At 42.0% G+C, this 144,179-nt stretch overlaps 1 protein-coding gene across 17 annotated transcripts; it reads right to left on the bottom strand.

Moving 5' to 3' along the window:
* Nucleotides 1–40,324: 40,324 nt before the first annotated feature.
* Nucleotides 40,325–138,472, bottom strand: LOC102398746 (nuclear body protein SP140-like protein). Of its 17 annotated transcripts, XM_006047061.3 has the most exons (22): nt 136,860–138,430; nt 105,237–105,399; nt 103,438–103,606; nt 101,338–101,421; nt 99,499–99,549; nt 99,159–99,230; nt 94,527–94,676; nt 93,922–94,005; nt 90,724–90,870; nt 89,930–90,013; nt 84,857–84,910; nt 84,148–84,231; nt 77,226–77,279; nt 63,008–63,055; nt 61,659–61,763; nt 58,815–58,957; nt 55,413–55,451; nt 48,771–48,886; nt 43,153–43,273; nt 42,801–42,872; nt 42,145–42,288; nt 40,325–40,615 (listed from the first exon to the last, which is right to left on the bottom strand). In XM_006047061.3, the coding sequence occupies exons 1-22, from the start codon at nt 136,889–136,891 to the stop codon at nt 40,514–40,516; spliced, it is 2,118 nt and encodes a 705-aa protein (XP_006047123.1). In that variant the 5' UTR covers nt 136,892–138,430; the 3' UTR covers nt 40,325–40,513. The 17 variants fall into 17 exon arrangements, 15 of the variants coding, with proteins under 15 accessions (XP_006047123.1, XP_006047117.1, XP_006047118.1 ...); XM_006047055.4 differs by lacking the exon at nt 105,237–105,399 and having other exon boundaries at nt 94,527–94,670; nt 136,860–138,464; XM_006047056.4 differs by lacking the exon at nt 105,237–105,399 and having other exon boundaries at nt 61,701–61,763; nt 136,860–138,462.
* Nucleotides 138,473–144,179: the final 5,707 nt, after the last annotated feature.

Below are 144,179 nucleotides of genomic sequence, written 5' to 3'. Positions count from 1 at the left end.
ATGAGATGGTTGGATGGCATCCATTGGCACCAACTCAATGGACATGAGTTTGAGCAAGCTCCAGGAGTTGGTGATGGACAGGGAAGCCTGGCATGCTGCAGTCCTTGGGGCACAAAGAGTCAGACATGATTTAGCAACTGAACAACAACTATTTTGGGTGCCCTTTTGCACCCTTTCTGCCCTTTAACCCATTTCCTGCCCCCAGGGTCAGGGCTGGACCCCAGGTGGACCCAGCCCTCCATAGCTCAGCTCCTCTGAGCTGAGACCCAGTGTGGTGGCATGGCAGCCCCACTGCCCTGGCCCCTGGCCCAGACACGACCACGTGAACCCCACTCCACAGTGGATGAAGGCGTCCTTTCACCTTGCCTGGGCCTGTCCTCTGGGGGTGATACGGGACAGGGCTGGGGGTCAGCTCCTGTGAAACTTGGGGCTGCTTCAGCCTCTGGAGCGATGCCTTCACTGCCCAGAGTGAAGCTGGGTCCGGGTATCCCTTCGGTTAGCCCAGGATTGCCCCAAGGCACCTTGGAGAGTGTTTCAGAACTCAGATGAGGAAACTCCACCCTGACCTCAACTCAGAGAAGCCAGGGCCTCATTCAAAGGACCCTGCCCCAAAACCTGCTCCCCATGCAGAGACCTGTCACCTACACAGATCTTAATCTCCCAGCCTGCCTGGGGACTCCGTTCCCACACCTATCCAAGGGACTAGGGCTCATCTCACTCTCCCCTTCTCCCCCAGGCCCTCGTCTTCTCCTGCCTGCTGTCTGTTATTACACTAGCCTGTCAGTGTCTGGCCCCCCTCCAGATGTTCTCCTTCAGGGCCCTGCTCCAAACAGCTAAGCAAGAATCTTTTTAGAAGCGCAAAGCCCACTGCCAGAGTTCCCCTTAATGGCTTTCACTTACCTTCCAGCTAAAACTCCAATTCCTTAGCAACAAGCCCTCCTCCCTGTGTTCAGCTTATCCCTCTCCTTCTTGCCACCCATTTCTTGGACCTGGGGGCCCAGGTCCACTGAAATCTCCCCCCTAAAACCCCTGGACCTTTGCTTTCTTGGAACCCACATACATTTGTAGCTGATCCCTCTGCCTGGAATACCTAATTCACCCCAGACCTTTTTCTCCCTCCTAACTTCTACTCATCTTGAATTTTATTTTCAATGTTTATGTCACTATATTAACTTGTAGATTTTTTTTTCTTTAAGTGGAAATGTCTACAGTGTTTTCTGGCTACTGGTGTAATGCAGGGTAACTCTGCTCAGGGTCCCTGCATTGATGCCTTCCTCTCTTCCCATCTGGGTGCTTTCGATCTGGATTCCCTGGTGACTCTGAACTGCACACAGGTAGTTACACCTCTGATGGTTCGTGCCTGTCAGTTTCTCAATGTTCTATCCTCAGTACCCAGCAGTTCCTGAATTATTTTGGTTGTTTGATAATAATATTCATTAAAATATTTTTAACATATCTTCTGTTTCAAAGCTATAGGTCTAAGTGTCTGAATGTTTTAAATCAAAATATTAAAGAGTTCTACAACTCATTTTCTAGCTGGAGCCCCTTTTCTGCCTCAAGGTGGGTACTTAAGCCAATTCCAGAAAATCCATCTTCTATGGCCCCCCCTCCCCGTCCAATTTATGCTTTTTATTCCATTTTCTCTTCCTCACTTCTGTTGCTGTTGAGCTTGAGATGGAAAGAGTCTCCCTTCAGTTTCCAGGGGGAGCCCTCCAATTTGGGTTTTACTGTTCAGTGGCTAAGTCATGTTCGACTCTTTGCGACCCCAAGGACCACTCCTCTGTCCTTCACTATCTTCCGGAGTCTGCTCAAATTCATAACAGGATCCAAGTTAGGGTGCCTCTTGGAAGGGTCTGGACACTGGAGGGGAAGAAATGGGTCTTGGGAGACCACGCTGGCTGGCATCTGCTCTGTCCTTTGTTTCATAGTAGGCAGATGTCCCCCAGCCTTTGCTGAGATAGCCTCTCAACGTGTCGCAGAGGACAGAAAAGGCGCAACCACTGAGTGTGGGTCAGTAGCTTCACTAGACCCATTCCCTTTCAAATCCCAAACCTCAAGATCCTACCTTTCAAGGGGCCTCAGAGCAGAAGGGATGGATTCGAGTAATGATCCACCCACCTCCCAGCTCCTTCCTCAACGTGAGGAGGGGCTGAAAGTGAGCCTGAGCCTTGCAGAAGTCTCTGCACTATCTGAAAGAGCACAGTAATGAGTCTCTGAATATGCAAAGAGCCCCGTGGGAGCTGGTCACGGAGTGGAATGGCTCTGCTTAACGAGGGGAGGAATATTTCTGGAGCTGGATTTGGGAATAGGGGTTCAGGGATTGGTCAAGGGGGTGAGCGGGGAGGGTAGAGCCACTGCGTGCAGGATGGCCAGGGGACTGTATAAGAATAAGGATGCCCACTTTGTCACTGTGGTGCGGTGGGCCCTGTTTGTCTCCCCAAACTTTCAATAAAGTAGATTGCACCCAAATTGGAGGGCTCCCCCTGGAAACTGAAGGGAGACTCTTTCCATCTCAAGCTCAAACTCCTGTCCTCTGGCCCTCAGGGAGACTCTGGGAGAGGTAGCCTGGGCTCCTGATGTGACCCCAGTAAAACTATTGGTCGTCCTCTGAGGACAGACAGTTCTGGGAAGGGGTCCCCTTTGAGAATGGGGGTCATTTGAATGAACCTGGGATGTGGTGGAGTCAGCTCCCCATCCTCCCCAGTGAACACATTCAGCTCTTTCATCAGCACCTGGGGTGATTTTAATACAGATTATATGCCAATTATCTGTAAAAGAAGGGTACCCAAATTGATTATGAACAAAACTTTTTTGAATGATGGAATTAGCAATTTTCTTCTGGTAAGAAATTGGCATTCCTGGTAAAAGGCAGGAGCAAATTTCAGATAAACTTTAATGGAATTAAACCTGGTGGAAAGCCAGTGCCCAGCCCACCTAGCTGCCTCCCCAGAAAGAAGGGACAGTGGCCATGCCTGTGTGTATCTAAGGAGACATGCAAACTCTACTTTCTCAGTTGTTCCCACAAAGAGAGGCGATTACACAAAAACAAAGTCCGTCAAGTCAAAGATATGGTTTTTCCAGTAGTCATGTACAGATGTGAGAGTTAGACAATAAAAAAGGCTGAGCACTGAATAATTGATGGTTTTGAACTGTGGTGTTGGAGAAGCTTCTTGAGAGTCTCTTGGACTACCAGGAGATCAAAACAGTCAATCCTAAAGGAAATCAACCCTGAATATTCATTGGAAAGACTGATGCTGAAGCTGAAACTCCAATACTTTGGCCACCTGATTCAAAGAGCTGATTCACTGGAAAAGACCCAGATGCTGGGAAAGATGGATGGCAGGAGGAGAAGGGGACGATAGAGGATGAGTTGGCTGGATGGCCTCAATGACTCAATGGACATGAGTTTGAGCAAACTCTGGGAGACAGTGAATGACAGGGAAACCTGGGGTGCTGCCAGTCCATGAGCTTGCAAAGAGCTGGGCATGACTGAGCGACTGAACAACAACAACAGAAGATCTACTTGCGTCTCAGCCGGGTCTCAGCAACAGGCTTACAGTGACCTGCACAGTCCGATGGGTTCTGGGAGGGGATGCCGCACCTTGAGGGACGAGGGAACTGGACACCGTGAGGGGGAGCCTTGATTTCTTTGCCTGCACAGATGAGGGTTGCATTGCCCCTCTCTCTCCAACGTTGTGATGATCGATGGAGATAAGAATGAGATGGCCACATAACTGGAAAAATAGAAGGTGGTTTGTGAATCGGGGATTTATTATTACTATCGTCTGATTCAGAGATGACCTGCTCCACATCAGAAAAGCTCAGTTAGGATGCAGGTTCTACACAGGTGTCCCTCTCCTAGGCCTTTTCAATGGCATGCCATGTCCTCACCATCCAAACATGCAACTCCCCACTCTGAATTTTTCCTACGATTGCTCTGTCTCTGAAGTGCATAGCTGCCTTCCTCCCTGCAGCAGCTTCCTGACCTCCTCCTGTGGCCTCCCCAACAGTCAAGACCAGAGCAGGAGCTCCCCAGCTGTTTCAGCAAAGCCAAGGCCCCAGAACTGGAATTGGGAGAAAAGGGTTAGTTGCCTTCCCAGCCCATGGCGGTCCCCACCGGGCCTCTCCCCACCCCCAGCACAGGCACAGCGACGTCTGTCTCTCTGCTGATTATGAGATAGCTCATGGCTGTTAAGTCTGCTTGAATAAGCTCTTTTGTCGCAGAGAATTTTCCCATGTCAAACATTTAGTCTGCTGTGTTATGGGTCAGTGAGCAAGGAGATAAGTCTGAATTCTTAAACAAACTGGTGAACGCAAGACATCTGTCTCAAAGGCAATCAAACATCTGTCATACTCTCCCCAACTTCCAAGACCCTTTCTTAAAAAGCAGGTCATTGTTTTACATTTACCTTTCTTTGAAAAGTCAGATATTATAAAAATATAGACATCGGCAGATGAAAGTCCCTCAGAAATGTGCACCTCCCCCCCTCCCCCCTCCCCAGTGTCAGAAAACTATTGTTAATATTTTGGCATATATTGCTCAGATTTTTCTTCTCTGCCCCTACTGACATACATATTAGTATCATTGCCTTCTTTTTTTATCATTGTACCATAGATGTGATTTTGCTATTTGCTTTTTGACTTAATGCAGAACTTCTTTCTGTATTAGGGTCTCATTTTTAAAACAATTGTACAGTGTTTCATTGTGTCCACGAGTAATCATTTTTAATGAGCTTCCTGTTGATAGATATTTGGAATTCAACCCTTTCCAATCCAATTTTTACTTTATGTAAACAATACTGCGATGGATATCCTTGCACATATGTTTTTTATATACTTGTGAGAGTGTTTCTATGAGTACAGGATATATTTCTAGAAGCAGAAATGCTGCATCAAAGGTATAAACATTTAAATTTTAGTAGGCATTGCCGAACTGACTAAGCACCGTGACTAGGGTTCAGTTTGTGGATTTCTTGAAGGTAGGAATGCCACAGGATACCTTCCCTAGTGCTCACAACGGGAAGGAGTGGAGGTCCAACTAGGGTATAACTTGGAAGTGTTTCCTCAGCTGCCTGCAAGAGTTGAGGCAATTTTGTGTGTGAGGACTAACCCAGGAGAGGATAAACTGTCGGTCTGGAAAGGACAGTCATCACTTGAGTGAATCCCAGGTAAGTTGAAGCCTGAAAGAGGGCGATTTATGAAATTGTGTGTCTAACATAGTCCCTTTGAGAGAGACCCCTTCCTCCTCCCCCAGTTTCAAACACTAGGTTCTTGTAGGAGCCGCCCATGCTATTGTTTGCTGGCTGAGCCAAGGGTCAGCAAATATAATCCCTGGCTAACTGGAGCTTTCCCTAACATTAAAAATATACATATTTATTTATTTGCCTGTGCCAGGTCTTAGCTGGGGCATGTGAATTCTTAGTTGCAACATATGGGATCTAGTTCCCTGACCAGGGGTTGAACTCATGCCCCTTGCATTGGGAGCATGGAGTCTTAGCCAATGGACCACCAGGGAAGTCCCCTAACACTTTTTGAATGGGAAGTGAGGGAAGACAGGGTTTTCCTGTTAGCTCAGTTGGTAAAGAAACCGCCTGCAATGTGAGAGACCTGGCTTCGATCCCTGGGTTGGGAGGATCCCCTGGAGAAGGGAAAGGCTACCCACTCCAGTATTCTGGCCTGGAGAATTCCATGGACTACAGTCCATGGGTTGAAAAGAGTTGGACACCACTGAGTGACTTTTGCTTCACTTCAAGGGAAGATAAGTCTTGTTTTAGGTGAGGGGTTTGGAAATATGTGTGTCTAGAGTCAACCAGGGGTCATGGTTTCTGCACTGTGGAGAAAGAGATTTGGAGAGGCTGAAGTGTTAGTTGCTCAGTTGTGTCTGACTCTTTATGACCCCATGGACTGTAGCTCACCAGGCTCCTCTGTCTATGGGATTCCCCAGGCAAGAATACTGGAGTGGGTAACCATTCCCTTCTCCAGGGTATCTTCCTGACCCAGGGATGGAACCCACATCTCCTGTGTCTCCTACTTGGCAGGCAGATTCCTTACCAGTGAGCCACAGCCAGGTTTGAAATCCCAAAGAGACTGAAGCTGACTCCCACATAGCAGCTGAGACAAGAGGCAAAGAAAGCTCTAGAGCCCAAGTGGTGGTGGAGGCTCCGATTCTTGCCATCCCCAAGGCCCCAGGGCTAGTACTTTTGGTATGGGCCAAAAAATTAGTTTTGCCTGTCTTTGACCTTTGTATGAATGGAATTACACAATTTGTACCCATTTGTCCTTGTCTCTTTGGTGCAATGGTTGGTGAGATTCATCCATGTTGTATGTTGCAGTGGCTTTTTAACTGTAACTGCCTCCACTGACCTTGACTATGTACCTCTGATAGGATTTTTGGGCCATGTGATAGCTCTATGATAACATCTGAGGAACTACTCAACTGTTTCCCAAGACAATTACACCATTTTAAGTTCCCGCTAACATAGTGTGAGAGTTCCAATTTCTCTCCATCTACACCAATACTGGTTATTTTGTGTCTTTTTGATTACTGTCTTCCTAATGGGCATGAACTGGTGTTCCACTGTGGTCTTGCTTTGCATTTCCCTGATGGCTAGTGATGTTGAGCAAGATTTGCAATTATTGGATATTTGCTTGTCTTTTTTGGGGAGAAAATTCTATTCAAAACCTTGCCCATTAAAAAAAAATTTTTTTTAATTGACGTGTTGCAACTATTTTTTAAATATGCCGAATTTTAGGTCTTTCCTGGTGGCTCACCAGTAAAGAATCTGCCTGCAATGCAGGAGACTCAAGTTGTAACCCTGAGTTGGGAAGATCCCCTGGAGAAAGAAATGGCAACCCATGCCAGTATTATTGCCTGGATAATCGCATTAACAGAGGGGCCTAGTGGGCTACAGTCCAAGGGGTTGCAAAAGAGTCAGATATGACTTAGCAACTAAAACAACAAATACCCTTATCACGTATGGGACTTGGAGGTATTTTTACCCCATTATGGAGCTGACTTGTGTTTTCAAAAGATCGCTGTGGTTACTATTTTGACAGTATATTGTGGGAAGAGGGCAGAACTGGAAGCTGGGAGAACAGATAGGAGGCTAGTGTAGCCATCCAGATAAGAGATGATGGTCGTCAAAATAAGTTCTGACTTTCTAAGTTGTAAGGCAGAGCCTTGGGTCTGCTCTAAAGTCTTAGTCTGGTTCTGGCCTTTGACTCTCCCTGGCCCTGACCTGTTTTTTTGCTTACCGTTTTGCTCACCCTTCCTGATTTCAGTTTATGTCCATTTCCCCATTTTCCCTTCAGTTTCCTTATACGTTAGTTTCATCTGGCCACATTGTAGGCAGTTTTGTGAACCACCCCTGTTTCCCCTTTGTAATGAGGAGGCCTTACAAATAGCTGTGAAAAGAAGGGAAGCGAAAAGCAAAGGAGAAAAGGAAAGATATAAGCATCTGAATGCAGAGTTCCAAAGAACAGCAAGGAGAGATAACAAAGTCTTCCTCAGCTATCAATGCAAAGAAATAGAGGAAAACAATAGAATGGGAAAGACTAGAGATCTCTTCAATAAAATCAGAGATACCAAGGGAACATTTCATGCAAATATGGGCTCAATAAAGGACAGAAATGGTATGGACCTAACAGAAGCAGAAGATGTTAAGAAGAGGTGGCAAGAATACACAGAAGAACTGTACAAAAAGGATCTTCATGACCCAGATAATCACGATGGTGTGATCACTCACCTAGAGCCAGACATCCTGGAATGTGAAGTCAAGTGGACCTTAGAAAGCATCACTACAACCAAAGCTAGTGGAGGTGATGGAATTCCAGTTGAGCTATTCCAAATCCTGAAAGATGATGCTGTGAAAGTGCTGCACTTAATATGCCAGCAAATTTAGAAAACTCAGCAGTGGCCACAGAACTGGAAAAGGTCAGTGTTCATTCCAATCCCAAAGAAAGGCAATGCCAAAGAATGCTCAAACTACTGCACAATTGCACTCATCTCACATGCTAGTAAAGTAATGCTCAAAATTCTCCAAGCCAGGCTTCAGCAATACGTGAACCGTGAACTTTCAGATGTTCAAGCTGGATTTAGAAAAGGCAGAGGAACCAGAGATCAAATTGTCAACATTGGCTGGGTCACTGAAAAAGCAAAAGAATTCCAGAAAAACATCTATTTCTGCTTTATTGACTATGCCAAAGCCTTTGACTGTGTGGATCACAATAAACTGTGGAAAATCCTGAAAGAGATGGGAATACCAGACCTCCTGACCTGCCTCTTGAGAAACCTGAATGCAGGTCAGGAAGCAACAGTTAGAACTGGACATGGAACAACAAACTGGTTCCAAATAAGAAAAGGAGTACGTCAAGGCTGTATATTGTCACCCTGCTTATTTAACTTACATGCAGAGTACATCATGAGAAACGCTGGGCTGGAGGAAGCACAAGCTGGAATCAAGATTGCCGGGAGAAATATCAATAACCTCAGATATGCAGATGACACCACCCTTATAGCAGAAAGTGAAGAAGAACTAAAGAGCCTCTTGATGAAAGTGAAAGAGGAGAGTGAAAAAGTTGGCTTAAAGCTCAACATTCAGAAAACAAAGATCATGGCATCTGGTCCTGTCACTTCATGGCAAATAGATGGGGAAACAGTAGAAACAGTGGCAGACTTTATTTTTTTGGGCTCCAAAATCACTGCGGATGGTGATTGCAGCCATAAAATTAAAAGACACTTACTTCTTGGAAGGAAAGTTATGACCAACCTAGACAGCGTATTAAAAAGCAGAGACGTTACTTTGTCAACAAAGGTCCATCTAGTCAAGGCTATGGTTTTCCCAGTGATCATGTATGGATGTGAGAGTTGGATTATAAAGAAAGCTGAGCACTAAAGTATTGACGCTTTTGAACTGTGATGTTGGAGAAGACTCTAGAGAGTCCCTTAGAGTGCAAGGAGATCCATAGTCCATCCTAAAGGAGATCAGTCCCGGGTATTCATTGGAAGGACTGATGTTGAAGCTGAAACTCCAATACTTTGGCCACTTGATGCAAAGAGCTGACTCATTGGAAAAGACCCTGGTGCTGGAAAAGATTGAGGGCAGGAGGAGAAGGGGACAACAGAGGATGAGATGGTTGGATGGCATCACCAACACAATGGACATGGGTTTGGGTGGGCTCCGGGAGTTGGTGATTGACAGGGAGGCCTGGCGTGCTGCGGTTCATGGGGTCGCAAGGAGTGGGACACGACTGAGAGACTGAACTGAACTGAACTAAATGGGAAAAGAAAGAGGTGGTAAGCAGGAAGTCAGGTGGGCAGACTCCTGGCTTTCATGGACTCGACGAAGCTGACTCCTTCTGCTGCTCGCTCCCCCCACCCTGCCTGCACCCTGATATTTACCTGGCTCTGAGTTCTGTTTCTCCTTCCTGCATTCCCAGCTGCCCGTGGCATACGGAGAGCCTGGTAAGAGACTCAGAAGTCAAGGGAGGCAATGGAGAGCTTTGGAAGACAGCCCATAGGTCCCTAAAAATGCAGAAACTCCATTCTTTTCCAGCCGGTGGGGCAGCCCCTTCTAAATCTGCATATCAGGGAGCTTTAACAGGTCCAAGTCAAGCCTTGGATGCCACACTCTGCTTTCTGGGAGGTATGAGTGGGGGCTGCAAAGCTTGCTGAACACAAAGTCTGTATCCAAGATTCAGCTGAATTTTTAACATGTTGGAAACCACCTAGTAGAAATAAAAATTTTAAATAAGCATCATGTAGAGCAGCCGTAGCCTAGCCTTGACTAGACGGACTTTGGCTATGGTTTTTCCAGTAGTCATGTATGGATGTGAAAGTTGGACTATAAAGAAAGCTGAGCACCAAAGAATTGATGCTCTTAAACTGTGGTGTTGGAGAAGACTCTTAAGAGTCATTTGGACTGTAGGGAGATCCAACCAGTCCATCCTAAAGGAGATCAGTCCTGGGTGTTCATTGGAAGGACTGATGTTGAATCTGAAACTCCAATACTTTGGCCACCTGATGCGAAAAGTTGACTCATTGGAAAAGACCCTGATGCTGGGAAGGATTGAGGGCAGGAGGAAAAGGGGACGACAGAGGATGAGATGGTTGGATGGCATCACCAACTCACTGGACATGAGTTTGGGTAAACTCTTGGAGTTGGTGATCGACAGGGAGGCCTGGTGTGCTGTGGTTCATTGGGTCGTAAAGAGTCAGACATGACTGAGCGACTGAAGTGAACTGACCTGAGAACATCCATAGAGAGGACTTTGGGTAAAGTTAGAGCAGTATCTAGGGTGCAAAATTTAAGCGAGGGGATACATTAGGAGTTCGGGATGAACACAGACATCCTATATTATATAAAACAAGCAACAGGGTTCTGTTGTAAAGCATAGGGTACTGCCTTCAGTATCTGTAATAGCTTATAATGGAAAAGAATCTAAAAAAGAAAAGATGCATATATTACTGAATCACTTTGCTGTACATCCACAACACTGTGTACAATACTTCCATAGAGTAAACAAATAAAAACATAAGGAAGAATTCACTCTCCTTCTCATCTCTCGCCTTACTCTAGTCTTCACCTTAAAGAAATAGCAAATAGCCAGGGAAAAAATCCAATGAAAGTTATTTAAGATTTACATAGTAAAATACTGAACATTACTGTGAGAATTTAAAGAAGGACAAAAGTGAAGATCTAAATATTAGAAGATTAGAAGACTCAATATTTTAAAAAGTTAAATATGACAGTTCTTTCTAAATCTGCCTATAGATTCAAGGCAATCCCAGTAACAATCCTAGCTGGTTACTTTGTGGTAATTGAGATGATGATTCTGAAATTTGTGTGGAAATTAAAATAATTTTGAATAGCCAAGGAAATTCTGGGCTTCCCAGGTGGCGCTAGTCCTAAAGAACCTGCCTGCCAGTGCAGGAGACATAAGAGACATGGGTTTGATCCCAGGTTGGGAAGATCCCCTGGAAAAGGAAATGACAACCCATTCCAGTATTCTTGCCTGGAGAATTCCATGGACAGAGGAGCCTGGCTGGCTAAAGTCCATAGGGTTGCACAGAGTTGGATACGATAGAAGTGACTTAGCACACAAGCAAGGAAATTCTGAATAAAAACAAAGATGGAAGACATGTTCCCTGATTTCAAGACTTACTATGAAGCTACGACAATTAAGACAGTTTGGTGCTGGTGCAAGAATAGACAAATAGATTGGCAGAATAGAAAAGAGAATCAAGAAACTGTCCTGGACTTCCCTGCTGGTCTAGTGGCTAAGACTTCATGCAGTCCTCCCAGTGCCGGGGTCTGGTGGTTGATCCCTGGTCAGGGAACTAAGATGTCTCATGCTGCAACTAAAAACTGGTGCAACCAAATAAATAATAAAAATATTAAAAAAAATAAAATTGGACTTAAAAAATACTGTCCTCACATATATGGTTCTTGAGTTATGGCAAAAGCTCCATGGTAAGTCAGTAAAGAAAGACTTTTGTCAATAAATGATGTGGATCAATCGAATGGGGAAAAAATAATCCTGACCCTTACCTCACACAATATATTAATTAATTTAAGATGGATCCCAGTCCTAAATGTGAAAGCTAAAAACAATAAGTGCGATGGCATTGCTTGACCTTGGTGGTGGTATATGGTGGGATAATTTGTTATATGATTGTTCACTTCATGACAATTCATCCACCCAGATATGTGTGTTTTATGCTCTTCTAATCATTGAATTATAGTCCACAATAAAATTTATTTGGAAAGCAAGGTAGAAGTAAAAGAACTCGAAAATGATTACATTTTACTGTGAGTAAATTACACTTTAATAGGAAAATAAAAAGGCAAGGTAAGTCAGGGCTGATCAGAGCTAGTGTCCCTGACACTGGTCAGTCACCAAGTCCAACCTGATGAACGGTGCATCATGTGAGCCCCACCCCATGTACATTCATCCCATTCCGAGGGCAGCGTAAGAGGAAGTGGAGGGTTCAGTAGGCAGGAAGAAGTCAGAAGAGTGGTGTGATGAGTATCTGCCTCTATTTAGATTCAGTTTCAAGATCTGATGAGCATGCAGAAGGGAATGGAAAAACCCCAAGGCCTCCCGTCCCCGGGTTCTAGACAGGAAGCTCAGCGATGAGTACATCCAGAACACCAGTGTGACTGATGTGTTGACTGGATAAGTGGCAAGGTGCCACTTTGTCCCCTCATGACAACTCAAACCTGCTCTTTGAGATCATCTTATCTTTTTTCTGGTCTCTTGGTTTGCCTCTCCCCAGAAACAGACTCTGAGACAGAATTTGAGTGCAAGCTATTCATATGGAGACCATCCCAGAACACACAGGTAGGAGGAGTGAGGAGGTGAGACAGGAAAGGGAATGAGCCAGTGAAGAGTGATTTTCTGGCCAGGGATCACAGAGCCCCGCCAGCTGTGGGGCTTGGTACTTAACCAGCAGCCCCCTGCTCCTCCCTGGTTGAGGACTGCTTCCACATATGTGAGTTCTGTGGCACGTCCGGTTTGCCTTGCTCAAGGCTTGGATAAAAGCCCTCAGCCAGAGTTGCAGGTATTGGCAACATGGCTTTCCTGCACAGGGTGAAATCCAAGGGGTATGGTCATGAGTGTTCACTAGAACGGGTTAAGATCTAGGGAGGCCCACAGTTTTTCCAGGACTTTTTAGTCACAAGAGAAGACTCACTCCTCTTAACGGTCAAAAAAGTCTCATTATATTTGATACTTTATTGTCCTTAAATCCTTCCCATGCCATTAGCTGAGGCCTTCCGTGGTCTGGACACCAGCAGGAAGATGACCTGACTGATTGTCTTTCTGTCTCCATCTTTTCCCTCCTCTACTACTTGCTCTGGTTGGTCTCTGCAGGGCTGCAGTAGAGGAGGAGACAAAAGGGGCAGGAGAGGCGTGACCTGACTAGCTCCCTTGTAATTTGGCTCTGGCGGTCTCTGCATGGTGGAGATGTCATTTGCTATGACTAGTTTTCCCAGGGAGCATTTTTTTGGGGGGCGGGGGTTGCTTTTCGGGTGGTTGCTGCTTTTCAGGGATTCTAACCTTGCTGGGTGTCTTGCACCTGCAGTTCCCTTGAAGTGGGCAATGGCTCCCCCTGCTGGCCAACTGATTATCAGTAGGTGCCCCCCCACCTCCGCTTTCTGTTTCAATCTCCTGCTGTACTTCACTGTGGTTCTCTGGGCAGACTCTCAAGAAGACCTGGTCCAGCTCCCTTCCTCAAGTCTAGCTCTGGCCTCTGGGAGATGCACACCCATTTTTGTCCCGTCAGGCTCTCCAAGTTATAGCCATTCCCATTCTCACTCAGGTTATGCCTCTTCTTGCAAGCTGCCAGCTTCCTACGACTCACAGCAGGGAATTCAGCGACAACCTCCAATCTTTAGATTCTGTGGATGTTGATGCAAGCCCTGTGTTTTTCGTATCTAGCTTTCCAAAGGTCTCTCTTAAAGCCCCCCTCGGTGGCTTGAGGTGGTTCGTACTGCCTTGCGATGCCAGCTTGTCAGCTAGAAGCTTTGGGTTGAGAGTAATGCAAAATCCAAGTCACAGTGGCTTAAATAATGACGTTTCTAAATTGCAAGATAAGAGTGTCTCAGGGCAGACTGATCTTGTAGTTTAAAGGTCTCTCCCAAGACCCAGGGGCTTTGCGTTCTCTGCTCTGTTGCTAACCCTCTCAGCTGCGTCTGAAGATGACTGTTGCAGATGCGATTTAGGTTTCCTGTCTTCTGCTTCACATCCAGCAGTTTCCCTCCTTCTCCAGAGATCTCTCTGTCCCACCACTCTAAGGGAGGATCCTGGGAGTCATTCTGATTGGCCCAGTTTAAGATACCTGTTCATGGACTAGGGACTTATGGGTGAGGGGAGGGAAGATGCTGATTGGCTAAGCCTCTCAGGGTCTGACTTGATATGACCAGAGGCATATCAGTTCCTCTGCAGTACATGGTTTGTGTGAAGAAGGGGTGAATGCACAAATGAAAACTAGGTGTTGTTAGAAAGAGGGTGATGTGTAGTCAACTGTATTCGTTTCCTAGGGCTGCTGTTAGAAAGAACTCTGAACTGGATGGCTTAAGACAACAGAAATTCACTGTCTCACAGTTTTAGGAGTCTGAATCAAGAGGTTGGCAGGGGAAACTCCCTGGGGGTCCAGTGGTTACGACTCCACGTTCTCACCGCTGAAGGCTTGGGTTCAGTCCTTGATCGGGAAACTAAGATCGCACAAGTTGCGTGCTGTGACCAAAACAATGTTGGCCGGGCCTTGCTGTCTCTGACAACTGTAGGAGAGGATCCTTCTAGCTTCTGGTGTTTGCTGGTAACCCTTGACATTCCTTGGCTTGTAGATATGTCCCTGTAGTCACATTGCTGTCCTCTCCCTGTGCATCTTCATGTTGTTTTCTGAGTGTTTTTGTGTTCACAAGATGCTCTCTTCTCTTACAAAGACACCAGTAAGACTGGATTAAAAACCCACTGTACTAGTGTATGACCTCACTTTAACTTACAATGACCCTATTTCCAAGTAGAGTCACCGTCTGAGATACTGAGGATTAAGGCTTCAACATACCTTTTTTGGGGACACCATTCAACTCATAATAACAACAGACATCTATGTAAAACTATTCTCACAGCTTATTTTCACACAGAAGCATTTAATCTGATTATGTAATTTACTCATCACACGTGAATGAAAATGACATTTGTTTATTTCTCATAAGCAATTTCACTTAAAAGAAGAAAGCAAGAACTATTAACCCTCTCAGAAGTTATTCAAAAGTTCATGCTATCTATTCTGAAGATAAACTCCAAAGAGGAGTATCAAAAATATTTTTACATTGACAATATCATTAGCATATAGGCAGAGCCTTCAAAGAATGGTATTGTGGCCACTCACTCATTTGGATAAGCACCTTCTGGTGAATATGGGGACAGTCACTGTCTTTATTTCCCTCTGAAAGGAACCTGGAAAAAGGTCAGAAGAAAATCTCTGTGGAGTGATCTCATTAGCTGCTCACTAAGAGCTTCTTGGGCTTGCCTGGTGGTTCAGACAGTAAAGAATCTGCCTGCAATACAGGAGACCTGTGTTCAATCCCTAGATTGGAAAGATCCCCTGGAGAAGGGAACGGCAACTCATTCCAGTATTCCTGTCTGGAGAATTTCATGGACAGAGGAGCCAGGGGGGCTACAGTCCATGGGGCCACAAAGAGTTGGACACGACTGAGTGACTAACACACTTCCAAGAGCTTCTTAACTTTTCTGCCTCCCCGTGGTTACCCTGCGTGTCTTGTATATATCCATCTCTTCCTCTCTCATTTTGTCCATTTGTCTATTATCTATGTTTCTGTCCAATCTATACACATTTAACCATTTAATTACATACATAAATCATGTTTACTGTGATTTACAGTGGGGGTGTGGGTCGGTGGGGATATAAGTTTTCTCCCCAGGGGACGCTGAGCAATGTCTGGAGACCTTTGCGTTGTCACAGCTGGTGGGTGCTATTTGCATCTGGTGGGTAGAGGCCAGTAATGCTGCTAAACATCCTATAAGACACAAGACAGCCCCCACAATAAAGAACTGTCTTGCCCCAAATGTCAACAGTGCTAAGTTTGAAACATCCTTTGTAGAACAATAGGAACTTTGTATGAATAAATACGATTATCATATACATCCTGTTGTGTAACCTTTTCCACATAATATCACTCCATTTTAATATCTGTCACATCATTTTTCTCATTAAAAAATAAACTTTAACAAACAAAAGTTTCACATTCATGCAGTTAAAGATGAGAATTTCAGAAGTGTGTAAAGTAAAAAAGTTCTTCCACAGTGGTTATGTAGAACTTAATACACGTGAATTCTTTGAACACCACAAATTGGATTATGCAATAGCACTGCTGTGCACTCTGCCTTCGTTGCTTAATGAGATATCTTAGCACAATTCCCATGTCCACATGTATGGATCCATCTCATTCTAAGGAACAGGTAATACGGCTACATTTCGTTGTTGTTCAGTCACCAAGTCGTGTCCGACTCTGTGTGACCCCACAGACTGCAGCACGTCAGACCTCCCTGTCCCTCACCATCTCCTGGAGTTTGCCCAAGTTCATGCCCATTGAATCAGTGACGCCCATCTTTGGATGAAATGCTCCTTTGATATCTCCAATTTTCTTGAAGAGATCTCTAGTCTATTCAGTTGTTTTCCTCTATTTTTTAGCATTGTTCATCGAAGGAGGCCTTCTTTTCTCTCCTTGCTATTCTCTGGAACCCTGCGTTTAGTTGGGTGTAACTTTCCCTTTCTCCTTTGCTTTTGCTTCTCTTCTTTCCAACACGGCTGCACGGTGTGACCTATAGTGTGAGTAGGCCTCATCCAATCAACTGAAGGCCTGAATAACACAAAAGAGTGGCCTCTCTCAAGCAGGAAGAAGTTCTGCCAGAAGATGACCTCTGAACTTGAACCACAGCATTGGCTTTTCCCTGGGTCCCCAGCCTCCTGCTCACCCTGCAGATTTTGGACTTGCCAGCTCCATAATTACATCAGTAATTCCTTGAAATATATTCTTTCTCTCTGCGTACACACACACACACACACACACACACACACAGCCTCTGTTCTATTTCTCTGGAGAACCCTGATTAAGACATCATGTCTCTGGTCTCAATAACATCTAGAACCGATGGGAAGTTTATATTATCCTCACACATATTACTATAGGAAGGGCGAAGTAGAAGAATATCTTGGTCAAGTCTCCAAGAGTAAATGGTGGGAGAGGATTTTCCTGTTGAGCTCAGGGGCAGTGTTGACCCAATCTACAGTTGGCAAAGAAAGACCTCTCCAGAAGGAACACAACTGCAGAGGTCAGGCCAGAAGGAACACAACTGCAGAGGTCAGGCAGATGGCTCCAGCTTACAGTGGTCTAATCAGAGGGGACGTGTTAGTCTCCTAGTGCTGCTGCAACAAACCACCAGCCATCGAGTGGCTTAAAACAATAAATGTTTTTATCTCAAAGTTCTGTTGGTCAGAAATCTCAGCTAGGCTCAACAGGGACCTCTGCTGAGGGTCTCTTAAGACTGAAATTAGGGTACTGGCTAGCTGTGTTCCTACTGGGAGGCTCTGGGAAGAATCTGCTTCCAGGTTCATTCAGGTTGGGGGCAGAATGCACTTCCTTGTGGTTGCAGGACTGAGGTCCCCATGTCCTCATTGGTCGTCAGCTGGAGGAGCTTCTCAACTTCCAGAAGCTGCCTGCATCCCTTGACTTGTGGCCCTTCTTGTGTCCTCAAAGCCAACAGTGATGTTGAGTGATGTTGATGTGTTGAGTCCTTCTTAAATTCCAAATATCTCTGACTTCTTCTTTTGTTTTCAAGGGCTCATGTGGTCACACTGGGTCCACCTGGACAATCCAGCTTATCTCACTATTTTAAGGGTAGTTGATTAATAGCCTTGAGTACATCTACAAATTCCTTTTTGTCATGTAAGGCAAAACAATTGAGGTTGTGACACCAGAGTGTGAAGGTCATAGGGGCCAAAATTCTGCCTACCTCAGTGACCTTGGAGGTAGGTTTTCCCAGATCAGAGGACAGGCATGGTCCAAAAGTATGTTCAGATCTTACTTCCAGGCTTCCCAGGTGGCTCAGTGGGTAAAGAATCTGCCTGTAATGCAGGAGACACAGGAGATGTGTGTTCAATCTCTGCGTCTGGAAGATCCCCTGGAGAAGGGCATGGCAACCCACTCCAGTATTCTTGCCTGGAGAATCCCATGGACAGAGGAGGCTGGTGGGCTACAGTCCATGAGGTCGCAAAGAGTCAGACACAACTGTAGTGACTGAGCATGACCTTACTTCCTGGGAGATGGAAAAGTGCTTCTTAATTTCACTGCGCAATTTTCCCAACTTGGACGGATCAAGGACTGTAGTCTCTGGTCCTTCCTCTGCCTAGAGCAATTTCTGCAAGAAGCAGCCTTCTTCTTGGTGCAGGGCCTGGGACAGGCTGGGTGTGATGTCATCAGACAACTCATGGCCCCCTGGACTCCTCACAGATGCTGATGCCTTTCCCCTGTGTTGTGATCCCAGGGTCACACCAACAACGTGACCTGAACTTGCAAACTGCATAAGATGCTGAATGCATTTGACATTAGGAATTTATATCTGGATTTTTTTTTTTTCCTGGTAGGATAGCTTTGATCCAAAATGTCAGAGACAGAGTCATATTTCAGAAGGCTCACTGTTGCATAAGCTGGCAAGCAGCATGGCTCAAAGCCTCTGAATGGTAAATACTAGCAGAGAAGAGCAGTGATGACTGGGAGGGATCCAGACCAAGGGAGAAGCCAGAGGGCTTACAGGGCACTTAGCAGAAGAAAGTTCAATGAGCAGAGAGGCTGAGGTTGAAGGGAGGCGGGGAGGAGCTGGGATGGAGTAAACCACCCTGGGAAGGGAGAGACAGAAGGAAAGAAATTGAGAGAAAGAAGAAATGAGAAATGTAAGAGGGAGAGACAGAAGAGGTTCTGAAGGTGAAAGGAAAATTTACTTCCTGTGAATATGATACAGAACATGAAAATTTCAACTTAAAATCATCCAACACAGTCCATCAATTTCACATTCAAGCAAAGTCCTAAAACAGCCTCCCAGGCCCTCCGCCATCTGTCTATCTGCCTCCTCTCTGAGGCCACCTCACCAGCTCCCCCTTCACTGGCCTGCCGGTCACATTGGTCTCTACCACAGGGCCTTAGCACCAAAGCAAGCGTCAGACCCATGGACGAAGGCCAGAATAAAAGACCTAGAGGACAGAAACAGAAAGAGAAGAAAATATGGGGCAAGAGGAATATTTGAAAGGAAAGGGCCAGGAATAGCATTTAAGTCAAGTTTTCAGATGTTTGATGTCCATGGTCTTCAACCATCAGAGGCTGGTGTGGGCTCACAGCCGACCTGGGAGTCCCTCTTCCTCCCTGATGGAGGCTGAGGAAGACGGTCCAGCATCTCACAGCTTCCTCCCCAAGTGCCTGGCCTCTCCCTTGTCTACCTGAGGGATTTCTGCGACACTGTGGGAGCTGGCTGGGCTGCAGGCAGCCAACCTTGGAAATTCCGAGCTGTTATTGTCCCTGGGAGCAATCAGTGAGTGGAGAACAGGAGTCAGCCCGTGGAGCTGCCACCTCCTCCCTTCATGAGCTGGTTCAGCGGCATGGGCCATAGTTTCTCAGGGAGTTCTGTCAGAGACAGAGCCGCTGATGTCCCTACTGCAAAAACAGGCCATTTGTTCTGTCTTTCCCTCCCCTCTGCAGTCCCTCCATCATGTGTGTGTCCTAGTCCACTTCTCAAAGAAATGACCTGCTCCCGGTCCTCAGAGGGGACACAAAACCTTAGCTCTACTTATCTTAAGCTTGCAATGGGGGAATCTAATAAAAAGACAGATTAACAAGAGAAAACTGGTTTATTAACTCGAGTAGGATGTGGGAGAAACCGCCAGAAAAAGTAACTCAAAGTGGAGGCTTACAACCCTGGCTTATTAGCATCTTCAACAAAGATCATAAACCTGCAGAGAAATGAGAGGACAGGGGAAAGCAGGTTTAGGTTTCCTAGGGTGACAAACTGCGATAAGGTAAATAAATACATGGGAGGAAGCTGACGGCGTAAAGCTTGCTTGCAGATTCCACTGGGGCTGCTAACAGTCTGTGGTCAGCCCAGGGATAATTTATATTCTATCTTTAGGCAGAAAGGGACTTCCCAGCTGGCACTAGTGGTAAAGAATCTGCCTGCGAATGCAAGAGACACGGGTTCGATCCCTGGATGGGGGAGATCCCCTGGAGGAGGAAATGACAACCAACTCCAGTATCCTTGCCTGGAGAAGTCCATTGATAGAGGGGCCTGGCAGGTTACAGTCTATAAGGTCGCACAGAGTTGGATGTGACGGAAGCAACTTAGCACGCATGCATTTAGGCAGAAAAGCAGAGGGTAGAGAGAGCTTTTCCTGTGTTTGTTGTTTCTTAATTGCCTTCAGCTCAAAATAATTTTAATGGCAAAGAGGCATTTTTGTGGGGACTTCCTTCACCTGCTCTGTGGGAACTTGAACTAGTATCTGACCATTGGTTTCCAACTCTGCAAAACTTCTTACAGCACAAGCAGATCTTAGAATGAATCCAGGACTGTCATGGAAGTTCAGGGAGAGGACGCTACAGACTGGTTTGATGACCTTGGCTTTTACCCTGAGCACACTAGCAAGGACTGGAGAATTTTAAGCAAGGGAGTGACAGCTTCCAACTCACCCTTTAAAGGATCATTCTAGCTCCAGGCATGCTCACTCACTCAGTAGTGTCTGACTCTTTGAGATGCCATGGACTGTACCCTGCCCATGGGATTTCCCAGGCCAGAATACTGGAGTGGGTTGCCATTTCCTCCTGCAGGGGATCTTCCCGACCCAGGGATTGAATTCACATCTCCTGCATGGCAGCCAGATTCTTTACCACTTGAGCCATCGGGGAAGCCTCTGCCTGTTTAACACCTCCTCCTGGAGCTCAGACAGAGGAGCCTGGTGGGCTACAGTCCATGGGGTCTCACAGAGTCAGACATGACTGAGTGACTACACACACACATGCATACATACATACCCACATATATTCAAATAAGCTCAGGTGAGACATTTGGCTAGGTGATGTGTGAGAATCATCTGCTCAGAAATGGTATCGAAAGCTGTGAGGCTGGGTGAGATCTCTGAGGAATAGTTAGGAAAGGAATGAAATCCAAGAATCGAACCCTGGGCCATGTCCTCACTTAGAGGCCAGGTAGATGTGGAGAAACCAGCAAGAGACAGGGAGAAAGCAGTCCTGGAGGAAGTCCAGGAGAGAGTCAAGTCTCTGAAGCCAAGAGCAAGTGTAATAAGGAGGGAGTGGCAGGTTGTGCCAGAAGTTTCAGTTAGATTAAGGATGAAGGTTGACCTTCATCAGGTCAACAACGTATTGGATTCAGCAACGTAAAGTTGGCTCATGACCCTGACAATGAGCCATGTTGGTGAATGGTGGGACTAAGAGCCCTGCTACACCGGTTCAGGAGAGAAGGGAGAAGAGGAAGTGGAGAGAGTGAACGGAGACCTCTCTGGAGCATTTTGCTGTAAAGGCAAAGACAGAAATGCGGCAGTGGGTGGAGGGGCTAACGGGACAGGAAATGGTGATTTTAGGAAGAGAGGTAATAGTGAGAGTCCCTTGGACTGCAAGGAGATCCAACCAGTCCATCCTAAAGGAAATCAGTCCTGAATATTCATTGGAAGGACTGATGCTGAAGCTGAAACTCCAATACTTTGGCCACCTAATGCAAAGAACTGACTCCTTGGAAAAGACCCTGATGCTGGGAAAGATTGAAGGCAGGAGGAGAAGGGGACGACAGAGGATGAGATGGTTGGATGGCATCACTAACTTGATGGACATGAGTTTGAGCAAGTTCCGGGAGTTGTTGATGGACAGGGAAGCCTGGCGTGCTGCAATCCATGGGGTTGAAAAGAGTGAGTGACTGCCCTGTGACTGAGTGACTGAACTGAACTGAACTGAACTGATAATAGTGTGTTCCTATGCTGCTGGGAAAGAGCCAGAACTAGTGGAAAACCTGACGATGCAGTAGGTGGAGGGTAGGATTGCAGAAGAGATGCCCTTGAGGAGGTAAACAGGGTCCAGTGTGCCAGTGAGGGATGTAGCCGTAGTTGAGGCACAAGTGAATCATCCATGGTAACTTTGTAGGCAAGATAAAAAAGTATTACATATGACAGTCCCATGGTAGACATTATAACAGAGTGCCAATAAGGGACAGAAGGGGTTATCAGAACCGTTCCCTCCATGGACGACTCCACTGTGTCTGGATAATTTTGTACATGAAAATTTAGGTCAGAGGACAAGTGTTCCCTCCTTACAGTGCCGGGCTGTGTGTATTCAGTTGTATCCGACTCTTTTGTGATCCCATGGACTTTAGCCTGCCAGGATCTTTCATCCATGGGATTTTTCCAGGCAAGAATAGTGGAGTGGGTTGCCATTTCTTACGCCAGGGGATCTTCCTGACCCAGGGATGGAACCTGTGTCTCCTGAGTCTCTTGCACTGGCAGGCAGATTCTTTTCCACTGTACCAGTCTATAAAATCACTTTCCTAAGCTCCTAAGCTCTTTCCTAAGCTCCCAGTCTATAAAATCACTCTGTTCTATTTTCTTCTAGTCTTATTACTTGTTCTCTGTAATAACTCTTATTTCATTGATTAGCAACCACTGAGATTGCTTCTTTAAAAATTATTTACATGGAGAATTATTTATAAGAGTTAGCCAGCATCATGGAAGGTATTTATAATCATTTTTATAACTTATAAAATTATAAATATAATAATTTAGAATATTGTGCATTAGGTGTACAGCTAAATGATTCCATTATATACACATATAACTGTTATGTACATACATACTGGCTTCCCAGATGGTGCAGTGGTAAAAAGTCCGCTTGCCAATACAGGAGATGTAAGAGATTGGGTTCAATTCCTGGATCCAGAAGATCCCCTGGAGAAGGAAATGGCAACCAGATCCAGTATTCTTGCTTGGAAAATTCCCTGGACAGAGGAGCCTGGTTGGATACAGTCTATGGGGTTTCAAAGTATCAGATATGACTAAGCTCGGGTGCACACACACACACACGCGCACACACACACACACACACATACAGACATACATACATTGTTGTTCAGTCACTGAATAATGTCTGATTCTTTGCAACCCTGTGGACTGCAGCACTCCAGGATTTCCTGTCCTTCACTATCTCCCAGAATTTGCTCAAACTCATGTCCATTGGATCAATGATGCCATCCAACCTTCACATTCTCTGTTGCCCCTTTCTCCTCCTGCCTTCCATCTTTCCCAGCATCAGGGTGTTTTCCAATGAGTCAGCTCTTTGCATCAGGTGTTCAAAGTATTGGAGCTTCAGCATCAGTCCTTCCAATGAATATTTAGGACTGATTTCCTTTAGGATTGACTGGTTTGATCTCCTTACTGCTCAAGGGACTCTCAAGAGTCTTCTCTAGCATCACAATTCAAAAGCATCACTTCTTCGGTGTTCAGCCTTCTTTATGGTCCAACTCTCACATCCATACATGACTACTGGAAAAACCATAACTTTGACTATACAGACCTTTGTCAGCAAAGTAATGTCTCTGCTTTATAATATGCTGTCTAGGTTTGTCATAGCTTTTCTACCAAGAAGCAAATGTCTTCTAATTTCATGGCTACAGCCACTGTCTGCAGTGATTTTGGAGCCCAAGAAAATAAAGTCTGTCACTGCTTCCATTTTTTCCCCCATGTATTTGTCATGAAGTGATGGGACTGGATGCCATGATTTTAGTTTTTTGAAAGTTGAGTTTTAAGCCAGCCTTTTCAGTCTCCTCTTTCACCTTCATCATGAGGCTCTTTAGTTTCTCTTCACTTTCTGCCATAAGGGTGGTGTCATCTGCATATGTGAGGTTATTGATATTTCTCCCGGCAATCTTGATTCCAGCTTATGATTCATCCTGCCTGACATCTCTCATGATGTCTCTACATATAAGTTAAATAGGTAGGGTGACTATACAGCATTGACTCACTCCTTTCTGAATTTTACCCATACTTTGGTCCAAGTAAGTTTCTAATTGTTGCTTCTTGTCCTGAATACAGGTTTCTCAGAGGCAGGTATAGTGGTCTGGTATTCCCGTCTCTTGAAGAATTTTCCACAGCGTGTTGTGATCCACACAGTCAAATGCTTTAGCATTGTCAATGAAGCAGAAGTAGATGTTTTTCTGGAATTCCCTTGCTTTTTCTATGATCCATCAAATGTCGGCAATTTGATCTCTGGTTCCTCTGCCTTTTCTAATCCAGCTTGTACATCTGGAAGTTCTCAGTTCACATCCTGTTGAACAGACTTTATTTTTATTTTGTTTCAACTTTCAGGACTTGTGAAGTTCTTTTGCCTATGGGAACTGTTTTCCTCGTCACGAGACTGGGAAACACTCATCTCCGGGCACGTTGCTCCTGCTTCAGTGTTTGCTTGCACCTGCCTGATGCTTTTTGTGGATACCATTTCCTGGGGCTGGAGCCATGATGCCATCTTAGTTATGACTGTCAGTTTGAGAAAACCCACCCTGTTCTCTGTGTAGGACTCCTCATGAATGCACGAAGAGTTTGGTTCCGTCTGCCAACCACACACGTCACAGAGGGAGTTCCCACTGGAACACGGCCTCGGGTGTGAAGCCACTTCTCTACACACATCACCTCCAGAGGTCACATCCTGCACATGAACTCACGCTGGACAACACTTAAAACGGTGCACGGATGAGCCCTCCCCAGGACAGTGTCCACCCACAGCAACCCACTTCTCGTCTCCCCTTAAAAGACAACTGTCAGCTGCGGTTATGCTCAATACCCAGATCTCTCTTCTCTGTGCAAGCCACCATTGAGACTCCTCTTATAAGAAGCATTCTCAGATTCAAAATCTGTAAGGCAAGCCAGTGGAAGTCAACAGGCTCCGTGCTGAGGTGGAGGCTGTCCTGATGAATGTGCAGACACCATGTCGCTGCTCTGTAGCTTCAGATAGCCCTTCGTTCACTGCAGGAGTCCTCTGAGGGAAGCTCACCTCATAGCATTCCCAACCTAAGGGGGAAGTCCGGAGGGCAGGAATGTCTGGTCCTGGAGGACTTCTAGGCCCAAGGACAATCTCAGTGACAGTTCAGAAGTGGGAGTGGAAAAGAGTCAAAGACATAGGATCCTCACAATTTGAACTAAGACCTCTCTGTCTAGGTCATGAATCCAATTATGGACATGTGAACTGCCAAACAGGAAAACTATCTCAGGCACCAATTTCTTATATTATTTCACTCCCTTTTATTTAGAAGGAAATAATGTCACTTCTGGGCTTCCCTGATAGCTCAGTTGGTAAAGAATCCACCTGCAATTCAGGAGACCCCTGAATGGGGAAGAGAGACCCCTGGGTCAGGAAGATCTGCTGAAGAAGGGATAGGCTACCCACTCCAGTATTCTTGGGCTTCCCTTGTAGCTCAGCTGGTAAAGAATCCACCTGCAGTGCGGGAGACCTGGGTTCAATCCCTGGATTGGAAAGATCCCCTGGAGAAGGGAAAGGCTACCCACTCCAGTATTCTGACCTGGAGAATTCCATGGACTGTATAGTCCATGGGGTCGCAAAGAGTCTGACACAACTGAGCGACTTTCATAACGTCACTTCTAGGGCTTCCCAGGTAGCTCACTGGTAAAGAATCCGCCTGCCAAGTAGGAGACACGGGAGACCTGGGTTCCATCCCTGGGTGGGGAAGATTCCCTGGAGAAAGAAATGGCAACCCACTCCAGTACTCTTGCCTGGGAAACCCCATGGACAGAGGAGCCTGGTGGGCTACAGCCCATGGGGTGGAAAAAGATGCAGACAGGCTTTGCAACTAAACAAACACTATCACTTCTAACCTTGATTTTGAGATCTTTGTTTAGAGGATTAAAAAATGAGTTCTACTTTTTCAGGACTGACAACAGGATGAATTAGGAGAGGAAAAGTTTTAAGACATTTCTAAAGGGGACTGAGCAATAACAACATTCAGCCACCAGGGGGCAGTGTAGACGTTCTGAAGGTTCTGGAGCCGGGAACGGGGTAAAGAACCCTAAAAAATGGGGGAAAAAATTTAAATTTGTTTATTTTTAATTGAAGGATAATTGCTTTACAGTATTGTGTTGGTTTCTACCACACATCAACATGAATCAGCCATAGGTCTACCCATGTCCCCTGCCACTTGAACATCCCTCCTACGTCCCAGCATCCCACCCTGAAAAATGCAGATTTAAAGCGAAGTTTCATCTGCTAAAATTAGAATTTTAAAAAAGTGACCCCGGTAGTATGCCTCTCCTTTCATCTTGCTCTGTATGCTCCGGATGAAAACTGACGCCGGCCCCAGTTTGCAGCAGGTTCCTGGAGGATCCCGGACTGATTGGTTGCTAATTGGAGAGGTCTTGGGGGTTGTTGGGTGCAAGAGCAGCAGGGAGTGGAGGGAGGCCCTTTGAAGGGGCTCAGGGCGGCGGCTCCTTACCCACTGGGTCAAAACCACGTTTGATAACGTGCATCGCTTTAGAGGAACGTCTTGGCTGACTTCTGCCCTACAAGGGGGAGGGTGGTTTGCGAAAGTGCGTGGCTGGCTCCCAGGGGGCTGAGCTTGCGTCAGCAGCTGTCTTCCAGTAAGCGACCTTGTGCCGGCGGGGAAGTCCCTACCCGTCTCCGACATCCGGTGTTTGCTGGGCGAAAACCGCTCCTGCGTGATCTTCTGTTACCCAAGCGCGGCTTCAGTCGCTCGTCCCTTGTCTGGATCCGATCATGATTCCTTCCTTTGCGGACAGGAGTTCTTCTTCACCTTTGCCATTAAGTCCACCTTGGCCACACCTAGTTCACCCCAGGATGAAATTTAGGGAAAAGAGGAGGAGGGCCCCTGGAAGGCTCCCTTCAAGCGGAGACCAGTGCTTTCTGCCGGTGCTTGTTTGGAGTTTGTTGAAACCAGCAGAATAGGAAGCTCAGGTGTAGATCTGAGAAGTTTCTGATATTTGTCAAGACCTGAGTGATCTGTTAGGATCTCACTCTTCACTCTCTCTGAGACCTTGCTGGGTGCCTCCCACCCTTTGGCCAGTTTCTGCTAGTACAGCTGTTGTCTAAGTGGAGAGACAGACTTTGGAGCTTGACATTTTGCCATCTTTCCTGACTCCCCCTTGCATAATTAAGCCCCATAGTAAAATTGTTGTTGTTGTTCAGTCGCTCAGTCTTGCCCAACTCTTTGCATGGACTGTGGCATGCCAGGCTTCCCTGTCCTTCACTATCCCCTGGAGTTTGCTCAAACTCACGTCCATTGAGTCAATGATGCCATCCAACCATCTCATCCTCAGTCGTCCCCTTCTCTTCCTGCCCTCAGTCTTTCTCAGCATCAGGGTCTTTTCCAATGAGTCAGCTTTTCACATCAGGTGGTCAAAGTATTGAAGCTTTAGCTTCAGCCTCAGTCCTCCCAATGAATATTCAGGGTTGATTTCCTTTAGGATTGACTGGTTTGATCTCCTTGCAGTCTAAGGGACTCTCAAGAGTCTTCTCCAGCATCACAGTTCGAAAGCATCAATTCTTTGGTGCTCAGCCTTCTTTATGGTCCAATTCTCACCTTCATACACTACTGGAAAAATCATAGCTCTGACTATATGGACCTTTGTCAGCAAAGTGATGTCTCTGCTTTTTAATACACTGTCCAGGTTTGTCAAAGCTTTTCTTCCAAGGAGCAAGCATCTTTTAATTTCATGCCTGCAGTCACCAGGGACCCAAATAAAATCTCCCCTGTTTTGTAAGATGACACCACCCTTATGGCAGAAAGTGAAGAAGAACTAAAGAGCCTCTTGTGGAAAGTGAAAGAGGAGAATGAAAAAGTTGGCATAAGGCTCAACATTCATGAAACTAAGATCATGGCATCCAGTCCCATCACTTCATGGCAAATAGATGGGTAAACAGTGGAAACAGTGGCTGACTATTTTTCTGGGCTCCAAAATCACTGCAGATGGTGATTGCAGCCATGAAATTAAAAGACGCTTACTCCTTGGAAGGCAAGTTATGACCAACCTAGACAGCATATTAAAAAGCAGAGACATTACTTTGCCAATAAAGGTCCGTCTAGTCAAGGCTATGGTTTTTCCAGTAGTCATGTATGGATGTGAGAGTTGGACTATAAAGAAAGCTGAGCGCCAAAGAATTGATGCTTTTGAACTGTGGTGTTGGAGAAGACTCTTGAGAGTCCTTTGGACTGTGAGGAGATCCAACCAGTCCATCCTAAAGGAGATCAGTCCTGGGTGTTCATTGGAAGGACTGATGTTGAAGCTGAAACTCCCAATACTTTGGCCACCTGATATGAAGAGTTGACTCATTTGAAAAGACCCTGATGCTGGGAAAGATTGAGGGCAGGAGGAGAAGGGGACGACAGAGGATGAGATGGCTGGATGGCATCACCGACTCAATGGACATGGGTTTGGGTGGACTCTGGGAGTTGGTGATGGACAGGGAGGCCCGGTGTGCTGTGGTTCATGGGGTCGCAAAGAGTCGGACACAACTGAGCGACTGAACTGAACTGAACTGTTTTGTAAGTTAAACTCCCAAAGGGGTTGTAGCCCAAAGTGCCCTGGGCTGATGTCCTTGCTCTGCTCAGACCTAGCTGCAGAGGACCAGGTATAGTCTAGATTCTCAGTGTCCTGGCTGCAGCAACTATGACTCTTGGAAGATGTGGTTCTTTTAGCTCTGCCAACCCAGTGTCATCTATGCCTTGGTCTCTTGTGTGTCCTGTGTTTCTTGAGTCCCTGGAGCAAGAGGGTAACCAGAACTAACAAGAATATCACAAGTCTGGTTCCACCCCACAGAATTAAGCAAAGAAATCAAAACAAACAAACAAACAAACAAAAAACCCAAGAAAATTTGAAGCCAATCTAGAAATGTATAATCTGGTCCCAGGACACCAATGGCTATACACTAGTAAAAACTTCCTCTTATCTGGGGTGTGAGCAACAAACAGATCAAACCACAGAGGGAAGAAAAATTGTTGGTCACTGTCTAGAGTCCATTGTGGAACTTAATTTTAACCTGGGTTAGTTTCCATCTGAAGGTCAAATGTGGCACTATGTGCTGGGGAAAATCTACTTATCTGAGTGCCCTAGCAAGTGGCATCTGTCTTGTAAACTTTGTAAATTTTCAGGGAGAACATCATCAGTTCCACGGCTTCCAGTGGTTCCCTTCTCCTCCGTGGTGTCCACCTCAGATATTTAAAGCCTCTTGATTTTCACTGGCCCTTTCAGCCCTGTGCTCTGGCCACACCACTGATAAATCAGTGTTGGACCTGTCTAGAAAGGTAGCTTCATTTATAACAGGCACCTCTCCAAGCAAAGGCTATAGCTATGTGTCTCTCTTGGTTTCAGTGGGGATTTGAGGAGGCTTCACAAAACATACATTTTACTTGCTTCAGTTCAGATCCACTTAAGGGAGAGATATAGTGTCAAGCATTTGGAGATTGTAGCCTCAGCTTTAGTACTAATCAAAACTGGATTGGCAGAATTCCCAGATGGTTCAGTGGTTAAGACTGAGCTTCCGAGGCAGGGGTCATGGGGTTCCATCCCTGGTCCAGGAACTAAGATCCCACATTCCATGCGTTGTGGCCAAAAAAAAAAAAAAAACCCAACTCTCAAGAAACTGGATTGAAGGACATAAAAAACCCTCAAGAAACTAGATTGGGGGACATGGCTTAGATATAAGACAACAATAATGTTCCTCATAATGGGAGCCATGATCAAGGAACTGCTGTAGCCAGGTGGGCTTCCCAGGGGACTCAGTGGGAAAGAGTCTGCCAGCCGTCAGGAGAGGTGGGTTCAATCCCTGAGTCAGGAAGATACCCTGGAGAAGAAAAGGGCAACCTCCTCCAGTATTTTAACCTGGGTAATCCCACGGACAGAGGAGCCTGGCAGGCTCCTGGGGTCACAAAAGAATTGGACACGATTTATTGACTAAATAACAACAATTTTGACTCAAATTGGCCTAAAAATGAGAAGATATATCTATATCTATATCTATATCTATATATCTATCTAATATAGACTTCCCTGTAGCTCAAGCAGTTAAGAATATGCCTGTGAAGAAGGAGACCAGGGTTTGATCCCTGGTTTGGGAAGTTTCTCTGGAGGAGAAAATGGCAATCCAATCCAGTATTCTTGCCTGGAGAATTCCATGGACAGAGAAGCCTGGCAGGCTACAGTCCATGTGGTCTCAGAGTCGGACACGACTGAGTGACTAACACACATATCTGATATATAAAATATTTTATTGAGGTATAGTTGACTTATAGTACTATATTAGTTTTAAGTGTACAATATAGTGATTTAATATTTTTATGGATTATATTCAACTTTAAGTTATTGTAAAATATTGGCTGTATTCCCTGTGCTGTATAATATATACTTGTAGCTTATTTATTTTATACATAGTAGTTTGTATCCCTTAATCCCCTACTCCTATCTTGTACTTTCCCCCTTTCCTCTCCCCGCTGGTGAACACTAGTTTGTTCTCTTTATCTGTGAGTCTCTTTCTGTTTTGTTATACTCATTCATTTGTTTTATTTTTTATATTGAAACATACAAGTGATAACATACACTCAAACGTCTTTCTCTGTCTGACTTATTTCACTAACCATAATACCCTTCAGATCCATCCATGTTGTTGCAAACAGCAGAATTAAATTCTTATCTATGGCTGAGTAGTATTCCATTATATATACACCACATTTTCTTTATTCATCCATCTGTTGATGGACACTTAGCTTGCTTCAGTATTGTGGCTATTTTAAACAATGCTGCTTTGAACATGGGGGTGCATGTATCTTTTTGAATTAGTGTTTTCATTTTCTTTGGATATATACCCAGGAGTGAAGTTTCTGGGTCACATGGTAGTTCTACTTTCAGTTTTTTGAGGAATCTAATTAAAATTAATAAAAAAAGAATAAAATGCCTAAGAATAAACTTAACCAAAGAGGTGAAATATCTATACCCTTTGTCTTTTGATTGGAGCATTTGACACATCCATTGACATAAATTAATTAATAGATATGTACTTAGTACCATTTTCTTAGTTGTTTTCTGGTTGTTTTTGTAGTTTCCCTCTGTTCTTTTCTCTTTTAGTTTCTGCTTTTAGGGTTTTATAATCTTGTTTAGTGGTGTATTTGTGTTTCTCTCTTTTTTGTGTATCTGTTGTTGGCTTTTATGTGGTTACTGTGATGTTCATCTATGTTGACCTGTAATTACATCTACTTGCTTTAAATTGGTAGTAATTTAAGTTCAAACGCATTCTAAAAACAAGATAGCGCTCAAAGTCTTTCAAACTAGGCTTCAACAGTACATGAACTGAGAACTTCCAGATGTAGAAGCTGTATTTAGAAAAGGAAGATGAAAAAGAGGTCAAATTGATAACATCTGTTGGATCATAGAAAAAGCAAGGGAATTCCAAAAAAATCTACTTCTGCTTCATTGACTATGCTAAATCCTTTGTGTGGATCACAACACATTGTGGAAAATTCTTGAAGAGACAGAAATACCAGACCACTTACCTGTCTCTTTAGAAACCTGTATGCAGGACAAGAATCAATAGTTAGAACCCAACATGGAACAAAGGACTGGTTCCAAATTTGGAAAGGAGTACATCAAGGCTGTATATCATCACCCTGCTTCTTTAACTTATATGCAGGCTACATCATGAGAAATGCAGGGCTGGATGAATCACAAGCTGGAATCAAGATTGCCAGGAGAAATATCAATAGCCTCAGATATGCTGATGATACCACTCTAAAGGCAGAAAGTGAAGAGGAGATGAGGGTGAAAGAGGGAAGTGAAAAAGCTAGCTTAAAACTCAACATTCAAAAAACTAAGATCATGGCATATCTGGTCCCATCACTTCATGGCAAATAGATGGGGAAACAATGGAAACAGTGACAGATTTTTTTTTCTTAGGCTCCAAAAATCACTGCAGACTGTTACAGCGGCCATGAAATTAGAAGACATTTGCTCCTTGGAAGAAAAGCTATGACAAACCTAGACAGTGAATCCGAAAGCAGAGACATCCCTTTGCTCACACAGGTCTGTCTAGTCAAAGCTATGGTTTTTCCAGTAGTCATGTACAGATAGATGTGAGAGTTGGACTGTAAATAGGGCTGATGCTTTCAAATTATGGTGCTGGAGAAGACTCTTGAGAGTCCTTTGAACAGCAAGGAGATCAAACCAGTCAATCCTAAAGGAAATCAACCCTGAATATTCATTGGAAGGACTGATGCTGAAGCTGAAGCTCCAATACTTTGACACCTGATGCAAAGAGCTGACTCATTGGAAAAGCCCCTGATGCTGGGAGAGATTGAGGGCAGGAGGAGAAGATGGTAGCAGAGAATGAGATGGTTGGATGGCATCACTGACTCAATGGACATGAAATTGAGCAAACTCTATGAGATAGTGAAGGACAGTGAAGCCTGGTGTGCTGCAGTGCTGGGGTTGCAAAGAGTCAGGCATAATTTAGCAACTGAACAACAGCAGTACATTCTAAAAGGTCTATATTTTTTACTATCTGCATCTATGTTTTACATGTTATATTTTGCACTTTCATGTTTATCACTTAACTGTTTATTATAGTTATAGTTCATTTGACAATTAGGGGATTTTTCATCTTTATTTAGCTCATTTAAGTGGTTGATCCACAGCTTTTGCCAGTAGGATTTTTACTTTCCTCTAGATTTTTACTTAAGGTTATAGTTTTTTCATTTTTAAAATTTAATTTAATTTTTTAAATTTAAATTTAAATTTATTTATTTTAATTGGAGGCTAATTACTTTACAATATTGTATTGGTTCTGCCACACATCAACATGAATCCACCACAGGTGTACACATGTTCCCCATCCTGAACCCCCCTCCCATCTCCCTCCCCATACCATCCCTCTGAGTCATCCCTGTGCACCAGCCCCAAGGATTGTGTATCGAACCTGGACTGGCGATTCGTTTCTTATATGATATTACACATGTTTCCATGGCATTCCCCCAAATCATCCCACCCTCTCCCTCTCCCACAGAGTCCAAAAGACTGTTCTATACATCTGTGTCTCTTTTGCTGTCTCGCATACAGGGTTATCGTTACCCTCTTTCTAAATTCCGTATATATGTGTTAGTATACTGTTATTGGTGTTTTTTTTCTCTGACTTACTTCACTCTGTATAATAGGCTCCAGTTTCATCCACCTCATTAGAACTGATTCAAATGTATTCTTCTTAATGGCTGAGTAATACTCCATTGAATGGTTTGCCTTGGAAACGAACAGAGATCATTCTGTCATTTTTGAGATTGCATCCAAGTACTGCATTTCAAACTCTTTTGTTGACCATGATGGCTACTCCATTTCTTCTGAGGGAGTCCTGCCCTCAGTAGTAGATATAATGGTCATCTGAGTTAAATTCACCTATTCAATTCCATTTTAGTTCGCTGATTCCTAGAATGTCGATGTTCACTCTTGCCATCTCTTGTTTGACCACTTCCAATTTGCCTTGATTCATGGACCTGACATTCCAGGTTCCTATGCAATATTGTTCTTTACATTCAATATCACAGTAATCCAAGTCTATGTCCCAACCAGTAACGCTGAAGAAGCTGAGGTTGAACGGTTCTATGAAGACCTACAAGACCTTTTAGAACTAACACCCAAAAAAGATGTCCTTTTCATTATAGGGGACTGGAATGCAAAAGTAGGAAGTCAAGAAACACCTGGAGTAACAGGCAAATTTGGCCTTGGAATACGGAATGAAGCAGGGCAAAGGCTAATAGAGATTTGCCAAGAAAACGCACTGGTCATAGCAAACACCCTCTTCCAACAACACAAGAGAAGATTCTACACATGGACATCACCAGATGGTCAACACTGAAATCAGATTGTTTATGTTCTTTGCAGCCAAAGATGGAGAAGCTCTATACAGTCAACAAAAACAAGACCAGGAGCTAACTGTGGCTCAGATCATGAACTCCTTATTGCCAAATTCAGACTGAAATTGAAGAAAGTAGGGAAAACCACTAGACCATTCAGGTATTACCTAAACCAAACCCCTTATGATCATACAGTGAAAGTGAGAAATAGATTTAAGGGCCTAGATCTGATAGATAGAGTGCCTGATGAACTATGGACTGAGGTTCGTGACATTGTACAGGAGACAGGGATCAAGACCATCTCCATGGAAAAGAAATGCAAAAAAGCGAAATGGCTGTCTGGGGAGGCCTTACAAATAGCTGTGAAAAGAAGAGAAGTGAAAAGCAAAGGAGAAAAGGAAAGATATAAGCATCTGAATGCAGGGTTCCAAAGAATAGCAAGAAGAGATAAGAAAGCCTTCCTTGGTGATCAATGCAACGAAACAGAGGAAAACAACAGAATGGGAAAGACTAGAGATCTCTTCAAGAAAATCAGAGATACCAAGGGAACATTTCATGCAAAGATGGGCTCGATAAAAGACAGAAATGGTATGGACCTAACAGAAGCAGAAGATATTAAGAAGAGGTGGCAAGAATACACAGAAGACCTGTACAAAAAAGATCTTCATGACCCAGATAATCACGTTGGTGTGATCACTGACATAGAGCCAGACATCCTGGAATGTGAAGTCAAGTGGGCCTTAGAAAGCATCACTACAAACAAAGCTAGTGGAGGTGATGGCATTCCAGTTGAGCTATTTCAAATCCTGAAAGATGATGCTGTGAAAGTGCAGCACTCAATATGCCAGCAAATTTGGAAAACTCAGCAGTGGCCACAGGACTGGAAAAGGTCAGTTTTCATTCCAATCCCAAAGAAAGGCAATGCCAAAGAATGCTCAAACTACCGCACAATTGCACTCATCTCACACGCTAGTAAAGTAATGTTCAAAATTCTCCAAGCCAGGCTTCAGCAATACATGAACCCTGAACTTCCGGTTGTTCAAGCTGGTTTTAGAAAATGCAGAGGAACCTGAAACCAAACTGCCAACATCCGCTGGATCATCAAAAAAGCAAGGGAGTTCCATAAAAACATCTATTGCTGCTTTATTGACTGTGCCAAAGCCTTTGACTTTCCACAATAAACTGTGGAAAATTCTTCAAGAGATGGGAATACCAGACCACCTGACCTGCTTCTCGAGAAACCTGTATGCAGGTCAGGAAGCAACAGTTAGAACTGGACATGGAACAACAGACTGGTTCCAAATAGGAAAAGGAGAACGTCAAGGCTGTACATTGTCATCCTGCTTATTTAACTTATATGCAGAGTACATCATGAGAAACGCTGGGCTGGAAGAAGCACAAGCCGGAATCAAGATTGCGGGGAGAAATATCAATAACCTCAGATATGCAGATGGCAGAAAGTGAAAAGGAACCAAAAAGCCTCTTGATGAAGGTGAAAGAGGAGAGTGAAAAAGTTGGCTTAAAGCTCAACATTCAGAAAACGAAGATCATGGCATTTGGTCCCATCACTTCATGGGATATAGATGGGGAAACAGTGAGAGACTTTATTTTTCTGGGCTCCAAAATCACTACAGATGGTGACTGCAGCCATGAAATTAAAAGACGCTTACTCCTTGGAAGAAAAGTTATGACCAACCTAGATAGCATATTGAAAAGCAGAGACATTACTTTGCCAACAAAGGTCCGTCTAGTCAAGGCTATGGTTTTTCCAGTGGTCATGTATGGATGTGAGAGTTGGACTGTGAAGAAAGCTGAGTGCTGAAGAATTGATGCTTTTGAACTGTGGTGTTGGAGAAGACTCTTGAGAGTCCCTTGGACTGCAAGGAGATCCAGTCAGTCCATTCTGAAGGAGATCAGCCCTGGGTGTTTTTTGGAAGGAATGATGCTAAAGCTGAAACTCCAGTACTTGGGCCACCTCATGCGAAGAGTTGACTCATTGGAAAAGACTCTGATGCTGGGAGGGATTGGGGGCAGGAGGAGAAGGGGATGACAGAGGATGAGATGGCTGGATGGCATCACTGACTCGATGGATGTGAGTCTGAGTGGACTCCGGGAGTTGGTGATGGACAGGGAGGCCTGGCGTGCTGCGATTCATGGGGTTGCAAAGAGTCGGACACGACTGAGCAACTGAACTGATCTGAATACTCCATTGTGTATATGTACCACAGCTTTCTTATCCATTCATCTGCTGATGGACATCTAGGTTGCTTCCATGTCCTGGCTATTATAAACAGTGCTGCAATGAACACTGGGGTACACGTGTCTTTTCCAATTCTGGTTTCCTTAGTGTATATGCCCAGCAGTGGGATTGCTGGGTCGTATGGCAGTTCTATTTCCAGTTTTTTAAGGAATCTCCATACTGTTCTCTATAGTGGCTGTACTAGTTTGTATTCCCACCAACAGTGTAAGAGGGTTCCCTTTTCTCCACACCCTCTCCAACATTTATTGCTTGTAGACTTTTGGATAGCAGCCATTCTGACTGGCGTGAAATGGTACCTCATTGTGGTTTTTGATTTGCATTTCTCTGATAATGAGTGATGTTGAGCATCTTTTCGCGTGTTTGTTAGCCATCTGTATGTCCTCTTTGGAGAAATGTCTGTTTGGGTCTTTGGCCCATTTTTTGATTGGGTCATTTATTTTTCTGGAATTGAGCTGCAGGAGATGCTTGTATATTTTTTAGATCAGTTCTTTGTCAGTTGCTTCATTTGCTATTATTTTCTCCCATTCTGAAGGCTGTCTTTTCACCTTGCTTATAGTTTCCTTTGTTGTGCAGAAGCTTTTAATTTTAATTAGGTCCCATTTGTTTATTTTTGCTTTTATTTCCAATATTCTGGGAGGTGGGTCATAGAGGATCCTGCTGTGATTTATGTCAGAGAGTGTTTTGCCTATGTTCTCCTCTAGGAGTTTTATAGTTTCTGGTCTTGTGTTTAGATCTTTAATCCATTTTGAGTTTATTTTTGTGTATGGTATTAGAAAGTGTTCTTGTTTCATTCTTTTACAAGTGGTTGACCAGTTTTCCCAGCACCACTTGTTAAAGAGATTGTCTTTAATCCATTGTATATTCTTGCCTCCTTTGTCAAAGATAAGGTGTCCATAGGTGCATGGATTTCTCTCTGGGCTTTCTATTTTGTTCCATGGATCTATATTTCTGTCTTTGTGCCAGTACCATACTGTCTTGATGACTGTGGCTTTGTAGTAGAGCTTGAAGTCAGGCAGGTTGATTCCTCCAGTTACATTCTTCTTTCTCAAGATTGCTTTTGCTATTCGAGGTTTTTTGTATTTCCATACAAATTGTGAAATTATTTGTTCTAGCTCTGTGAAAAATACCGTTGGTAGCTTGATAGGGATTGCATTGAATCTATAGATTGCTTTGGGTAGTATACTCATTTTCACTATATTGATTCTTCTGATCCATGAACTTGGTATATTTCTCCATCTATTAGTGTCCTCTTTGATTTCTTTCACCAGTGTTTTATAGTTTTCTATATATAGGTCTTTAGTTTCTTTAAGTGATATATTTCTAAGTATTTTATTCTTTTTGTTGCAATGGTGAATGGAATTGTTTTCTTAATGTCCCTTTCTGTTTTCTCATTATTAGTGTATAGGAATGCAAGGGATTTCTGTGTGTTGATTTTATATCCTGCAACTTTACTATATTCATTGATTAGCTCTAGTAATTTTCTGGTGGAGTCTTTAGGGTTTTCTATGTAGAGGATCATGTCATCTGCAAACAGTGAGAGCTTTACTTCTTCTTTTCCAATTTGGATTCCTTTTATTTCTTTTTCTGCTCTGATTGCTGTGGCCAAAACTTCCAAAACTATGTTGAATAGTAGTGGTGAAAGTGGGCACACTTGTCTTGTTACTGACTTTAGGGGAAATGCTTATACTTAGAGAAGACCTTTTAAAATTTCTTTTAGGGTAGGTTTAGTATTGATGAACTCTTCTGGTTTTTGCTTGGGTTAAATTGGATTAAAGATTTACTGAGCATGGCTCTGCCCATCAGAACAAGATCCAGATTCCCCCATATCAGTGTCTCCCATCAGGAAGCTTCCACAAGCCTCTTATTCTTATCCATCAGAGGGCAGACAGAATGAAAACCACAATCATAGAAAACTAATGAAACTGATCGCATGGATCACAGCCTTGTCTAACTCAGTGAAACCATGAGCCATGCCGTGTAGGGCCACCCAAGACAAACAGGTCATGGTGGAGAGTTCTGACAAAATGTGGTCCACTGGAGAAGGGAATGACAAACCACTTCAGTATTCTTGCCTTGAGAACCCCATGAACAGTATGAAAAGGCAAAAAGATATGACACTGAAAGATGAACTCCCCAGGTCAGTAGGTGCCCAATATGCTACTGGAGAAGAGTGGAGAAATAGCTCCAGAAAGAATGAAGAGATGGAGCCAAAGCAAAAACAACACCCAGTTGTGGATGTGAGACTGGTGATGGAAGTAAAGTCCAATGCTGTAAAGAACTATATTGCATAGGAACCTGGAATGTTAAGTCCATGAATCAAGGTAAATTGGAAGTGGTCAAGCAGGAGATGGCAAGAGTGAACATCAAAATTTTAGGGGTCAGTGAACTAAAATGGACTGGAATGGGCACATTTAATTCAGATGACCTTTATAGGTACTACTGTGGGCAAGAATTCCTTGAAAGAAATGGAGTAGCCTTCATAGTCAACAAGAGTCTGAAATGCAGTACTTAGGTCCAATCTCAAAAATGATAGAATGATTTCTGTTCATTTCCAAGGCAAACCATTCAATATCACAGTAATCCAAGTCCATGCCCCAACCAATAATGAAGAAAAAGCTAAAGCTGAACATTCTGTGGTGACCTACAAGAACTTCTAGAACTAACACCAAAAAAAAGATGTCCTTTTCATTATAGGGGACTGGAATGCAAAAGAAGGAAGTCAAGAGATACCTGGAGTAAAAGGCATGTTTGGCCTTGGAGTACAAAATCAAGCAGGGCAAAGGCTACAGAGTTTTGCCAAGAGAATGCACTGTTCATAGCAAACACTCTCTTCCAACAACACAAGAGATGACTCTACCCACGGACATCACCAGATGGCCAACACCGAAATCAGATTGATTGCATTCTCTGCAGCCAAAGGTGGAGAAGCTCTATACAGTCAGCAAAAACAAGATCAGGAGCTGATTGTGGTTCAGATTATGAACTCCTTATTGCAAAATTCAGACTTAAATAGAAGAAAGTAGAGAAATCCACTAGGCCATTCAGGTATGGTCTAAATCAAATTCCGTATGATTATACAGTGAAAGTGACACATAGATTCAAGGGATTAGATCTGATAGACAATTAAAAGTTCTTCATAGCCTGAAGGACTATGGATGGAGGTTTGCAACATTGTACAGGAGGTTGTGATCAAAACCATCCCTCAAAAAAAGAAATGCAAAAAGGCAAAATGGTTGTCTGAGAAGGCCTTACAAATAGCTGAGAAAAGAAGAGAAGTGAAAGGCAAAGGAGAGAAGGAAAGATACTTCCATCTGAATGCAGAGTTCCAAAAATAACAAGGAGAGATGAGACAGCCTTCCTAAATGATCAATGCAGCACAAGCTGGAATCGAGAAATATCAATAACCTCAGATATGCAGATGACACCACCCTTATGGCAGAAAGTGAAGAAGAACTAAAGAGCGTCTTGATGAAAGTGAAAGAGAAGAGTGAAAAAGTTCCTAAAACTCAACATTCAGAAAACTAAGATCATGGCATCTGGTCCCATCACTTCATGGCAAATAGATGGGGAAACAGTGGAAACAGTGACAGATTTTATTTTGGGGGGGGTTCCAAAATCACTGCAGATGGTGACTGCAGCCATGAAATTAAAAGATGCTTGCTCCTTGGAAGGAAAGTTATGAATAACTTAGACAGCATATTAAAAAATAGTTACATTACTTTGCCAATAAAGGTCTGTCTAGTCGAGGTTATGGTTTTTCCAGTAGTCATTTATGGCTGTGAGAGTTGGACTATAAAGAAAGCTGAGCACTGAAGAATTGATGCTTTTGAACTGTGGTGTTGGAGAAGACTCTTGAGAGTCCCTTGGACTGCAAGGAGATCCAACCTGTCCATCCTAAAGGAAATCAGTCCTGAATATTCATTGGAAGGACTGATATTGAAGCTGAAAGTCCAATATCGGCCACCTGATGTGAAGAACTGACTCACTGGAAAAGACCCTTATTATGGGAAAGATTGAAGGCAGGAGAAGAAAGGGATGGCAGAGGATGAGAAGGTTGGATAGCATTACCAATGACTCAATGGACATGAGTTTGAGTAAACTCTGGGAGTTGGCAATGGACAGGGAGGCCTGGTGTGCTGCAGTCCATGGGGTCGCGAAGAGTTGGGCACGACTGAGCAACTGAACTGAACTGAACTGAAAATAAGAAATGACTAGGTCCTGTGTGGTCTTCTCTGGTGGCTCACTGGTAAAGAATCTGCCTGCCAATGCCCAAGATGCAGATCTGATCCCTGGGTCAGGAAGATCCCTGGAGGAGGAAATGGCAACCCATTCCAGTATTCCTGCTGGGAAATTCCATGGACAGAAGGAGCCTGGTGGGCTATAGTCTATGGGGCTGCAAACGAGTCGGACACAATGACTAAACAATACCAACAAGTCCTGTGTGGGGAAGAGAAAAGAAGAGAAAAGTTTAGTTAAGAATCTAATAAAGATTTAAGTAAATGGAAGCACAAAATATGATCCTTTATAGAAAGACTTGACATTTTCCTTTGTGAATTTCACCCCTTATTACACAGTAAGAGAATCTGAAATTTTTAAATTTTATTTAGAAAAATAAATGAGCAGGAATGCCAACAACAAGTTTGAAAAAGAAATGTGTTATTTGCACAGAAACAGGCAGACGGTCAGTGAGGCCACAGGTACAGTCTTGTGTAGCTGCTGGAGGCTCTGGAGGGACGACTAGAATTGGGCTCCATTATAAAAGAACAGCTCAAACTAAGTGCTGTTTGTACTTATTTCCTGGATGCCAAAAATGTCTTTGAAATCGTTCTCAAATTGGGTCTCTAGTTGAAGTCCCAGACTGATGAACTTACTGTCCTGAAAAAGCAAAGACAGAAATAATAATAGTCATAGACTGCTAATGAGCTTAGATACCTGATGTTTCAGTTAATCCAGAGCTTTATTTTAGACTCCCAAATGTCAAGTGAGAATTGATCCAGCTGAGAGTAGTTTATGTTCCCTGATAGCTGGATTGTTTCTCTTTATCTGTAAGATGTAGGAACAAAAATGGCACTGTATTGCAATCTAATTCTTCATCAGAAATTTGTTGATGAATTAAAAAAAATTCTAGCTATTTGATTTTGAACATAGCCCATATTCCACGTGACAGTATGAAAGTACAGAAAGGTCTAAGCTAAGTTTATAGTGTCTTCCTTTATTATTCATTCCCACCCCTTGAGATAATCCCTATTAACTTTTAGGTACAGCAGTAAGAAATGTGAATGTAAAAAGATCCAAGATTTTTAAATTTGAGAAAAGTGATTTGCTATCTTCCTTTAGAGGAGAGAGGCACAAGTTGCCTTTAAAACGTGCTTCTAGGGACATTCCTGATGGTCCAGTGGTTAAGACTTTGCTTTCCAATGCAGGGTGTGTGGGTTTGATCCCTGGTTGGGGAACTAAGATCCTAGATGCCTTGAGGCCAAAAAATCAATACACAAAACAGAAACAATATTATAACAAATTCAATAAAAACTTTAAAAATGGTCCGTGTAAAAAAACATCAAAAAATATTTGCTTCTTGCTGATGAGAGACCTGACCCCACTTCTGTATGAGCACCAAGGCCATGAGAGTTCTGTTTTCCATCCAGAAATGCTGGAAATAGGGAGATGCCCAGGTGTTGCGGGGAGGCCCCTGCACACACATTTCTGAGGGCCCGGATGCCAGAGAGCAAGTGCACAGCAGCAAACTGCTCATGGACCTAGGATGCCTCAGCAGCCAGACTCCCCAGGATGGTCTCCAGGTCTGGGATGAGTGAGGATAGAAGCCTAGGCCAATGGCAGGGACTTCTGAGGCACACACAGTACTGCCAGGTCCAATTAAAAAAAAAAAAAAAAGTACTTCCATTTCCTGTGGAAGGTACTGGGTCTGCAGTCAACTTTTGCTTGGACTTCCCAGGTGGCGCCTTGGTAAAGAATCCGTCTGCTGATGCAGGAGACACAGGAGTCTTGGGTTTGATTCCTGGGTCAGGAAGATGCCCTGGAGTAGGAAATGGCACCCCACTCCAGTATTCTTGCCTGGAAAATCCCATGGACAGAGGAGCCTGGCAGACTGCAGTCCATGGGGTCACAAAGAGTCAGACATGATTGAGCAGAGCACCAGTGTTCTTTATGGGCAAACTGAAGAAGGAACTATGGAGAAGAAGTCAACTCCGAGGTCCAAGGGTAATGCTTCCAGCGATCCCTTCTGATCTGTTATTATGTTCCCTACCATTGCCCACAGGGCTTGTAGAATACTGCCAGACTTTTTACTTAGGTGAGCTTGAGGGAAATTGTAACATTTACTTGATACAAAAACTTGAAAGGCAAAATGACTTAACTGAAGAACAGAAGCAGGAAGAGCCACTTACCCTGTAAACTATCTTGTGGTTCTGGAAAATGAGACGCATGTCCCGCATAAACTCCCACACTTGGTAGTACAAGGTCATCGTCAGCTTGTCCTTGATTTTATTTAACCACATGGGCTCCTCAAGGTTCTGAGAAGCATCTCTAGTCTGTTGACAAAAGTGCCAAATGGTAGGCATGGTTCCAAGTTTCCCTTCTATCGATTCCCACTGTTAAGGACCGAGTGCTTGTATCCCCCAAATTCATATGGTGAAATCCTCACCCCTCACTGTGATGGTCTTAGGAGGTGGGACCACTGGGACATAATTAGGTAATTGTGAGGATGGGACCCTCCAAATAGGATTAGTGCCTTTATACAAGGGATCCCAGGAACTTCTCTCTCCCTTTCCACCATATGAGGAGGACAAGATGAGAAGTGGCTGGCTGCAACCTGAAAGAAAGCCCTCACTATGGCCTGACCATGCTGACACCCTGATCTTGACCTTTCAGCCTCCAGCTACCCAATCTATGGTAGTTTGTTATAACAGCCTAAGCTTCTAAGGGCTGACTGAGCTGACTAAGACATCAATCAACAAGGCAAAGAGATTGGCGATGTGTGCCCATTGATTCATATCACAAATTTGACAAATACCAGTTTGCAGTTTTTGTTGCTGTTACTTACATAATGTGGTTCTGAGACAAAAAAGGAGCTTTTTGGAGAGCAATAGACCTTCAAGAGGAGAAACTCACATTTCTGCCAAAGATAGACAAGATTTTTAAGTGATGAGCAGTTTGGAAAGAATGAGCTCTTACATATGCTCAGATCAATGCACAACCCCCAAACCTGCAGACCTCCCAAACAAACACAGAATGGGAATTTTCTGTGGCTTATGGATTTTGGTGTCAGGTAATGTGATCAGAACACATCAAGGCACAGCAGTTTGCCTTGGGCACTCCTCCTGCTCCCTGCAAGATGGTGCTCCTTCTCTTGTGTAAACAGAAAGGAGGGGGCTTAGGTTTACATTTCAACTCACCAACTGCTCTCTAGGCAGCATCCGCTTCTGCAGGATCTCAGATTCCTGATAAATTGGCTGGCTTTCTGGGCAACATTTTTTAAGATCCTTTATCTGGCAGAAGATGCAACTCCATGGGTTCCTGAGAGGTCAAATATAAGGTCAACAAAGCCAGGTTCTCTATGACTCAACCATTGTCTCCATAGCTGCTAAAGTCCTCTGTTCAGGAGTAATTGGTAGTTTCCACCTGGACACAACTTCTCTCTGACACCCTTCTGCACTGAAGCCCCGTTTGGGCTTAACTGCCAAAAACAGCTCTCCCATCAACAGTGGTAGAAGACTGATGGTCTAAGTGAAGTACCACAGTGGGTCAGAACTCTCATTCTCCTCAAAACTTAGGGTTCCTGCCTGAGATACTGTGAGTTTGGTCATGAACTCTGCCTTTTAGAAGTAAAGAACTGGAAATTGGTATGTTAAGCACTGGAGTCTTGGGCCTTGATGATCCATCAACTCACAGTAAAAATCATTAAATCAGCCCTTCTTCTCAGCTTTGCTGAATAAGCACAGAGCATAAACCATAGGCATTTTTTTTTTCAGTCATTGCTATCTTTGTGTCTAGAATCTACACTGCAGAAACTTCTTGGAAGGGAAATCTACCAAGAGAAGGCCAGATGTTTTTCATGCGCCTCTAGATTTGTTCTCTACTTTCCTCTACAAGGTTCTCTGTCCCTGGGGAACTCTTGATAATCTGAGAGGAAGAGAGAGTGATCCAACCTAGAGATGTCATTTAGCATCTCTCCTGGGCCACCCTGGAGGTTGCTCAAGGGGGCTGTTACAGTGCCCATGGTGCAAGGGTGGCCTGACGATACAGGAGCTCCACAGAAAAGTGAATTCTTCTACCTCTGCAGAATGCCCAGCTGCAGACATTTATGCTGAATTCCTGCCAGTTCAGTTCACTTCAGTTGCTCATTGTGTCTGACTCTTTGCGACCCCATGGACTGACTGCAGCACACCAGGCCTCTGTGTCCATCACCAACTCCCAGAGTTTACTCAAACTCATGTCCATCGAGTCGGTGATGCCATCCAACCATCTCATCCTTTGTCGTGAGCTTCTCCTGCTGCCTCAATCTTTCCCAGCATCAGGGTCTTTTCCAATGAGTCAGTTCTTCACATCAGGTAGCCGAAGTATTGGAGTTTCAGCTTCAGCATCAGTCCTTCCGATGAAAATTCAGGACTGATTTCCTTTAGGATTGACTGGTTGGGTCTTCTTGCAGTCCAAGGGACTCTCAAGAGTCTTCTCCAACACCACAGTTCAAAAGCATCAATTCTTCAGTGCTCAGCTTTCTTTATAGTCCAACTCTCACATCCACACATGACCACTGGAAAAACCATAGCCTTGACTAGATGGACCTTTGTTGGCAAAGTAATGTCTCTGCTTTTGAATATGCTGTCTAGGTTGGTCATAACTTTCCTTCCAAGGAGTAAGCATCTTTTTATTTCATGGCTGCAATCACCGTCGGCAGTGATTTTGGAGCCCAAGAAAATAAAGTCTGCCACTGTTTCCCCATCTATTTGCTATGAAGTGATGGGACTGGATGCCATGATCTTAGTTTTCTGAATGTTGAGCTTTAAGCCAACGTTTTCACTCTTCTCTTTCACATTAATCAAGAGGCTCTTTAGTCCTTCACTTTCTGCCATAAGTGTGGTATCATCTGCATATCTGAGGCTATTGATATTTCTCCTGGCAATCTTGATTCCAGCTTGTGCTTCATCCAGCCTGGCATTTCACATGATGTACTCTGCATATAAATTAAATAAGCAGGGTGACAATATACAGCCTTGACATATTCCTTTTCCTATTTGGAACCAGTCTGTTGTTCCATGTCCAGTTTTAACTGTAGCTTCCTGACGTGCATACAGGTTTCTCAAGAGGCAGGTCAGGTGGTCTGGTATTCCCATCTCTTGAAGAATTTTCCACAGTTTGTTGTGATCCATACAGTCAAGGCTTTGGCATAATCAATACAACAGAAATAGACATTTTTCTGGAAGTCTCTTGCTTTTTCAATGATCCAACAGATGTTGGAAATTTGATCTCTGCTTCCTCTGCCTTTTCTAAAACCAACTTGTACATCTGGAAGTTCACGGTTCATGTGTTGTTGAAGCCTTGCTTGGAGAATTTGGAGCATTACTTCACTAGCATGTGAGATGAGTGCAAATGTGCAGTAGTTTGAGTATTCTTTGGCATTGCTTCTCTTTGCTGAATTCCTGAGGTGGCACAATCTCTGGAAGCTTCATGGGAGCGATGAGCTACATTAGACTCCTCCCATTTTGGAGGGAAAGTGCTCTATCCGCATAGGGACGGACATAATCCTGGTAGAGATTCTCCTCCTTGGCCACAGGAATTCTACTACTTCTAGAATGCCTTCTCCTTCTATGTGTTATCTCACATGTCATCACCTCTGACCATAGATACACTTTATCACAAAGGAAATGCAGCAGTGGATTCACACCCACAGAATTCAGGCATCTTATCCTGAACCCTGAGATTCAAGATCAGCTGACTTGATAAAACTGTGATGATCATCTTCTGAAGGCTCAGAACAGTCCCAGCTTTGTGATATTCCAATTTTGTTGTTGTTGTTCAGTCACTCAGTCATGTCCAACTCTTTGCGACCCCATGGACTGTTGTATGCTAGGCTCCTATGTCCATCACTATCTCCCGGAGTTTTCTCAAACTCATGTCCATTGAGTTGGTGATGCCATCCAACCATCTCTTCCTCTGTCATCCCTTTCTTCTCCTGCCTTCAATCTTTCCCAGCATCAGGGTCTTTTCCAGTGAATTGGCTCTTTGCATCAGGTGGCCAAAGTATTGGAGCCTCAGCTTCAGCATCAGTCTTTGCAATGAATATTCAGGACTGATTTCCTTTAGGATTGACTGGTTTGATCTCCTTTCAGTCCAAGGAACTCTCAGGAATCTTCTCCAGCACCACAATTCAAAAGGATCAATTCTTTGATGCTCAGTTTTCTTTATGGTTCAACTCTCACATCCGTGCATGATTACAGGCAAAATCATAATTTTGACTATATGGACCTTTGTCAGCAAAGTGATGTCTCTGCTTTTTAATATGATGTATAGGTTTGTCATAGCTTTTCTTCCAAGGAGCAAGCATCTTTTAATTTCGTGGCTGCAGTCACCATCTGCAGTGATTTTGGAGCCCAAGAAAATAAAATCTGTCACTGTTTCCACTGGGACCAGATGCCATGATCTTAGTTTTAGGAATGTTGAGTTTAAGTCACCTTTTCCACTCTCTTCTTTCCCCCTCATCAAGAGGCTCTTTAGTTTCTCTTCGATTTCTGCCATTAGAGTGGTATCATGTGCATATCTGAGGTTGTTGACATTTCTCCTAGCTATCTTGATTCCAGCTTGTGGTTTAGCCAGTCCAGCATTTTCCGTATGTATTCTGCATACAAGTTAAATAAAAAGAGTGACAATATACAACCTTGTAGGAATCCTTTCCCAATTTTAGACCAATTTTTCCATGTCCAGTTCTAACTGTTGCTTCTTGACCCGCATACAGGTTTCTCAGGAGACAGGTAAGGTGGTCCGGTATTCCCATCTCTTTGAGAATTTTCCAGTTTTTTTTTTTTTGTGATCCACACAGTCAAGGGTTTTCGTGTCATCAATGAAGCAGAAGTAAATGCTTTTTCCTGGAACTCTCTTGCTTTTCCCATGATCCAATGAATGTTGGCAACTTGATTTCTTTTTCCTCTGCCTTTTCTAAATCCAGCTTGTGCATGTGGAAGTTCTTGATTCACGTACTGCTGAAGCCTAGCTTGAAGTATTTTGAGCGTTACCTTGCTAGCATGTGAAATGAGCACAATTGTACAGTAGTTTGAATGTTCTTTGGTACTGGAATGAAAACTGACATTTTCCAGTCCTGTGGCCACTGCTGGATTTTCCAAATTTGTGGCCATGTTGAGTGCAGCAGTTTCACAGCATCGTCTTTTAGAATTTGAAATAGCTCAACTGGAATTCCATCGCCTCCACTAGCTTTGTTCATATTAATGCTTCCTAAGGCCCACTTGACTTCACACTCTAGGATGTTTGGCTTTGGTGAGTGACCAGACCATGGCGGTTATTTGGTCCATAAGATCTTTTTTGTATAGTTCTTCTGTGTATTCCTGCCACCTCTTTTTAATTTCTCCTCTTCTGTTAGGTTCTTACCATTTCTGTCCTTTATTGTGCCCATCCTTGCATGAAATGCTCCCTTAATATCTCCAATTTATTTGAAGAAATCTCTAGTCTTTCTGATTCTATTGTTTTCCTCTATTTCTTTGCATTGTTCATTGAAGAAGACCTTCTTAGCCCTCATTGTTATTCTCTGAAACTCTGCTTTCAGTTGGGTATATCTTTCCCTTTATCCTTTGCCTTTCACTTGTGTTCTTTCCCCAGCTGTTTGTAAGGCCTCCTCAGACAACCATTTTGCCTTTTTGCCTTTCTTTTTCTTTGGGATGATTTTGGTCACTGTCTCCTGTACAGTGTTACAAATCTTTGTCCATAGTTCTTTGTCCATAGTAGGCACTCTGCATACTGGATCTAATCCCTTGAATCAATTTGTCACCTCCACTGTATATTTGTAAGGGGTTTGATTTAGGTCATACCTGAATGGTCTAGTGGTTTTCCCTACTTTCTTTAATGTAAGCCCAAATTTATTCAGATGACCATTATATCTACCACTGTGAGCAAAATTCCCTTAGAAGGAATGGAGTGGGACTCATAGTCAATCAAAGGGTACAGAATACAATATTCAGCACAATCTCAAAAACAACAGAATGTTCTTGGTTTGTTTCCAAAGCAAGCCATTCAATATCATAGTAATCCAAGTCTATGCCCCAACCACTGATGCCAAAGAATCTGAAGTTGATTAGGTCTATGAAGACCTACAACATCTAGAATGAACACCAAAAAGGGGTGTCCTTTTCATTATAGTGGATTGGAATGCAAAATTAGGAAGTCTAGAGATACCCAGAATAACAGGCAAGTTTGGTCTTGGAGTACAAAATGAAGCACAGCAGAGCCTAACGGTTTTGTCAAGAGAACATGCTGGTCAAAGCAAACAACTTCTTCCAACAACCCAGGAGATGACTGCACCCAGACATCACCAGATGGTCAATACTGAAATCAGATTATGTTCTTTGCAGCCAAAGATGGAGAAGCTCCTATTATATCATCAGCAAAAGCAAGAGATGGAGCTGACTGTGGCTCAGATCATCAGTTATTTATTGCAAAATTCAGCCTCAGATTGATGTTTCCACAGCAGGTGGTACATGTTTTAAACCAGCAGCTAGTATATGGTGTCATCACCCCATCAAAATGCATGGGTCCGGGAATCAAGTGAGGGAAGCGAGGGTTATTCCTTTCTCTTTTATACCTAATCACCACTTGAAGAGTTTTCTTCTCATTAATCTACTTCTACTAGCACTGTTAAACAGCCATGTATCTTATTTCTGAATCCGGATACGTAAGGACTCTGCTTCTGAATCAAGACACATACAACAAGAGACAACTTTGCAGTCTGAGTGTGCATGATGGGAGAAACATAAGAAAGAAGGGCAGGAGGGAGCCAGGTCTCACTCACTTGGTAGCAAGTTTAGGTGGAATGTGGCAGTTCCCATGAAAGAACCTTGGACACGTATCACAGGATAACAGCGCTTTCTTTCCACTGCACACCTCGCATTTATTTGAGTCTTCTGGCTAGAAGGGGAAATGATATAGACATCATTGGGATCAGCAAGACTCTGGAAAGTCAACCCTGTGGTTGGCACTGTAGACAGACAGCCTTTACTTGTACCCAGGCGCTACTTGGAAACCATTCTCAAAATGGTTTACAAGGGTTCAGGGAGAAGACAGTCTGGTCTGCAGTGAAGTTCAGGAGGAAGTGGCTGTGTGTTAAACTTTCAAAGTTTTCTTTATAGAGACAGATATTCTGAACAACCACAGAAAAGGATAAATTAAAGATAATCTGAGAAATTTATTATTCTGAAGGCAAAATCTGTCTCAGGAATACAGTGTCTCATCTAGTTGTCTACACTGCATCATTTACATTGACTCATTGAAGAGTGATTTACTGAGTTTTTTTTTTTTTTTTTGTCTTTTGGTCATGTTGGGAATCTTAGTTCTCTGACCAGGGGCTGCACCTGCACCGCCCGCTCTGGTAGCAGTGTCGTAAGCCGGGAAAGTCCCTACTGAGACTTTACATGGTAGGATAAACATCTGAGCGATCACTGCATCCCATTTTCCTTGCTGTAAGTTCTCTGTGAATTGAAGGACCTGGAGAGGCATTCCTGGGCTATGGATTTTGTGCTGGAGAGCCCCTGAGCCTGCAACAGTGCCTCTGGTTGGAAAGACGATGGGCACAGGTAATCAGGTGTATGCCAGGGCAGACAGACCTCTCTGGTTCTGAAGCCTAGGGAAAGCCATCCCATGACTTAGCTTGGCATCTAGGTGTGGAGGTGCCATCTCTCAATGGCTGGGAACTGTGGTAATGGCAACCACTGGAGTTGAAGGCTAAGGTCTTACCCTAATTTTTTGAGCCCATGGAAGACCTGATGCTTTGCCTGTGTAAGGAAGATGGAAGGGCCCACAGTCAACTGGTGCGGGACTTTTCACCAGGCTCAGTATGTGGGGCCTTTAGCCAGATTTTATTTCATTCAGTGACATACTAAAGGGGTGGGATGGAGTGGGAGGTGAGAGGGAGAGTCAAGAGGGAGGGGACATGTGTATACCTATGGCTGACATATATAGACCTATGACTGACTCATGCTGATGTATGGCAGAAACTAACACAATATTGTAAAGCAATTATCCTTCAATTAAAAATAAATAAAATTTATTTTTTAAAAGAAAAAAATTGACAGTGTTTGCATCTAAGCATTGTGGAGTAACAAGTAGCACATGTTAAAACTACTGAATTTATGGGGACTTCCCTGGCATCCTAGTGGTTAAGACTTCCCCTTCCAATGCAGGGGGTGCAGGTTCAATCCCTGGTTGAGGAACTAAGATCCCATATGCCTCACGGTCAAAAAACCAAAACATAGAACAGAAGCAATATTGTAACAAACTCAATAAAGACTTTAAAAATGGTCCACATAAAAAAAAAAATCTTAAAAAAAAAAAACCTATAGAATTTATAGACCAAAATAAGAATGATTAAGAATGGAGCCCATTGGTGGGCAAGAAGAATTAAATTTCTTCCTTTTTATTTTTGGTGATAATCTATGTGGCAATAACATGTGAATCTCTATATACTATGATTTCTATGTATGAGGGTCATGTGTCTGTTCTGCAGAAATGCCCAGAGAATGGGCACCTGGTCCGTCTCCTGGGACACTCTAGTGGTGGGAAGCAATTCATCTAATGGATAGCAGCTCTTCATCTAGATGAAGCTACCCTTTCTACACCATGGGCTAGAAGAAGAAATTTACACGACAGTGCTTGCATGACAGTCTAGGTACAAAACAATCACAGATTTGGGGACTGGCCCACCTGGTGATGGGTAGCTGGGACTCTGGTGGGTGTTGAGGAAGTGGGGAGGTGGTGGGGAGGGCCATTCACCTCTTCCTTCTAGAAACACTCTTTATGATTTGTTCCATGACACTCCATTCTCTTTGATTTTTCTAACATGTTTCTTCTTTCTTTTCAGCTTCCAAACCTGGAATGTTGGAATTCTGCAGGGCTCTGTCCTGTTGTCCCCTGCCCATTTTCCTCTCCTCAGTTCAGTTCAGTTCAGTCGCTCAGTCGTGTCCGACTCTTTGCGAACCCATGAATCGCAGCACACCAGGCCTCCCTGTCCATCACCATCTCCCGGAGTTCACTCAAACTCACGTCCATCAAGTCGGTGATGCCATCCAGCCATCTCATCCTCTGTCGTCCCCTTCTCCTCCTGACCCCAATCCCTCCCAGTATCAGAGTCTTTTCCAATGAGTCAACTCTTCTCATGAGGTGGCCACAGTACTGGAGTTTCAGCTTCAGCATCAGTCCTTCCAAAGGACACCCAGGACTGATCTCCTTTAGGATGGACTGGTTGGATCTCCTTGCAGTCCAAGGGACCCTCAAGAGTCTTCTCCAACACCACAGTTCAAAAGCATCAATTCTTCAGCGCTCAGCTTTCTTCACAGTCCAACTCTCACATCCATACATGACTACTGGAAAAACCATAGCCTTGACTAGATGGACCTTTGTTGGCAAAGAAATGTCTCTGCTTTTGAATATGCTGTCTAGGTTGGTCATAACTTTCCTTCCAAGGAGTAAGCGTCTTTTAATTTCATGGCTGCAATCACCATCTGCAGTGATTTTTGAGCCCCCCAAAATAAAGTCTGACACTGTTTCCACTGTTTTCCCATCTATTTCCCGTAAAGTGATGGGACCAGATGCCATGATCTTAGTTTTCTGAATGTTGAGCTTTAAGCCAACTTTTTCACTCTCCTCTTTAACTTTCATTAAGAGGCTTTTTAGTTCCTCTTCACTTTCTGCCATAAGGGTGGTGTCATCTGCATATTCCTCTCCTAGATGACCACAACTACTCCCATGACCTACCACATTCATCCCTGGGCTTTAAGACCTGTGTCTCTGGTCTCCTGGTCTTTTTTTGAGTACCCAAGTATCCAAATGCTACTTTTTTTTTAATCATAAAATTATATGTCTTTCATCATGTCTAAAACCCACTGTGCCCCAGACCACAGTCCTTGTCTTTCTGTCTTGAATGTGCTCCTCTTCTGGTGCCCCCTCATCTCATTAAGAACCCAGGAGACTGGAAGTGGACATGGATTCCTTCCCTTACCCCATCCCAGACATTCAACCCATTACCAGTCCTGCCGATCTGAATTTGTAAATACTTCATCTCATTCTCAGTGCTTCTTTGAGGTCTGTTGCTACAAGAATGCAGAGCCTCTACTTATAATATAGTATTATGAGCCAAAGCAAAATGGCCTGATATTTTCAAAGCATAACAGTCAGAATATTATCCTTGAGCCCAATGAGCTGAGGTGAATTGGAGCACATGTTGACTGGTAGATTCTTTGCATGTATAACTTCAATATAAGAAAAAGAGACACAAAATTCACACATAGGAAAGGCTGCAAGGCATGTCTTGCCCATGTGCTCCCTGTCAACAGGAGAGCTTGAAGAACGGCCTGTTAGGGACATCCTTGGGGACATCCCTACCTGTGTTTGAGAGGTCCTGGCTTGGGGCCATGTAACCACATTTCCTTCTTCTCATCCTCATAGATGCTGACCACTATTTTTAGGCTACTGGGTCAGGCTTTCTTATGCCATTTGGTGCTAAGAAGACACAAGCAGCAGAAGCCAAGGGGCTAGAGAAGAAAGAGATGCTCTAGAGAGACCCTTCAAGAACTGAGGCGGTGACACCTTCTGAGCTGTAAGCCCAGAGGAAACCAAGAGAGGGCATCCGTGATGAAGGGTGGGAGAAGATCAACTAATTGATTAACCCTTGACCCCCTATGACTAGGGCTTCCCCAGTGGCTTAGTGGTAAAGAATCTGCTGGCCAATGCAGGAGCCAAGGAGACATGGGTTTGATCCTGTGATCAGGAAGATCCCCTGGAGGAGGAAATGGCAACCCACCCCAGTATTCTTGCCTGGGATAATCCCATGGGCAGGGGAGCCAGGTGGGCTGTCATCCATGGGGTTGCAAAAAGTCAGACACAACTGAGCATGCATGCATAGCCTAGCACTCACTCCCTAGGACTAGGTGGAAGCACTTGGTCTTAATGAACAGTGCAAATAGCATCTCTTTCTCCAGAAAACCCAGTGGATGCAGATCCTAGTTACTGAATCTTTAGCATATAGTCAGTGGAGCAGGTATCCCCAGAAACCAGCTTTGTGAAGATCATGACTTCCTGGTTTGGCGGAGATGGCCAGGGTTACCTCTGCCGGAAGTTAGGAAAATGGAAGCTTTTCTATTTCGTTTTTTTCACCTCATAGCTTCTCTCTCACACACTGTCTTGGAGAGGAAGACATCAACTATCTGACTCCTTCCCCAGAATCCACACAATACAGACAGTGCTGGTCCATGAATGTCACGTTACTTTGCTTTTTAAATTTAAATTTATTTATTTTAATTGGAGGCTAATTACTTTATAATATTATATTGGTTTTGCCATACATCAACATGAATCCACCACGGGTGTACACGTGCTCCCCATCCTGAACACCCCTCCCACCTCCCTCCCCATACCATCCCTCTGGGTCATCCCAGTGCACCAGCCCCAAGCATCCTGTATCCTGCATTGAATCTGGACTGGCAATTCATTTCTTATATGATGAATGTCACATGTTACTTTGAAGAAGAGAATTTGCCTTCATAGGCAGCACTAAGGTCTGCAAAGCCCCTCTGATGGGGTTGAAGGACCTCTCCACAAAGGAAAAGATTTTCCAAGTTAGCAGCCTCTTCTAAAGGGCACCCCTGCTTCCCAATCACTCTATTCTTTAAAGTGTCATCTCCATGAAGGAAATAACATTTACCTTGAAAACAAACCCCCTGAGGCAGGACTCAGTGTGAGTGGCTGTGTGCATGTGAAGAAGAGGTTTTGTTTTGTTTTTGCTTTACCAGGTGACATATGGCTATATATTCATTCCAGAGGGGATTTCTACATTAGGTCTATACTAGTTCAGCTAGAGTGACCACGAGATGTTTCCATTTTGCTCAATCCTTATTTCATTAAAGCCAGAACCCAGAAAAGCCAATGAAAATACAGTCAGTGTTGCAAAAGCAACCATTATTAAACACACTTTTTTTTGTGCTTTCCCAAATCATGCTTTTCCACCTCTAGCTCCATCTTTTATGTCTAATTTTAAGATAGTATGCCCACTGCAGTGGCCTATATGGGAAAAGAATCTAAAAAAAAAAAAAAAAAGAGTGTATATATGTATATATATAACTGACTCACTTTGCTGTATACCTGAAACTAATACAACATTTAAGTCGACTGTAATTCAATAAAAACTTTTTAAAGAAAGACAGTACAGAAACTCGCCTATCTCCTAATGAGCTCCACTCCTAGAGCATGTTGAAAGTCCAATTGTTGGTTAGTCCAACAAAGTTAGCCTAGGTACCCAGCTAACACAATCAGCTCTATGGTACTGTACTGTAATAAACTTGTAACACTTTTCACACAAATATTTCAGAAAAGCAAACAAACACAAAGAGTAAAGTAAACATTTTTAATGTACAGTTAGAGTACCTTGAGAAGTGCAGGAGTACAGTACAACAGCTGGCATCGACTGAACAGGCAAGAAGGGCTACTGGCTGGCGGAGGGACATGAGGTGGATGACCATAGAGCTGAAGGATCGTCGGCAATAGGAGACGGAGGGCAAACTGCAATTTCACTCATGCCTGACATTGATGACACAGGTTCCAGTTCTTTGCTGGATTCAATTCTGTCTACTCTCTTTAAAAAATGGTCCAGTGATGTCTGGGTAGTGGCTCTTTTTTCTCATCATGATGACACGGTAGCACCGGACCGCATTCTTAACAGCTGGTACAACCTTCATGTACCGTTCCATGTCCGAGTCCTGTGCCTCAGACACTAAGGCTGCCTCTTCAGATAAACAAAACCCCCTTGCCATTTCCCGCCTCGTGAATCTCTTCAGTTCTGCAGTTACTTCCTCTTGTCCCTCTTCATCCTTCCTCTGGGCCTCCAATTCCTAGGGTTTCTTAGACGTACCAGCTACATCACTGCCGCTTTTACAGTTGCTTCCAGACACCCTGGATTTGAAATAAAGATACTGTACTGCTGTCCTCTATACTGCACTGTACAGTAAAGCACAGTATCTTTATTTCAAATCCAGGATGTCTCGAAGCAACTGTAAATCAGCTGTGGAGGATTCACATACATGACAACACACGCCAGACACGTGAACTAACTTATGTGATTGACCATGCGAATGCATATTCGCATCTTTGAAAGCTTGCAACTTTAACGTTCATATATAGGGGACTTACTCATTTATTTTTCTAAAACAAATGTACAAGGTCAGTTCTGCCTTGTTATCTATTTTTAAGGATTATCTCCACCCTCTATCTCAAATATTTTAAAACTCAAAGACGTTCCAGCTTCACATACATAAAGGTTTGGAAGTAGCAAAAACACCATACTATAATGTCAAGCTTCATCATAAATGGTTAATTTAGAAACTATGAAATAAAGCCAGAGAGATGGAAAATCAACAATATGGTAGGTGAGACAGAAGATAATAGTTACCTTTTTCCTTTTTCTTGATGGGTTTGGTAGGAATCCTTTCTGAAAGAAAAATGAGATTCATGCTGTGATGGGTCCTTGTTTCTGCTTTGTGAGCTCAGTAATTCCAACTGCCTTTCATTCATGTTCCACTCTCAACACAAGTTCGAGGGATCTTCATGGGAAATAACCTCCCTCTCCAAGTCTGTAACGCAATGCGCTGCTCTGTTACCCAGCCTCAGATTTAAAGTTGGCTTTAAAAACTGCATCCTCAGTCTTGCTCTCCTTATAAAGTCTTGCCAGAATTTCCTTTACAACCACTTCTACATCTGTCACTTCCTTTCCATCCCCCAGTATCCCTCTAACTTGTGTATTTATACCTCGAGTACTATAGCTACTCCATTGGTACATACCTAGTGAGTGATTGACAAGTGGCAGGCCTTATCAGTGGCCTTGGACACACACTCTCTTTGGGGAGACAAGTGGGAAAAGCTGGCACAGAATCGGTAAGAATGATAAAGTTTAAACCGTGCTCTCAGAATATTTCAGGATCCAGAGACGGGCAAGTGTAGTAGGCTAAATAATGTCCATTGTTCCCCATACTCCCCCATCCCCACCAAGATGTTCACATCCCAATCCCCAGACCCATGAATGTGCTAACTTATACAGTAAAAGGGACTTTGGTCCCTATCAGAGGGGACAGGAGGACCAGAGTCAGTAGTAGGAGATGTGATGACAGAACAAGAGCTGGAGTGATGTGAGGAAGGGGCCACAAGCCAAGGAATGAAGGCTGCTTCCAAAAGCTGAAAAAAGCAAGGGACAGATTCTCCCTGGAAGGCTCCAGGAAGAATCAGCCCTGCTGAACCTTGACTTGAGTCCTGTGAAACGGATTTCATGCTTCTGATCAGCATAACTGTGTGATAATAGATAAACGTTGTCTTAAGGCACTAAGTTTGTGGGGAATTGTTACAGCTGCAATAGGAAGCAAGCTCAGGGAATTTCCAAGGATTCCAGCAGAGTGTGCTGTTTGAGCTGGGCCTTGTAGGGTGAGTGGGGTTGATCAGGTGGGAAGGTAATGGAGGTCATTTGACGTCTCCATGGGTTAAAGTTCCCCACCGTGTAATCTATCTTGCATTCCCTGATCAGATTCTTACCTCTACAACACTCTTTCAACTTAGTCAGTCAGTCCCGAACCCAAACCTCCCACGATTGCCCCATGATTAAATGAAGGGCTCAGTCTTTTGTCTTGGGCCTCAAGGCCTCTACAATCAGCCCTGTTCATGTAGGAAGACTTATCACCCACAACTTCTCGACAAGTCATACCATCCTTTCTATGTAGAATTTCTCAGTCCTACCTTTTTGCTTGTTGGAACTAGTCTTCTTTTAAGACCTAGCTCAGTGCAAACTGTTCCGTGAAACTGGCCTCAACTTCAAAGACAGAAACAACCTTCCCTCCCCTGAGCTACTGTGTCTCTTCCTGCCAGCGAATCTCATTCTCCTATCCCTGAGCTGTGCCGACCTGTGCTTATAAATGAGTAATTGTCTTCCTGGTTAGGGGCTGGGGGGCCACACTTTGCAGTGGCTTTAGACATATTCAATAACTATCTTCTCATCATTAGAGTGGCACAAGGAAGGACCATCTGGGGCATGTGGTACAGAGCCAGGAGGCACGAGTTCATCTGTGACAGAGATCTGGCCTGTTTTGTTCACATCAGGGGCTGATATGAGGATCAAAGAGATATTTTATTTTAAAATATCCTTTTTCAAGAATGAACTTCATAAGTCTATCTAGAAAACACTCACTCTGATGCATTATTTTCAGATACTCAGTTCTATTATGTTATTTTAAACATTCCCCCTACAAAGTCTAAGATCTTCCCTTACCAAATTAAATTCATTAAATTTAATTTACTTTCCTGTGACCAAATTACACAATGGCAATTATTAGTGGCAGCGCCAAGGTCACAATTTTTACTGTTTTACCTCCAAAATTGTAAGACTGGAGCCTATTATACAGAGTGAAGTAAGCCAGAAAGAAAAACACCAATACAGTATACTAACACATATATATGGAATTTAGAAAGATGGTAACAATAACCCTGTGTATGAGACAGCAAAAGAGACCCTGATGTATAGAACAGTCTTATGGACTCTGTGAGAGAGGGAGAGGGTGGGAAGATTTGGGAGAATGGCATTGAAACATGTAAAATAGCATGTATGAAACGAGTTGCCAGTCCAGGTTCAATGCACGATACTGGATGCTTGGGGCTGGTGCATTGGGGTGACCCAGAGGGATGGAATGGGGAGGGAGGAGGGAGGAGGGTTCAGGATGGGGAACACATGTATACCTGTGGCGGATTCATTTTGATATTTGGCAAAACTAATACAATTATGTAAAGTTTAAAAATAAAATAAAATTAAAAAAAAAAGAGTTTGAATACTACATAGAAAAGAACAAAATTTTGCCATTTGCAGCAACATAGATGGACTTGAAGGGCATTATGCTAAGTAAGCCAATGTCAGACAGAGAAAGACAAATGTAAGCATGGTATCACTTATATGTGGAATCTAATATATATATATATATATATATATATAACAAACTAGTGAATATAACATAAAAAAGGCAGACTCAGAGATATAGAGAACAAACCAGTGATTAACAGTGAAGTGGGGAGGGGAACGACATAGAGGTAGCGAAGTGGGAGTTACAACTAGTGGGTATAAGACAGGCTCAAGGATGCATTGCACAATATGGGGAATATAGCCAATATTTTGTATAATTGTAAGTGGAAAGTAACTTGTGAAGTAAACCAGAAAGAAAAACACCAATACAGTATACTAACGCATATACATGGGATTTAGAAAGATGGTAACAATAACCCTGTATATGAGACAGCAAAAGAGACACTGATGTATAGAACAGTCTTTTGGACTCTGTGGGAGAGGGAGAGGGAGAGGGTGGGATGATTTGGGAGAATGGCATTTAAACATGTATAATATCATATATGAAACGAGTCGCCAGTCCAGGTTCGATGCACGATACTGGATGCTTGGGGCTGGTGCATTGGGACGACCCAGAGGGATGGTACAGGGAGGGAGGAGGGAGCAGGGTTCAGGATGGGGAACACGTGTATACCTGTGGTGGATTCATGTTGATATATGGCAAAACCAATACAATATTGTAAAGTTAAAAAAGAAAATAAAAAAAGAAAAAATAATTTAAAAATTTAAGTGTAAAAGTTTACACACTTAGAGGATTGAGTTGTAATGAAAGCCAGAGAAGATAGCACCCACATGAACTATTAGGGATAATATATGCATTGTGACCGAGGCATGGTGATTTTCTGGAAGTGTCCTGCTAAAGCTTGAAACCGGTGACCCATGGCACAAAACCCTTGATGCAGCGCTTTGACGCTAAAATACCTGAATCAAGATTTTCAGGGGCCATCCCCCGCAGCGCACACTCTGCTTCCAGTTCTTGGAGGCTTTGTGGTCTCCTTCATCTTCAAACTCCTTGAGGGTGAACCACTTTCCATTCTTATCCTTAATACACTTTTCTGAGGAGCCTGTGAGACCAAGACAAGGTGAGCTCCTTTTCTTGCCAGGGCATGCATCAGACTGTGAAAACCCCAAGACTTGACCTCCCACCGCATGAATCTGGGCCACTCATTTTGGGTTCAGAATCGGCAAGAAGAGAGCAGAGTCCCCTCTTTGGGACCCAGAGCAGTCTGAAAGGCAAGAGTAGGAGCCAACTTCCGGTCCAGTGTGCATACTTTGACCTTCATGCAATGAGAAGGACAGTAATTACTACCTGGGAGTGCGTTCTAACTCACTTCAGTCATGTCCGACTCTTTGGGACCCTATGGACTGTAGCCTGCCAGGCTCCTCTGTCCATGGGATTCTCCAGGCAAGAATACTGGAGTGAGTTGCCGTTCCCTCCTTCAGGGGATCTTTCTGACCCAGGGATTGAACCCTCATCTCTTATGTCTCCTGCATTGGCAGGCAGTGCCACCTGGGAAGCCCCCAGTTACTACTCACATTTACTTAAAAAATATTTCATTATGTTCAAAAGAGAAAAAAAAAAAAGAATGAATCTAAAGATGAGTAGGGAAGATTCTTTCTCTTCCCTTCTCTGAGACCTGAGATAGAACCAGGCCGAGTTTCTGAGGGGGCAAGTGAGGTCACACTGGGCTCACCACAGCTACATCTGCCTTGTCTTGTACAAAAGTTGATCATTTCAGCTAACGGCAAGCAACTATTTCTCATATTTTGAACTCAAGCTATTTTATGTTAAAAGAAATTAGGAAATGCTATAAAGTGGGAAAAGTTAAATTATATATGTGCTATGGCCACCTGATGCGAAGAACGGACTCATTGGAAAAGACCCTGATGCTGGGAAAGATTGAAGGTGGGAGGAGAAGGGGATGACAGAGGATGAGATGGTTGGATGGCATCACTGACTCAATGGACATGAGTTTGAGTAAACTCCAGGAGTTGGTGATGGACAGGGAGGCCTGGCATGCTACAGTCCATGGGGTCACAGAGTCGGATGCAACTGAGCAACTGAACTGAACTGATATGGTCATCAGGCAAACATTTATATATGGACTTCCCTGGTGGTTCAGACGGTAAAGAATCTGCCTGCAATGAGGGAGACCGGAGTCTGATCCCGGGGTCAGGAAGATTCTGTGGAGAAGGGAATGGTTTACCCACTCCAATATTCTTGCCTGATGAATCCCACAGACAGGGGAACCTGGCAGGCTACAGTCCATAGGGTGGCAAAGAGTTGGACATGACTGAGCAGCTAACATGAACACAAAAGCAAAAAATCCATTTATATTGGATTGGCCAAAAAGTTCATTTGGAGTTTTCTGTAAAATACGGAAAATTTGCCTAGTGGCTCAGACGGTAAAGCGTCTGTCTGCAATGCAGGAGACCCGGGTTCGATCTCTGGGCTGGGAAGATCCCCCTGGAGAAGGAAATGGCAGCCCACTCCAGTATTCTTGCCTGGAAAATCCCATGGACTGCCCAGCCTGGTAGGTTACCATCCATGGGGTCGCAAAGAGTCGGACATGACTGAGCGACTTCACTTTCACTTTCTTTTCATGGAAAACTTGAACAAACTTTTTGCCCAACCCAATACTTGTTGGTACCGAATGAGCTGTATTTTGGGAGGAGGAATCAGTTATGATACATGAGCAAGATGAGCATTTGTACTATAACAATTATAATTTACAAGCTTTTACATCTATTATCTCGCTTTTTTCTCATAACATGGTGAGGCAAGTTTTATTATTATTCCCATTTGGGTGAAGACTAAGTTCAGTATGAGAGATACTATGTTGACCCACACAAAATAGACACTCTTGGTACAGCTGAAACTTGAATCCAGGTCTTCTGAGCCTAAAGGCTGTGCTCTCTTTCAGTGAGCAAAAGGCCAGACAGACATTACAGGGAATTGACTGTGAAGGTTGTTGTTGGGTTTCTCAAACGTGTACATCTTCCATCCTGTTATTGAAGCACGTGCCCTTGTATTGGGTGCAGATGGGAACCTGTGGGCACTTCCTATGGCAGGAGAGGAGATGGCCTGGTTAGCTAATGTTCATTAATTTAAAAAGTGTGGAAATGCCATCTTTCCTCCAGCCTCTCTGGGATGCTGTGTGGAAAAGAGCCAACAGAGAAGAATTGAGCCTGCTTTCTTCAGAAAGTCTGTTTACTAGATGGCCCTTGCTGGCATCTGGGAACGTGGTCTTGGGAAGGGGTCTTACTATTCCCAGAACTTAAGAGTGGCTCACTGTGCCTGAACTGTTGGCATAAACGATATTGTGTGTGTGGAATGCCTGCTTTCCTTCCAAGAGTTTGGAATTTTGGCATGTGCTAGTCAGAGGGCACTTATGTAACTAACCCCTGATAAAAACCCTGGACGCTTAGGCTCAGGGAAGCTTCCCTGGCAGACAACACTGCATATCGTTGTTGGAGAATTAAGTGCATCACGGTGACCCCTCTGGGAGTGGACTTTGGAAACTGACATCTGTACCGCATGATTTTTCCCCTTGCTGATTTTTTCGGTGTGCCTTTTCAATAGAATAAATAGCAGCCACGAGTTCAATAATATGCTGAGTCCTTTCAGTCTTCCTAGTGAACCACCAGACCTGGGGACAGTCTTAGAAACATGTTCCTCCCCTCAACAAGGGTCCACAACCTGTGCAATATATTATTCACATGGGAGTTTTCTAACTGAAAAGTGTAGAATATAGTGAAGCCCACCTTTTATCATTTTCTCCTTATATAAAATCCCCATCGCCTCACCACAAGTCACGGGAAGCTGATCACGTTGAAAATCCATATTTGTATCTCTGGGAACTCTTGGACCTGCAAGGAAGCATGTGGTTTTTTCATTCCATCTTGCTCTAAAATGGTCTGTCCTCCCCTATCTTGAAATCCTTCTTTATAACTTGAAATGTAATGGGAGGATTTCTCCCATGAATTAGATACATATCTAGGTCTTTCTTTTATGGCAGGTTAGGTCCATAAAGCTAATGTCACTTTATATCCCAATCCTCTGAAATCCTATATACACACCTCTTGAGGAAGGATATGAATTCCCAAGCTTGCCAGCCCCAGCTACCTATTGCATGATCATTTTCTTCCTGCTGTTTTGAAGGAAGAGTATAGTCATATCATTGCTTTGAAGTTATACAGATGGAGAAAAAGCCTCAATTTTTCATTTTTTCTCCCTGTTTGAGGGCTCAACTGAGGCAATAAAGCAGGATTGCAATGGGCCCCCAGAGGGTCAGTTCCATCTTCCTGCCTTGGTTTCTGCTTTGCTTCACTTCTCCTTCATGCGACCTTTCTCTGTGGCTAGAATGTAACTTGCTCTAGAAGAAACCACAAATTGCTCAGGAAGAGGGCCTCTGTACACCCTTGGGTGAGGGTGCTGAGGTCTGATTCCTCTGAAGCAGGTGCTGAAAATCTTAGAAAGAATGTCAGTAGTAGGAACACTTTCTCTTGCCCTCTGGCTAGCATTGAAGGGGATCCAGTAAAGACTGATGTTGGGGCTTCTCTCTGGATGGGGAGGGTAGGCTGTGGACAGTCTTTCCAGAGTCAGTTCTATTAGAGTTGGTTGGGCATAGGAGGCCAGTCAAATTCACCTGCCACCCACCAATTTACAGAGGAGGAAATTGAGGCCAAAAAAATGAGTGACAAGCCAAAGTTATACAATCAAAGAAATTTTAGGAATTTCTTTGGTAACAGTTCCCGTTACCACTCAGAGTCCCCTTTGGTGGCTAGCCTATGGCTCTCTATGTAGGCAAGAGAAGAATGAGCTAAATATTACGTGAGTCATACTCTTTAGATATATTTCTTCATATTTCCCTCCTCAAAAGTTATCACTGTGGTGAGGGGAGATGTGCCCAGGAAGCCTGGGGGTCTCTCACAGATCAATTGACTAAACAATGTCATGTTGTTGAAACTGACCAGGACCAAGGACTATCCTAACGTTTGTTACTGGCTCTATAAGTCAATTAAGAAAATTGATTGATCACTAAAAACATGAATTATAAAATAGAAATTTGCATTATTTTATTTAAAAATGCATTAATCATTTATTTTTTTACCTCTTTTTCTGCCTCTTTTCAAAGACTCAGTGCAGACTGTTTCTATCCCTGGGAGAAAGTAGAAAAATAACATAAATGTGTCTTTTTACAACATTATATTGCAAACAGTGTTTTGCAAAAATACCATTTAAATGTCACTTTTCAGGAATCTGTCTAGTACATCAAGAAAAATGTTAAATGCCTTGATAAGGAGTTAGGAGTTTTTTCTGTAAAGGGTCAGGGAGGAAAATATTTAAGGTGCTACGGACCACAATTCCTTTTGGGATTACTCAGCTCTACTATTTTATTGTGAAGGCATCCATAGACAATTCATAAATGGTAAGATGTGGCTCTGGCTGTGTTCCACTAAAAATTTATTTATGAAACAGTTCATGGATTGAATTTGCCCTGCGGATCTTCATTTGGGGGAACCGTGGTCTAGACTTAGTTTTACAAAGATGATGCCTATCTGAGATATATCCTGTGTTTCTTTTACTAACATTTCCTAGTCATTCCAAATAAAATTGAAACCATGTCTTACACATTTCCCAAGTAACAGAGCAGCACCGTGAGTAGAATAATGAAGCTGGACATCTGTCAAGTCTTTATTGTGCGCCAGGAACGATCCTTAGAACCTGTCTCTATTGATTTACTTTATCCTTAGAGCAAATTTATCAAATAAGAACTAATAACTATCCTCATCTTACAGATGAGAAAATTGATGTGCACAGCTAAAAATACAAATTAAAAGCACTGAAGATTTACTTTTATAAAGAAGCAGCAATTAAAGGCAGTAATATTAGGTCTCAAGGAAAACTTTATGCTCAATTCTGTAGGTCAGATAACTGCCACAAAACTAAACTTGAAAGGTTTTTGACCAAAAATGGTGGCAAAAATGAGCAAGGGCTGAAAAAAACCTAGTTCAATGGCCCTAAGAAGGGAAGCTTATAAAACTGATTGTTGTTTTTGTTGCTGTTTTCCATCACTAGGTCATGTCTGACTTTGTGACCTCATGGACTGTAGTATGCCAGGCTCCTCTGTCCTCCACTATCTCCCAGAGTTTGCTCAGAATCATGTCCATTGAATCATTGATGCTATTTAACCATCTCATCCTCTGCTGCCTCCTTCTCCTTTTACCTTCAATGTAAAATTGATGCCTAAGTTCCTAAAGTTGTAGGTAGGGTTAGAGATAGCACAAAATGTTGACTTAGATATTTCAGAACAATGTAGTATCTGATTCAATTGCTGACTGCATCCAAAAAGATGAGGCATGTCTATGTGCACGTGTAAGTCTGCCATCATTCAGCAGTGTCTGAATGCTGAAGTCAGGGATGCTTTCTAGTTAAAGGTCTGTGCCCATCATTCAGTTCCCATGGCTAGAATCCTAGAGTACTAATTTGGTAATGCTGTTCCAGGAGAAAACAGCTCATAGATGAAGCTGAGGTGGGCCTTGCTGGCCAGTTAGTCTCTTTATTATTATTTCACTTTACAGAGGAACAAACTCAGGCAGAAGAGGCAATGTGACAGACCCAAGTCCACAGGATCACCTCAAGGGGGTGGGACGTGGGGCAGGACAGTTTCATCACTTGTGAGTTACACAGTGTTTTATAGCTACAACTATTTCCAGCCTCAAAAGTTATCAGTTCAGCACCACAGAAGCCCTTGGGCCTTGGGTTCTGGTTGCAGATTCCACCACCATGCTACTTGTTTGAGGTATCATCTTTGTCTCCCTGTCATGTTTTAGAAGTTGACTAAATCTGGTATATTTCTCAATGGTTAGTAGCTACAGAAAGTAATTAGAGAAATAAGTCTATTAATAAAAGTGTAGAATAAAACATAAGAATTTAGACAGTTATTAAACATTTATTTATATATTTATTTCCTCTTGGTTTGCCTCTTTGAGGCTCTGTTACTCAGAATCTCAATTCTATGTCTTCCCCCTCTTTCTGAGAAAATAGAAAAATATAAAACAGATGCTGCTGAAAAGTTGCATTGCGTGTAATAATACTTTAAAAAATTCCATTTTACTGTAAATTGTCAAGATCCTGCTGCATAAAGAAAAATAAATACTCCATAGCCTTGCACTTACCAAGCCTTTGATTGTTAACCTGGGTTCCTAGATTTCATGTTGTTTACTCTCACACTAATCCAGATACATTTACGTCTACATTTAAAAGAACTTAAGGCAAGTTTCATTTCTTGTATCTAAAGGAACACTTTGAGAATGATAATAATGAAAGCTGAAAATGAAGGAGAGTAAAAAAGCTGGCTTAAAACTCCACATTCAAAAAACTAAAATTATGGCACCCAGTCCCATTACTTCATGGCAAATAGATGTGGAAACAATGGAAACAGTGAGACTATTTTTTGGGGCTCCAAAATCACTGCAGATGGTGACTGCCACCATGAAATTAAAAGATGCTTGCTCCTTGGAAGAAAAGCTATGACCAACCCAGATGGCTTATTAAAAAGTAGAGACATTATTTTGCCAGCAAAGGTCCATCTAGTCAAGGCTATGGTTTTTCCAGTGGTCATGTATGGATGTGAGAGTTGGACTATAAAAAAAGCTGAGCCCCAAAGAATTGATGCTTTTGAACTATGGTGTTGGAGAAGACTCTTTAGAGTCCCTTGGACTGCAAGGAGTTCAAACCACTCAATCCTAAAGGAAATCAGTCCTGAATATTCATTGGAAGGACTGATGCTGAAGCTGAAACTCTCATACTTTGGCCACCTGATGCAAAGAGCTGACTAATTGGAAAAGACCCTGATGTTGGGAAAGACTGAAGGCAGGAGAAGAAGGAGACAACAGAAGATGAGATAGTTGGGTGGCATCACTGACTCAATGGACATGAGTTTGATCAAACTCCGAGAGTTGGTGATGGACAGGGAATCCTGCTGTGCTGCAGTCCACGGGGTCGCAAAGAGTTGGACACGACTGAGCCACTGAACTGAACAGTTGTTACATGCTTATTATATGCTAGACACGGATTAAGATCCTTACATTTACTAATTTATCTTAGGGAGTTTTACTATCCCCATTACCTATAAAGAAACTGAAGCATCCTGAAATTAAAAAAATTAAGTTTAGTAATCCAGACTTCCTTTGCTTGAGAGGCAGAATCAATGCAGCAATGCAAGAATTTGGATTATCTAGGGATATGTGATGGTAACCTACACAAATAATACATTGGCCATCATCTTAACCCTGAATGAAAGCTTTTGGGATGAAAATATGAAAGAAACAGAAGAGTTTGTTCACATGGGTTTGGACAAAAAATGATCTAAAGAATTAACCAAGAGAAACTGCCCAAGTGGAATTTGTAGAAATATAATTTCAAGTCATAGAAAACCTTAGGGTGAGAGATATCAAAAAAGGTTGATTGAAACCCTATCTCAGGCGAATAGGCTCTCAGGTATAAGAGGTGATGGGTTGTGAGAGGAAAGATGAGGGGGCTTGTGCAGGTGAATTTCTTGAATGCCGTGTTCAAACATGTTGATTCCCAAAGCAGGGCCATGGAATGTGCACCTGTCCTTCCTTTCTTCTTTTATTCTTCGTTTCCATTTCTTCCCTTCATTCTTTCCCCTTTTCTCTCTTCCTTCCTTTGTTCCTTTCTCTTTCTTGCACTGGACTACAGTTAGGGCCTGTTTAACCATAGGTTCTTGGGCAAATGAAAAATATTTTCTGTTCCTCTATGTTTTTCTCTGGCACTGCTTGATTCACCTTCTTTCAAACCTGTTAGGCCAAATAAATTAAAGATACAAAAGTAGTCTGGTTTAGCTTAAGAGTTCTCCTTACTGGGAGAGTTGGGGTTTAAGTCCAGGTAACAATTGTTCTTTGTGAAGTTTCTCTCTCAATACACCACAGGAAGTAGGGTGGTTGTTTTTGGGTTTCCTATTCAAATAGACTATCTATTGGCACCAGAGACTTGCTATAGAAGTTCAGTGCTCCCCTGCCCTCAAGGCAAGTGAGGAAGCTTCCAAGATAATTAATCTGTGTCTCCAAGGGCTTAAGGGAGGCAGAGGTGTTTAAAGACTCAAACCTGGAAAGTCTAGAGAGGGGTCTAGAAAGTCTGAAGACCATGAAGAGGCATGAGCCTTCCCTGGGAAGGGAGAGGTTCAGTTAATTCTTGAGAGATACTGTGTCCAGGAGGACATTTTGGATGAAAGAGGTGACCCTAGGAGGGGTGTGGACCTCCTGGAAGCTGAGAGACTAGGAAGGAAGTGGTAAGCCATCGGTTGGATTTCCTGCATCAGGGGAACTTCAGTTGAGAAATTCTCCCTGAAAGGGGAGGATCTCTGAAGAACCCACAAATGTGACTCATGCATCTGCCATTTCTGGGAGAAGTGAAGGGTTTGCTGGAGGGCCATTCCTGCTCTTGACTACTTCCTTCTCTCCTTCCTCCCCAACTTGAATTAGCCAAAAGCAGTAGATAGTGAATGGCATTAGAGAGGATGTGTAGATGGTCGAAGAGGCTGGTCTTACCCAATTTCCCCCCTACCTATTTTATAGTTTTAATATTATATCAGCTCAGTCTTTTAATGTTGAGTGAGAATATCACTGCTGCTGAAAAGGATTAACACAACTCTGGGGCTTATTTAAGACTTCATCCTGTGGCATAGAAAGAACTATTTAAGAGAACAGGTTTGATAAGGAAGGAAGTAGGAGAAGGAACAAATATGATCTGTGCTTAGACTTGTCATTCCAACTATTAAGTTAAATATGGCAGTGAGATTTCACAAAAACTCAGAGGACAAAATTCTTAGACCAGGTAAGTATAACCTGGGAAATAAACAAGATGATAAAGATAAGTATGGGAGGCTTCCCTGGTGGTGCAGTGGTTGAGAATTGGCCTGCCAATGCAGGAGACATGGGTTTGATCCCTGGTTGGGGAAGAAGATCCCACATCCTGTGAAGTCACTAAGCCATGCGTCAAAACTACTGAGCCTGTGCTCTCGAGCCTGGGAACTGAAACTTCTGAGCCCACACGCTGCAACTGCTGAAGCGTGCACAACCCAATCCAGTTTTCTTGCCTGGAGAATTCCATGGACAGAGGAGCGTGGCAGGCTACAGTCATGACTGAGTGATGAATACTACTACTACATTTTAAAATATATTTAATATATAATAATACTATATTCAAATATATATATATGGTATTAGAAATAATCAGAAAAAATTGAAAGGATTTCTTCCAAATGAAAGAAATGTATATCCAAATATGTTTTCAGCCCCAGAAGAAAAATCTTGTCATCTCTACAGTGCCATGTAAACCCAACAGCAGTGTTTTATATGATATGATTTTAAAGAATGACCAAAAGAAATATAGTAGAGAAGAAAAACATTAGTAGAATGGGAAAGGAGCAGGAAAAAGAAGAGAGATAAAGAAGAGAATACAAGGAATGAGGTAGAAATGAAAATCACAGAACTCAGTTCAGAGAATGGGGTGTCGCTTGTCTCTACGGCACCAACAGTGTGGTGTGTGCTCTGAGTTTGGTTTAAGTAATTGTGTGTATATTGGGCATAGATCTGATGTGATTCCAGTCTGGCTTCTGCTTAATTGATTAAATTCTCTCTTGTCTGTTTCTCCTCATTCCATTGAGACCTGTGTTCATCAGTTACAACAGAATTTTCTAACATTTTCTCCCTTATTTTCCACTCAATGCTAACTTGTCTCTGGCCACCAAAGCTTTGGGCTGCATCCACATTCCAGCTCCTTTTATTGCCAAAGTGCCTCAGGTAACAACAAGGCCAGCCTTGAACCAACAGCGTCTGACTTTGCCTCTTTGAGGAAATCAGGGACTTGGGAGGAAATCGTGGAGAACAAGTAAGCAGATTGCTGTTTGTCACCCATAAGTATTCTCTCTTTTCTTTCATAGGACGCTTGGCTGCCTATAGCCTCCCCTTGCACTTAGCTCTGGCCATGTGAGTAAGTGTGGGCTAATGGGATGTGAGAAGAATAGTCTGGGTCTTTCCATTAAAAGAAAAATGTGGGTGATATCCCTATCAACAGAAAACAGTGAACAAATCCTTAGCATTCTTGAAAAAGAGAACCAAAGTAACAGAAGGCATAATTGAAGGTAAGTTCAAGAAAAAATTTGCCAAAATTATTAAAAAAAAAATGAAATATATTTTGTATAAGTACATGTATTTTCACTCTGTAGCAGAGAAAATAGATTCCAGTCAACCCTGAAATATATTCCAGCAAACTTACTGTACTTTAAAGATAAAGAATTGAATGGGCAGCCTTGGCCGAAAGACCAAGTCATTTTCAAGGGAGAGGAATCTCTGGCTGTAGAATTTTCTATAGCAACATTGAATGCCACAGAAGGTTTCGGGAAAATCCTACAAGACAGTTCTAGAAGTAAAGAACAAGCAAATTATTTTCAGGTATAAATAATAAAAGCAAGTATTTTTGAATAGGCACATTTTGGAAATATTGGTCCTATGAGTACTTATTGAGAAAACTGCTAGAGGGTCCACTTTAGCAAACCAAGACAGGACTGAGACATTTTGGCAAGAAGATTAAATGAAAATGTAAATGAGGTGAAAGTCCAGAGTGATAAGTGTATATGTCCTGAAAATATAGATATAATGTAATACCAAAAAAATTGCAGAGGAAGGCAGAAATACGAGTGGTAGAGCAAGGATATTGTTTTACTGTTGGGAGTCAAGGGGTATTATTTGGATAAATAAAGGATAAATATAAAGCACTTTTTATATATGAGAGGTAAAAAATAAAGGGAACGTGCGGCCTAAATTGGGTGGGAGAGGAAAGAGACTGGACAGAGAAATATAGGACACATACTAATTTTGCAAATCTACCAGGTAGGAAATTAATGGGATCTGTCTACAGAGAGGATCAAAGGTGCCATATAAAGGTAATTCTAAGAGTAATTACTACAACAAAAGAATAAACCTTTGTAAATATCATAAGTATATACTCCCAACCAAAGGAAATATGGGAAATGAACAAGAACTCAATTCAATTTCTTTTAAAGGAAAAACCCAGAAGTGGCTCATGTTTCTCCTACTCAGGAGAAATGTGGCAGGGCTAACTGCAAGACCAGTTGGGAGGGTTAGTCTCAGCTAAGCAATCCTATGCTCAGCTTTAACCACTACAACCAAAATGCAAACCTTCCTAAGTATCACAAGTACACACATGCACATAAATGCATTGAAGACAGAATGCAGAGTGTTGACATTTTTAATATCCAAGACACTAGAACAAGATGAATCATCAGTACAAATTAACATGACAGAAACGAGTTCAAACATTTTGGTCCTAATAATAACAGGACATGACTTAACTCACTTATTTAAATAATATATTTTGTAATTAAATTACAAAGTAAACCCCAACTTTTAACCATATACAAAAGACTCAAGTAAAAACACATTTTTAAACGCTGAAAATCAATGTACAGGCAAAGGTAATTTTGGCATACATCAACGAAAAGAAACCAGGGAATTCTGATCTGATTATCAAACAAAGTATAATCCAGGACAAAATGTTTTAAGCAAATAGAAATTACGGGAAATATCATAAGAGGTAAAAACAGTCTACTAGTAGACAATCTTATTTTTTATTACCCTCAGTCCACAGATGATCAAGTGGACAAAATGAAAAGGCTCTGAAAGACCCAAATAATAACGTTTTAACAAGGTTGATATTATTGATACACATTCAACTTCATACCTAGAAAATGGAAATAGAGAATGTACATTTTCTCCCACGCTCTCTTAAGCAACTCTTGGGTCAGAGAGTAAATATAAATCCAAATAGTAGGCTGTCTGGCAAGCAACAATAATAAAATATTGCCTATGAGAACCTATGTATTATTTAATTCAAAAAACGAATTCTAGAAAGAATGAAAATATGTATATATACAGCCAATATTCATTACTCACATATTCCACATTTGCGAAGTCACCCACTCTCTAAAATTTATTTGAAACTCCCAAGTCAGTTCTCATGGCGCTTCCATGGTCATTCATGATGGTGCGCACAGCAGTGAAAAATTTGGTGTTGCCAGACACACGTGTTGCCAGCAGAGGTTGAACAAGACAAAGCTCTGCCTCCCTGTTTCAGCTCATTTTGTAAACAAGCATCCTTTTGCCATCTACTTAATTCCATGTTGTTCTCATTTTTGTGCTTTTTGTTGGTAATTTATGCTGCTTAAAATGGCCTCAAGCCTAGTGCTGAAGTGCTGTCTAATGTTCTTAAGACTGTGACGTGTCTTATGGAGAAAACACATGTGTTAGACGAGCTCCAATCAGGCATGAGTTACAATGCCGTTGGATGTGAGTTCAGCATTAATGAATCAACATATATAACAAATTAGGTGTCTTTAAACAGAAACACTCATGAAACAAAGATCTATGTTTATTGGTTTACAAAAATAGGACCAGAGGCTCACAGGAACCAAACCCTCTATTTCTTTTGGAAGCAAAGTTTTACTATTAGCTACTTTGTGTTTGGGGTGACTTCATACAACCTCTACACCATGAATAATGAGAACTGGCTGTATTTGTATACACATGCACACACACACAATGTATTTTCAGAGTCTACCCAATTTTTCCATTGTTTTTGATTTCAGATATTATACTTATTTCTATTTGGCTCTTTTTTAAAATATATATATAGTTTTGAAACATTTTTGTGAATGGAGGTGGAGGGACTAGGAAAAAAAAAGAGGAATCAAGCACATTTTCCTATACTTTTGACTCAAGCAACCGAGTAGAAGTAATGTCATTTAGTGAGAGAAAGGTGGTGGATGACAGGTTTGGGAGTGAAATAAAGAAATGGGTTTCATGTGTCAAATCTGAGACTCCAAGTGGAAGTTTGGAGTCAGAAGTTGAACTTATGACGTGGCAGTTCAATAGAGGGACCAAAGGAGGTGAAATAAAATTGGTGGTCATTAACATATGGATAGAATTTATAGCTACCAGACTGGATGAAATATCTAGGGATGCAATCTCAGCTACACTCCAACATGTAGATACAGGAAGCCATGAAGGGACCATCACCACCAACAGTACCACAGCTATCAACTCTCTGATCAACATTACCAACAAATGACCAGGAAGGAGCTATAAGCAAGTAGGAGATCATGATACTTTAGCAGACAAGAGAGTGCATCAAATTCTCCCAGCTTACTCACCTGATCACAGTGATGCCAAGACCCACCAGTTGTTAGGAAGCAAGAAGCGGCCAACAACCTCCCAGTCAGAAAGACTATGATCAGATCTCCCTCTGATAGGCCAACCAGCTTCATCCTCTTGACTGGAGAAACCAGCTTGTTAGAAAAAGATCCCTTCAGGTCTAAAGCCCAGGATCCTGGGAGGAGGTCTGCCTCCCCATCCTCAATGCTCCCCACGCCTGCTGCCTACTCCCGCCTCACCCATGAGGTCAGCAGAGCTGCTCATCTGTGGTCAATCTGTATAGTCTTCTTGGGAGCATGTGGTGTAGACGCATCCTTACTATCGCAATGAGATCTACCGAGAATCTTCCTTAGCCAACAACACTGATTACATCACTGTACATGACAAAGAACCAACAATGAAAACTGACCAACCTTCTAATTTGTGGTTTCCTAACATGTCCTTATCCCTCCCTTTATTTCAACATTTTTTCCCCCAGATTTAAGTATACAATCATATACTTGGATTAAACTTTTCACAGACTGATAGAATTAGTCATTTAAATTACTCTTCCAACACATTCTTGGATGCATCAATATACAGAAGCTTAACTATTTCTAATGCAGAGTTTCTTCTCACCAGCCACATGGTGCCAGTACTTTTAACCTGGGCCAAGGATGGTTGGAGGCATAAATCACTCCAAGTATTTGGGGTATGGCATTGGCTTAATCTTGTGGAATTAGTCCTTCTTGGTTTCATCATGGTGGAAAAATATGGAGGTTCCCACCTTACATTTAGCACCTAAGGTTGCTAGATTGTGAGGCTGTGTCAATATGTATATTTGTCACTGGGAACCTCTATTGTGACCAGACCATGGGCTATGTTGCAAATGAGACTCCTGACTCTTTGCCTCTGGGTGAAACTCAGAACTTTTTTAAAAAGGGAAGCTCTGAGTTCACGTCTTTATTCTGTGGAAGTAGGGAATCATTGTAAATTATCCTGCCATGTTCTATAGGAGGAGCTATGGGAATTTTATCTACAGCCAACAGCAACTCAGTCTTTAGCATGAGTGCAAGCTTGGCCAAAGTCTTTCAAAATCTTGGAAGCCTTCTATACCTTTGTTTTTGGGGACACCCCAAATCTGGTTTTTCCTTCACTTATGCTAAATTCCCACACAACACCAGTAATAATGCTCACTTTTGAAGTCTGTTTATATATCTTCACCCAAAATGAGTACCATGAGGAAAGACTGAGTTTCAGCAGCCATTAGTAGAGATGTGGTCTGATTTTTCAGGAAGGAGAAGTTGTAGAAGAGTTGAGAGTGTGAAATTGATAAGTTGAGAGGTGTAGAAATGGGACAAGGCCCATAAGGATGAAGTCTGATAAATAGAAGGTGTATAAAGAAGGGTCCTCAGTATTTGGAGATCAAAGAACATTACAGAAAATATTTTGACAATGCTGGGAATAATAATTAACCTGTAAGTAGTAAATACTTATTAAATACTATATGAGAGAGATAGTCTTAAAAAGGATGTTGTATATATCCTCACTTAAATCACTGAACAAATCTTTTACGTTATATATTTAGGTGAAGACAAGAAAGGAAATCTGAACAGAAAAAAGATAAAGGCTCTCAAACTAGTTCAGATTTAGCAACAAGATTGGAGACTGTAGTAGAAAAATCTATATTCATCATATTTTACTGTTTTTAGGTAAGATTCTTTCCAAATACTTTCTCTATTTCTGCCAACAAAATCCAACTCTATGGGTCTGTGTTTTGTATATGGCTAACTAATCAAATTCCAGAGACCAGATTTTTTAAATGTAAGTCTTCGTACCTAACAAAGAATTACACAAAGAAAACAAGGAGAAGTCCTCTCAACCCATAGCTTTAGAAGGAGAGACAGAATTCTCTACCATAAAACTAACACAAAGAATTGCCTTACATGGGAGAGATGTCCCACGTAAAGCATATGAATGTAGGGGACATATGTATATTTATGGCTGATTCATATTGATGTATGGCAAAGACATCATAATATTGTAAAGTAATTATCCTTCAATTAAAACAAATAAATAAATTCAAAACAAGAATTGCCTTGACAGTATTAAATTGAGAATTTTCATAAGAAGGTAAGACATGTCTATTTGTAACCATTACCAATTTGTTCTGTTCTCTGTAATATAAATTTGCCTTGAAAGAGTTATTTGGAAGTGTTGGGGGCTAGCGTGAGGCACTCCGCCCGTGGTAAAGGTCATGAGGAAGGAGGCTCGACATACGCCAAGGGGGGATTGAGCCTCAGGAGTCCCCCTAGAAATCCTTGAGCATCTACCCCCATAACCAGAGTCTGCCTACTTTACTACTTTGTGCTCTCACCTAAACCTCTGACTTTACGGGGGGCTGTCCTCCACCTCTTTCGGAGAAGGAGTTAACTTAGAGCTCCAGTTAATAATAATTCCTGGGCGTGATAGGAGTGTTTCAACCTACAAACTCCTCTGAAGGTTCTCTAGCCTGCCTGACAGGCTTGTCCGGCCACATGTGATTGCTCACAGCCTCCCAACCGTGAGAGGCACGAGATGCTTTAAACCTTCTAAAAACAGGTTCCTTAGAAAAGTTAGAAAACCATTAGTATAAGTATAGTGGGCTGATTAGAAATTGTATTGGTGAAGGGTTTTTCATTTGTTGAGCCAATGTTTGCTGCTAAGTCTCCACATCCCCTGCCCTTACACACATTAATGAATATATAGAAGAAATAAGTATTAACCTTTGATATAAATCATGTTAGACCTTAGGCTAAGTAAATTCTTTCCTTAATTAAAACCCACTACACCATCACCCTATAGGAATGTAACTTTATCTGGTACATTCGGAAGGTGGAGTCCTTTTTAAGAATAATCACCCCTGGAGAAATAAGTGTCCTGGTTGACTGACCGCTGTCACAAAGAGAGGGTCATAAACTGTCAGCAGGCCCCCTGGCCAGAAGATGATGTAACACCCCTAAGACGTCTGTATACATTTGTATGAAGCACCTGACTTTGATAAAAGTCAGGACTGCTGACCCTGCGTGACTTTTGCATAACATCTCAGTGTATAAAAGTAGACCATGGAAAATAAAGAATTGGGATCAGTTTCTCGAAATACTGGTCTCCCCATGTCACTCTCTCTCTCAAACTCTGGCTGAGTCTCTGTCTGGAGCGTGGAACCCACCATGCTTACTAATTATGCCTGGGCTTCTAAGATCCGACTGGGGAGGCCTCAGTGTCTCCTCTCCTTTGGGAGAACAGAAGGATGCCTGCGGCCTACGTACTTGGTGCAAACTTCTTGTCTTGAAGTTTTATTGGTCTCCCGCGTAAACCAAGCTACTCAGCCTCTTTTCTCCACTGAATTTTCCTACTGAGCTATCCTCATTCTATTACTCTTTACATCTCTAATTAATATCTAATGACGCTATCATATCCTGATCCTCGCCGACGCCGTCCCCGCTTTGAACTCCCTGGATCAGCTGGGGCTGGACCCCAGCATGGAAGGGTCTTGTAATACTCCCCTCATTAGAAAGTATTGCCACTTATTACAAATTTCTTAAGAAACTTAATTCTGGTTGGTTGTTTTGATCATTTGGAGGCCTGGCCCTAATATTTTAAGTGACAGGTGGATCCTTAAACTATTATATAGATGCTCCTAAGATTTTATATTAAATCAGAAGAAGATCCTTGGCATTCTGATTTCCTCATATGCAATAAAATGACCATAGATTTCCTACTTAAAAAGATTTTGAGAGTCTTATCTCATTTAAATTTATTCCAGCTCCTTTGTAATGGGAAAAAGATATTCATAGATGGAAACAAATGTGTACAGTATATAATTTTTTTTAAAGTGCAAGAAAATTCATAGTGGAAGAACATTAAATAAGACATAAACAAATGGGTATGTCTCTATTCTCCCTAAACTATTCTGCAAAATCAATGTATTTCTAATTAGAGTTTCCAAAGAACTTGGAAAGGAGATGGGGAGGGAATCTTTTTGAGCTAATTCTAAATTCACCTCTAGCATCAGTCTGTTGCTACTTCTGAGCTCTCCCTTTTCTCCTACAATGTTTTTATAAAAGAAAAACTAATATTCAGACAAGTAAAAGGTGCTGTGTGATCAAAGTGCTTATATACAAATAGGCAAAACTCATGGGATTTTGATGAAAATATTAAAAATTATCAGGTACTTCAAATATTCTAGAATCAAATATAGAGCAATATTTTGAAAAATCTAGAAATGGCTATTATAAATATGATAGGAAACCAAAGAACTAGAGAGAAAAAGGCTAACAAATTTGACCTCCTAAAAATTTATAACTTCTTTAAGACAAAATATTCCGTTAACAAACCTAAAAGAAAAACAACAAATGGGACAAAATATTAGGAACATATAGGACCAAGATTTAGTGTGCGTGTATCTGATACAAAGATTTCTAGAGTCATGCAGTATAGTAAGAAAAAGAGAAACACCACAACAGCAGACACTGACTGAGCATTCCATGACAAAGCATTCTGTGAAGAAGGAAAACAAATGGCCAATAACAAATGGAAAATACTCAACCACACTAAAAATGAAAAGAGTGCATGTTAAGGCATCCTTTAAAAAAGGTTTTTTGTAGTTCAATTTAAAATGTTATGTAATTTAATTTTCTAGGTATGATATAATTTTTAAGAGAGAGTATGCATAGAATTACTCTATTTAGATAAATAAAACTGTATTACAAAAGGTGTTAACACATGCATAGAAAAATTCTGGAAATGTATATGTTAGTATTTATAAGAAACATTTTAAAGCAAGAATAAAAAGCAAGATATTCACATGAAGATATGAGCATTTTGAAAAATAATTACTTTAAAAGGCATTAATCATAATGAATCTGCCACAGGTGATATTTGGCATAACTAATACAATTTTGTAAAATTTTAAAAATAAAATAAAATTTAAAAAAATGAAAAAAAAGGCATTAATCTTTTTCTTATTAAAGGTACGGAAAATATAATAAATTTTAGCATTAAAAAATTGTTCATTTTAACATGAAAATCGAGTAAATTCTTATGCAGTCTTACTTCTTTTCCCACCGTGTTTTCCCAAAGTAGAATTGCTTCCAATATCCGTGGAATCTAGAAAGTAACAGGTGGTGGTCAGAAACTTTAAAAAACTGTAAACCTGAAAAATCTCTTCACTACTTATGTGCATCAGTTTCCTCATTTGTGAAACAGGGATAGCAACAGGTATGCCACTCAGGTTTTACATTTTTTGTGAAGATGAAATAAGATCTTATTTGCAAAAGCTAATGAGAAATCACCATAAAAATCAGTAACATGTTAGAAGGCCTCCTCCAAAACTATCTAATGAGTTTACAAATAGTTGTCTGAGGTCTTTTTTTTCTGATAGGGTAAAGGATTGTTTGTCTTTTGAGGTCTTTCCAAGGTTGTGACAAAATGATGCTATTATCTTCCAGCAGAAGAACACATTTATTTCCTTGCCCCACGATATTGTCAATTTCACCAGTGTATTTCAACTACATCATCCAGGTATAATCAGTTGGACCCATTCTGTTAAATAGAATTCTTTCCTCCCTGCAGTTCCCCAAAGGGTCAGGTCAAGTAAGTGCAGAGAATAGGGTTGTGACGTGGACTGAGTGCACTCCCTGTCAAAGTGTGTTTAGACTCAAGTGCATCAGGAGTGGGAGCTCTGATTTCAGACTCCTGACATCCTGCAGCCCAAGGTCCTGTGACCTGTACCTTCTGTAACTGGCCCACCCCCGTTGGGAGCTGGTTGAAGTTCTCCTTGAACACTGATCATCTTCCACAGCTGCTCCTGGGTCTGGGGTATCTATTCAACCACCTCTACCCTGACCTTGGGTGGCCTTACCCATCCTATCAATGCTTGGTGACTTTCAGTCATTGCTTCTTGGCCTCTTGGAACACTTTTTGAAGAATACATGACACAGGAGCACTTCTAAGTCCTTGGAGCTCTGCTCCTAAGTTATGGCTTGTAAAGAAATTTTCATTTACACCTCCTCCCCTCCTCTTTCCCTGACTCCTACATCACAGGGTGACTCTGCCTCTGACATCTCTTTCTCTTGTTGCTGCTCCTCACTGTCCTTGTCCCTTCGTTTTAATCTGTTTTTACTCTTCACCAAAAACATGCATTTTTATTTTTCTATTTTTTTCTTTATATACTTCTCCAATCCACCCATTGATGACATTTTTACATACATTTGTACTTACTTTTATGTGACATTATTCTTTTCCAAAAATACTGTTTGTTACATTTATATGTATTCAGTTCAGTTCAGTTCAGTTGCTCAGTCATGTCCGACTCTTTGTGACCCCATGAATCGCAGCACACCAGGCCTCCCTGTCCATCACCAACTCCCGGAGTTCACTCAGACTCACATCCATTGAGTCGGTGATGCCATCCAGCCATCTCATCCTCTGGCATCCCCTTCTCCTCCTGCCCCCAATCCCTCCCAGCATCAGAGTCTTTTCCAATGAGTCAACTCTTCGCATGAGGTGGCCAAAGTATTGGAGTTTCAGCTTTAGCATCAGTCCTTCCAAAGAACATCCAGGACTGATCTCCTTCAGAATGGACTGGTTGGATCTCCTTGCAGTCCAAGGGACTCTCAAGAGTCTTCTCCAACACCACAGTTCAAAAGCATCAAATCTTCGGCGCTCAGCTTTCTTCACAGTCCAACTCTCACATCCATACATGACCACTGGAAAAACCATAGCCTTGACTGGATGGACCTTTGTTGGCAAAGTAATGTCTCTGCTTTTTAATACGCTATCTAGGTTGGTCATAACTTTCCTTCCAAGGAGCAAGTGTCTTTTAATTTCATGGCTGCAATCACCATCTGCAGTGATTTTGGAGCCCCCAAAAATAAAGCCTGCCACTGTTTCCACTGTTTCCCCATCTATTTCCCATGAAGTAATGGGACCAGATGCCATGATCTTCGTTTTCTGAATGTTGAGCTTTAAGCCAACTTTTTCACTCTCCTCTTTCACTTTCATCAAGAGGCTTTTTAGTTCCTCTATACACATATTCAATTGTTAAAGTAACTTTAGTAGATATTCTCATATAAATACTGTAATAAATGAATTTTTGCCAGACAAATTTCCAAATGTTGAAACACAGAAGGTAGACTTTTTTTTTCTATTCACTCAACAAGGTTGCTGAGCATCTCTCACATGTCAGATGCTGAGGTGAATGATGGTGATGATGCAGGGCAGAAGACTACTGAAGCATCAGTGCTTATCAATCTTATGAGCAACCAGGGAACTGACGCGTTAAGAGGGATGCACATTGATACACGGAGACTGTTAAGACACATTGTACAGTCTACTCTGGGGATGCAGAAGGCAAGAAGAACTAGCCTGGTTTGAAATGAGGGACCTTTTCTAGCAGAAGAATCATGGAAGCAGGAGGTAAACAGATTAGGGAGAAAGGTGACTTAGATGACAGCCCCAAATAGATGGAAGTGCACATACAGAAGTCTGGATTCAGCAAATGCAGGACACCAAGAAGAGTTCAGTGGGTCTGAACACCGAGTGAGACAATGAGAGGCAATGATGAGGATGGAGAAAGATGCAGGGGCCTCAGGCAGGGAGTTTGGAAGTCACTCAAAGAAGAATTAATTTATTCCAAAGGAAAATTAAAGGACATTCGGCTATTACATAGGACAGCAGCATGAACATATTTGCTTTTTTGAAAGATCAGCTTAGCTAAATCACTTAGACTGTGTTTGGTGGGAACAATGTTGGAAGAAGGAGAACAAACAGGAGCCTGTAGAACTAGATCAAGTGAGAAGTGATACAGACATGGATAAGGGTACTGACATAGAGATGGAAACAAGTGGACAGGCTGGAGACATTTAAAAGGAATAACTGATAGAGTTAGGTGACAGATTGTTGTTGTTTAGTTGCTAAGTCATGTCTGATTGTTTTGTGACCCCCATGGACTGTAGCCCACCAGCCTCATCTGTCGATGGGATTTCCCAGGCAAGAATACTGGAGTGGGTTGCCATTTCCTTCTCCAGGGGATCTTCTCAACCCAGAGATCAAACCTGCATCTCCTGCCCTGGCAGGCGAATTCTTTATCCCTGAGCCACCAGGGAAGCTCAGGTGACAGCTGGGTTATGTCAATTGAGATGTCTCTGTCATGGATGACTGAGAAGTTCAAGTTGAAAGAATGAGTCAGTAAGTGTTTTAGAGGTAGAGAACATTGGAGGAGCAGATACTGGTTTTCAGGGGAAAGATGATGTGCTCAGTTTTGAGTGTTGAGTCTGAAGGTCTTTCAGAGATATCTAAGTGGAGGAGTCTAAAACCTTAGGACTTTGGCCAGGTCTTTCTGATACTTGGATAATTGAGTTTGAAAGCACAGAAGACACAGTGAGGCTGGGCTGGAAATGTGGGTTTAGGAACAATTTGATTGTAGATGGTGATTGAAGCTGTAGGAGTACATGAAACTCCATTGGCAACGTCTCTTACGAACTGGGTGAGTTACAAGAGCCATTTTGATACCTGGGGACAACTTACCCTAAAAACTCACTGCCATTGTGAACAATGTTGCTTTGGTCTCATGAGCCTCTCAGATCCACAACTTCTCCATTTCTCTCCTCTCTTTCTTTTGCACTGTCCCACTTCTCTCTCTACCATTTTTTCTTTTTCCCTCATCTTTTAACCGTTTATCTCTCTGTTCAGTTCAGTTCAGCCGCTCAGTCATGTCTGACTCTTTGCGACCCCATGGACTGCAGCACGCCAGGCCTGCCTGTCCATCACCAACTCCTGGGGCTTACTCAAACGCATGCCCATTGAGTCAGTGATGTCATCCAACCATCTCTCTGTGCCTCATCTTCATCCCCTCCACTGATTACTTCCTGTATGTATCTCATTCCATCTGGTTTTCTATGCTTCTGTCTCTGGAGCTAGTGTTATTATTGAAGTGATCCTCTCTAATCTGGCACATCCCTTTCTAATTTTTATTTTCTTTCAATTTTACCTTGATCTTTTGGCTTTAAAATATTACAGTCTTTGCATTTATCTATTTTTTCTTCAATGATATTTAGCTTCATCTCGCAGTTTACCACTTTCATTGTCACCATTTGCTTGCTTTTTTGACACTGGCCACTCTATTGATTATTATTAGTTCTGCCAGTTCTCTATGAGTTTCCTACATCACAGGCCTATCAATCACAGACTTTATTATCATGTTTATGGTAAAGTTCCTAGAGATACCTTGAAAATTACCCATCTTCGTCTATAAAACTTCCCAATCTGGTGACATTTTGATCTTGAAATGTGAAACTTGAAACATACTCAAACATCTTTTAATTTGAAGAAACTTACTCAGAATATCTTTTCAGCCTAACTCTTCCATTATTATTAAAGAAGGAAGAGCTTTTCCTCTGGGCAGACAGGGAAACAAAGAAAACTGATAACTAGAATCACAATTGGCTTTTCTATCACATGCTAATAGACTGGCATCTCTTCTGAGTCTATCTTTAGAGATTTGAATCCACAGGACACTGAAAGGAAATAAGGAAACAACAGACTACAAATGGTGACTAGGAAGCATACTTTGATGTGGTCATGCTGATCTGTGTCCACAACTCAGATGGGCTGAGGAGAAATACATCTGCTCCAATGACCACTCTTCATATCCACTGGAGATTTGCTCTCTTTCTACCTAGCCACACCTCCTTCTTCTCTTCCTCTTTATGGTCTCCTTAGAAAATTTATCTCCATCACTTTGATTCTGTAAGCTTCTTTGCCCCTGATTTCTCTTGTCTTCTGTGTTGATTTCTCTCATTTCATCAGTTATACTCTTTTTTTAAGAATCATTCATTTTTTATTTGAAATTCAAATTTAATTGCAGGTCCTGTGTTTTTAATGTTCATTTATTTGGCTGCATTGGGTATTAACTGTGGCACATGGGCTCCAGAGTGCCTGGGCTCAGTAGTTACAGCACGCAGACTTGGTTGTTCCATGTCCTGTGGGATCTTCCCGGATCAGGGATCAAGCCTGTGTCTCCTGCATTGCAAGGCAGACTCTTAACCACTGGACCACCAGGGAAGTCCAGTTATATTTTTAACATCTGTTTTTTAAAAAAATTTCTCTGTTCATCCTTTTTCGTCTTATCTTTTTAGGTGTTTTGTATGCCATATAGCTGGCTCCATTCCCACCCTCTTTGTTTATGGTTTTTGCTTTTTCCCTCTCAGTCAGGATATATATATATTTCAATATTCACACTAATACTGGTGGTTAAATATATTCATCAATATATACACATATATATGCATATATGTGTGTATATGTGACATATACACACATACATATGCATTTATTTGTTGTTCAGTTGCTCAGTCGTGTCTGATTCTGCAATCCCATGGACTGCAGCACACCAGGCTTCCCTGTCCATCAGCAACTCCCGGAGTTTGCTCAAACTCTTGTCCATCGAGTCAGTGATGCCATCCAACCATCTCATCCTCTGTCGTCCCCTTCTCCTCCTGCCTTCAATCTTTCCCAGAATTGGAGTCTTTTCTAATGAGCCAGATCTTCACATCAGGTGGCCTAAGTATCAGAGCTTCAGCTTCAGCATCAGTCCTTCCAATGAACATTCAGGGTTGATTTCCTTTTGGATTGACTGGTTTGATCTCCTTGCAGTCCAAAGGACTCTCAAAGTCGTCTCCAACACCACAGTTCAAAAGCATCAGTCCTTCGGTGCTCAGCCTTCTTTATGGTCCAACTCTCACATACATACACAAGTACTGGAAAAACCATAGCTTTGACTATATGGACCTTTGCTGGCAAAGTACTGTCTCTGCTTTTTAATATGCTGTCTAGGCTTGTCATAGCTTTTCTTCCAAGGAGCAAGTGTCATTTAATTTCATGGACACAGTCACCATCTGCAGTGATTTTGGAGCCCAAGAAAATAATGTCTCTCACTGTTTTCATTGTTTCCCCATCTATTTGCCATGAAGTAATGGGACTAGATGACATGCATTTATTATTGTTAAATATACTTTCTTGCATCAGACACTGATACATTCCCCTGTGACTATGCCAGATCCCTGTATCTCCTCTTTGGACTCTGATCATGCAACACAGCTCTTATCTTTCTGTTACATAAAATAGTCATTCCTTTTTATCCTTAAACATTTGTACATCCATTAATATTTCCTCATCCCCAAATGGGGAAGCAATAGCTAGCCTGCCTAAGTCTTAAAGACTTTGTGATGGCAGAGTAAGATCTTATTTGCCAAAGCAATTTAAAATACCATCAGACAATCTAAACACAATATGTTGAATATCTGACAAAATCTATACTAAAGTTTTAGAATGGTTGATCTGAAGCTTTCATTTCTGTCTATAATTACACAGCAGGACCAGTTGTCTTTTGATGTTTTTTATAATTACAAATGGCATTAGTGTCAACCAGTATACCACTATAGAAATCTAGGATCTTGGTGTTAGTAGACATGACAGTAAGTGCTTAAAAAGATACCATCATTGTGGTAATTGTTTGTGCTAAACTAGGAATATAAAAGTATACATTTAGTTACTAGGGGTTCCCAGGTGGTGCAGTGGGAAAGAATCCACCTGCCAGTGCAGGAAATGTGGGTTCAATCCCTGAATTGGGAGGTTCCCCTGGAGTAGGAAATGGCAAACCAGTCCAGTATTCTTGCCTGGGAAATCCCATGGACAGAGGAACGTGGCAGGCTACAGTTCATGGGGTCGCAGATTTGGACATGACTGAGCACACACACATTATTATATTATATTATTATACTCATTTTGTTAAGCGTGAATTTATAATAATTTCCTGCCTCCTTCCATTTTCTAAAAATCCCAGAAGTAGTTCCCAGGATTAACTGGATACAAGGTAGTCAGGGAGCTCAGAATGAAATGCATCTGGAAGCAGTAGCTTTAAATTCAGACTCCTGACATGCTGCAGGCCAAGGCTGGACATCCTAATCTTCTTTACCTGACCCACTTCTTAGGGCTGAACTAGATGTTGCCTGAGGCTCTCCTTCGTTACTGAAGTCTGAAGAGTCACCACCGCTCATCCCTGCAGAACGAAATAAAAGTCCTTTACAATCTCAGTCTGTGTCCTAGGACCAACCAATACAGCATGGAATTCTTTAAAAGGAAATTTGGAAAAGGGAAGCTTGTGTAAGAGGGTTAAGGATAATTCTCCCACCAGGCCCCACCGTGGCTCCATCTGATCTGGTGGTCAAGGTTGCTCCAGGAACCACCCCCAAGGCTGAAAGTGGGCACAACTTTGCTGTGGAAGGCACTCCCTTTGGTCACTAGCTTTTACCCTTTCCTCTTGTCTGCACATATTAACATTCCTGCTTTCACTCTGTTTCTTATCCAGAGAGACCGTGGAAGCAACAATTTCAACATCAGAGCCTCCATCAGCTGGGCCCTCAATGAGCACCCCTCCAACCTGGGAACCGCTTTATCCTTTTATGTGAGTGAAGAATAAACTTGTACTGCACTGCAACCCTCAACTTCTTGAGGTCTTTGTGTTACATCAATTAGCCCAGCTCACCTAATTCAAAACAAATGTGAATCATCTAAAATACTTATAAATTTATGGCTTCATTTTCAATGATATAACCAAAAAGTTGAAGGGGGGTTTTGTAGCAAAGAAAGATATTTGCTACTGCAAGAGTTTTAATTGTTCTTACGTCTCTTCCTACTGCTCGTTCTGAAAATAGACGTGCTTCCAATGGCTGACGGATCTAGTAAGCAAAGGAAAATACAACCAGTAATCTATATCAAAAAGAGTTATGAACTTATGAATACTCACATTACAGACAGGATGTAGGCTCTAAAGATGCAATGATGAACATTACTGTCTCTTCTCATCTAAGGGAAAAAGATCACTACCAAATGGAGTGAAGACCCCCCCAATCCTTCAACCTTAGTTGCAAAGTCAAAAAAGTTTTGAAAACCAGTATTTTTTCATAGGCTTGCAGCTAACTAATTTGGCAACGAACCTGGACTTCGGCAGCCATGAGTTCAATAAAATATTTTTCATGGTTGATGTGAATTCACACAATTTGCTGCAGGAACACTAACACAGTCTATTTGAGAATGAGATTCTGTCCCAAACTTATTGGGTTGTCATGTAAGCTATAGGACATACACCACACTGCCTTTCTAAAATAATGAAGCATTATTATTTTACATCTGGCTTTAAAATTTTTATCAATTTTTATTTGGGTAGAGTTGCTTTATAACATTGTGTTAAAGATTTTGAATAAAGGATTACAAATGTTTCCTAAGAGTCCAGATTGTTAGTTCTGTCTCTTCTGGTAAGTTTCTGTAAGTTTCCATGTATGATGTGTAATGGGCTTCCCTGGTGGCTCAGATGATAAAGAATCCACCTGCCAAGGAGGAGATGTGGATTCAATCCCTGGGTTGAGAGGATCCCCTGGGGAAGCAAATGGCTACCCACTTCAGTATTCTTGGGGCTTCCCTGGCGGCTCAGGATGATAAAGAATCTGCCTACAATGTGGTAGACCTGGGTTTGATCCCTAGGTCAGGAAGATCCTCTGGAGAAGGGAATGGCCACCCACTCCAATATTCTTGCCTGGAGAATTCCATGGAGTGAGGAGCCTGGTGGGCTACAGTCGTTGGGTTCATACAGAGTTGGACATGACTGAGCAACTAACACTTTCACTTTTATCGATATGTGTAAAAGACCCTTAAATGATTATGTGCTGGAATTTTCTCATCTGTGAAATGAGGGAACAGCAGTCTTCTGATTGATATTTTAGGCTGTTATGAACAAAAAAGGATACTTTATTTCTGAAGATATTTTTGAATATGACTATAGGTCAGTGTCACGTTGCAGGTATGTCATGTTGGAGTCCTGCCCAGTCCTGCCTTGTACTCTCCATGTGAATTCATAAAAAATAACTCGGGAGTGCTTGCATGTGTGCTAAGTCACTTCAGTCTTGTCTGACTCTATGTGACCCTTGCACCATAGCCCACCAGGCTCCTCTGTCCATGGGATTCTCCAGGCAAGAATGCTGGAGTGGGTTGCCATGCCCTCCTCCAGGAGATCTTTCCTGACTCAGCGACTGAACCTGAGTCTCTCACATCTCCCCTACTAGCACGTGGGTTCTTTACCACTAGGGCCAACTGGGAAGACCAAAAGACCCTCAAACCTGGAAAGATCAAAAGACCCTCAAACATTACCAATTCCAGTTTCCTCATCTATAAACCTGGGAGAACCTGGTTACCTTCACTCCCTGTTAAGGTTTTTGTAAAAACAAAATGAAGCTTTATTTACAAAAACCCTATGAGAAATCACTGTTAGCCAATGGTTTAACTATAATTAGGGTTTGAGAGTATTTGTTCTGAAGCCATTTTCCATCAATAATTTAACAGAAGCACAAATTACTCTGTGAAGACTTTCTAAGTTGGGGACTAAAGATAATATAAACAATGAATAGAGGAATACTGTGCTTGGTATGCTCTATAGAATAAAAGCATGCTGGAGAACAAGTATACTATTTCCACTCTTTAGCATTAATTGCTGTGATAGTGTGTACTAAAAATATCATTTTACTAGCATATTTTTACTACAGTTTCAATATAGCAACTGATTGGGCTCACCCAGTTAAACAACAATTTATATATAATACCTTCTTGCCTCTTTCTACTTCCCAACATAGCCAGAGAAGTTAAATGTGGAAAATGATATCCTAGAAGTAATTAAATCAAGGCATATGGAGAATGGTCAGAATAAGATTCATCAGGAAAACAGAACTCTGGATTTAGACTCTGGATATTTGTGGTCCAGGGCTGCAATCCTGATCTTCCTACTTGAGCCATCTGGGATGGAGAGACGGTGGCTTCTTGGGCCTCTCCTCCCTAACTTGATCCTAAAGACTAAAGGTTATTGGCCTCTGCACAAAGGAACTTCTTGAGGAGTCTGGGTTTGTGACCAAGGAACCCACTGAGCAGGAAATTCCCTAACAAGAAAACTCACAAAATCTTGGAAAGTGTGGTCTGTTCATCTAAGTCACCTGCCATTTAGGTTAGTGATGCTCCATCCCCTATCTCCATAGCAGAGACAATTCAAATGCAAGGGGAGACTTTGCTCTGCTTGAAACTTAACCATCCTACCCTTCTCTGTCTTCTACTTCTGACCCCTTCTATTGTCTTTTTCACACGTCATTTATCTGCTGTTTCTTATGTAGGGTACCTTGGAAACCTGTTCAAGACTGAGTCTCCTCTTCTCACCTCCTCCCACCCCCTGCCAACCTGGTGTCCTTGAACTATTTGCAAGCCTGGAAAATAATCTTCTCATGTGTCTGAACCATAGATATGTTTTGGGACTATCTTTTAGAGCCATTTACCTACTCAACTAAGATGAAAGTAGAAGGTGGACTCCCCAAAAACTGAAGCAAATTTATATTTTACTTGGGGCTTCCCTGGTGGCTCAGATGGTAAAGACTCTAACTACAATGTGGGAGATCCCTGGGTTGGGAAGATTCCCTGGAGAAGGGAATGGCAACCCACTCCAGTATTCTTGCCTAGAGAATTCCATGGACAGAGGAGCCTGGCAGGCTATAGTCCATGGAGTCGCACAGAGTTGGACACAACTGAGCAACTGAATATATACTTGATAAATCTAGTGAGTAAATAGATTGAATGTTTTATTTAAAATATTACTCTTTTGTAGCATCAAGATCAAGGAATATTTTTACTTCTTTTTAGGACTTTTCCTAGTGTGTTTCTATAAATAGGTACGTTTCTAATATTGTCTGGGTCTAGAAAGTAGAAAGGGAGGAAAAAAATCACCAATTTGTACACTACAGAGATACAGATCTTATGGCAACACTGGCTGCTGCCAGGACTGAGGAAACAACATTTAGATAATCATTTGGAGCTCCAGTGTTACAAAGGAAATAATGTAGAATCCAGAACGCCAGCTTTGTTATTCCCTTTCATCTCTCATGAGACTTATTAGAGACCTTGAAACATTTATGTGATTGTGTTTTCTCATCTAGAAACAATGATAGCAATGTCTGTCCTGCTCACCCTTTAAGGTTGTTGTAAGATTGTTTGCAAAGGTCCTTTGAAAAATCACTGTATATGCCATGACTTGCTTAAGAATTGTCAAAAACACTTTGGGTTTCAGAATACCTTATCTGAAGTCTTTATTTCTGGTAATAATAGATAGCTAGATGAGTTATCTGTGACACGATTCAAGTTTGTGATCAGATAATAATCTGAAAGTGAAAGTGAAGTCGCTCAGTCATGTCCGACTCTTTGCGACCCCATGGACTATCAGGTTCCTCCATCCATGGGATTTTCTAGGCAAGAATACTGGAGTGGGTTGCCGTTTCCTTCTCCAGATAATAATATGACTTTCCAATAAAGGAATACAGTTCACACTTGAACAATATGGATTTGAGCTACACAGGTCCAGATGAGACTCAGATTTTTTTTTTTTCCATAATAAACACTAGCTTACTACATCACTTGACAATCCACAGTTGGTGGAATTCATGGATTGAGAAACTGAAACTCGAATACTTTGGCCACCTGATGTGAAGCACTAACTGATTAGAAAAGGCCCTGATGCTGGGAAAGATTGAAGGCAGGAGGAGAAGGGGATGAAAGAGGATGAGATGGTTGGAGTTGGGTCCAAGAAAATCACCACTGATTCAATGGACATGAGTTTGAGCAAGCTCTGGGAGTTGGTGATGGACAGGGAAGCCTGGTGTGCTGCAGTCCAAGGGGTCACAAAGAGTCGGACACGACTGAGTAACTGAACAACAGCAACATGGATGTGGACCTGTGTATGTGGAGGCTGAGTATAAGTGATAAGCAGATTTTCAACTGCACTGAGAGTTGGTGCACTTAACCTGTGCATTGCCAAAACCATATTAAACTTTCTGTTCTTGGTAGAAATCACCATATAAATCCAACATTTTGGGGCTTCCCTGGTGGCTCAGTGGTAAAGAATCCATCTGCCAAGCAGGAGATTTGGGTTCAGTCCCTGATCCAGAAAGATCTGAAATGCAGCAGAGCAACTGAGTCCATGTGCTACAGTTGCTGAGCCCGTGCTCTAGAGGAGTCTTAAGTACTGAGCCCCTGTGCCACAATTACTGAAGCCCACGTGTCCTAGAGCCTGTGCTCCCCAACAAGAGAAGCCACTGCAATGAGAGAAGCCTAAGGACCATCACTAGAGAGTAACCCCTGCTCGCTACAACTAGAGAAAAGCCAAGGCAGCAATGAAGACCCAGCACAGCCAGGAATAAATAAGTAAATAAATAAAATCATTGAAAAAAATCTAACATTTTATAGATACAGCAACTAGTAGTTTTAAACACACTCATTACTTTTAAAATATATTTCTTTATATAATAAAATAGAAAACACATATTAATTAATGGAACCCATCAATTAATAGTGGAGAAAGAAATAGTAACCCGTTCCAGTATTCTTGGCTGGGAAATCCCATGGACAGAAGAGCCTGATGGACTAAAGTCCTTGGAATCACAAAAGTGTTGGACACGACTGAGCAACTAAATGGCAACAACCATCAGTTAATAGACCTCATCCTCAGATAGAGATTTCATATCATCCTGCATTTCTCATAACAGTAAAATTCAGAGGATACGATTCCAAGAAAAATTGGATCCATGGTTCATAAGGGGCTCCAAGTAAGATGCTCCAGAAACAGTAGCTCTCGTGCAGATTCCTGCAGCCCTGGCCTTGCTCTCCCACTTCCTTACCAGTTATCCTTCCTGGTGTTGATGTGGAGGGTTCTGGGAACTCGTCTCCATCACTGGATTCTGCAGAGTCCTCACTGCTGATCACTGCACAGAGGAACAACTCCCCCTTAGGATCTCAGGGTGGAGCCCACGCAGCAGGAAACCCCAGAATGAGAGCACCGGGGAGACCTAGAAGCTAAGTTAATTCAAGGCACGTGGTCTGTGCTTGAATGTGGGTGAGCTGCAGGTTATTCCCGGTCCTGCATGAAAGGTGATGACGCTCACACGCAGAGGGTGGCTCTGCCCATCCTGCCCACACTGCCCTCCCCCACCCTCCTGCTACCCCTCACCCCCACCCTAGATCTACCTCTGACTCTCTACTCCATTCTACCTCTTTCTTTCATTCTCATTTTACTTCACTTTCCTCTTGGCTCCTTTTCCTTACTAATGCCTCTCATTCCAGGGACGGTATCTCTTGATAACTCACTTTGTCTTCATGTGTTTCTTTTCCATCTAGTCTCTTGAATATCTTGGCTCTCTATCCTCCCCCCCCTTTTCTTTCTTTCTCATACTTTCCTCTCTTACTTTGGAAATAGTCTCCTGGACACCAATATTTATTACCCATCATCTGTCTTCTGATAGTTTTTTTGGGTCCCTGGGGAATCTCTTCTGCTAAACTCACAGCACAGGGTGCTGGTTCCCTGCCCTTCTTTCCTCTGCCCAAAGCCACCTGAACTGGCTGGCTGGACCCTGATGCCCCAGCCTCTTGCCTGGTTCCCGTGACCCCTGCTCCACTTTCTCTCTGTCAACCTTACCTATTATGTCAGACACTCGGTTATAGCCAGTCCTTGCTCGGGCTTGCAGTTGAACTTCTGAGTTAAAAAATGGCTTTTCCTTCTTTATATCCACTAGATGGACAGAACAGGAATTGATTTGTAGTCCATGGTTGGATGGCTTTGCTCCTGGATCAAATTTTAATGAATGAAAAATTTAATTTGTCTCCCCAAAAAGGAGCTCACTAGCATTAAGAAGTCTTCTTCCCGTCATCTTACTGCAGAGGGAGGCTCCACCCCACCCTTCTCCTGTTTGCTGCTCAACTCTTCCTTCATGCCCCTCTCAACTCTAAGTGGAATCAGAGCTTCCCTAGTGGCTCAGATGTTAAAGAATGTGCCTGCAATGCAGGAGTCTGAGTTTGATCCTCGGGTCAGGAAGGTCCCCTGGAGAAGGGAATGACAGCCCATTCTAGTATTCTTGCCTAGGAAATCCCTTGGAGAGAGGAACCTGGTGGGCTATAGTCCAGGTGGTTGCAGAGTCCGACATGACTGAGTGACTAACACTTTTAAGTGGAATCATTCACTCTCGTTCTGTCTGTTCTTTTGGGGGCAGGGTAGATATGGATTTAGCTTCTTTTATCAACATTATGTGTGCAGTAGTCATCTGTATCCAGTTATATATATTTTCTCACTGCTGTATAACATTCCATTACAGAAATTATCCATTAAAAAATAAAACTAAAAAATCTCCATTTGTGCTGGCTCAAGCTTTAGACTATGACAAATAATGCTATGGTGAACAATCTTTTGTGTGTGTGGTAATAATATACATTTCTGTTGATTTGTTGAAGAGTGTAATTGCTAAGTTATAAGCTACCTGTATTTTCTACTTTGGAAGATTATACAAAACTGTTTTCCAAAAGCATATAAAAAGGCAGGGATGGTTGAGAGCGCTTGTCAAATTTAAGTAACTAAAAGGAGTTTGGTGTGATGGGAATGTAGTATGATGGGGAAATACACAACTAGTAGGTATGTGTCAGTACTCCACACCTGCAGCTTTGACTTCATGCCGAGGGCCACAAGAAGGTGCATGCGTGCGTGCTAAGTCATGTCTGACTCTTTGCAATCCCAGGATCCTCTGTCCATGGGATTTCCCAGGCAAGAATACTGGGGTGGGTTGCCATGCCTTCCCCCAGGAGATCTTCCCAACCCAGGGATGGGATTGGGCTTTAAACAGGAAAACCTTATGAACTGGTCTGCATTTTGGAAAGGTCTACTGAGCTAAAATGCAGAGAGTGAATCTTAAGGAAGTGATACAGGAGGGAAGAAACAAGCAGGAGACTGTTCTATTTGAGGTGAGAAGTGGCAGGACGTGGATTATAGCAAGCCTTGTGGTAAAGAACTCGCCTGCCAATGCAGGAGACTTGTAAAAGACACTGATTCAATCCCTGCGTTGGGAAGGTCCCCTGGAGGAGGGCATGGCCACCTACTCCAGTATTCTTGACTGGGAAATCCCAGGGACAGAGAAGTCTGGCAGGCTACAGTCCATGGGGTAGCACAGAGTCGGACATGACTGAAGCAACTTAGCATGGGCACAGCAAAGACTGGAAAACAATTGGACAAGCTGAAAAGATTTTAAAGTTAGAATTGATGGAAGTGAGAAGGAAAACCATGATTGGTTTAATCCGCTCAGTTTTGTGACTGTTAGTTACACAGCAATAGATAGTTATAGATATGGCCTCCGAATTGAGATGTCCAACAGATCTTTTTTTTTGGCCATGCTGTGTGGCATGTGGGATCTCAATTCCCCAACCAGGGATCTAACCTTCGCCCCCTGCAGTGGAAGCACAGAGCCCTAGCCACTGGACTATAGGGAAATCCTTCCAACAGATCTTTGAATAAAGATCTCCAGGCACTTGGTGGAATGAGTCTAGAGATCAAGTGTAGGCTGAAGATGTACGTCCAGGAAACAATAGCTCATGGGTGTTATGGAGACCATGGGGAGGGTGAAGATGACTGGGGAGAGGTCTGTTTTTATCTGGGGGGTTCCAGGGCTATTTTGATCATTACAGACTCCTTTTGCCTCCTTTTTAATGACAGTCTCCTCTAATGGGATAGCGTCTTGATTTGTCTCCTCTCTCTGTATGGTCCACTCTCTACCAATTTTTCATTTGTTGTCAAGTTATCCTCTTTGTGCCTCTCCCACCTCCAGTTTTCTGGTTTTTTGGTATTCTTTTTCATTGGTATCTTCCTCTATTCATCTCTTTTCCTCTGCATTTTAAAAATCACTGTCCCCAAGACCTAGCAGTGTCTAGGATGAGGCAAAGGAGGTGCCCAGGACTCACGAAGGTGCCAACAGTAAGACAGTCCTTAGGTGTGCCCCAGGGTCTCACCCTTGGCCTGACCCAGCTGTTCCCTACTTGCTTTTTCAATGTATTCATTCTCTATTATGTTCCCTACTTTCTCCTATTCTCCTATTCTCAGAGGTCATAGTAATATGACCTCTGTATGTCTCCTCTGTGTCAATTTTGTCATTCTATATATTTTCCTCATTTAAGCTCTCAGATCATCACCAAAGTTCTCCCTGTTTCACCAGTGTTCAACACACCACATCCCTCTACCTGTCTCTTTCTTTCTAGAAGGCCCTTCATCTGAGCTTCCTTTCATGCATATCTGACCTGCAGCATCTTGTGTGATTTCCGTGTTTTGCTATAACCTCTGAAAAGGAAGTTGCAACTTAATTCTTTTCATCAACTCCACAACATGGCATTATTTGGACTCCATGTCAATGTATCTAAAATCTCTCTCATTTTTGTACTTTGTTATTTGATGCTCCCCAGTCCACCTTTTCCTATTCTTCCTTTTTGCACCTTCTTCCCAGGGATACCCTGTCCACCAAAGAGTTCAGCTTTCCTTCTCCATTGCAATTTACACCTGCTAAGTCAGCTAGAGCTTGTGGGTAAGGCTGCATTGTCTTGGATGGTGTTAGGATCTTGAAGGGGTGAGGTAGTATTGGAGAGCAAAGGAAAACAAAGATGTAATTAGAAAATTGGTAAGATACGACACTTCCCTGGCAATTCAATGGTTAAGACTGTGTTTCCAATGCAGGGGACATGGGCTCAACCCTTGTCCAGGAAGCTAAGATCTCACATGCATGTAACATGGCCATTAAAAAAAAAAAAAAAGGATAAAATAAAAGTTAAAAAAAGAAAGAAAATAGGTAAGGTAAGTAATAATTACTTTCTATGTTAGAAGGTAACAGGTCGGGTGTCTCCTCCCCGGCATCTGAATCATTTGATTGGATAGGTGCTGGTTCACAGAACTCTGAAGATAAAAAAGACCACAGCTGACACCCAGCAGAGATTGGCTTTGCCCTATTTCCATTTTATCGCCTCTTCCCCAACTTCTCTTCCCTTCTTATGTGTCTACTTTGAGCCTGTCTGCACTTATTGCCACCTTCACCCCACGAAAGTGCCGCGCTGCACTGATTCTGGAGCCAATCTCTCCCTGACTCTTGTTTCTGTTTCTCTTCCTCGCTGGGTCTGGGACACTTCACCTTCTTAGTTTTTCTTTTTTCACTTTCTTCCTCCAGGTCTTTCCCATCAGTACATTAGGCTCAGTTTCTGCCCTCAGTGTCTGTGTAATTTCCCCTTTCTTTGTTAATAGATGTTTCCTTGAGTGGTGCATGAATTCATTCTCTGTCACCAGTCAGGCCCTCTTGACCCCTTTAAGAGGGTAAGGACTGAATCCCTGGGCAAACCACGCAGGACCAGCATGTCCTGGACGTCGTACCCTTCCCCCGTGGTAAGCATCTCTACTCCCCAGGCAAAGCCAGCCAGCCTTACCTGCTGATTCAGATTCTTGGTCACATTGTTCATTTGCTTGTTGGCTTTCCAGTGCATCGTTCTGGTTGCTGGGTGTATCATTCCTCTTTGCATTTATATCTTCTGTTTCACTGAGGTGATCTGAGAGTCTGTTTTCAGGGGAGGCTGTACCTAAACCACATTTTGATTTATAAATATTTTATTTTCCTTCAACATCCAGCAGAATCCAACAGGAAAATACAAAGCACTCTAAGTTTTTAGAGCAGAGGATATTTAATCCAGGGATTGGCTACACAGCTGATGGAAGAGCACAGAAGATCAAGTGGAAAAATGTGACAACATAAAGAAGGGTCAACAGGAAGCTACAGGAGGGATAGAGGATGAGATCACGGGCTGAGGTCGCTGGGCAGGCAGAGGCTAAGCCATGATTTGCCTGCTTCGTGGAAGGTGCAGTCAAGGCTGAGCTGCGGCTGCTGCCAGAATTGTAGCTGGAGGCAGTGATGGAGAAACACCCGGCTCCTCCCTTACTCCCACTCTCCTGCCAGGGTCTCCATGCTAGGAACCCAGCAGGGAGTCAGCAGCAAGGGGAGCTGACAAACAAGTCTGCAGGGGCCAGCGGCCAGAGACAGAGGGCCGAGCAGAGCAGGGGAGGGGAAGGACTGAATCCCCAGGCAAACCACCCAGGACCAGCACACACGCCCTTCCTCCATGGCAACCATCTCTGGTCCTCAATGATTCCATCAACCCCTCCCACTCTGTTCCCACCAGCCTCAATAATGTATGAACACATAGACATATTTTTCACTGCAGTTTGGATTTTTCTCTCTTAGTGTTATTTTTCTGAACAAAGTAATTAACATGAAGCATGATTTAAAATTATTTCCCAAAGTTTTAGTATGGAATGTGGGTCCTGGGCTTGTTTTGTGCCTCTTCCTCATGACTGGGAGCCTCCCCTTGGGGTGGGGGCCGGGCGTGAGACACAGCGCTCCTCTCACCTGGGCACGTCAGCCCACCTTGTCAGGTCAGACGCTCGAACACATTTACTGGTGACTTGCTGTGTATCATTTGGGTCCTAGGTTGAAGTTTCTCTCTTTATATTCCTTGCGCCCCACCATCAAGATGCTCTGGGATTTCATTTCCTGGTAAGGGTGCTCCCAGACCATGCTGTGAATTTCAGAGAACTTCATTGCCTCCTCCCTCCATATCCCGCCCCCCACACACACTGAATCCTTTCTCTTCTGCTCATTGCTTGTCACAATTCCATCCGTTTATCCTTTCCTGTTTCCATCAGCTGTACTAGCAGATGAATGGCTAATATATATTCATCCATATGTATTTTTAACTCTTAACGTTTTGAATAAATGTGATTTGTTAAAAGTATTACTGTGTTTTTCAGCAAAGGAAACTATAAATAAGAGTGGGAGAAAATAATCTCAAAGGAAACAACTGACAAAGAATTAATTTCCAAAATGTACAAGCAGACTTGTATACAACTCGATACCAGAAAAAAAAAAAAACAAAAAACAATCAAAAAGTGGGAATAAGACCGAAACGGACATTTCTCCAAAGAAGACATGCAAATGGCTAACAAACACATGAAAATATGCTCAACATTGCTCATTATTAGAGAAATGCAAATTGAAACTACAATGAGATACCACCTTACACCAGTCAGAATGGCCAACATCAGAAAGTCTACAAACAATAAATGCTGGAGTGGGTGTGGAGAAAAGGGAACCCTCTCCCATTGCTGGTGGGAATGTAAATTGATACAGCCACTATGGAAGACGGTATGGAGATTCCTGAAAAAGCTAGGAATGAAACCATTATATGACCCAGCAATCCCATTCCTAGGCATATACCCTGAGAAAACCAAAATTGAAAAAGACACATGTATCCCAATGTTCATTGTGTCATTTTTTACAATAGCTAGAACATGGAAGCAACCTAGATGTCCATCTACAGATGAATGGAAAGAAGCTGTGGTACATATATCCAGTGGAATATTACTTGGCCATAAAAAGAAATGCATTTGAGTCAGTTCTAATGAGGTGGATGAACCCAGGGCCTATTATACAGAGTGAAGTAAATCAGAAAGAGAAATATAAATATTGTATACTGACACATACATATGGAATCTAGAAAGATTGTACTGATCAATTAATTTTCAGGGCAGCAAGGGAGAAACAGACATATGGACATGGAGTGAGGAGGAGGGAAAGGATGAGATAAAAGAGAGAGTAAAATGGAAACTTACAATACCATATATAAAATAGATAGCCAATGGGAATTTGCTGTATGACTCAGGGAACTCAAATGGGCTCTGTGACAATCTAGAAGAGTGGGATGGGGAGGGAGATGGGAGGGAGATTTGGGAGGGAGGGGACATGGGTGTACCTATGGCTGATTCTTGTTGGTATTTGACAGAAAACCACAAAATTCTGTAAAGCAAATATCCTTCAATTAAAAAAAGCTAAAATAGCAAAATAGTATTACTGTGCTTTCAAAAATCACTTTGTGAAAGTTCTTCTTTTATAAAAGCATATTACTAATTTAGAACATTCTTTTTTAAAATAATACATCCCTAAGGGAAGCTACATATAAGAGCCTTTCATGTTGTGGGTAGTTCCCTGAGACTCCTCTATGTTCCTTCCTTACTAAGGTGAGTCATGGAATAAAGACTTAAAATTTGTTATAGAGTAGTGTGCTGTAAGCAGGGAAAACTATGACCTTCAATTTATCTTCCTGGGCCAGAAGGTGGCATTGCTATTTTCACTGCTTTTCCAGCTGGGGAATCAGTAAATCCAATGAACACCTATGAGAGAAATAAATCTCAAAGTGTACTACGAATGTAAGAGTTAGAAGCATGGACTCTGGCACCAGACACAAATAAAGATGATGATTAAAGGTAGTAATAACAACAAATGCATGGAACACCGATACAGCCCCAGACAAGGCTGTGAACGCTTTACATGATGTAACTGGTTTAAAATCCATCACCCTCTGAAATAGGTGCTATTATCATGTCCATTTTACAGATGATGAAACTGAGGAACAAAGAGGGCTAGTCACTACCCCAAGATCTTGAGGTAGAAGCTGAAGCCAGGCTATGGGCCCCCGAACTCCTGCTGTGACACCGTGTACAGCAGCGCTCAATCCTGATTCTCAGCTGGGGTGAACTTGTACAAATAACCGAGTTCTCTAAGCTGATTCTTTTTCGTCTGAAACACAAGGATAATATATACACATTTTCAGGTTTGGGGGAAGATTAAATAAATGACTGGCTGTATCAATATGTGGGATGAAAGTGAAAGTGAAGTTGCTCAGTCATGTCTGACTCTTTGTGACCCCATGAACTGCAGCCTACCAGGTTCCTCTGTCCATGGGATTCTTCAGGTAAGAATACTGGAGTGGGTTGCCATTTCCTTCTCCAGGGGATCTTCCCAACCCAGGGATCGAACGCAGGTCTCCCTCATTGCAGGCAGACGCTTTACCCTCTGAGCCACCAGGATACCATGATGAAAAAAATAAAATCGTTATGATTAATGTTTTCAATTAACAGTATATTTTTTGTACCAGTACTTTTTATTCAGGGAACAAACATGTACTGAGTACCTTGTTGTTTAGTTGCTAAGGTGTGTCTGACTCTTTTGCAACCCCATAGACTGTAGCCTGCCAGGCTCCTCTGTCCATGGGATTTACCAGGCAAGAATACTGGAGTGGGTAGTTATTCCCTTCTCCAGAGGATCTTCCTGACCCAGGGACTGAACCTGGGTCTCCGGAATTGCAGGCAGATTCTTTTTTTTTTAATTAATTTATTAACTTTAATTGGAGGCTAATTACTTTACAATATTGTGATGGTTTTTGCCATACATCGACATGAATCAACCATGGGTGTACATGTGTCCCACAATCCTGAACCCCCCTCCCACCTTCCTCTTCACTCCATCCCTCTGGGTTGTCTTAGCGCACCAGCTTTGAGTGCCCTGCTTCATCATCGAACTTGCACTGGTCATCTATTTTACATATGGTAATATACATGTTTCAGTGCTATTCTCTCATACTGTCCCACCCTTGCCTTCTCCTCCATAGTCCAAAAGTCTGTTCTCTACATCTGTGTCTCTTTTGTTGTCTTGCATATAGGTTGTCGTTACCCTCTTTATAAATTCCATATATATGCGTTAACATACTGTATTGGTGTTTCTCTTTCTGGCTTTCTTCACTCTGTATAATAGGCTCCAGTTTCATCCAACTCATTAAAACTGACTCAGATGTGTTCTTTTTTTATAGCTGAGCAATATTTCATTGTGTATTTGTACCACGACTTCCTTATCCATTCATCTGCCGGTGGACATCTAGGTTGTTTCCATGTCCTAGCTATTGTCAACAGTGCTACTGAGCCACCAGGGAAGCCCAATGAATACCTAGTGACTGTTAAATGCACTCCCATCCTTGTTCCATTTCATAGCCTCATGACAATCTGCCTGTAATATCCCTATATTACAAATGAGAAAGCTGAGCAATAAAATTTAAATAATAAGAATGTTAAGAATTAAGAATATCATTAAGAATGTTATGGGTTAATTGAAGTTATGGGAGGACTCCCCCTCCCCCCCTCCCCCCCCACCCCCGGCCCCGAGGAATGCCCATCACCTGCTTCTTCCACCACTCTGGTTGTAGCACTGGTCTCTGCCAGACATGACATCGAAGCACCAAGATCACTGCCTGATCAAAAAAAGCAGAACAGAAAATGGTGAAGCCAGATGCAGGGGCAAAACAATCAGGCCCAGAGTCTTTGGGGACTGGCAGCAAGTGCATTTAAGGAGCCCAGAAGCAGCGACCTTCCCAGCAACTCAGAGCACTGACCCTTGGAGAAACTGCAGATGCAAAGACTGACAAATTTCTGATACAAAGAAGCAGCCGCTCTGCCCCCCACACAGCCTAGAAGGGGACACAAGCAGCAAAGCATCACAGAACAGAGTCAACAACAGACCATCATAAGATGAGGATTCTCCACCAGACCAAGTCAGGCCTCTAGAAGTTCCTAGGAGGGGAAATTAAAAATTTATTTCAGAAATTGAAGTAGGGACTGTGCCACCCTCCCCTAATTCCCTTCTTTTCTTTCTTTCTTTTTTTTTTTTTTATAAATAAGAAGCTTGAGACCCCCAGTAGACAACAATACAGAGACCATCTGAGCCTGATGGATCTCATCCAACTCTTACAGCCTGACCCCAAATCCTCAAGTGGAAGGTAGGTCAGGGGCACTCCTGGCTGAGAGGGCTTTGGCCAGGCCATCTCACTGCATGATCTCCACCAGCCATTCAGTACCTAGCAATGGCTTATCTTGACTTCCACAGCCATGGTGAACTGGCCTTGGTCCCTAGAGTTGCCCTGACTGGTGACCTTACCTTACTTCCTACAAAGTCCCTACCCCCTCTTCATCCACTCCCTCCCTGTACAGGTCTGTTTAATCTGTCTTGTTAGCCTCTCCCTGAGGATTCAACGTCTGATTCTCCTCCACTTTCTCCAGAATGGCAACCCTCTCCAGTATTCTTGCTTAGGAAATCCCATGGATAGAGGAGCCTGGTGGGCTACAGTCCATGGAGTCAAAAAGAGTCGGACATGACAGAGTGACTTTCACTTCACTTCCCTCTTTGTATATTTCCCTCCTTTTGTTTCTGGGTTTTGTCTGTCCCATTAGGCTACCAGGGAGTATCCAGGGTTGAAAACACAGGCTCTGGGTTCAGAATGCCTGGTTCCATCCTTGCTCATTTGATCCCAGGCCAACTACATACAAGGTCTTTCTAGATTTCAGCTTCCTTATCTGCAAAATAGGCCCATAAGTGATAATACCATCCAATGGCAATAAACCCACAACTGCCAGAAGAAACTTTCAATCAAGTGAGCTGTTATTAACTTGCTTGTTTTTGTTGTGTCCTTGGACTGCAAGGAGATCCAACCCGTCCATTCTGAAGGAGATCAGCCCTGGGATTTCTTTGGAAGGAATGATGCTAAAGCTGAAACTCCAGTACTTTGGCCACCTCATGCGAAGAGTTGACTCATTGGAAAAGACTCTGATGCTGGGAGGGATTGGGGGCAAGAGGAGAAGGGGACGACAAAGGATGAGATGGCTGGATGGCATCACTGATTCGATGGATGTGAGTCTCAGTGAATTCCGGGAGTTGGTGATGGACAGGGAGGCCTGGCGTGCTGCGATGCATGGGGTTGCAGAGTCGGACATGACTCAGCAACTGAACTGAACTGAACTGAACTGACCCCTTTCTCCTTTCATTTCTTCTTTTTCCTCTCCTCTCTCTCTCAAATACCCACATCTTCTCCTCCGCATCTCTACCATTCCTCACCACTGAATCCATATGACCACCGTTCTCCTTGAATATTCCTGCTCTTGAACAACCTCCCCCACATTTAAATCAGTCCTTTCTTCTGCCATCATCAACGGCCTCCTCTTTGACATTGACCTTGACCTTGGGCCCATAGTGATTACATCACAACTTCACATTGATCTTCTCCTATAGGATTCTTTCCAAATCACAGTGACTTCCAGGCAGCCATTCTCTTTAATCTGGTTACTGACACCTTGGGTTCCTCTTCCTTTGTCTTGGTATTTGGGGCAAAAACCTCTTGTCATAGCCACTCCTCCAGGACTTAGCCTCTGGTTAGATGTTCATACAAATATCCCTGCCTGACTTCTCCGTGGTCCTTCATTGTTTCTTCCCTGATTCTCAATCTTTGCTCAGGACTCGGGCCTCCACCTCCCCTTCTCTTTTTCCTCTTAGCAAGGGAGAATTGGTTTGTTCTTGGTCTCAATCACCTTGCTCAAGGCTCAGTTGGATGGCAGGCCTCTCCTCCCTCTCTTCTCCATCAGTTTCTTCATAACCAAGTTTTTCTTGGATTGCTGAAGAGAGGAAGAGAAAACACAATTAAAGATCTCCACCAGAGACCAGGAACATCATCTTAGAATTGCACATTTAGGTATTTCCAGCTCTCGGGTCACTCAGAGCTCAGTGGATCCCAACCTTCATGGTAAAGTTCCCTCATCTTCCTTGGACAGAAAAGAGAAACTCCAGCAAGGGAGTAGTTATGTTCCCTGCATAGAAATGAGCCACTCAAATATAAGGACAAAGGAGTCCTGGGAACATCCTGAGGCTGTCAGTCATGTACAATAAATGTCACACCATGTGGACAACACATGTCAAAATAAATAAGGGAAGTGAAATGTGTTAACTGCATTGTTCAAAATGTAAGAAAGAAACAAATTTCTTCTGAAGCATGACTAGGATCCTACAGAGGGGTGTGTGTGTGTGTGTGTGTGTGTGTGTGTGTGTGTAAAAGAGAAAGCCCAAAGGCTTTAAAGAAGGCTCTAGATAAGAGGAGGTTTGGGCTTAATTGTGTTGGGGAGGATGCTCAGTTTCCAAAGAGACAAACCAGAGGGTGTGGGGGGCGTGGTGGGGTTGCTAGTCGGAGCTCCCAGAGTGGTCCAGATCCCACAAAAAAGGAAACTCTGAAGCTGCACACAGGGATTGCCTATTGCGGTACTGCAGGGCATGCCCACGACTCCTGGACCATGGACCCAAGAGGCTGCCAACAAGAGGAGGCCAGGACACCAGCCCAGAGACCCTGCATGTAAGTAACTTAGCAGATGTAGGAGGAAGGAAATAAACCAAGGAGCCTAGTGGGTAGATCACTGCCAGGAGTCTAGGAAGGAGACATGGTGGGAGGCTGCCTCAGAGCTGATGGCAGGAGCGCCTCCTGGGAAAATGCCCACTAAGGGGTGAGATGAACAGGACTGTGGGAACCACGGGTACTACTTTGTCTTCCCCGGAGCATGGGTCAAGTTCCAGCAAAGTCACATGGCAGGTATGAGGAGGACAGTGGCCCAAAGCCCAGAAAAGGTGAAGGAGGCCTAAGGGAGGAAGGACTTCAGCACACGAGACAGGGATGAGGGGGGAGCCTAGAAACAGGAGAGATATCATGCCCTGGACCACAGTCCCCATCCTCTGGAGTTTAGTCACTGACCCAAGCTCTTGTGGACAGCAGTGACCTCTGCCAGGGGCAGGGGGTTGGCAGCAAGTGTAGATGTGAGTCACCAGCATTTAAAAAGGATAAATTATACCTTCTCAGAAAAAAGTCAACATTTAGTTACATGTGGCACCAAAAACAAGCCCTGGAAGAGAATAGCCTTTGTGATTATTTGAGGAGGAAATATGATTAAAACCATTTTTCCTTTAAGGGAAAATTTGATATAAGTTAACTTTTGTGCTAATTACTCTAGAAATCTGATGAAAGTGGCCTTTCTTCTGTGTTACCAGGTCAACCCTGGGTTTGAGGGGTTAAAATGACCTGGACTGGGAGGGTCTACCTACAGACTGTTCTTGGGTCTTCTTTGAATCACCACATTCTTGGGTTGTGGTGATTCTTATAATCTGGCTTGTCCCTCTAGGGGACCCTGAAAGCTATGATTCTGGAGTTGCTGAGATACTGACCCTGTTGATCTGTTGTTTCTAAGCCAGGGTGGATCCTATACCCACAGCTAAGCTTGAGAAGGGTAGTAACCAACTCAGTGGACTGCTATGTAGACCACTGCTGGCCTGTCATTTGTCATCTAAATCAGATGCCACTGTGGCTCTGGTCCTCCTGTGAGTCTAAGTGTCTAGTTAAGCAGATCTCCAGGTTGGTGTTGTACCATAGCCTTTATAACACGAGCTTTGAGAAGAACTTGGTGGCTCAGATGGTGAAGAATCTGCCGGAAATGTAGAAGACCTAGGTTCGATTTGAGAAGACTCAAGTGTGCTTTGTTAACTGTTATATCCCCACTGCTCAACACCAGTTATGGCACGTGATGGGAGCTCAATATATACTTGTTGAACAGAATTGACCTTGAACATCAAAAGGTAGAAAATAAGCTAATTACCGTTTTCAAAGCTTTTACGAACATGATTTAAATCAGGATATTCTTGCATGTTGACGTCGCTGAACAATGCTTCCAGAAGTGACTGGTTAAATGTCTTTTCCAGCTCACTGAGAACATTGTACACTACTTTTGGTACAGGGACCAGGTTTCTACAAGAATCTTGACAGTCCTTAAAAACAATGAATGAAGAAAAGTATAAATACAGACTTCCAGGTTACAAGAGAGCCCTAGAAAGAGATGTCAAGTTAATGTATTCCAATTTCCATACATAGGTGTCTTTTCACGTAGAGGTTTAGCATTTCTGTATATTTGTATGACTACTAAGTGAAACAATAAATCCTCTCTTCTTAAAACTATCCATTTGTGAATCTGATCTCCTCACCCTAACTTACATTAGATGTAAGAAGGCACAATTCTGAAGATTAAAAGTGGGTTCAAAGTTAATGAATATGTAGCTAAGAGCCTGGTCAACTCTTTGAGGAATAGACTTGGCAGGTGACGAGCCACTATTCTGTTGACTGGACAACTCCTGCCCCTTCACCAATCCTGACTTGGCCTGGAAGAGCTCAAGGAAGCCAGGGGACAGTGCTCCATTTTGTGAACTTGGCCACAGGGAAAGCATGTTCGGAGGACAAGCTGAAGATCTGCACCCCTGTATCTCCAACAATGCCTATCACTAAAATTAACTCAAAGTCCAAGACTCCAGAAAGAGCACAATTGCTGCTGCTAAGTCGCTTCAGTTGTGTCTGACTCTGTGCGACCCCATAGACGGCAGCCCACCAGGCTCCCCCGTCCCTGGGATTCTCCAGGCAAGAACACTGGAGTGGGTTGCCATTTCCTTCTCCAATGCATGAAAGTGAAAAGTGAAAGTGAAGCCACTCAGTCGTGTCCGACCCTCAGCAACCCCATGGACTGCAGCCTACCAGGCTCCTCCGTCCATGGGATTTTCCAGGCAAGAGTACTGGAGTGGGGTGCCATTGCCTTCTCCGAAAGAGCACAAATAAATACATAAATAAGGAAATAAATACATAAATAAGGAAATAAATAAATGGAAAAAGAAAAACCCCTGTTGGAGAAAGAAAACTGTCGGAGAAAGAATAACAAGCATCTACTCCCAAATTTGTCCTAACAAGACATCAGTTCCCTGTGGGTTTTAATGTTCTCAGATCTAAATTGGTTGCTTTAGTCACTAAGTCATGTCTGACTCTTGTGACTCCATGGACTGTAACCCACCAGGCTCCTCTGTCCATGGGATTCTCCAGGCAAGAATACTGGATTGGGTAGCCATTTCCTTCTCCAGGGGATCTTCCCAACCCAGAGATCAAACCCAGGTCTCCTGCATTGCAGGCAGATTCTTTACCCACTGAGCTACGAGGGAAGCCCAACTGTTTAAATTGATGTTCTTCAAAAAGAAATGCTGCGTCAATTATTATTTCACTAAATCATCTCATTTAAATTATTCATGAATTTATTACACTTACTTTTAATTCTTAGTTTATGCTGTACTGTGTGTATTAAACATCTGTGGAGCACAACTATTTTAGATCCAGCCTGCCTGACTCCAGTGGCCACCAAGAGCACCGTCTCTTCAGTCAGAGGAAGGACTGTCTCCAGTGATGCCTGTTTCCACTCTCTTTCTCCCTTTCTACCTCACAACAATACTTGAACATCCGTAACAATAGTTAAGAAGTCTTCTATTCATAGGACACTCCTCAGTTAGCTAGCTGTGCTCAGGATATAAAAACATAGCTTAGTTTGGGGCTGGTTTACCAGATGGTGACATAAGAAACCTCACTTACTTCATACATTTTATTGGTGATGAGTTCGCGATCACGAAGGCCCTCAAAGAAAGGAAATGTCTTTTTAATTGCAGTTGAAATCTCCACTTTATGTCTTTTGAAGTGCCTGAATACAGTCTCAAAGACAAGCCTGTCTTCTGTGTTCTGGTTTTCTGTGGACATCCTAAGGAAGAAGAATATCATGTGAAAATGGTCATCAAGATTCCGAGATGCTTGTGAAGGCTGTAACATTTTATATATAAAGAATAGATTGTGAAGAACCAACATATATAGAATAAGTGGTTTCAGTAAAGAAATAAAAGCAATGGAAACAACAAAAAATGATATAGTTGAAGAAAAGTGTGGAAGTTAAGAAAGACTGAAGTACAGGACTAAAGAAGTCCATTCCAGTCTGTCCCAATCAAAACCATTATAAAGATATCTGCCTTTGTCCAGTATATTTGGGTACTTTTCAGTACTCAAAATGCATTGGGGAATAACCACTTTATTGAATCAACATCCTGTAAAAAAATGTTCCTGGTTAAATACTGCCAATTAAAGAGAATCATTTATCTTCTTTTTATTATTGCCACCACTTCCCACTAAAAATGCTAATAAAGGGATTGGATTCACAATGACAAGGAGAATGGCAGGGGCAATGAGCAGATAAGAGAGTTCTACCAAAATTTATGAGACAAAAAGTGGTCAGAGGATCGCTAACCACTATTGTAGGTGGAAAATACTCCCAGAGGTCAGGAAAGCAACCAGTGAGTCCTGCAGAACCCTGGAGACCCAGTGGAGATCACAGGGGAGACATGTTGTGGAAAACTGATGTGTTATTTGAAAAATGAAGAACACAACATCATACCTTCCACCCTCAGTTTGCATCCTGACCACTTATACCCAGACAGAGTATACCCAGCTCAGAGGGAAACAGTGCTATCCTTTTTGTAACCATATGTTAATTTTACTTGTTACTGAACTTCACACGGTCTTCCCAGGTGGCAGTAGTGGTAAAGAACCTGTCCACCAGTGCAGGAGATGCAAGAGATGTGGGGTTCAATCCCTGGGTTGGGAAGATCCCCTGGAGAAGGGCATGGCAACCCACTCCAATATTCTTGCCTGGAAAATTCCACTGACAGAGGGGCCTGGTGGGCTATCATCCATAGGGTTGTGAAGAGTCAGACATGACTGAGCATGCAGGCATGATTGGACTTCATATTCCCTGGTGGCTCAGATGGTAAAGAATGTGCCTGCAATGCAGGAGACCTGGGTTGGGAAGATCCCCTGGAGAACGGAATGGCTGCCCACTTCAGTATTCTTGGCTAGGAAATTCCATGACAGAGGAACCTGGAGGGCCATAGTCCGTGGGTTTGCAGGGTTGGACATGACTGAATGACTAGCACTTTAACACTGTATACATGAAAAAACTACATCACGTGTGCTTTGTGCCTGACTTCTTTTGCTCATCATCCATCTTAGATGAACAGAAATTTGGTTCTGTTATTGTTGAAGATATTCCATTGTGTGGACCTACCACAATCTACTTATTCATTTTCCTGTTAATGGACATTTGGGTGTATTCTAGTTCAGGACTAGTTTGAATAAAGCTGTGGTTCTTGTACAAGTTTTTTGGTGACAAGATGTTTTAATTTCCCTTCAGCAAATAACTAGGAGTGGAATTGTTGGATCATTGTGTAGGAGTATGTTTAATAGTTTTAGAATCTGTCAAACTATTCCAAAGTCTGTTAGAAATAAGCTTTCTAGTTTTAGCCATTTTTAGTCTATAATATATAATATGGTATTTCATACAGTTTTAACCTGTATTTTTTTAATGACTGATAATATTGAGCTCATTGGCTATTCATAATCTTTTTTGAAGTGCCTTTTCTAGCCTTTGGCCCATTTATATTACTGGGTTGTCTTTTATTATTGATGTGTAGGAGTTTGTATATATTATAAAAGAAATGTTTTGTTTAATATACGTACTGTGAGTGAAAAAGCTGGCTTAAAACTCAACATTCAAAAACTAAGATCATGGCATCCAGTCCCATCAGTTCATGGCAAATAGACAGGGAAACAGTGGAAACAGTGACAGACTTTATTTTCTTGGGCTCCAAAATCACTGCAGACAATGACAGCAGCCACAAAATTAAAAGAAGTTTGCTCCTTGGAAAAAAATCTATGACAAACCTAGACAGTGTATTAAAAAAGCAGAGATATCACTTTACCAACAAAGGTCTGTATAGTCAAAACTACGGTTTTTCCAGTAGTCATGTATGGAGGTGAGAGTTGGACCGTAAAGAAGGCTGAGCATCAAAGAACTGATGCTTTGAACTGTAGTGCTGGAGAAGACTCTTGAGAGTCCCTTGGACTGCAAGGAAATCAAATCAGTCAATCTTAAAGGAAATCAACTCTGAATATTCATTGGAAGGACTGATGCTGAAGCTGAAGCTCCAAGAGTTAGGCCACCTGATTTGAAGAGCCAACTGATTGGAAAAGACCCTGATGCTGGGAAAGATTGAGGGCAGGAGGAGAAGGGGACAACAGAGGATGAGATGGTTGGATAGCATCATTGACTCAACGGACATGAGTTTGAGCAAATTCCAGGAGATAGTGAAGGACAGGGAATCCTGGCATGCTACAGTCCATGGGGTCACAAAGAGTCAGACACGACTGAGCAACTGAACAGCAACAGAAATGTATTGTGAACATTTTCACCCATTTTGTGGTTTGCCTTTATTTTCTTAACCATGTATTTTGATGAGGAGAAATTTTTAATTTTGACAAAGCCAAAGCTATCATTTTCTTTCTTCTGTGGCTAACAACTTTAGCGTACTATCTGAGAAATCTTTGCCTCCCCCAAGCTAATTAAAATATTCAAAAATTAATTTAAAGTGTAAACCTGGTTCTACTTCTAGATTTTCTACTCTGTGCCATTTGTTTGTTTGCCTACCCTTGTGCCAACAGTATATTGATCTGAATCTACAGTGTATAGAAAGACTTGACGTCAATTAGGAAAATATTACCTTGGATTTTCTACGTCTTCTGGTTTTCCACATATCTTTTAAAATTGATTTGTCAATTTTTAGAAGAAAAGCCTTTTTGAGTTTTATAGGGTTTGCATCGAACTTTTAGATTCATTTGGTGAAAAGTGACACTTAACAACACTGAGTTCAACCCATTTATTTAATTTTCCTTAATCTTGCCACAAGTGTTTACAGCTTTCAGTATCAGGTGGTGCAGTGGTAAAGGATCTGCTTGTCAAAGCAGAAGATGCAAGAGATGTGGGCTCGATCCCTGGGTCAGGAAGATCTCCTGGAGTAAGAAATGTCAATCCACTCCAGTATTCTTGCCTGGGAAATTCCATGGACAGAGGACCCTGGCGGGCTACAGTCCATAGGGTCGCAAAGAGTCAAACATGACTGAACACACACACACACACACACACAGGAGTCATACACGTCTTTCCTTAAACTTATTCTTAGCTATTTTATTCTTTGTGGGGCTACTTTAAGTGATTCTGCTTTTTAAATTATTTCTAACAATGGTATGAACATAGAATTGATTTTTAAGAAATAATAACCATGTATTCATGACCTTTCTAAATTCATGTATTCTAGTAATGTATTTGTAGACTACTTTTGGATTTTATAGAAAAAATAACCATGGCATCAGAAAATAAAACTCTTCTGCTTCTCCCTTTCCAAAAATTGTTTCTTTTTTCTTTCTTCCTTACGTTGTTTCTAGCCTTAGAGAAAATGCATTTAATGTATGCATCAAGTATGATGTCATACACACACAGATATACACACGTGACAGGGGAAGTTTCTGTTTGTTACTAGTTTACTGAGAGTTTTATCATGGTCAGATGTTGATTATTATGAAATGCATCTATTGAGGTGTTCATATGGTTTTGTTAGGGGAAGCACACTGATTGAAACCTTCCTCCCTGGCCAGGCACCATAGTAACCATTTACATACGTTTTTTTACGACAGGAGGTCCTGGTAAGGAACACGGAACTAATAAGCCTCCACCAACCAGAAGAGTTTGGGAAACGTCAAAAGGAGACACCACAGGTCCAAACCACCTCCCAGAATCCTCTCTAGCATCCATCTTGGCTGAACAAGGCGTGCACCACCAGGAAGGACTCTGAGTCAGAATGATTGGCTAAAGACAACCCGGAAACTAATCCTATCACCATAAAATCCGAGACTGCGAGCCAGAGCCGTTCTCCTGGGTTCCCTTACCCTACTGCTCTCCACCTGGGTGCCCTTTCCCAATAAAATCTCTTGCGTTGTCAGCACATGTGTCTCTTTGGACAATTCATTTCTGAATGTTAGAAAAGAGCCCAGTTTCGGGCCCTGGAAGGGGTCCCCCTTCCTCCAACAGTTTTCCTTCTTTATTTTTTAATTTGGTGAGTCAGATGCATTGATTTCCAGAGCCTCCTGTTAAGTAGAAACAGATAACCACAGTTCAGCAGACTTTTGAGGAAATTCTCCAACTGCAGGAAGAAAGAATAACACTAAAAAGAGAAAAAGGTTACCCAGGACAAACAGAGATATTGTAGGAGAAACTTTCAAAACCTCTAAAATTTTTATAGAGATTTGAGAACACACATTGTACCCCTGTTTACAAAGAAAAAGGAAATAACAGAGAAAGAGATAGTGGTATTAGATGTTTTTAAAAAATTGATTTTTAGAAATTTACTAAGATTTACTAAAATGATTGTAAAATAAAGTTGGGGGAATTCCCCAGAAAATTAAATAGATTGTTGTTCTTGTTTAGTTGCTAAGTCATGTCTGACCCTTTTGTGACCCCATGTATTGCAGCCCACCAGGCTCCTCTCTCCAAGGGATTTCCCAAGCAAGAATACTGGAGTTGGTTGCCATTTCCTTTTCCAGGGGATCTTCCTGACCAAACTACATCATAGGCAGATTCTTTACCACTGAGCCAGCAGGGAAGTCCAAAATAAAGAGATTAAAAGAACACAAAAGAGCAAATTTGAGAGACAATACCGGAGTCTAGGGCTCCCAGTGTAACTCAGCTTTTAAAGAATCCACCTACAACACAGGAGACCCTAGGTTTGATTCCTGGGTCAGGAAGATCCACTGGAGAAAGGATAGTCTACCTATTCCAGTGTTCTTGCCTGGAATATCCCCATGGACAGAGGAGGGTGGAGAGCTATAGTCCATGGAGTTACAAAAAGGCACAGCACAGCATATAGGAGTCCAAGATTACTTTAGAGGCCTAGCAGCAACGGTATTAGAGTCAAGAAAGATACTCAAGAAAATGCAGAGGAGGACCATACCAGGAGAATTATTTAAGGAGATATGATCTCTATAGAGTAGAATAACATGGATTTCTTTAAAGGACTTAGAAAAATGAATTTTAAAAGAACCAAACCAGAAGCTACCAAGAAGCCCACACGCCACAGAGAAGACCCAACACAGTCGAAAATAAATAAATAAATAAAATTTTAAGAAAGAGAACCAAACCAAGGCACATAATGATGAAATGCCAACACCTAAAAAAAAGAGAAGAACTTAAAATATTCCAGAAGGAATTAAGAAATTGGTCACTTATTGAGGATGATGGCAAGAATAACTTGAGACATCTCATCAGTAACAAATCTAGGCCTTCAAAATGCAGAGTGAATCAGGACAACTCCAGCCATGCAGGGCTGAGAAATTTCACTCTACAAACATCCATTTTGAGTGTTGTTCCTAAAAGTTTCTTTATTTCCTTTATGCTTATATCAATATATAGATTTAAGGTTTAAAAAACATCAGGCTCTCTCAGGTCTTTGCAACACTAAATTCAGTGATTATCAATAGCAATGTGAAATACTATAGATAAAAAAATAAAACTTTTTGGCCAGTCGGGGGGGGAGGGGTGGGGAAACACAATTTACACATGCTCTAAAATTTTTATGCAATCATTATTTTCCTTTCCATTCACACCACTGTGCCACCGGGGAAGCCAATACAGATAAGTGCCATGAATGACAAAATGTCATAAGCGAAGGGAGAAGGGAATTGCATATACTCTGCTATAAGGTACGTGTGCTACAGAGGAAGTGCTATAAAATGTGTATTATAATCTCTAGACAACCATCAAAAACATTTTAAAAGAAGTATAATTAATATGCTAATAGAATACTAAGATGGAATCATATAAAATATTAATTAAAATTAGAGAAAGCAGAAAAAAGAGCAGGGAAAAAAGAGACACAGAACAAACAAATACAATAAATAAAGAAGAGTTAAAACATGGTAATGTAATCCAGTATATCAATAATTACTTTCAGTGTGAGTGGCCTAAATATTCCAATTAAAAGCAGAGATTGTCTGTAAAGCACAGGACGCTCAGCTCGGTGCTCTGTGATGACCTACATGGGTGGGAAGGGGAAGGTGGTGGGAAGAAGGTCCAGAGGGAGGGGACATATGTATTCATATGGCTGATTAACTTCTTTGTATCACAGAAACGAATACATCATTGTAAAGCAGTTATATTTCAATAAAAAAAGAGATTGTCAAAATGACTGAGAAAATGAGACCTTATCTTCTATTGTCAATAAGAAACAACCCATAAATATAAGGACACATGCTAAGAATGGAGAGGGACCTCCCTGGTGGTCCAGTGGTTAAGCCTTCACTTCCAAGTAGAGAGTGGGGGTTAAATTCCTGGTCAGAGAGCTAAAATCCCATATGTCTCATGGCCAAAAAATTGAAACACAAAACAGAAACAGTGTTGCAACAAATTCAATAAAGACTTTAAAAACAGTTCACATTAAAAAAAAATCTTAAAAAAAGAATGGAGAAGGAGATACCATGTCAACACTAATCAAAAGAAAGAGTAGCTATATTATTTCCAGGGGAAAAAAGACTTAGGAAAAAAAAAAAGGACTTCGGGACAAGAAAAAATACTAATTAAGAGAAAGGGAGCATTACATATGACAAAGGGATCAGTTTTCCAAGAAGACATAACAACCCTTAATATGTTATTTACACATGGTAAACACACAGCATCAAATTGCGTAGGGTAAAAATTGATAGAACAGTGACAGAAATAGACAAATCCACTATTTCAGTTCGCTACACAACCAGGCCCCCCCGCCCTTTTCTTAAAGTAATTTATAGATCAAGCAGGTAGAGAAGCCGTCAGAATATAGCTGACCTGAACATCCATTACCAATCAACTTGATCTATTTGATACTTTTAGAATACTCCATGCAACCATAGCAGAATATACATACTCCTCTGGCTGATTCATGTTGAGGTTTGGCAGAAAACAGCAAAAATCAGTAAAGCAATGATCCTTCAATTAAAAAATAAATAAATTTAAAGAAAGATCACATGGAATAATCACCCTTATCAAGAGAAAATCCACTCTGGGCTATAAAACACATCTTAAATGTAAAAGAATAGAAATCATAAAAGTACATTCTTAGACAAAAAGAAATTAAACTACAAATAAATAACAGAAAGAAATGGAAAATTCCTCCCAATACTTGGAGAGTTAAAAATACATTCAGGTAATACATAAGTCAAAGTAGAATTCTTAAGAGACATTTTAAAATATTTTGAACTGAATGAAAATAAACCTACAACTTATCAATATTTGTGGGATGCTGAAAAAGCAGTGACTACAAAGAAACATATTCCATTGAATATACATTATTATGTTTATATTAGAAAAGAAGACAGTTGTAAAATCAACAATATGTTTCTCCAACTGAAATGTGGGGGAAGAAAGCTTAGGCCTAAAACAGTAGAAGAAATGAAATAAAGGAGCAAGAATCAATGAAATTGGAAATAGGAAACAAAAGAGAAAATTCCACAAAACCTAAAGCTTGTTCTTGGAAAAGATCAATAAAATTGATAAACTTCTACCCAGGCTAACTAAGGAAAAGAAGAGAAAGAAATCACAAATTACCAATATCAGAAATGACAGTAGGATTTTCACAACTGATTTATGAATATTAAGAGGATAACAAAGGATTAGTATGAACAAATCTATTCCCACTAATTTGATAAATAAAATTGACCAAACCCTAGAAAGACACAAACTACCAAAACTCACACAAGGAGAAATGGGTAATTGAAATAGGCCTATATTCATTACAGAATTGAATTAGTAATCAAGAACTTTGAATAAACTAAGTACCAGGCCCAGAGAATTTCACTGGTTAATCCTACCAAACATTTAAGGAAGAAATGATACCAATTTTCCACATTCTTGTGCAGAAAATAGAAGCAGAAGGAACACTTAATTTCTTCTATGAGCTCAGAGCTACTGCAATACCCAAAGCAGATAAAGACAAGCTACAAGTCAATATCTCTCATGAACATAGATGTAAAAATTTTCAAGAAAGTATTAGTAAATTACAGCATGACCAGGTGTAACTTATTCCAGATATGCATGGCTGATTCAATATTTGATATCAATCAATGTAATATTTTATATCAATCAAGGTAAAAGAAAAAATCTGGATGATTTTATTAATTGATGCAGTAAAGTCATTTGACAAATTCTATCACTTTTTCATGTAGAATTCCCTAGAACACTAGAAATAGGAACATCTTCAAAATGAGGAAGCAAATCTAATAAAAACTCTGTTGCTAGTATCATACTTACTGCTGAAAACCTGCACACTTTCCTCCTAGGATCAGAAACGGGAGAGATCCCCTCTTTCACTATTCTTATTCAATACTGTGCTGGAAGGCACAGCTAACACCAAAAAAAAAAAGGAATAAAAAAAGGAAATTCAAGGTACAGAGTTAGGGAAGGAATAAAACTAACTTTGTTTGCAGATAAGATGATTGTCTGTATATAAAATTCCCAAAAATTCACATGCACACAAAATCTGAAACTAATAGTTAAGTATAACAAGGTTGCTGGACAAAGATCAATTGCTTTTGTATATACCAGCATTGAAAATTTGGAATTTGAAATGCAGTAAGACAACACCATTTACAATAGCACCAAAAATATAAAATATTTAGGTATTTGCTATTGTTCAGTCCTTAAGTTGTGTCCAGCTCTTTGCGATCCCATGGACCACAGCATGCTAGGCTTCCCTGTCCTTCACCATCTCCCTAAGTTTGCTCAAACTCACATCCATTAAGTAGGTGATGCCGTCCAACCATCTCATCCTCTGTCACCGCTTCTCCTGTCTTTCTCAGCATCAGGGTCTTTTCCAATGAGTCAGCTCTTCGCATCAGGTGGCCAAAGTATTGGAGCTTCAGCTTCGGCATCCCAAGCTGATACAGAAGTCTTTCCAATCAACATTGAGAGTTGATTTCCTTCAAGATTGACTGGTTTGATCTCCTTACAGTCCAAGAGACTCTCAAGAGTCTTCAACACCACACTTTGAAAGTATCGATTCTTCAATGCTCAGCCTTCTTTATGATCCAACTCTCACATCCACACACAACTACTGGAAAAACTACAGCTTTGACTAGATGGACCTTTGTCAGCAAAGTGATGTCTCTGCCTATAATATGCTGTCTAGATTTGTCATAGCTTTCCTTCCAAGGAGCAATTCTGTATGTATTTTATTAGATTTATACCTAAGTATTTTTAAAATTAATTTAATTGAAATTTAAAATATTTAGGTATGAATCTAACAATATATACAGAATCTAAATAAACAGAAAATTATTCTAGAAGGAGACAAATTTAACTTGGCATAATAACATAACTGTAACTGGTTTGATGTAAAATTTTGAGTTATATAAACAAACAGTGTTGATCTTACTGGTAAAGGAAAATTTGTATTATTTCTTTTAAATATGAAAAATTTGAATATATGATTTCAAATTCAACACTAAAAAATATAGATTAAAATTATTTTGAAAAGTGGAAAGTAACCACTGGTTGAGTGAAATCAGACTCTTACAGAGCCTTGTGAAGCACTAAAAAATAACATAAAATGGAAATATTGTTTGCATTTTTAGAGAAGACAAAACAACAAAAACAATAGAATTCTAAAAACTAAGAAAAAAGCATGAAAAATATATCATTAAGAACACTAGATGTAAATGAAAAATTATAATGAAAGGCACAGGATCAAAAATAGAATCCAACAAGAGACAAAAAAAGTGACACAAAATTTGTTAAAATCAAAGATAGGCAAGTTATGGTATTCAAATATAAACAAAACAAAAAATAAGGGTATTAATATCCAATTCAAAGCAAAATTCAAAAGACAAATAATGGGGCAAAGGTTTCATGAATATTGAGAAACAGTTCACTTCTAGCTTTTGACTCTTCACATATTCAAAAATGATCAAAATATATAAGCTCTGGATAAATTAGCAAAAATGTTTTATTATTTAATCTTATAACCTGAAAACAGAACATTTCCCTCCAATGTCCTTTAAATGCAGATCAATACAGATCACAGTCTTGAACATAAATGAAGTCACAAAAAGTTATAAGCAGTAGAAGCTAAATAGACTGCAGAGTAAGGAAAATAAACCACCTAGAGGTTTATGAAACAAAACAAAAATTACTGTGTTGGGTCAAAGACAATATTTTGTGGTTTAGAGGTTATTTTTTTTTAAAGTGGAAGAAAATGGAAAATAGTACACTGAGAATGAGTAAAAATAGTTTAGCATTAGGAAATCTCTTTATGCAATTTATTACCTCAACAAACAAAAGGAGAAAAAATATATAAATATATCCATAATAATTTTAAAAGGGCATTTCTTAAGACCTAACGGCCATTTTGTGAAACCTACGTGAAATATACAGATACTGAACACAATATGAAGTCTACAAAAATAACAAATATTACAGTAGACATTGAAATGATGAAATAATTTTAATAGAAAAAAAGACAGGGATGCCTACTATTACCATCATTATTATATGTATATTATATATATACATATTTTTAGAAGTTTTGATAAAAAGATGAAGTGATTGGTATAAATACTAAAAACATAAATACATAGAAACCCCAGAGTTCTAACTAAAGTTCATAAGAACTAGAAAAAGAATTTGCCAATGTGCATGAATAAAATTTATAGATGTTATTCGGAACACCATAAATTGAAAAGAAATAAAGTAATATTTCAAATGTAATAGCAAATATATATGTGTGTATAAACACCTGAAAATATGAAGAAAAACTATAAAATCTTATTATTGATTTATATAAAATATTATAAGATTTATATAAAATCTTACTGAAGGTATTAAAATAAGACCTAAATATATAGAGATAATATAACTTGCTTCCAATCATAAAAGCATAGTAATTTAAAAATGTCAATCCTTCCAAAATTATTGTAAAAGTGTGGTACACTTGCAACTTGTAATCCCATTGAAATTGTATGTGATTTAAATAGACATTTCTCCTAGGAAGACATACAGATGGCCAAAAGGTATAGGAAAAGATGTTCATCATCACTATTGGAGAAATGCAAATCAAAACTACCTTGAGGTATCACCTGACACTGGTCAGAATGTCCATCATCAAAAATCTACAAATACTAAATGCTGGAGAGGGTATGGAGAATGCAACTCTTGGTGGAAATACAAATTTGTACAGCCTCTATGGAGAACAGTACAGAGGTTTCTTGAAAAAACTAAAAATGGAGCTACCGTATAATCTAGTGATTCCACTCCTGGGCATATATCCAGAGAAAACCATAATTTGAAAACATACATTGCAGCACTATTTACAATAACCAGGACATGGAAGCAACTTAAACATCCATCAACAGAGGAATGGATAAAGAAAATGCAGTATATACACACACACACACACACACACACACATTTATACGTACATATATGTGCATATACACAATGGAATATTACCCATCCATTAAAAAGGACAAAGATTGCTAGATTGAGTGAAGTAAGTGAGACAAAGATACCTACTATATGATAGCAATTATATGTGAAATCTAAGAAAATGGTACAAATGAACTTATTTACAAAACTGAAACAGAGTCACAGGTGTAAAAAATAAACATGATGCAGGGAAAGAGGGGAGGAATAAAGTGGGAGACTGAGATTAACATATACAAATGACTGTATATACAGTAGAAAACTAATGTGTGTTTGTGTGTATGCTTGGTCACTCAGTCTGTGTCTGACTCTTTCTGACACCCTGGACTGTATCCCAGCAGGTTCCTCTGTTCATAGAATTTTCCAGGCAAGAATACTGGCATGGGTTGTCATTTTCTATTCCAAGGGACCTTTCCAACCCAGGGATCAAACCCACTTCTCTTGCATTTCCTGTACTGGCAGGCGGATTCTTTATCACTGGGCCACCTAGGAAGCCTAGATAACTAAAAAGGACCTACTGTGTAGCACAGGGAACTCTACTCAGTTCTCTGTAATGACCTATTAATATATGGGAAAATAATTTAACAAAGAGTGGGTATGTGGATATGTATAACTGATTCCCTTTGCTATACAGCAGAAACTAACAACATTGTAAACCAACTCTATCCCAATAACAATTAATTTAAAAAAAGAAAGTAGAAAAAGATTTAATACATTTAAATGTAAAAAACAATATAGACATTAAAATACAATGTATAAATATATTTTCAACCAATATGACAAAGGCTTAATATATATGATATACAAAGGCTCCAGCCTATTGATAAAATGACAAATAATTCCAAAGAAAATGGACTTGGACAGCTTAGAGAAGAGACAGTAAAAACCTCCAATAAACATATGAATACATACAAACTAAAATGGTAATGAGAAACCATTTTTCACCCCTTAGATTGGCAAAAATAACTTCTTAAACGACATTGCAATGTGGGAGAAGATTCAAAGAAACATACATGCATTGCTGGAATGAGCAAGAATTGCTAATGCCTTTTCATAAAAGATTTAGCAATTAATAGGAGAAGGCAATGGCTCCCCACTCCAGGACCCTTGCCTGGAGAATCCCAGGGACGGGGGAGCCTGGTGGGCTGCTGTCTATGAGGTCGCACAGAGTCGGACACGACTGAAGGGACTTAGCAGCAGCAGCAGTAAATTTTAAGACACATAGATTGACCCAGAAGTCCATCATACTGTTGGAACCTATCCTGTGAAAATAAAAGCACCATTATGCATATTAAAAGCTCCACAACTTTCAATGGCTCCCTACTTCCCCCAGAGTAAAAGCCAAGTCCTTACAGTGTTAGAGGACCTAAAATGATCCAGCCCTTCTCTCCTCTCCTCTATCTCACTTTCTCTGGGGTACCTCACTGTCCTCTTTGTTATTTCTTGACTATACCAGGCATACTACAGTTCTGGGAATGAGATGCTGGCTCTTTCCTCCATGTGATATGTTCTTTGTCCAGACATCTATACAATGAATGACTCTCTCATCTTTTTAAAATCCTTATTCTGTGTCACTTCAATTAGGACCTTTTTGATCAACCTACTCAAAACCACAACCACAGCCCTCCCACCCAAACTACATACTCACAACCTCTTAATCTGGCTCTATTTTTATTGTTCATGTCCTTATCACTCCCTAACATACTAAATTACTTATTTATTTTAATTAGTGCATATTATCTTATTCTCTGACTGTCTTCTCCCAAAATACATATGCCACAAGCATAGGAATTTTGTCTGCTTTGTCCTTCGATTTTTCTCGAGTACCTTATGCACATAAAGCGCTAATAACAGCAAGAATAAATACAAACACACTGGTGGTCAAAATAAATTTTAATGTAAAAACTGACATAAAATATAGAAATATGTATGTAGAGGAGAAAGCAAAATCCAGTTATATTCTATTTTTAAGGGACATGTGAAAATGAAACCACTCAATGGGATTCAAACCCAAGGGACTGGAATAGATATACCAAACAATTACAAAGCTAAGGAGCATTCAGTATTGAGTAGAGTTCCCTGTGCTATACAGTAGGTTCTCATTAGTTGTCTATTTTGTGTATAGTAGGGTTTATATGTCAATCCCTATCTCCCTATTTTATCCCTTCCCCTCTTTCCCTCTGGTAACCAAAAGTTTGTTTTCTATATCTTTGTTTCTGTTTTGTAAATAACCATTTGATATTTTTGAATGCTCACTATTAGCACTCTTCTAAGCGCTTGGTATGTGGTTTAACACACTTTAACTCTTCTATGCAATGGGTACTTTTTTTGAACCGCAACATTTTACAGGTAGGAAACTCAGGCTGCCCTACCTCCACAATGGCAGACCTGGGGTTCAAAACATCCCTCCCAACTTTGTACCTATCCCTTCACCTTCTACCCTTCCTTCTATCTGGCGTTAGATACTACACTATTAATCATTACGCAATACGGAGTCTTTCAAACACGGAGAAGCCTCAAAGATGACGAGCATTAGACTACAAAAGAAATAACAATAGACTATTAAGTGAAAAAATCTTAATCATATGTGAAAAGATCAGAATAAGTAACCAGACAAAGAAAGACCTTTCCTAATCCATCCTCTGAGAAATTTTCAAAGCTCCTCCTCAACAGTCCTTAGCTGGGAGCTCAGCTTTTGCTCTGTGATGATTTGGATGGGTAGGATGTGGAGAGGGTGAGAAGGAGGTCCAAGAGGAAGGGGATATATGTATACATATAGCTGATTCACTTCACTGTACAGCAGAAACTAACAAATCATTGTGAAACAACCATATTCCAATTTTTAAAAAACAGTTAAAACGAAAATAAAAATATAAATAACAGGGATTTCCGTGGTCCAGTGCTAAAGAATCCGCCTACCAATGCAAGGGCCACGGGAATGTCCCAAATGCTAAGGGGCAATAAGTCGGTGCCCCACGACTACTGAGTGCCCGGAGCCCATGCTCTGCAGGGAGAGAAGTCACTGCAATGAGAAGTCCGCACGTTGCAACTAGAGAAAGCCCACATGCAGCAATGATGACTTAGTGCAGCCAAAAGTAAATAAACAAAATGAAATGAAATTTTAAAAATATACAAGTTACACATGATTGAGCAATAAACGCCGATGAAAACAATACATACAAAACCACAAACATACTCAAAGTGGCACAAAGGTGAACATTCATGGCCTAAAATGCATTTATTAAAAAATAGGAAACACTGCATACTAAGTTAAACTTGATTTTTTTTGAATTTTTTTATTTTGTATTGGGGTATAGCCAATTACTGAACTGAACAACTGAATTGAACTGAACTGATAGCCAATTAACAATGTTGTGATGGTTTTAGATGAACAGCGAAGGGACTCATCCATACATATATACATATGCATTCTCCCCCAAACCCCATTCCCATCCAGGCTGCCACATAAAATTGAGCAGAGTTCCCTATGCTATGCAGTAGGTCCTTGTTGGTTATCCATTTTAAATACAGCAGTGTTTACATGTCCATCCCAAACTTCCTAACTATCCTTTCCCCCAATCTTTCCCCCTGGCAACCATAAGTTCATAAGTCTGTCAGTTTTTTTCTGTCTTGTAAGTAGTTCATTTGTATAACTTCTTTTTTAGATTCCACATACAAGGGATGTCATATGATATTTCTCCTCTACTGAAAAGTAAATTAAACTTTAAATCAAGGTGTGAGAATAAGAAATCAAGATAATCCCCCAAGAAAGCTGAAGAGTAGAATAAAGAAGAGAAAAATATATAAATATAATTTTTATAAATATTATTGTTAAAAACAGTATTTAATTAAATCTCAAACAAAAAATAAGAGTAATGAAGCCAAAAGAATCAAAAGGTTCTTGGATAAGAACAGCAAAATGGAGCATTTGATCAAGAGAATGAAAGAAAAGACATAAATGAACAATGCTAGGAATAAAGAAAGGGATATGTCTTCTGTTAAAGAAAAGATTAAAATTTTATAAAAGAAATTCTTATATAATTTACTACCAATAAATTGACAATCTAGGAAAAATTGTTACTTTTTAAGATAGAAATGATCAAAAATGAGAAAACTTGAGAAACAAATAGAACTAAAACGAATAGGAGAAATGTATAATATCCTTCCAGACCTGTCCTAAACCTGCCCTTTCCCCATTTCTCTCCCAGAAATCAGTTTCAAAGAGTTTAAAGAGAAATTTCCAGTCATCCTTCAAAGATCAGAACATATTGGTCTTAAATCATTAAAATAAGTTAAAAAATTTAAGTCACCACAAATCATCATGAGGCTGCCACATTTCTGCTATCAAATCCAGATAAACACAAGATAAGTGATAACTGTAGGTTAATGTTGCTTATAAACATGTAATATTAAATCCCCTCATAAGATATTAGTGAGTTCAGTCCAAGGGTAGATGGAAAAATAGTGTGGTATGACCACATAAGAATCATCTCAGGAATTCTAGGACAGAACACGTTAGAAAATCTTTCTATGCTTTTGGTTAAACCTGGCAGATTGAACATACCTGCATTATGTCCTTCTGACATGAAATCATCTGTCAGAAATTGACATGGCAGAAAGCAAGGACGAGAGAACAGAAGGAAGGAAGGAAGGACACTGAACACACGTTAAGCAGACACTTCTGAAGATGAGGGGTGAATGTATATTGTTGTTGTTTAGTCACTCAGTTGTGTCCAACTCTTTGAAACCCCATGGACTGTAGCCTGCTAGGCTCCTCAGTCCATGAGATTTTTCAGGCAAGAATACTGGAGTGGGTTGTCATTTCCTTCCCAGGGGATCTTCCCAATCTAGGAACTGAACCCTGGTCTTCTCAACATCTCCTGAATTTCAGGCAGATTCTTTTACCACTGAGTCACTGGGGAAGCCCAAGTGGTAGCCAGTTTCACAGAGTGAAGGGATAAGAAACCTAATTGGATTTCTCTTACCATATACAAAAATTAAGTTAAAATTGATTAAAGACTTAACTGTAAGACCTGAAACTATTGCAACATAGAGCATGGGGACTATTGATAATAATACTGTACTGTATACTTAAAAATACTAAGAAAGTATATTTTCAAGTTTTCATCACAAGAAAAACATTTGTAACTATGTGTGGTACTGAATGTTAAGTGGACTTATTGTGGTGATCATTTCATAATATATACAAATATCAAATTGCTATGATATACCCCTGAAATTAATATAATGTTATATGCCAATTATATATAAATTTTAAAAATCTATAAATAATTGCCAAAATTTGAAAGCAACCAAAATTTTCCCAGGAAGTGAATGGATAAATAAACTGTGGTACATTTAGAGAAGAGAATACTATTCAGGCCAAAAGAATATATACATTATTAAGTAAAAGAAGATAATCTGAAAAGGCTACATACTGTATGATTCCAACCATATGATAGTCTGCAAAAAGCAAAATAAGGGAGACAGTAAGAAGATCAGTTCTTGCCAGGGATTCAGGGAAGGGACAAGTAGGCAGAGTACAGAGCACTTTTAGTGTGGCAAAAATGACTCTGTATGATACCATGATGGTCACATGTCATTATATATTTGTCTAAGCCCACAGTGTACAGTGGACTTGAATTTGAGCAAACTCTGGGAGATAGTAAAAGAGTGGCTTGGCATGCTGCAGTCCATGGGGTCACAAAGAGCTGGACGTGACTTAGTGACTGAACAACAACAACAGTGTACAAGAATGAATCCTAATGTAATCTATGTGAGTGATGATGATGTGTCTATGTAGGTTGAAAGTGAAAGTCGCTCAGTCATGTCCGACTCTTCGTGACCCCATGGACTACACAGTCCATGGAATTCTCTAGGCAACAATACTGGAGTGGGTAGAATTTCCCTTCTCCAGGGGATGTCCCCAACCCAGGGGTCAAACCCAGGTCTCCTGCATTGCAGGCGGATTCTTTACCAGTGGAGGCACCAGCGAAGCGTCAATGTAAGTTCATAAAATTGTAAAAAATGTACCAGTCTGTTGGGGAACATTGATAACAGAGTATGCTAGGCATGTTTGGGCTTCCCTGGTAGCCCAGTGGTAAACAATCTGCCTGCTAATACAGGATATGTGGGTTTAATCCCTGGGTCAGGAAGATCCCCTGGAGCAGGAAATGGCAACCCACTCAAGCATTCCTGCCTGTGAAATCCCATAGAGAGAGGAGCCTGGCATGCTGCAGTCATAGGGTGGCAAAGAATTGGACGTAACTGAGTGATTAAAAGACAACAATAACAATCTCCACTTTGATGATGCTAACAGGCTTTTTACACTTAGCCATGTAGGAATTGATGGCAGATCTGAGTCACATCTTGAAACATACTTTTTTCCTAACTTTTCCATCTATAGGATTTAATAAATACATAAACAGTCCCCATGAGGTATATGCTCTTATCATCCCATTTTACAGACGAAGAAACAGGTGCACAGAGATGTTAAGAGATATCTGCAAGGCCACATAACTACTAAAGAACAGAATGAGGCTTTGGACCAGAGTCTAGACCCTTTAAACATTACATAATATTGCCATCTAAGTAAATGACAACTCTATATCCTTTAGTTTCTTTGGCTAGAACCTTTGCAGACTTCTATGACACTTCTCTTCCTCCCATACCTAATGTTTTATCCATCTTCAACAGTCCTTCACTTTACCATAGAAACATATCCAGTATCCCACACTTTTTCTTTGTATCCACTGCTTCCAACCACAATCATACCAGGCTACCGCAGTGACTACCGACTAGTCTTCTTGTTTACACTCATGTCATATTGCAGCTGTTCTCCAAACTTTAAATACCAATAGAGATCTTTTTGAAACTGAAATTCTATTATTTCACTCTATTGAAAAACCCTCCAATGTCTACAAGTCTACAAGTCTACAAGTAATAAATGCTGGAGAGGGTGTGGAGAAAAGGGAACCCTCTTACACTGTTGGTGGGAATGCAAACTAATACAGCCACTATGGAGAACAGTGTGGAGATTCCTTAAAAAACTGGAAATAGACATGCCTTATGATCCAGCAATCCCACTGCTGGGCATACACACTGAGAAAACCAGAAGGGAAAGAGACACGAGTACCCCAATGTTCATCGCAGCACTGTTTATAATAGCCAGGACATGGAAGCAACCTAGATGTCCATCAGCAGATGAATGGATAAGAAAGCTGTGGTACATATACACAATGGAGTATTATTCAGCCATTAAAAAGAATACATTTGAATCAGTTCTAATGAGGTGGATGAAACTGGAGCCTATTATCCAGAGTGAAGTAAGCCAGAAAGAAAAACACCAATACAGTATACTAACGCATATATATGGAATTTAGAAAGATGGTAACAATAACCCTGTGTACGAGACAGCAAAAGAGACACCGATGTATAGAACAGTCTTATGGACTCTGTGGGAGAGGGAGAGGGTGGGAAGATTTGGGAGAATGGCATTGAAACATGTAAAATATCATGTATGAAATGAGTTGCCAGTCCAGGTTCGATGCACGATACTGGATGCTTGGGGCTGGTGCACTGGGACGACCCAGAGGGATGGAATGGGGAGGGAGGAGGGAGGAGGGTTCAGGATGGGGAACACATGTATACCTGTGGCGGATTCATTTTGATATTTGGCAAATCTAATACAGTTATGTTAAGTTTAAAAATAAAATAAAATTTAAAAAAAAAATAAAAAAAATAAAAAAAATAAATAAAGAAAAACCCTCCAATGGCCCCCACAATCTATATTCTAAATTCTTGACCATGACCTATGAGAAACAACATGATCTATCTCTTAGTACCTTTCCAATCTCCTTTTCTACTCTTCTTTTAGATCACTGCCTTTTGGCACTGTAATCACCAAGTTTTCTTCTTACATTCTGGGCATGTTTCTATACCTGACTTTTCATTGATTGTTCCTCTACTTAGAGCATTTCTTCAGGAATTTGTGTGGTGTTTTTCATTCATTCATTCATGACTTCCATTAAATATCAATACTAGCCTCTTAGAAAACCTTCCCATTACACCCTATTCATGTACCCCATAGGTTTTTTTTTTCTTACTACTTTCTGTCATTAAATCATAAATTTATTTGTTCATCTGCTTATTCTTTGTCTTGAATGTCATCTCCATTAGGTCAGAGACTTGGTCTGCTTTCCTCACCATTATATTCCAGCATCTAATTAAGTGCTGGGAATATGGTGTCAGGAAATATTTGTAGATGAATGAATCAAGTATTAGTATACTATATAGGAGAATGTGGCTAGAATTCTGAGTATATGAAGTAAGTTTTAGTTGCTCAGTTGTGTCCGATTCTTTGTGACCCCATGGAATGTAGCCTCCAGGCTTCCTCTCTCCATGGGGATTCTCCGGGCAAGAATACTGGAATGGGCTGCCATTCCCTTCTCCAGGGGATCTTTCTGACCCAGGGATCAAATCTGGGTCTCCTGCATTGCAGGAGATTCTTTACCGTCTGCGCCACCAGGGAAGCCCAGTATATGAAAGGCACCTTTAAACAAGACACAAGGAGGATAACCTTGGTAGACATGAGTATATGGACATGGATACACACACCTTAAGGTTCATAGCAGCATTATTTACAGTTGCCAAGACATGGAGTCAACTTAAGTGCCCATTAGCAGATATAATAGGATGAAATACACACACACACTAATCAGAATATTAGTCATTAAAAATTTTGCCATTTGCAACACTGTGAATGGACCTAGAGAGTATTACGCTCAGTGAAATAAGTCAGAAAAAGACATAAACTCTGTGTTATCCCTTATACCTGGAATCTAAAAAATAAAACAAACGGATGTATATAACAAAACAGTAACAGACTCATTGATATAAAGACCAAGCTAATGGTTACCAGGGAGAAGAGGGAAGTAGGGAGAGACAAGAGAGGGATATGAGATTAAGAGACACAAACTACCCTGTGTAAAATAAATAAGCAACAAGGATATATTATACAGCACAGGGAAATATAACCATTATTTTATAATAACTTTAAATGGAGTATAATCTATAAAAATATTGAATCACTCTGATATACACCTGAAACTAATATTATAGTGTAAATCAATTGTACTTCAATTTAAAAAAATTAAAAACTCAATAGCAGGATTTAGCAGAAGATTGACTTAAAAAGGCAAAATTTGTGAACTGGCTAACTAGAAGTCAGGCAGCTAAATAAAAGATATGCAACCAAGGTACAGACATGTAAAAAGTGGGAAAGTGCAGAAGAACATCAAAGAAATATGTGAGAAACTGTCAAAAGGTCTAGCATAATCTTTTTAGTCCTGGAAAGAGGGAGGAGGAAGCTGGGGGGAGGGCAGAAGAAATATTTGAAGAGATAATGGCTAAGGTTTTCCAAAAGCGATCAGTCACAAATTAAAGCAGACATCAAGTCACAGATTAAAGCGACTGTGAAAACGCCAATAGGATAAATGCAAAACAAAAACAAAAGGCAAACAAATCTAGGCTCACTGCTGTTTAAATGCTAAGAGAAAAATCTTAGAAGCAATCAGAGGAAACTTCATGAGCCACAATCAAACCTCAAGCCATAAACTTTGAAAACTGGCAGTTAACCAATTAATCAATCCTTCAGTCAATGACAGCGAGTTTCTGGTGTGGTGGAGCAGGATTCAAAACATCTGTCTCCCACCAACTCCCACAAGCAGTACAGTGTTCTGTTGAAAAAACTTAGGAGTTGGAAAGAGCATTTTAAAATGTTATCAGTCATTGAAGAGAAGCCTGGCAAACACCACCTAATTCCAATGATCAGTGTCAACACCCCTGGTGATAAGTCAGTTGACATGTTCCCTGATGGGATGTGATGAAAAGGGCATTTCATCTCTGTGGTTTTCTTTCATAAAACCTGTAACCCCAGCCTACTTCTGAGGAAGACATCAAGACCAACCCAACTTGAAAGACATTCTACAACATGCCTGCTCGGTGCTCTTCAAACTGTCAAGGCCATGAAAGACAAGAAAAGACTGAGAAACTGTCATAGACCAGAAGAGAACAGGGGATGGGACAGTTCAATGCATTGTGGTGCCCTGGATTCAGTCCTGCAGCAGAATGTGAACACTGGTGGAAAAACTGGTGAAACTGAAAAAAAGTCTGGGCTTTAGTTAGGTATATTTAGTGTTGACGTTGGTCATTCAGTCATGTCTGACCCTTTGCGACCCCATGGGCTGTAGCTCTCCAGGCTCCTCTATCAGTGGAATTCTCCAGGCAAGAATACTGGAATGGGTTGCCATTTTCTTCTCCAGGGGATCTTCCAGACCCAGTAATCAAACCCGGGTCCCCTGTACTGCACGCAGATTCTTTCTCGTCTGAGCCACCATGTTTAGTTAATAGTAACCTAATAACCTAATCTGGAATCAAGATTGCCAGGAGAAATATCAATCACCTCAGATATGCAGATGACACCACCCTTATGGCAGAAAGTGAAGAGGCACTAAAAAGCCTCTTGGTGAAAGTGAAAGAGGAGAGTGAAAAAGTTCGCTTAAAGCTCAACATTCAGAAAATGAAGATCATGGCATCTGGTCCCATCACTTCATGGGAAATAGATGGGGAAACAGTGGAAACAGTGGCAGACTGTATTTTTTTGGGCTCCAAAATCACTGCAGATGGTGACTGCAGCCATGAAATTAAAAGATGCTTACTCCTTGGAAGGAAAGTTATGACCAAACTAGATAGAATATTGAAAAGCAGAGACTACTTTGCCAACAAAGGTCCATCTAGTCAAAGCTATGGATTGTGAAGAAAGCTGAGCGCCGAAGAACTGATGCTTTTGAACTGTGGTGTTGGAGAAGACTCTTGAGAGTCCCTTGGACTGCAAGGAGATCCAACCAGTCCATCCTAAAGGAGATCAATCCTAGGTGTTCATTGGAAGGACTGATGTTGAAGCTGAAACTCCAATACTTCGGCCACCTCATGCGAAGAGCTGACTCATTGGAAAAGACCCTGATGCTGGGAGGGATTGGGGGCAGGAGGAGAAGGGGACGACAGAGGATGAGATGGCTGGATGGCATTGCTGACTCGATGGACGTGAGTCTGAGTGAACTCCAGGAGTTGGTGATGGACAGGGAGGCCTGGCGTGCTGCGGTTCACGGGGTCGCAAAGAGTCAGACACAACTGAGTGACTGAACTGAACTGAACTGAATAACCTATCAGTGTGGGGTTTTTAGTTTTGATAGGTGTACCACAGTAATATGAGAGGGGAACATCACAGGATATGAAACTGGGTGTGCAGTGTTTAGAAACTTCTGTACTACCTTTGTAACTTTTTTGTAAATATAAAGTTATTCTAAAATAAGAAGTTTACTTAAAAACTGAAATTTGTGAGTGAGAACTGGCAGAAACAAGAGAAAACAGGGCCACAAACACTTCATATATGGAAAGTGTCAGATGTCAAGTATAAAACTTCTTTAACCTGTGTAAGCCTTTTTATTAAAAAAGAAAACCTACATCAAACATCATTCATAATTGTACAATGATAAAGGCCTTCCCTTTGGGACTAGAATCAAAACAGAGATGATTACTGCTACTACTTGTATTCACCATACCCAAAGTCCTAGCCCACACAGTAAGGCTAGAAAAAGAAGTAGGAAGAATAAGGATTAGATTAGAAGTAACAAAACCATCATTGTGTATATGTTTTATAAATTTACATCCATACAAAAGTATATATCTCCATACAAGTTATTAGAATTTGACATTTTTGGCAAAGTTTCCATTTATTTTTATATCTTAGTAACAAGCAGTTAGAAAGTTGATTTTGAAATTACATAGATATTATTGCAGAAAGATGTCAAGTATCTATGACTAAATCTAGCAGAAGAAGTGTAAGACTTCTAGGTAGAAAATTTTATTAGAAAATATTTTTAAATTAATAACATACAAATGCCATATAATGACATAGAAGACGATATTGACCTACATATTCAACACAATCCTAAACAAAACCTCAACAAGATTTTGACAAGCTGATTTGGAGATGCTAAAATCAAAACACTTTGGAAAAAGAAAAGAACATGGGAAGATTTACTCTACCATTTTCAAGAGTTCATGTGAAGCTTTTGTTAGTATGACAGTATAGAGACACATAAGGAAAGTCTGCCATAGGTCAATGGCAGAAAAGAGAGAGCACATAAGCAGCACCCTGCATATATGGCCACCTGGCTAGTGAGAAGTGGAACACAGCAGATCAGTGGGGAAAGGGATGGTTCAACAGATCAAAGGATTCTCAGACTGAAATTGACAAGAATTAAAGTAGATGCTTTATCAGACAGAAAGTAATTTGTTCTCAGATATCTAAAGAAAATATGGGTAAAAAAACAAAAACATTTACTCAACTTGAGACTGTGGGTGACCAGCGAGCTGTCCACGTCAAGTCAGAGTGAAATGGGCTGTAAATCCATGGCAGGCACATGAACAAGAAAGTTAAACAACACGTGAAACCAAACTGCAAACAGAATCAATCTGGAAAGATAACCCAGACGATGAAGAAAACATCCTCAAAGCACTGAACATCACACAAAGACCTAAACAATAAAGCAAGAGCACGAAGATGAGGTGATAAAACAATAAAATGTTTCAAGTGAGGAGAGCTGTAGAAACAAAATTAAGATCCCCCAAATAAACACAGTCAACTTAAAAAAAAAAAAAAACAACAAGAAACCAGAAACCACTAAATATTAAATAATTCTCATGAAGAAAAGTTTGAGACAACCACTATGAGCAGAAAGCAAAACGCTAAAGATATAAAAGTTGAAAGACAGATAAACACTACGAAGGCTAAAACTGCTACAATGAAAGAATTATTTTATTCAAAAATTGAAAAAGAAAATTATTTTGGATATACTAGAAGAGAACCTTACCATAAAGGTAGAATTGAATCTATCACCTTAAGAACACAAGGGCTATGGTTAAAGACAGTGCACATGGAATTCACCAGTAACTTTCTGAATGGCTTTATTTATTCCAAATAACAAGGGTGAATCTATTTTATAAAGTCAATAGAATAAGAAGTCTACACTTGAAGTTTAAGTTTTAATAAGAAAAAATTCTATAGATTCAATGCAATCCCTATCAAGCTACCAATGGTATTTTTCACAGAGCTAGAACAAGTAATTTCACAATTTGTATGGAAATACAAAAAAGCTCAAATAGCCAAAGCAATCTTGAGAAAGAAGAATGGACCTCAAGGAATCAACCTGCCTGACTTCAGGCTCTACTACAAAGCCACAGTCATCAAGACAGTATGGTACTGGCACAAAGACAGAAATATAGATTCATGGAACAAAATAGAAAGCCCAGAGATAATCCACGCACCTATGGACACCTTATCTTTGACAAAGGAGGCAAGAATATACAATGGAGAAAAGACAATCTCTTTAACAAGTGGTGCTGGGAAAACTGGTCAACCACTTGTAAAAGAATGAAACTAGAACATTTTCTAACACCATACACAAAAATAAACTCAAAATGGATTAAAGATCTAAACACAAGACCAGAAACTATAAAACTCCTAGAGGAGAACATAGGCAAAACACTCTCCGACATACATCACAGCAGGATCCTCTATGACCCACCTCCCAGAATATTGGAAATAAAAGCAAAAATAAACAAATGGGACCTAATTAAAATTAAAAGCTTCTGCACAACAAAGGACACTATAAGCAAGGTGAAAAGACAGCCTTCAGAGTGGGAGAAAATCATAGCAAATAAAGTAACTGACAAAGAACTAATCTAAAAAATATACAAGCATCTCCTGCAGCTCAATTCCAGAAAAATAAATGACCCAATCAAAAAATGGGCCAACGACCTAAACAGACATTTCTCCAAAGAAGACATACAGATGGCTAACAAACACACGAAAAGATGCTCAACATCACTCATTATCAGAGAAATGCAAATCAAAACCACAATGAGGTACCATTTCACGCCAGTCAGAATGGCTGCTATCCAAAAGTCTACAAGCAATAAATGCTGGAGAGGGTCTGGAGAAAAGGGAACCCTCTTACACTGTTGGTGGGAATGCAAACTAGTACAGCCACTATGGAGAACGGTGTGGAGATTCCTTAAAAAACTGGAAATAGAACTGCCATACGACCCAGCAATCCCACTGCTGGGGATACACACCAAGGAAACCAGAATTGAAAGAGACACGTGTACCCCAATGTTCATCGCAGCACTGTTTATAATAGCCAGGACATGGAAGCAACCTAGATGTCCATCAGCAGATGAATGGATAAGAAAGCTGTGGTACATATACACAATGGAGTATTACTCAGCCATTAAAAAGAATACATTTGAATCAGTTCTAAGGAGGTGGATGAAACTGGAGCCTATTACATAGGGTGAAGTAAGCCAGAAAGAAAAACACCAATATAGTATACTAACGCATATGTATGGAATTTAGAAAGATGGTAACGATAACCCTGTATGCGAGACAGCAAAAGAGACACAGATGTATAGAACAGTTTCTTGGACTCTGTGGGAGAGGGTGAGGGTGTGATGATTTGGGAGAACGGCATTGAAACATGTATAATATCAAATGTGAAATGAATCGCTAGTCCAGGCTCGATGCATGATACAGGATGCTCGGGGCTGGTGCACTGGGATGACCTCGAGGGATGGTATGGGGAGGGATGTGGGAGGGGGGTTCAGGATGGGGAACACGTGTACACCTGTGGTGGATTCATGTTGATGTATGGCAAAACCAATACAATATTGTAAAGTAATTAGCCTCCAATTAAAATAAATAAATTTATATTAAAAAAAGAAAAAGTCCCCATGAGCAAAGTTAAAAGGCAAGAAAAGTATAATCATAACTTTCAGAATATTTAGCGAATTCTTATTGTTAAAGAAAGAACGATCACCTGAACTCACATTGGCAAAAACTTACCAGTAATTCATAGAAAACACAAAAAATTTTCAATCTTTCATGTAATTAGGAGAATCAAGTTAATAAGAGATAGAGATACCTGGAGTAACAGGAAATTTGGTCTTGGAGTACAAAATGAAGCAGGGCAAAGACTAACAGAGTTTGCCAAGAGAACACACTGGTCATAGCAAACACCCTCTTCCAACAACATGAGAGAAGACTTTACACATGGACATCACCAGATGGTCAATACCAAAATCAGATTGATTATATTCTTTGCAGCCAAAGATGGAGAAGCTCCATACAGTCAGCAAAAATAAGACCGGGAGCTGACTGTGGCTCAGATCATGAACTCCTCATTGCCAAATTCAGACTTAAATTGAAGAAAGTAGGGAAAACCACTAGACCATTCAGGTATGACCTAAATCAGTTCCCTTATGATTATACAGTGGAAGTGGCAAACAGATTTAAGGGATTAGATCTGATAGACAGAGTGCCTGAAGAACTATGGACGGAGGTTCATGACATTCTACAGGAGGCAGTGAACAAGACTATTCCCAAAAAAGGAAAGGCAAAATGATTGTCTCAGGAAGCCTCACAAATAGCTATGAAAAGAAGAGAAGCTAAAGGCAAAGGAGAAAAGGAGATATACCCATTTGAATACAGAGTTCCAAAGAACAGCAAGGAGAGATAAGAAAGCCTTCCTCAGCAATCAATGCAAAGAAATAGAGGAAAACAATAGAATGGGAAAGACAATAGTTCTCTTCAAGAAAATTAGAGATACCAAGGGAACATTTCATGCAAAAACGGACACAATAAAGGACAGAAATGGTATGGACCTAATGGAAGCAGAAGATATTAAGAAGAGGTGCAAGAATACACAGAAGAATATACAAAAAAGATCTTAATGACCCAGATAACCATGATGGTGTGATCACTCACCTAGAGCCAGACATCCTGGAATGCGAAGTCAAGTGGGCCTTAGAAAGCATCACTACAAACAAAGCTAGTAGAGGTGATGGCATTCCAGTTGAGCTATTTCAAATCCTAAAAGATGAGGCTGTGAAAGTGCTGCACTCAATATACCAGCAAATTTGGAAAACTCAGCAGTGGCCACAGGACTGGAAAAGTTCAGTTTTCTTTCCAATCAAAGAAAGGCAATGCCGAAGAATGCTCAAACTAATGCACAATTGCACTCATCTCACGTGCTAGTAAAATAATGCTTAAATTTCTCCAAGACAGGATTCAACAGTACATGAATTGTGAACTTCCAGACGTTCAAGCTGGGTTTGGAATAGGCAGAGGAACCAGAGATCAAATTGCCAACATCTGTTGGATCATCAAAAAAGCAAGAGAGTTCCAGAAAAATATCTGCTTCTTCTTTATTGACTACGCCAAAGCCTTTGACTGTGTGGATCACAACAAACTATGGAAAATTCTTAAAGAGATGGGAATACTAGACCACCTTACCTACCTCCTAAGAAATCTGTATGCAGGTCAAGAAGCAACAGTTAGAACTGGACATTGAACAACAGACTGGTTCCAAGTCAGGAAAGGAGTACATCAAGGCTGTATATTGTCATCCTGCCTATTTAACTTATATGCAGAGTACATCATTATGCAAAATGCCAGGCTGGATGGAGCACAAGCTGGAATCAAGATTGCCGGGAGAAATATCAATAATGACATATACGCAGATGACACCACCGTTATGGCAGAAAGCGAAGAGGAACTAAAGAGCCTCTTGATGAAAGTTTAAGAAGAGAGTGAAAAAGTTGGTTTAAAACTCAACATTCAGAAAACTAAGATCATGGCATCTAGCCCCATGACTTCATGGCAAATAGATTGGGAAACAATGGAAACAGTGAGAGACTTTATTTTTGGGGGCTCCAAAATCACTGCAGGTGGTGACTGCTGACATGAAATTAAAAGATGCTTGCTTCTTGGAAGAAAAGCTATGACCAGCCTAGACAGCATATTAAAAAGCAGAGACATTACTTTGCCAACAAAGGTCCGTCTAGTCAAGGCTTTGGTTTTTCCAGTAGTCATGTATGGATCTGAGAGTTAGACTATAAAGAAAGTTGAGTGCCGAAGAATTGATGCTTTTGAACTGTGGTGTTGGAGAAGACCCTTGAGAGTAGCTTGGACTGCAAGGATATCCAACCAGTCAATCCTAAAGGAAATCAGTCCTGAATATTCACTGGAAGGACTTGATGCTGAGGTTGAAACTCCAATACTTTGGCCACCTGATGCAAACAACAGACTCCTTTGAAAAGACCCTGACTCTGGGAAAGATTGAAGGCAGGAGAAGGGGACGACAGAGGATAAGATGGTTGGATGGCATCACCGACTCAATGGACGTGAGTTTGAGTAAGCTCCGGGGGCTGGTGATGGACAGGGAAGCCTGGTGTGCTGCAGTAATGGGGTTGCAAAGAGTTGGGCAGGACTGAGTGACTAAACTGAAATGAAGTTAACAAAATGCCACTCTTTATCCACCACATCTGCAAAGTTTGGGTGTGGGGAGATGGCTTGTCTAATTTGGGGTTTTTTTTTAGTCGCTAAGTCATGTCTGACTCTTTTTCTACCCCATGGACTGTAACCCTGAAGGCGTCTCTGTTCATGGGATTTTCCAGGCAAAAATACTAGAGTGGGTTGCCATTTCCTTCCTCCTGGGGATCTTCCTGACCCAAGGATTGAACCTGCATATCCTGTATCAGCAGATGGATTCTTTACCACTGAGCCACCGGGGAAGCCTAAGTTTTGGTAGGAAGATACATTGGTTCAGCTACTTAAGCAGTTTGGCAGAATCTATAAACAATTAAATATGAGTGCCCTTTGCCTCAGCACTATAACTTTTTTGGTTATTGACACAACACAAACACTTGAATATGTGCAAAAAAATATAAAGAAATAAATTATCTTTGTCATCATAGCTTGTTGGCAAAAGCGAGCAATTGAAAATTACCTGAAGGTCTGTCAGTAGAGTGGTGGAGTGGTTTAAAAACTATGGTGGAAGTCAGAATGGCCATCATCAAAAAGTCCACAAATAAATGCTGAAGAGGGTGTGGAGAGAAGGGAATCCTACACGATTGATGGGAATGTAAATTGGTGCAGCTACTATGAAGAACAGTATGGAAGTTCCTTAAAAAAATAAAAACAGAACTACCAGCAATCCCACTCTTGAGCATGGGTACAGAGAAAACCATACTTCACAGACATACATGCAACCCAATATTCACTGCAGAATTATTTACAGTAGCCAGAACATGGAGACAACCTAAATATCTATCAACAGAAGAATGGATAAAGAGGATGTGGTATATACATACAACAGAATATTACTCAGTCAGAAAAAAATGCGATGCCATTTGCAGCAACATGGATGAACCTAGATATTATCATATTAAATGAAGTAAGTCAGAGAAAGACAAATACCATATATCATTTATATGTGGAATCTAAAAAACTGATACAAATAAACTTATTTACAAAACAGAAACTGCCTCACAGACATAGAAAACAAACTTATAGTTTCCAAAAGGGACACGTGGAGGGGGGCATAAATTAGGAATTTTGGAGTAACATATACACACTACTATATAAAACAGACAAACAACAAAGACCTATTTGTAGCAGAGGGAACTTTACTCAGTATTTTGTAATAACATATATGGAAAAAGAATGAAAAAGAATATGTGTATATCCATATATATGCATATATGTACAACTGAATTATTTTGCTGTACACTTGAAACTAACACAATATTGTAAAACTATTATACTTCAGTTAAAGAAATAAACAAACAACAACAACATAAAACTATGGTGTGTCCATTCCATAGAACAGTATTATATATGGCTGTTAAAAGGAATAAGGCAAGCCTATGACTATTAAGAAGATCTCTATGATTTTCACTATTAAACTAAGTGAAAATGCAAAATGGTATTTACAATATAATTCCATGTTTTAAAAAACAGGGCTCACATTATGTATTTAGGAAAATGAGTTATATACATAAATGCATAGAAACAAATCTGGAGGGTTACGCCCACAACTCTAACAGGACCGGGATTGGAAGCTGCGAGGGTGTGAATGGAGAACAGGACTTTTCCCCTGTCTCTACTTCCGTATCGTTTGAGATTTTATGAGCCAGACTGCTTATCTATTTCTTTTGTATTAAAAAAATAAAAAATTTAAAATATTAAGTAATGTTATTTCTGACCCATTACTAGAGAAAGATAGAAACACTACTTTTTTCCTGGTAGAGATGTAACCTGTTCCGGAACAGAAAATGAAACCAAACGTAAAATTATTCAGCCTGTGCTAGCCCTGGGCAGTTCGGGGCATTTCTCTTCCTTTTGTTTCTTTGCTCAGGATGGCTGGAAGAGGAGCCCAGAGAGACCCCCAGTGAGAAATGAGATTAGGTCTGGAGCTGACAGAGGTGTCAGCCACAGGACAGACGTGAGCCCACACCACCGGGTTTCAAAATAAGTCAGGGGTTTACCCTGAATTTCATGTTTTCTAAACTACCTTCTTCAAAACGATCTATTGCAAAGGTAGAACTGACAAGAGGGAAACGAGAGTGATCTGGGGTCACGAGGAAATGAAGCGTCATACACGACAAAGGTGCCTTCAGGCAGACGGGCCAGCGGAGCAGGAGTTGCAAAAGAAGCAGTCCTGTGTGTTGTGGCAGCAGGACTCAACCAGCAGGCGCCCTGCTGCAGTTTGAAATCCCACCTCCTCGTCACACACTCCTGTCCACCCTTATACGGCAGGTGAAGGTTCCCCTACACCAGGTGGAAAGCAAAGGTTCAGTGCAGAGTCCAAAGACAGCACTGAACAGCAGCGTAGCCACAGGGAAAGGCGGAAGGAACGGGGAGAAAGACTGACCTGGTGCTGAGCTCTCTGCCCTCTCCAGCCATTTTCCCGCCCAGCCTGGCCTGGGCCTGAGCTTGGCCTCCGATTCTTCCAGTCTCCCCAGCCTGGGTCCGGAGAGGCCGCCAGAGCCCTGAGCCCCGAGCAGGAAGTCAGCTGGTCTAATCCAGGGCTGGCAGCTCCGCCCATGGAGGGGAAAAGAGAAGTGAAAGTACTTGCCAGTGAGCTGTGCTTGGCAGACACCGGCTCCCTCCCTCCACCCGCAGCTCCCTGGTGCATCCAGCCATCAAAACATGTGGCCCCAGGATGCAAGACAAGGAGTGACACGCGGGGCCTGGAGGGCAGAGGGAGGGGCAGGGTCAGTCCCCAGGGGTCCATCTGTTTGTGCAAAGACAGCAATGATATCTGCATGACCCCAACTGTCTGCAGGCTTCTGCCTTCTCAGGATGGTTCAGAGTTTAGTATGGAGTCAAGGGCAAACTCAGGTGCCCCTTCCCCTTTGCTGAGATGGTTGTCAGGGGAAGAGGGAAAGAGAGACTTCAGATCCTCTCTCCAGCCTGTGAGAGAGCCTGGACCAACCGAGTTAGGTCCCAGCATTTGGACACCCAGCAGGAGTGAGCCCAAATGCTCAGCTTTATAAAGTGAGAACATTTTTAGCATTCCTGGAAATCAGCCAGGGGTAGGAGAAGAAACTCCAAGGTCCTGGGGCCAGAGAGTAGAGCCCAGTTGGTGATGAGGGTTGACATCTTAGGTGCAAGGGTCTAAGGTGCCCTGACTACAGGGTTGCTTCACCAGCGTAGCCAGGGGTGACGAACAGAAACCTGGGACACTGTCATGGGAATGCAGAGGCAAGAGGCTTCTCTCCAATGGAAGTGGAGGTTAGAACCCAGATCATGTAGAAATGAACGAGCAGGTAACCCCAGCTGAGGGGGTGACCCTTGGCCCTGGAGTTGTGTCTGTCCATGGATTTTTCACTCAGATTCTTTCATCCTTCCACAAAGGATCAGAAGTGACCAGATCGTGAGTCAGCATGAAACCAAATCATGTGTGAAGATAAGAGGAGGGTTTCTACTCTCTGCTCACTTCTTTCTTTTCACTGTGGTCAGGACAGATCCCAGGACTCCAGTGAGGACTTCTTTACCAGTGGGCTGGGTCTCAGTGGTACCAGGTCCTGCACACGTGTGGACCCCTCTCTCGTTCCCCTCACTCCAGCGGGTTGCAGGACTACTGAGCTGAGCCTCGTCTGGGCAGGACTGTCCTCTGCTCCTGACTCCGTGGGGCACAGGGTCCACACAAGGCTGGCACAGACCACACCTGCCTTGTCTAGGGTCCCCTCTCTCTCCTCTCAGTCCCTGGGCAGCTGGTGGACCAGGTCATCGCTGTGCTGCATGTTGACATAAACATGCCAGCTTTTCTGTGGGCTCGCTTAGGGCCACCAAGATGAGAACCTGGAGTCAGAGGCCACTTAGCTGAGGTTGGACCATCCACAGGACAGACACTCCCGAGCTGGGGCTGCTCCTGGCCCCTGGAGGAGACCTTCCTGTGGGCCAGAGAAAGCTGGGCCCCCACCACACCCATGAGAGCAATGGGGGTCTGAAGCATCCCCAAGTCCTCTGTAGAGAAAGCAGTTTCTTTGATCAGGGAAATAACATCAGACCCACTCAGGTTTGGGAAAGGAAAGGACCAACTTAAGATGCTGGTTGGTCCTATGACAAACCATAATGGAAAAGAATATATATATATATATATATATATATATATATATATATATGAGAATGTATATATAAACAGGCGTCCCTGATGGCTCTGATGGTAAAGAATCCGCCTGCAATGCAGGGACCTGGGTTCAATCCCTGGGTCGGGAGGATCCCTTGGAGAAGGCAATAACAACCCACTCCATTATTCTTGCCTGGAGAATCCCATGGACAGAGGAGCCTGGTGGGCTACAGTCCATGGGGTCACACAGAGTCGGATACATCTGAGTGACTAACACACTTTGATATACGTGTACAACTGTATCACTTTGCTGTAAGGTAGAAATTAGCAAAACATCACCTATAACTTCAATTAAAAAAAAAAAAAGAAGGATGTTGAACTCCTACAGACTCTACTGGAGTGATTGAAGGAAATAAGGAGACTCCTGGGGCATGTTCCGCGGCTGTGAGGAGCACTGAAGCGGGAGCCTTTCTGCTATCACAGGAGGAGCCCAGTTATCAGATCTGGAAGCCCACAGAGCAGGAGAGGCCGTTGTTGAGGAGCGACCACAGGGCACAGGATCTGCCAGGGCAACAGGCTTCACAAGCTTCACCAGGAGCAGCTTCCGTTCAGACTTGAGTAGTCTGAACTACTCAAGTGGGGTGGTCTCCACACTGGGAGAGCCCAGTGGGGACCCGAAGCCTGTCCCTGAGACGAGACAGTGGGATCTGGGATTTGAACTTGCAGTGCAGGAGGAATCAGCAGCCACTGTAGCCCCTGGGGCCAGAGGATCAAGACCCCCGGCTCCTCCATGAGAGCTGAAGTGAAGGGGGGTGGGTGCCTGGGACCCATGGCTACACTCAGGCTGGCTGCAGGGTCCCCTTCCAGGGCAGCCTCTCAGTCAGCAGGGCTCGCCTGGACTCTCTGCTCCTCCCCACTCCTGGGAGACTCTGGTTGGGAGGGGGTGGAAGGGGTGAGTCTGCTCCTTGCTGGGTCTCCCTAGGCTCATCCTGCCTGCGGAGGCCGGGGCTCTGTCAGCCCCTCTAAGCTCAAGTGCACTTGGCCAGGGGCTGCGGGAGTGGGGTGGGGGTGGGGTGTGAGTGCTTGGAGCTGTGTGATGCTGTGTGGATGAGCCCGATTCTGAGGTTCAGTTCAGGGATCTCTTTTTCTGCCACACACTAAGCCACAGCACTGGGCTTCCCAGGTGTCTCAGTGGTAAAGAATCTGCCTGCCAATGCAAGAGACATAGGAGATGCATATTCGATCCCTGGATCAGGAAGATCCCCTGGAGAAGGAAATGGCAACCCACTCCAGTATTCTTGCCTGAGAATTCCATGGAGAGAGGAGCCTGGCAGGCTACAGTACATGGGGTCTTTGGGGTCAGTTGGATATGACTGAGCTTACACACGACTGAGCGACTGAACTGAACTGAGCACACGCACACACACACACCACAACTCTAAGCCCAGTCCAGCTTTTATCATGAATAAAGACGGTATTTTGAATTCCTCACTTTTTTGCCTGTCTGCAGGTTTGGAACTCGGGTGAGAAAAAGGGATGCCCTTTTGGGGTCTCTACTCTCATCTTAAACTGGGTCCAGCAGGTGGGTATATGTCTCCCTCCTTGGGTTTCTGTTCATGTGTGCCCTCCATGAGTGGAGAAGCCAGGAGCGATGCCCCCTTGCAGTTGTGGTCATGACACAGTTATCCCTGAGAGGGCTCCGTGGCCATTTGGTGGCGTTATTTCAGTTTTTAGAAACTGGGGTGAGGTGGAGACCCCGTCTCTCAGTGACTGTGCTAAGGGGTGGAGCTGTGGACTTGTGAGGCTGCAAAGTTTTTCAGAAGCCAGAGGAACTGTTGGGCTGGAAATGTGATCCTTTCTACAGGGAGGACAGCGAATCCTTGGAAAGTGGGATGGGCAGAGGCATCTAAGCAGAAGAAAAGATTTCAGGCTGAGGGTGGTGGGGAGTGAGGAAGAGAAGGGGACCACTGGGCACCACTGGAAATCCATCTGGGCCTCTTTCAAAAGGTCTGGGGGCCATCTGCGAGAAACACCCCCGAGGAAACCCACAGTCCTTGTGCATTCCAAGCAAGGAAGAGGCTGGCCCAGGGCGCGGTCCTGTCCACACTTGCAGTTGGCATCATCACCCACCGCCCTTCAGCTGGAGTCCTGGGCCTGAGCTCCAGGGAGATAGTTGATGTGGCATCAACAACTCAACAAAGACCACTTTCCTCTGTACCCTGGTTACATTTGAGCAGCGCTACACTCCCTGCGACCCACTGAACCCACCTCATGCCTCTCTGCTATGACCACCCAGCTCCAGACACACCATGTGAACACAAAGCAAGGAAGGAGCCTGTCACTGCCTTCACCTTTCTCATTTCAGCACCCAGTGTCTGCATCCCCTGGGACTGGGTACACTTTTCCTCCCTGACTTGGGCTCTAGCTGGCTGCACGCCCCACCTAGTGGTCTTGCCTGGTATTACAATCTCCTTGGAACAGTTTTGTTGCCTATTCAGAGAAACTGCAACCCTGAAATTAAAAGACACTTGCTCTATGAAGAAAACTATGACAAAGCTGGACAGAGTATTAAAAAGCAGAGACATTCCTTTGCCAACAAAGGTCTGTAGAGTCAAAACTATGGTTTTTCTGGTAGTCATGTGTGGATGTGAGAGTTGGACTGTGAAGAAAGCTGAGTGCTGAAGAATTAATGCATTTGAACTGTGGTGTCGGAGAAGACTCTTGAGAATCCTTTGGACTGCAAGGAGATCAACCAGCCAATCCTAAAGGAAATCAGCTCTGAATATTCCTTAGAAGGACTGATGCTGAAGCTGAAGCTCCAGTCCTTTGGTCACCTGATGCCAAGAACTGACTCACTGGAAAATCCCCTGATGCTAGGAAAGATTGAGGGCAGGAGGAGAAGGGGATGACAGAGGATGAGATAGTTGGATGGCATCACCAACTCAATGGACATGAGTTTGAGCAAACTCTGGGAGATGGTAAAGGACAGGAAAGCCTGGGATGCTGCAGTAATTGGGGTCACAAAGGGTTGGACACGACTGAGCGACTGAAACACACCAGCAGAGAAACTGAAGCAGAAAATCTCATCTCAAATTGTAACTGTCTAAATCCCTTGAAATTAGTAGTAGAAATACCATTATTTCCTTCCAAATAAAGGTGAACTGACTTAAGGACTGGGTCCTGAGATAATGTTTGATATTTGACGGTTCATGAGCACACAAACACATTTATGGTCTGGCCAGGAAAGTCTTGGCTTAAATGGTGAGGGAAGCCCTGAGACTGTGTCCTTCACATTCCCTTGCAGCCCCTGTCTTCCCAGAGAGCTGCATTCTGTCCAGGCGCCTCAGGGTGACCGTGTCCTCTCCACCTCCCGGAGGAGAACTGCTCAAACCTGCCCTTCCTCACCTGAGACTCTGTTCTCATGGCCTGCAACTGTGGCAGAAGCTTCCTGAGGTCTCTCCTGCACATGCGAACCTCACTCCATAGTGAGCAGTTGAAAGCAATTCACATTATTAAACAAGCTGCGAAAATGAATGGCATGGGATGAATTGTTAAGAGACATTATGACACTTTAAAGAAGTTTTGTGTTTCACAAGGAGCTCTGCTCAATGCTACGTGGCTGACTGGATGGGAGGGGAGTTGGGGAAGAATGGATACACATATATGTATGGCTGAGTCTCTTTGCCGTCCACCTGAAACTATCACAACATTGTGAATCAGCTATACTCCAGTATAAAATAAAAAGTTAAAAAGAAAAAAAGAAGTTGTGCATTTCAGGCAGGCAACCTCATGCCCTGGACCCTGGGTGTTAGTGGGGTTGTCGTCACCTTCCTCCACCGTTATGATTCTCTGCTGCCAGGAGAAGGGGAACCCAAGTCTTAGCTTAGTCTTAGCTTCATTGAATGGCAACACTGAATCAATGGACATGAGTTTGAGCAAATTCTGGGAGATGCTGAAGGACAGGGAAGCCTGGAGTGCTGCAGTCCATAGGGTCACAAAGAGTTGGACACAACTTAGTGACTGAACGACAACAGCTTCATTCAGCTATGGTTGACTTAGAAGCCCAATCACTTAGCAAGGGGTGGACCTTTCACGGGTTTGCCATGTCTGATATTCTGGAGATAGCTGGTGGGATCTTCATGTCTCCTGAGCGAGTCCCTGATGGCACTGGCTGCCATTCCTGGCAGATCTGGGATCAGGCAGTTCCATACTGGACTTGCCGCCCCCAGGGGATATGGCTGTAAGGGTCTGCCCTGCACTTGGGAAGCGGGAGGAACATTTCTTGGAATCTACCTTGGTATGGGGTCTCCTAGGGAGCTCCAGAATGTCAGCAGGGCTGGGCACCACAAGGAGCGAGGGTGGACCAGAGAAGGAAACGGTTGAATGAACAGTGAGGCTTGTGCAGATTTCCCACTTCTATTAATAATATTTCTGAAAATCCCTCCACATGACAGCCTTTGCTTCTTTTGTCTTCTAAGTGGATACTTCTATCAAAGGGAAGATCCATGGCGGGGAACTCAGTGCTACTACACAGAAGAGAAGCAGTGTGATTGGAAAGAATAGCTTCATGAAGGTTCAATGATTGTAAGATAGGAGGTGGATTGTAAAGAGGCTTCACCATGGGAAGAGGATCAGTTAAATTGTCCCTACCCAGAGGGGTCAGGGGCCTCCCTGGTGGCTCAGACAGTAAAGCGTCTGCCTGCAATGCGGAAGACCCAGGTTTGATCCCTGGGTCAGGAAGATCCCCTGGAGAAGGAAATGGCAACCCACTCCAGTACTCTTGCCTGGAAAATTCCATGGACAGAGGAGCCTTGTAGGTTAAAGTCCATGGGGTCTCAAAGAGTCAGACAAAACTGAGCGACTTCACTTACTTCAGAGGCGTCAGAGGGATGCACACACGGAGGGATGCTGAAATCTTGGAGAGGGTTTATACACAGAATCTGGGGTTCTTCTCTGTGACTCTCTCCTGTGACTTCCCCACCTCTCTCCAGAAAGCCTGGTTGCCCTGGGCTTCCTTCCTGGTTCTGCTGACCAGAGAGAAGGTGGGCTTCCTACCAATGTTCTGGCCACCCTATGTAAAGCTATGGCTGCTCTCAGAGTCAGCTGACAATAAACAGGAAACGTTTTGCTCTGGCAGCATCCCCTGAGTTTCAATTTTCCTCCAAACCAGCCTACTTTTGTTCCCTTTCCAGAAACCTTAGGCGGTTGTGTTTTGAAAGTTGTCCAGAGTTTCTAGCTGTTACCCACAAGAAACTGGTTGGTTGTAGCTCACTCTTGGGATTTAAAGCAGAACTCTTGGTCCTCTTCCCTGGCGGACCAGTCCTGCCTGCTCCCTGGCCCAGGCCTTCTTCTGGCGATGTCAGTGGTTCCAGTGCCCCCTCAGTCCCCTGCCCACCCAAGGAAGGGGTGCTGCTGTGTGATATGTCAAACAGAAAACACACCTATGTTAGGAGATACACAAGCCCAGAACTATGCACATTCTGTACCTCTGTGCTCATGGGAACACAAACACCTGCCTTCTTAGAGTATGCTTGTATTAACAAATGAAATAACATAACAAATAACATGCCTGGGGAAAGGATATGGAGAATTCTAGGATCCCAGTTGGAGTTAATACTC

The sequence above is a fragment of the Bubalus bubalis genome, chromosome 2 (assembly GCF_019923935.1).
Source record: "Bubalus bubalis isolate 160015118507 breed Murrah chromosome 2, NDDB_SH_1, whole genome shotgun sequence".
Classification (NCBI taxonomy): Eukaryota; Metazoa; Chordata; class Mammalia; order Artiodactyla; family Bovidae; genus Bubalus; species Bubalus bubalis.
Note: the sequence above shows the minus strand (reverse complement) of the source record. Positions and strands in the feature narration are given on the sequence as shown.

What these genes read in the sequence shown, in the direction of transcription:
- LOC102398746 (XM_006047054.4), bottom strand. Translation starts at nt 137,255, where the DNA reads ATGCAGATATCATTGCTGTCTTTGCACAAACAGATGGACCCCTGGGGA. An exon ending in CCAACTGAGCCTTGAGCAAG is followed by an intron (nt 99,550 to 101,337) that starts GTGATTGAGACC and finishes TTCCCCTCCTAG; the next exon opens with GAACTTCTAGAGGCCTGACT. An exon ending in GTTACCTTCTAACATAGAAA is followed by an intron (nt 90,871 to 93,921) that starts GTAATTATTACT and finishes AATTTGATCCAG; the next exon opens with GAGCAAAGCCATCCAACCAT.